Below are 116,306 nucleotides of genomic sequence, written 5' to 3' on the forward strand. Positions count from 1 at the left end.
TAATCCATCACATGTACAGAAATTTAATGTAAAAATATAATTATTAAAGTAAAAAAACATAATAATGCTCATTTTATGGTTGAAGGTTTGATATTTCCTCCAGGCAAATTTTCTCAAGTTACAAAATTCTTATTGAGAAAAAAGTAACTACAGAATAACTATGAGCTGTTTAAGACTTGTGAGTCATCTTGGCAAAATATGACATTGTTACAACTCTGTGAAGACAAATAGCCACAAATAATATCTTAACGTCACTTTCTTATTGTTAACAGTTATTATTATGCTAGTTAATAACATATTCTCTGAGAATTTGAGATAATGTACTAGGTTGATTCCATACAACTTGTTGTTAATCTTGGACACTTTGTAGATTCGATCATTATGCTTTGATTTAACCATGTAGAACAGACTGCATTATCAAAGAATATTACTTAAAAATTCTATCCAATTATATTGGTATAAATAAAAGTACATGTAACTAAATGTTGCTCAAAGTCTATCTCTATATATTACATTATATGTATATATATATATTTATATATATATATTAATATTTTGATTAAATCGGATTTTCCATCCTATTATCTATATATTCAATTCTTTTGGACATATTTGGTTTATAATTCAGGAATGTTTGGTGATGATCTAGAAGTAATCTGTTTTAAGCACCTTTTACACCATATTATTTTATCTGTCGTCCCATAAACACCAGAAGCGATGGATTTATTTTACCAATTTTCTTCTATAATAGATTTCTTTTCCTCATAACAACAGAGAAAAAAGCAGAAACCAATTGTGTTTTAAAGACCCTAACAACTCATATCTCTAGGTGGCATCTCAATTAAATTTACCAATCTTCTATGTGACTCAGACAATGTGCTCCTAGTCTCTGAGATGCTTGGTAGACTTTTAAGAATTTTGCTGCCTGTATATAGGATAATGTAGCATTGATCCATTATTGATCGACAGAACCAACATGGAGGCTGTGATTGGAAGAGATTCCAGTAGTAGTCATGTCCCAGAACAACTTGTGAATACACATTAGTATTTCATGTGAAACATTACTTAAGTGGAAATTACATATTTTTAATGGGAAAATAGACCTGAAACTGACACACTCTAAAAGGCAGTGGAAATTATTTTGTGGCTGTTAAAATTTTTGCGTAGGATTTTTTTTACAGGAACATATTCTAACAAGATTTTGGATTTTTAAGTTATTTGGAAAAATCAAGAAAAGGTAGGTTTTAGAATGAATTTACCAGGATTTGATATAGTACTTAGGGTGACAGCACATAATTGTTTATTTAAAGGAGCTCGTTAGCATGTTTTAATGAGATGTCACCAAATATAATTTGAATTATCAAATAAGTTTTTGACCAAAAGACAGGATATAATAATTAATTGTATTGTCAAGATTTTTTTTATGTTTTATTCAAAACAATATTTAAATTGATGATTAGACTATTTACATATCAAATCAAATGAAAACGAGTAATCAAGTATTATAAATCAAGCAAATACCAGTTATTATAATTTAAACCCAGTTCTATGAATAGTTCTAGGTTTAAGTCAGGCACAATATCAAGTATGATATTTATGCAAATCTTGAACCTGTACAATGACCTTGACTTTTCTTAATATGATTGTTACCTTGATGTTTTGCATAAGTATATAATTAATTATAATTGACAATTTACAGTGAAATGTATAGTACGTAGTAAGAGTTTTTGATGATTTTGACCTTGACAGACTATGAAAATGATCTTGTCCTTGTTCCATGTTCCTTTTGACCTTTTACAAATCTTTCCTTACAAATAATGATTAATAAATGGACCTTTTACAATGACAACCTTGACCTTTTACATTGAAAAATACCTTGAACTTTTACCTAGATTACCTTGACCTTTACAAATGACTGGTGACTGTTACCTTGGCTTTATACATAAATTATCTTGACCTTTTACAATGACTTACTTGACCTTTTACATTGAAAAATTCCTTGAACTTTTACCTAGATTACCTTGACCTTTACAAATGACTCGTGACTGTTACCTTGACTTTATACATAAATTATCTTGACCTTATACAATGACAAACTTGACCTTTTACATTGAAAAATACCTTTAACTTTCACATAGATTACCTTGACCTTTAACAATGACTATTTCGACCTTACATATATTCATGATATATTACCTTGACCTTTTTAAGTGTTTATCTTGACCGGTTACATTTCCTTGAACAGTTTTACAATGATCTTGTTAACCTTTTGCAAACCAAGATAGATTACTTCTTAGACCTCTTACATTTTATGTCTTGCCCTTGAACAATTATTACCTTGACCCTTTACATTGTTTCCCTTGACCTTTAACATTGATTTAACCTTGAGCTTTTACATTGATTACCTTGACCTTTTATAATGATCTCCTTGACTTTTATAATGATCTCCTTGACTTTTTATTTAGATAACCTTGACCTTTTTCATGGATTACCTAGACCTTTTACATCAATATTTTACATTGACCTTTTACATCGATTACTTTGTGCTTTTACAATAATTACCTTGACCATTGATTACAATGATGGCTATGTATAGGTTAGAGTGCATATTGGGTGTTCTTCGTAAATAAGAAAGCTAAAAAGGAGCGGAGCTTGCGAAGCAACTGTAGCTTTCTTATTTACGAAGAACATCCAATATGCACTCTAACCGGCTTAGTGCTCCGCCCATTTTTTTCCGCCCAACACACTGCGTGACGTCACATGATAGCCTTAATGTGTATAACCATATTTGGAAGGGGTAGCGGTACACATTTTCAGGTCACGTGTTTTGCATAGCTTATTCCCGCATTCTGTCTAGGTAAATCAGACAATATCACGGTGCATATCCATATCGGTACCCTCTTTGCGAAATATTCTCAAACGGTACCCTCTTTGAACATACACAGGCCATTCTCTGCTAAAAACAAACCAGCGATGGATAACAATGCAGTAAAAATTTATTGTAATAAGGAAAGGAGGTATGACATGTAGAAAAGATGTATACCACGGAACACTAGAATGTTTTATTTATGTGCCCAATTTTCATGTACTGCAACTTCACAATAAGCTACAAAAAGTCGACATGTCTTGCCTCGCCCGTCACCTTGACATATTTTTCGGGCTGAAATGAACCTGTAGCTTGATTATATATGCATCATACATATTAATTATGTTCATATACATATCATATACGGACAAATGGCAGTATATTGTTAAAAATAAATGTAAAATTAATAAAAGCACCCTACTTTCGGTTTTGCAGCGGCACGGGCTGTAATATTTACATAAAAAGTAAGAAATATTACATACATACTTTGTTGGAATAAGTGAACTTTTTATTTGGAAATTATAAAATGATACTGGTTCCGTAGGTAAAAACCCATTTTTACTGTTATTTTCCCTGTTTTTATTTCAATGAACCTCTTTTTTTAATTCTATGCGGTAGTGACGATATACACGTGCGTGTACGGAAAAACATGATGCATAAATATTGATTAGTAGGAGTAAACTTCAAGATCTCTGCACATGCGTATATTTCACTTTAGCGCTCTTCGAAACTTAGCTCCGCCCACTTGCGTTTTATAATATAAAACGTCCAGTTTATATAAAATCTGTTCTATTAAGATTTGTAACCTGAAAATTTGAAAAATCCTCGTCGGTGATTGGCTTAAAACAATTTGCGAGCACTAAGAACAAATACAACATGATTATGTCATTCAATTTCAAAGAAGCACTAAAAGTCCGACAGTAGAAGAAGTTCATTTGATTTCATTTCTGATAAAAGCAAGGCTTGCAAAACAAGACTGATTGAGGTAATGTAACAGTCTGTATCTCCTTCTGTGAACTTTTATTATGTGATCTGGTCTGTTACTGGTTGGCAAAAGTTTTATTGGCATGTAAAGTTAGTCACAATTAGAAACTTGAAACATCAAAATATAGCCATAATTTCTAAAGTTGTACCTTGTTGTAAACACTGACAAATGCTTATCATATATATCTTTTGTTGTACATCAAACAAGTTAATCTGTCATGTAACTTAATGGTACAATCAAAGACTGTGATGGTGTATTGATTGCAAACAAAGATAGTTCAAACATGTCAATGTAGATGTAGCAAAACTCTGTCTTAAATAATTGAACACCATATGTAGAAAATCTCTATACATTAGAGAGGAATGTTAAAGACATAAATTCCCTTAAGATCATTATGTAAATCTTGCTTTGACTTCCATTTATTGCCGGCACACGCCTCAACAAGTTACGGACACTGTCCTCATTGTCCAGAGACTTAAGCCAGACTCATTAATTCTCCCTATTTCCGTGGTGGTCAGTGCTAGCAGCACGACATGCAAGAGGTCATCTTGGGTCAGCGAAATATTGATTAAATATAGTCAGTCTTGATGGAATTTCTCACTCCAAGACCATTTGATACTGCAGTTATTTAATCAAACTGTTGGAAGGCCAAGAAATTTGTTGAAATTGAGTACAAATTGGAAATCTCCGGAAACCATTGTCTGTATTCTGGGGTTTTAGAAATAAGTTTTTCTTCAATTGAAAAAAACATTCATATGCCTTGAAAAGACTTTTTAATGTGTTATGTGTTTTTACTGAATGCCCCCATTTTTTTAATTGCCTGAGCTCTATCTTACAAAATATATTTGTCTGTGTATCTTGTATTGTTAATTGTATATTAGCTTTTTCCCAGTATTTTTATTGTCCTCTGTAGTTCATTTCATTTTATATCTATTGATTGTTCCAAATATAAATTTTTGCCATGGCAATGAATTGTAATTTCCATTGCTGTTTTTCTCCTCTTTTTCTTTTTGACATTTACCATCTTTTGGTTATGATAGGTCTTACATACATTTTCTATAGAGTGTCATTCTTCTGTAGGATTCACTGCATCTACATGTATATTCTGAATGTTTAAGCCCTTCTTGAAAATTGTTTCATATCATGTTGTCTTTTATAATGACCTTGAATTAATGAACTAATCTCTCAGAATTCTTCCTCAAACTGTTGAAAGAGGTACTGACTTTTAATCAACTTTAATGTATTGACATTTAATCAATTTAATCATTTAATCAACCTCATAAACATACATCTCTTTTAACTCCTCCCCCTTTTTGAAGCCTCAAATGGTAAAAAAATGCCCCCTAACTCTTCTTAAAGTTTGAGAAATGTTGTATTATTTCGGTGCCACCTCCTGTCAAAAAGTTCCATGGGGGGTGGGGGGATCAATGTTATAAATTTTCACTTCGAGTCAGTTATTTTATCTTCGCAGTCCTCAGTTTCTACCTTTTAAAAGGTTATGGAAACTCTTGTGCAAAGAGCTAAAGTCATTTGCAAATAAGCTATGATAAAAAATGGTTTTGCAATGTTATCCTAATCAATAAAAAAGGACTTATCAGCTGGGAGAGATGGAATAAAATCTCATTTCTGGTTCATTTCATAGGATCCGGCATTTCCTTGCGTTTTTATACCCTAGAGCTGTAATGATACAGTTTCCATAAAAAGGGTACATTTCGCCTCATTTCCGTAATTACACGTAATAATGTATTACAATAGTATTTTTTCCCCCATTTTCTCTGTGATATTGTATAATAGTGTACCATTCAGCGGGATGATCAATTATTTAGAAAACAGATATTATATTTCTGTTCTTAATTAGTTAGTTTCTTTAATTATATAACAAAAAGTCCCTGCCATTGTTTAGAAAAAGTCAATACTATAACAGTTGTTTTCCCCATATGGACAGATCAGTATTCCGTTGTCCCATATGGATCATTCTATAGATATAAGAGACTGGACTATAACTTTATCAATAGAAAATGTTGATTATTATATCATTTACTGAACCAGTCCGGAAGTTTTTGCGGTATATTATATTATAGTTAAGGATGATTTGTTAGACTGGTTTATTTGCATTAATTGTATAATATGGAAAACCAGTCAAGATAAATCACTAAGTCTTTAGGGATTCAGTTTTTCTGTATTTTGTTGCAATCTGGTATTCATTACGAAATGTATTTTAGTACATACTATAGTAAATTATTCATTCAAGATGATATTATTTTGTTTTAGAAAGCAGGCTCTAGTGAATGGGTTCATATATTTAAGAAATAATATATCCCAAACTGATTTTATCGCTCAATAACATCACTGTTTGGAGTTTGGATGCGAGGAATTATATCACGAGGGCGTAGCCCGAGTGATATAATGATGCGCATCCGAACGACAAACAGTGATGTTATCCATGCAGCGATAAAATCACCGATTTGGATATATTATTTCGATTCTAACACGACATAAACAAATAAATGCTGCCGTACCTGCTATTAAGCAAAATTGCACCTGATTTGTTTTCGTACTTATTGTTAGCGCGTCGGATTTTAGAGTGGTTACGTCACATGTACAATGTATAATGATTACGTCACATGTCTAAATATAGAACGTCAAACAGTGACTGAGACTGTTGCATAATAACACACACTTTCGGTTCTTCTATGTTCAATAGGGAAAAATGCGAGTCGTGTTAGAATTAATAGACAGTAAGTTTTTATCCAAAATGGCCTGTGACTAATAGATTATAATTATGCAGTCATTTTCTGTATAACATTTTCATTTATGATAGAAATGACCATTCATTATTTCCTCACTTTTCTTATAAAACAATACAGTTTGACTTCAGCCTTAACATACATTTTATTCTTGTGTAAAGTATGTACAAGAAAGCTGTCATTTTGAAATATTCCAGACCATAGTCTAAATTAGAAGACTTGAGAAATTTGAAGAAAAATAATAGAAAATAACAGGTCAATATGACCATATTGTTATTAGAATAAATAACACAAGTTGGCAGTTTTATTAGTTGATAAGATAAAGAACAAACATAAAACACTAGAAATTTCAGTATCCAGAATAAAAAGAGTCCAGGATAATTTCCTCAAACATTAGGCATAGAGATTGGATAAGAAAGATAACCGTTTTACCCAGATAGCAGCATGATCAACTGTTACAGAAATCTTTGAAGCACATATTACTGTCAAATACCCATTTCCTTTCATAGTATAATAATACCCAATCTTGGTGTATCCTATCAGAATCTTAGAAGTTAATTCCTCATCACCTCAGCCCACCAGCATATTAAATACCATTTAATATTCAACATACTCTAAATCTCAAAAGTTACCTCCCCTTTTCTCTAGCCCACTGGCATATTAAATACCATTTAATTTTCAATATATTCTAATCTCAAAAGTTACCTCCCCTTTTCTGTAGCCCACCGGCATATATATATATCGTCACCTTAGTGCACTGTAATGGGTTGGAGCGCATGACTTAATGTAATCTTGACATTGTGGGTTCGATTCTCACGCTGGCCAACTAAAATTGCTAATCAGTCTATTGGATGAGACTTTAAATCGTGGTCCCATGTATAAGTGCTTAAACATTTCGCATGTTAAAGAATCAGGGAAAGCTTCTGGAATTGGGGCTTCTTTCTGTATCTGTAATTGCACTATCCTCCAAAATATGAAATGTCTAATACTCTTCTGGAGGACTCCCCCCTTTGGGAAAATACACACACACACTGTAATGGGTTAAATTAAAAATATTAACCTGTTACAGCATATTGCTCATGACAAATGTTATGGTATTTAACAAGTTACCTCCCTTTCATCCTAGCCCACTGGCATATTTTGCCATTCTTGACAAATCTTATCTTAATCTGAACAAATCATTATCAGTATCTCACTGAAGTTTTATTGGAGCATTATCGCAATTAATGCCAAGATTGATTTCAAAATCTTTTACTTAAAAAACATTAGCCAAATTGAAATCTATAAGATTGACTTAAGGAGAAGTGGCACATTTTACTGCTTACTGTGATAGGAAGATTTGCTGCTTTTAAAAGAAAAGATGAGTAAAGATGTAATAATACATGCAACATTCCTCTGTTCATTTCTATTTTATGAAGTTATATGGTGAAATGATCAAATCTTGAAACATTAACTTAATTGAAATGTAAAATAAAAGTGAAAACTTGATGGAATCATGCACAAAATTTTATATAATAGTCTAAATTAAATAGAGTTAACCTTGAGTCAAATACTTGTTGTTCTTCCAAATATATGATATATATTTAATGATAGCTGCCACTTGTAACTAATAGATATGGGCAAATCACTCTAGAAGACTGTTAGAAATTTTTATATATTTTTTTAATCTTGTCCAAGAGATGTACTCCATTCCAGGAGAATAAACCATTATTACATAGGATCTCGGTCTCTAAAGTCCAAAGATTCGTCAGTAATTTTGGTTGAGGTAGGTGGCCTTTGACTTAAATTAAATCACAACCCCTTAATTTGTAGTCAGACAGAACCGCATGGGCTGGGAGCCAAAAAGCAAAAAAACTTGTCTTTGTCATTGACAGAACTATACCATTGGATAATTGGGTCAGCTCTTGCTCTTTCCAAGGAAAAGCACTTCATAGTTATATTCCTTTATATGCTGGAACCAAAAGTAACTTTCCTTTGCCAGCAGGCAGCAGTGTATGGTCGTGCAGTTTGTCTTACTGTTGGCTGACCAAAATTTTCATCTTGATAAAGAAAAATAAATGAATATTATCAGTTTAAGAATGTATGACGAACAAGAAAACTTTACAAAATACAATCAAAGTTAAGCTGAATTATTTAGTATTTTCATCACCACATTTTTACCACATTTCAAAACAGATAAGGGTTACTTTAAGTTATTTTAACATGTTTCATGTAATTTTTTTTTTGGATTAAATGTAAGTGCCTTGTGCCTGCCAAGGCCTCAGCTATGCTAGCTTAAATTTCCTTAGTTTTTCACTTGAAGATACTTTTAGTCTCTAAATCAGTTTGTCTGCCCATATTTTCATAAAAGTTGGCTTGAGAAACTTTAATATCTTGAAATGAACAATTGGCAGACAGTCTAAGTGCTTTGCCGGGGTGGGCGGCAGCATATGAGGGAAGATTAGATAAGATAATGTGGCATTTGTAAATTGTAGTCTATGGACATTGTAACATATCTTTTGCAGAATTCTGATCGATAATTATAGACCTGGACCAACAAGTGGATAACATTGTGTGAACCAGTGATAAACCTGTAGGCCATGCAATATGATTGATTTTTACATGTGCTTTATAACCTATTTTCTCCAATGCTGTTCTGCAGAATTATGTATTGAATATTCAGAACAGATAACTTAATATGCAGTTCGTGAAGTTGTTTTCACAGAAAAGCTTTCAGACATAATGGTTTCTCCAAATTTTTTTAGTCTACATGTTCTGTATATGATATTGACGTTGAAATTTGATAATGTGGTAATGGAGGAAATTTTGCAGTTGTATTTTATGTAATGAACAATTTTAAATGCTTTTATCATTAAAGGTCATATTGTTGGCTGACCAATTTGCCAAAATTTTCCATCCTGATTTCCCTACACCCGGCTACAGAATGTCCATGGATTTCCATGGATATAAGCATGGACAGTGTCCATGGAGTATTGAAACACTTGTCCATGGACAATTCTTTATATCCCTGGACAGTGTCCATGCTATCCATGTCCATGCTTTCCATGTCCATTGTCCATGATACCCATGGACAATGTCCATGATGTCCATGGACAATGTCCATTCTTACAATGGACAATGTCCATTCTTACCATGGACAATGTCCATTCTTTCCATGGACAATGTCCATTCTTTCTATGGACAATGTCCATTCTATCAATGTTCAAAACCAATTTTGAGGAATCTTTTATGACATCCATGGTCAATGTCCATGATATCACACTTGTGTTGAGATACCTGTTTAAAAGTCTGTAAAAAAAGGTCCCACATAATCTTTTTCACTTGGGAGTTGCACTAGTGTAACAATGATTTTGAATTGACAAGGCTGTAAAATTATGACACATTAAAGATTTATTTACACCATATATGAAGTAAAACAAGTTCTCAAATGTTCTCATTTATATTGTTCTGAATGGCTAAAACGGCCACAGTTTATTTTGTACACATATTTATTGTTTCACTGTTTTGTTGGCACGAGATGGCTTGACAATGTCACGCAGCTTTTCCCTGACCATCACTGGTGTGACATGCGGAAAATTCCTTTTGATGATATCTGTAAAGAACATAACAAATTATATAAATATTGACTTGACAAATCAATGTAATATACTTAACCCTTGAATAATTGTTAAACTGTTAAAAACTTCCAATGAAATTCAAAAACTTTCAATGAAATTTAAATAACCAAAAAACAAAAAGAAAAAAGAAACACTGACCGTAAATTCCTGTCACTTTTTCTTGGTCAACAGGTGGCCTTTTTTCGCCACTTTTGGATGCTTTCCCTGTCAATGATTTTCCGGCATATTCCTCCTCTTTATACAAAAAGCGGAATAGAACAATGGCCATCTTACTGTAGGTGGTTATGCCAATAACCTTGCTCTGCAGTTGGTCCTGAAATGTAATATTGGCATTTTCAGTTCTTTTGGATTCTTTGTTATCAATTTTAGTACTGACATCATTTGTAGCATTTTTGAGCTTAATTCATAACATAACACCATTTGTATTAATGATTAACGAGGTTGCCCTTTACAACATAATTAGTATTGTTAAAACATGATTGATAAAAAACATGAAAGGGTAAAAAAAGTTAAGATGGAAAACTTTCAATTAAATGATTTTTGCAGAATATCAGCACAGAGTTATCAAGTAAACACCATGCTTTGATGAAAATGATTCATTTTTTGGTCAAAATCAACATTATGATAAACTTGTGTCAATTATTTCCCTGCTTTTCCTATATTTATATAATGACAACTTTTATGTTATGGCAGTTTAAATTACTCAATCCTTCACAAGTACTTAATTACCACTGAAAGTTTGAGATTTGTTCAGTGGAGTCAGTATAACAATAATATATGTATAAAACATGAAGAACAACATTTTGTTCAGACTTTGGAAAATAACATGCATTTATATGAAAACATGTTACTTCGACTTTTTTCAACAAAACAAACTAAATTATTACCAGGATGGTTTTGTAAGCATTCTGTATTCAACAGTACATTTATCACTTTTCCCTCATCTGACATCCTTTGAGTTGAAACATCTCATGTGACTCCAAGACTTGAAAGTTTGCAACCTAATATGTTGAAAAAATAAACATATGTACATGAGTAACAAGAAATTACAATTAAGGCATATTATGAATTTTATTAAATGTGAATTTGGAAATTCATTGCTTGATCAATCACCAATATTTTGAATGTAAAATTGTAATCTCTGATTTAAAATTTCCCGCCATTATTTAAAAATGAAAAAGATTTCCTTAACTATTTATATTGAAAAGTTACATGTATGTAGAAATACAATAACTGAAACAGTGTATACTTGCAAAGAAAGTTTGAAAAAACTAAAATAATAAGTGTTAAAAAATAAAAATACATTTGTACTTACTGTTAGAAATGGTTATATACATGTAGTTCCCTCCATTTTAACTGAATCATGAAATACACATGTTTAAAAGTTCATATTTCCAGAAAACTCTTGTAAATTTGTCCAGTTTAAACTCATTTGGTCTAATTTCCAATGCTCCAACATAATATTTCAAGTTATAACTTTTAAGCAGTATATTAAGGCACTAATAAACATTATCTTTCAATGCTCCTGTTCAAATGACCCGCCTGGAAGGAGTGTTCTGACCTGTGATTTGTTCTGCAAGGGTATTAAGTTACTTGGGAGCTACAGTGTAATATAGTATGTTGTAAACCTGCTTTACCTCTTTCTATTCTCTTATATCAGATAGGTGAGTTTAACATTGGTAGTTATGAAAACAGCAGGTTCCACTTGAGGGGTCATAAATATTTACATTGTGGCTGATGCTAATTTGAATGTTCCAGAAATTAATCACTATACATAAGTTACATCTACACAGGATGAATATATAAATTATATATACTTCAATAGAGATACATAATAATTATTAATTTATCATCAATTAATAAATAAATATAAGTGCATAACAATTACATTTGTTCTTAAATTTAAATTGTTTCTATTAAATTGTGCATTTATTTTTCTAACTTTATTAGGGTAATATATGATAATGAACAACAAAAACAGAAACAAACAAACCTAAACAAGTCTACAAGTAGTTAGACTAGATTATCTTTTTATATAATTGAAATGGTATGCATAAGGGTACAGTATATTTTTCTATATTATCATTTAACTGAAGTTTGGAATTTAAAAAAAAAAAAAAAAAAAAAAAAAATCTACTTGATCTTACTATATTTGATTTCTTCTTTTCATGCTGATTAATTTGATACCCAATATTAACATATAATTTTTTGAAGAATGGCAGTTATGATTTTTTTAAACATTTTTCATGTTTTGGCACTTAGATTTTTTTTGCATATCCATCCAATCACTTTTGATAAAAATTTCTAAGTATGAGCAATGAAGTTGACCATGGACAATGTCCACATTAGACATAGTTTTTTTGTACTATGTCCATGAACATTTTTATATTCCCTGGACGCTGTCCATGTAATTCATGGACATCGTCCATGTTATCCATGTTGTTAGTATGGACACTGTCCATTCACTTGACTTATCCATGTATTTCCATGCTCTTTCCATGGATATCCATGGATATCCATGGTCATTTTAAGGCTGTCCATGGACAATCTGTAGCCGGGAAGTTATCTTCCAAAATGGAAATAGGATAATTGGCATATAAAGAAATACAAATATAACCTAAAAACCTAACAATTGATAAAATGGTATCTCTAATATAGCTTTTTTTAGCAGATAGCTTCTTTTAGTTACATTTCTAAGAGAGTGTGATTCCAAAAGTGGCCCCAACTTCGTTTGAAACCCCAGTGACTTACCTTACTATGTTAAAGTCATTTGTCACAAACAATGTGGTTTGAACCTGAAACTTAAAACTCAGATATTTTTTAGAAATCTAATATTAAGTACAAAAACAAAATTCAGCACATTTCAACTCTAGCAATTTTTGTATTGATTAGTTGATACTATATGGTTGAAATCTTTAAGGAAACCTTTTTTGTCATAAGTCAGAAGAATTGACATTAAACTGGAATAAAAAAAAATCACAGCTCTGAAAACACCTGATTCCAATTTCATGTCAATTGACAATGTGATCTGATTTAAGTAAATGGAAAGAAAAAAATTTTACCCCCTAAACCTGCTTAAATTCTTAAATAGATTCTTCCAGCTTCCATTTTTGGAACTGTCCATTATCGACTTTGGGGATATTAAGATGAAAATGCCAGTAGTGTTTATTAGAGCCTGATTACATTATGTTGTTACTTACTTATTACAGAGGCAGACGGGCTTGGCTCTGTAACTGGCTGCAAAGTCTTTATGCATCACTTCCAGTGCAGCAAGGTAAAGGGCTAATTACAGTCTGTCCTAGTGAAAATAAATACATCACCAGGAAATAAAAGTAAAAATGCTTCCCAGAATAGCTCACATGTATAAAATAGGAGAATGATCAATAATTGGTGGAGACTTTCTTAATGATACAGACAGAACTGAAGGCATTGATCTTACAGTTCTTCCTTATACACAAGCAGATATGATTTGTTTTTCAGCCGTAGAGATAAACATTTGTTTGATTTGTGTCGTAGGGGTCAGTCGAGTTGCATGTCATCATTTACCTTGCAAAACTAAATATCATAATTGGAAGAGTCCATCGTTCAATCTGGTTAAATTAATTTATTATTTTTATGGAAAAAATTCAAAAATGTGCACTGACTGAATAACAACCAGTGCAGACCATGATCAGACAGCACAGATGAGCCTGGTCTGCACTGGTCACATGGGTGGATTCAGTTGCTGTCGTTGAAATATATGATCTTGCTTTTGTCTTTGAATGATTGTATCTCATTGAATAGTGTTTAGTTTGAATTTACTTATTTTTTAATGCTTGATTGTAAGGAAATCTCAGAGCTTATAGGTGTAATATCTCTTAGGTCTTGTCAGTCTGTGTTATAAAATGTTCAAATCCTGTTGGCAAGAAGGCGAGAAGTAAGGCTGTAGCAAATTGTTACTTGGTATTGAGGATGACTTGTGGTGGCCGATACCATAAGTATTTAGGATACCCCATTGTAAATGCCTTGATTGTAAATACCCTCAAAAGAGCCTTTCTTTATAATTCCTCGTAGTTCTCACAGTGTTCTAATGTATATAAACTTATTTGAAATACAATTGTATGAAGTTATATAGAAGCTGATTGTGCCATGTATGTTTTATGATATAAAAAAATACTTTCCAAAAAAAGTTTTTATGCCTAAAACATATGTAACAAAAGCAAAATCCTGCTAAGCCTTTAATTTAAAGCATCTTTGATTAAAATTTTCACAGGATACAGTTGAAATACATGTAAGATTTTCATGAGTTTAATATCTAATGATAGTTTCCTATACCTGTGTTGTCTAAGTGTTTGACTTTTCAGTTAGCATAATCTTCATCCATGTTCCTGTTTGTTTTTCTTTCCAAAATTAGTCTTTTGAAGCTAAATGACTAGTTTCCTCAAGAGCTTTAAAACAGATAATAATAAATTAATCCATAAAGTGTATTGAAGCCATTCAGTCTCTTTAATGTTCTAAAATCTGCTAGTTTTTATGATGTATTTGTCTTGTTTAAAATCAAACAGTCAATAAAATAAATCTGCTTTTAGCATTTCAGTCTAAATAGAAGTTCTCTGTTTACCATTTATTTTAAATTTCTGTGGGAAATTCTTAGATAATATACAACGTTTTTGCTAGCCTATGGCCTTTTATGAATATTCCTAAATCTAATTAAGACTCTTTCAGAAAATAAGCATGTTATAAAGAGCATCTGTGATTTGCAGCATATATTTCTTTTTTCCTGAAAGCTTTCTTTATGATATAAGTGCTATGTACAATAGTTCCCCTTGTTATTGCATTAAAGTTTGCATTAGCTAACCAGAAGTTAATTATAAGACTGAACAGAATCTAAGATGGCCATGAATCACATCAAACCTTACAATAATTCAATTATATCTATTTGAGAGCGAGAGTGTGTCATTGGCAATGTAAAATCAATCTGTTTTGGTACCGTTTATAGAATTGAAATGTCAAGAGACTATCCACCATGTATAATCTACCAGTTTGTGTAGGAATTTATGATATTAAGCATTTAATTATTGATGTTACAGAATACTGAGATTGATCAAGGTGCATAGATGCTTGTGTAGTTAAATAATCTGATCATATTCACCATGATTGTGTTCTTTTGGAATATTGATATGGTTGGATGTCAGTGTATAATACTGGCAATAATTCCTGGCCAGTAAAAACAGTGTTCAATGGCTGTTCCTGGCTAGTAAAAATGTTCTTAGCAAATAAAACTGTATCTAGCAAGTAAAACTGTTCCTAGCAAGTAAAACTGTTCCTAGTAGGTACATTATGTAAAGCTGTTCCTAGCAAGTAAAGCTGTTCCTAGCAAGAAAAACTGTTCCAAGCCAGTAAAGCTGTTCCTAAGACTAAGCAAGTAAATATGTTTAGATGGTGTGCTCCTAGCAAGTAAAGATGTTCAGATTGTTTGCAGAATTAATATGAAGAAATTTTACAGCTATATGCATATGCAAGATGAACTATTGGTTTTTTTTTCGTTTTGTTTAGGATATGGTTTAAAATATGCATAGTGCTATTTACCAATATTTATTTTTCATGTCATTATTGAACATGCGAAATTTTACATTACATCTAACCAATCTTTATTCCATTTTCAGGGAATCACCAAGAAGCAATTGTGAAGTAAAGCCATGTAGTGGCTTTCAACTTTTACAGACATTCATTCCTGCATTAGGGTAGTTTATAGCAAAGTCACCGCCATGAGGCCATACAGTATTCTTATTTTCCTAGTCATACTGACAGTACAGTGTGTATTGTCTGTGGACCAACCACCAAGAGGTAAATGTTTCTATCATAACTTGGATATTTTTCTCATATCTCAGTAATTTTCAGCCTTGAAGAAAAAGTTATAATTATGCTAGAGATTGAATAAGACTTGTGGTGAATTACTTTTAAAAGTAAAATGCATTGTATTAGCAATTTTTTGCCAAATGTGTTCATTGAATTAGCATTATTTCAAAAAGTAGTTCATTTAATTAAACATTATCTTATTCACATCGCCAACATAAAACCTTAAGTTAAATGTTAATTTAATTATATACAAAAGTAGTCACCGCCAAAAAATAGGGGGTTCAAACAAATTTTTACAGTTCAGCTCAGAAAATTAGTTCAACAGGTTGACAGGTTATTCTTTTGTGAATTGTAGTGTTCCATGAAGCTGTAACAGTGCTCATAACATGTGTTTAGCTTGGAAAAAACCCTCATTTGTTGAATTTCAGATAAGATCTTTTGGTCTGATGAAAGGGTTATTATAATGTTGCTTTCATTCTGCATTACATGCTGATTTTGCTGAAATCTTTCATAGCCTCAGTCTCTATAAAAAATAAATTTATCATGGCATTATAACAGTAGGTATATGAATACTATTGGTATACATTTTCATATTAAATGAATCAATTATAGTGAAATTGTAACAACAGACAAAAAATAAAATGCTTTTAGAAAATAAAATGATAGCATTTTGAGGCATAATGAGCCTTTAAGGTAATTTTTTTTTCTAAAAATTTGACTTGTATGCTGTTCATAATTATTATATAAATAAAGTTTTGTTCTTCTCTTTAGTTACTCAACCACCAACCATTATTATAGCGGGAGAAAGTGACAAGGATGTAATATTCTTCGATCCTGATGGTTCTAAACCTCATGTATTCCCTTGTATAGCTACAGGAAACGCTACTATCAAGTAAGTGACCATGGATATGTACTGTTGTAAATTTGGGAAAAGGGACCATCTTTATCCTGTTTGTTACTAAATAGTGCTGTATTGACGATACAAAAAGACCATTTTGACATCAATCTCTTTTTGTTAATACATATTAATATTAATTTGATTTCTCAAGTGTTATTTTGAGAAAGAAAAAAAGTAACATCTGGTTTTTTTTCACTATTTGTATTCCCAAATTGGTAATTTTTAAGTGAAATAGATGGTGAGATATCCCATTATGATGAAGTTCTAATAATGACATTCAAAGAAAATTTGCCCCCCAAAAAATTGCCCATTGTAAGGTGGTCCTTTTAACTTGATGTTGCACAAATTTTAGAGGGTATTTATAATTTAATTATGTTAATTTTGTTGTATTTTATAAGTTGAATCATGTTCAGTTCACTTTAATGTCAAACTTTTGTAAAGGGTAAAATATTCCTGTCATTTCGGGTCAGGCAGTAGAATTGATTGACTGTCAATGATAACTGAAGAAATTAAAGAATTTCCAGGTGAAATTGCCTGTATGGATTGTCCTATTTTAGTCTGTCCCCTTTAACTCAATAGGGAGAGAATCAGATTTGTAATCTAGAGGTTGCTGGTTTGATTGTTGGGTGCTGCAAAAGTTTTCCTAGACAATTGATCGTGGATATTAAATCTACTTGTCATTTGTCTGTCATAGCTAATTCAGAAATCATGTGGGATGTGTCATACGTCACATGTAGAAAAATAAGTAATTACTGGTTTAGTTCTCAAGAAAAACAATGGTTCATTGGACCGACGATCGACATATAACCTGAAATGTGTTAAAAATCTGTGTAAAAAAACAAATAATCAAAATTATTAAAACTTTCCATGTGACATTAATTACCTTGTCCTCATTTGATATCAATAGTTATTCCCATTTTTGAATCCACCAAAGCTGGACTTAGAGAACTCCCTAAACAACTCAAATGAAACAAATGAGCCACATCACGACAAAACCAACATAATGGGTTTGCGACCAGCATGGATCCAGACCTGAGCATCCGTTGGATGCAAACCCATTATGTTGGTTTTGTCGTGATGTGGCTCAAATTAAGGATGATTATCAAACTTCATAATGTAACATCCTGAGATCGTCCATGCTTAAATATAGTCATTTTTAAACAGACTAAGGCTTATTTTAGGGACCACAAGCTCTAAAAATGGAAAAGCCCTTAAGACCCTATGAATGGATCCTCCCAAACTTAAGATTTAGCACACTTTAAATGACCTTTATGGAAATTTGGTCTTGCAAAAGTGCTCTTGGCCCTTAAATGCACTACATGCTAATGTTTTATTTTCAAAAACTGATAAATATATCTGCGTGAATTATGGATAATGGCAGGTTTATTCTGGTGAGCAACTTCAGCTCTACATGACTTTCTTGTTTCTGTTTGCGATTGCAACATTAATTTTTTATTTTGCATTTAAAATTTAAATGTAAATTATAATTTTACAGTTTTAGTGTAAATCATTATTTCTTTAGATTTGTAAATACCATTATTTCTAGAATTGAATTAGAAGTGATTTTTTTTAATTATAAATATTGTAACATTGATATAGATGTGACACACTATTTGTGATATGACATATTTGTAGTGATCTTAAATTTGTGGATTTTCAAGGTCATTCCCAAATAATCTTTGAAGAATTTGCTTTCCAGCTTTATTACTGCTATAAACTGTCAGTCTTTTTCTACAAGGTCCCGGGTTTTTTTTTAGCATCTTTAACAATGTTTAAGGTTGTTGTTGCCCTTGGGTCATAAAAGCAGTGGTTAACATTTCCTAAATTTGTAAGGACTTACTTTCACTGACTAATTTTACTATATCGACTGTTGTATCTGTACTTAAAAGTAATTGTGCCAAACAATGTGTAAATCATTGATCAAAGACTTGAACATTTATAAGTCAGTCTGCAATGTTTATATGTGATGTTTTCTATGAATAGTTATATGTTATGATTACCATGATATCGGCTGGGACGTGGTACCCACTGAAGGTACTATAATTCATGGTTGAAAGATGCACTCCTAGAGAAATTTATTTTTGGTAGATTCACTTGAATAAAATAGGGACATCTTGCAAGAGACTTGCAGAAATCAAGTTAAAAAGCTACCATCAATAATGACTTGTCTATTCATTTGATATTGAAATTCTTATTTTTTACATCGTTACAGAGTACCCCATTGGAAAAACTTGTTAATGATTTTATTTGGAATAATGGAGGGAGGGATCAAACTTGTTAACAACAATTTTAGTTGGAATAGTGTGTCTCTGTGTGGTTGGGTTGGGTCAAACTTGCAGCCATTTGATTTGTAGGCATAATAAATATTACTTGACCACTCTTTGCCCTGCTCACATATTAGCTGTACTCTATCCTTGGATAATGATATTATAACAATGCTTATAATCGTATATTCTCCAGTATTTGTCAGTTATTTCACCCTTTCAAAAACCAGCTTATGAAAGTTATAAATGTTTGGGTTTTTTTTATTCGCTTACCCTATATGGTAGCAATATTTATGGGAACAATAATTTTCTGTCTTTTTGCAATAACATCTCTTTGCACATAATTTCTCTATCCTTGGGAGTTTCTGATCCATTTCTGATGAAAGCTGCATCATCACAATGTATTTCTGTACAAATGGCATGTTTTGATATATACATGTAATCTCAATATGTTATTACCAGTTTGTCTTTTTCAGAATTATGGATGTACTGTAAAGAACAGCTTTAATTTAGCTTTGCAACATTCCTATATATATGATTGACTTATATGACTTTTTACATGCATTTGGCAAAAGATGATAAAATATCAACTTAGTAATGTACATATGATAGCATGCTACATGGCCAAATGAAAGATGGTTGGCAATAGTTATTCTCCTTGTTGTTGTCTTTAACAAAAACAAATGAACTTCAAAAAGTCTGAGAAAAAAAATGTCATGAAGATTGCTGTTTTTAACAATGCACCCATAGCCTTTTCATTTGTATATATGTATTTATATTATGTCTTGTATTATGCCAATTTCTTTTACAGATTTGAGTGGACCAAAAACGGCAAAACGCTGAAAATTCCAAATTCCAAGTACTCAAATTTATTATAAATGGAGTGTCAAACTAATGTATCTCTAGCTAGTCTTGGTGCTAGAATATTTGATGACATCTCATAAACCAGGCTAGGGTACCCTGTTGGTCTGATTCACTCAAGTTGCCATATAGACATATGGGCCGCGTCATGACAAAACTAACAAAGTGCATTTGCGACCAGCATGTCTGATCAGGATCCATGCTGTTCGCTATCAGTTTCTCTACTTGTTATAGGGTTTGTAAGCAAACAGCATGGATCCTGATCAGACTGCGCGGATGCGCAGGCTGGTCTGGATCAATGCTGGTCGCAAACCCATTATGTTGGTTTTGTCATGACGCGGCTCATATAGACTCACCAGGATTTATATAAGCTAGGCCAGCCTTCACAGTTGTGGAGGACTTGTAGATAGCTGTAGACTCACCATTGAATTGAATTATATTTTGATATTGCTTTTCAAATGTGAATCAGATCATTATTTTATGACTGTTTGAACAAAGAATATAGCACTGTTGTTAAAATGAAAATTTATATAAAAAAATCATGTCTATAATATAAAATTTAAACTGGTATTAATTGCTATTGCATAAAACTTAAACTGGTATTGTGCCACACAAATTATTTGTGGTAAAGCAGAAAGTCTGTTGATATTTAAGATAGTTTGCAAGAAGTATTTTTAAATTCTTTTGATAACAGAGAACAGTCGTATTACCTAAAAAAAAGATCTACAAGTAAATTTATATTATTTAGTATTGATTAAATGAGACTTGAAACCAGTCTCTTACCATAAGTTTTATTCATTGGTTAATTTCAAATTTGAAACTGCCAATCATTATAAAGTACTTTTTATACATGTACATAAGTTTGAGAACTTAATTGATTGATGTAAATTTTAAACAACCTATCAGGTATGTAGGTTTGTTATATTATATAACACATAGTTCGCAATGAAACATAATATGCAACGCCCACAATTCAGAGCACAGTTTTTTATGAGGAAAGAAGAAAAAAATCTTGCAGAGGAGATGTTTCTAGAGCATTTCAATTTTCAATTAATTAGTAAGTATTATAAGCTTGAATTGATTGAGTTTGTTTTTGAGAAACAATGAAAGTTCAACATAACATCTCTCACACATCCCGGCACCTGCTTATAACCATCACTCAATTTTCAACACTAAAAGTTTTGGAAAAATTATAAATGATCCTGAAAAACCTAAAAAGTTCAGCAAATCGGAAATGGAAGAAAAACAACACATTACAACTGGTTTTGTTTACTGAAATTTATTTTCTACTTGTTTTGGATCTACACTAAATCTTCATATAAAACACAGGGCAACTTTTTAACAACTGCAACACAGCACCTACCATTAAGGCTGGTTTTTCGTTACCATTGGCACACATTAATGTTTTTAAATTCATATTCCCAGTATCGTATCGTATAAAGTAACCTTATTTCAAAATAGCAACTTTTAAATTTTTCAAACAGTCATAAAACAAAAAGGGTACCCTAAGCTGTCGTGATCAACCACTAACATATAATGGTCATACTACTAAATCTTTCCAGTGTTTATCTAACAAAATCTCTCTTTTACAGCATAACCGTCTTTCTTTCAGTGTTTTTTATATCCTAACTTGCTAGAAATAGACTATAGATTTTGTGGGTTTATGTACTAATATATCTTATGGCCAGGAAAGCTACACATTTGGCAGCTTTGATATGAGCCGCGTCACGACAAAACCAACAAAGTGCATTTGCGACCAGCATGGATCCAGTCCAGCCTGAGCATCCTGGCAGTCTGATCAGGATCCATGCTGTTCGCTATCAGTTTCTCTACTTGTAATAGAGTTGGTAAGCGAACAGCATGGATCCTGATCAGACTGTGCTGATGCGCAGGCTGGTCTGGATCCATGCTGGTCGCAAACACACTATGTTGGTTGCGTTGTGACGCGGCCCATATTTCTGTTTCAGTCCTTATTCTCATACTAAAACTGAATTGCGCTTTTATGATTTTTGCTTGCTTTTACACTTATCTTATTTAGCAACAGACATTTAAAATTCAAGAATTGATTAATATATTTTTTTTGTGCTAAAAGCAGTGACATTTATCATCTTGTAAGTAACTATTTAAGTCCAGATTGTAACCAGAGGGAGGAGTGTACATGAACAGTAGTAAAAAAAAGAAGAAGAGGGTACTGTGCATATGAAATTAAGTGATCGAAATAGATGTACATTTAAATTTAATGGCAGATTGGACTGTATTGTACATAAAGATATTCATGACTTTCCTTTTAAGAATAAGATTGCAATAGATTTTCTCTACTGTGCAATGTTTAACAGAAGCTTTGCTATTGGATAGTTAAATGAAATTTTTTTTCAGAATCAACAAATCATGCTTAAGATTACATGTATAGGCAAACTGTAAAATAAATAATTCTTATTTCCCAACTTAAGTTGATTTGGTTTTTTTTATCTTAAGTTTTAGTTACTTTTAAAATATTTATTCTTATTTTGTTTGAAATTTTTCGTTTAAATTAAAAATTCTCCAATTTTGTAAGTAAGATAGTCTCCATTTTTTTTATCCCAGCTTGAATTGTAAACTTGAATATTGCAAGAAGAATATTTTTACAGGAATGTTAATCTACAATCACATTCTGTTATTTATAATTTCAGGTACAATTGGACCAGAAATGGTAATGTGATTAATTTAAAAGATCCTAAGTACATATCTAATACAACAAACACATCTAAGATTGTGTCATCCGATGAAGGAACCATAACGATCATGGAACTCCAAGACCAAGACGAGGGGATATATCAGTGCATTGCAAGAAATCCCTACGGTGTTTCCAAGTCCAAAAAGATCCATTTTTTGAAAGCTACGAAAAGATCGTTCACCGAAGATGCAAAAACCTTTACACAAAAAGTAATTGCTGCTGAACCGTTAAAGCTTGAATGTAACCCACCAGAGAACAACCCGCCGGGTATCATACGATGGGTACAATATTCTGACGAAGGCCAAGGAAAAAATTACATGGATTTTAGTGACAGAATTTCACAAGATGACAAAGGTATGGTTACACCTGTATAAACTTATTGAAGTTTGGTGTGAAATATAATTCACTAAAATTAAATTGGCTTAAAACATGTGGGTCCCCTTAATTCAGTAAAAGATTTTTTTTTTCATATTTATGATATTAGGATGTAATACAGCTAGCTTGTTTGCAATTACATGCATAAGTAAGTGCACATTTATGTTTAATTCTATAAATTTAACACCTGCATTGTTCACTTAGTGGTTTAAAGCATTGTGTTTTAAATGTCTTCTGTCAAAACCACACACATCAGGAGTTTTTCTTTTCCAACTTTGTGTAACAAATTAAAAATGTTTGTAAATGCATTAGGTCAAAATTAAAAATGTATTATTTTCTTTTGTCTGCTAGCAGGTACAAATTCAAATCCAAAACAATTAAGTTTTTTTTTTTAATTTATCTTTGTGTAACAAATTAAAAATGTGTGTAAAAGCATTAGGTCAATAGTGCCCGCACAATTCAAATGGAAATTCCTCTTCCAGATAAAGCTTGAAAGTTACCACAAGACCATAACAGATTCACTGTGACTTACCTGAACATTCATTCCCCCCGCCCCAAAACATTTCACAAAAAATGTTGCTTTTTTCTTCAGGAAATCTTTACTTTGCAAATGTTCAAAAGTCAGATGAAAATTTTGGTGAAGAGTACACATGTGAGATTCAGTTGAAAGAACTTAACATGTACATAGAGGGCGCTTTCACTAAAATAAAAGTGGATGATAGTGGTAAGTTTCTGAAAATAAGATTTTATTTCTTTGTTGTTGAATAGCTTAAGAGTTCAGTCTTTAAAAACAAGTGGCACTGTTTGCAGGTAGAAAGTCAGGTCAGCTGTTGTTGCATAAGCATTGTCTTAACAGACTCTTACCATTCTAAATGCATGTATATGATTTAACTGACACATTTTCAACAAAAAGGTCTCCAAACTATGATACAAAATGTATTGTAAGGTGGAACTTGGATGTTATATTTTACTGAAGACTTAATACAAGCTGTTTATGATTTGTGTTTCCAAAATAACAATTTTTTATATACATTTATCTTATACCTCTTTAACTCAAGATATATTTATATAAATAGTTTACATGAATAATTCAAAAAAAAGGAAGTAAAAGCCTTTCACGTTATTCTTAATAATTTGCGAAAGTTTGCCTGTATAAGTTATAATATTGTTCATGTTTACAGGTAAAAATAACGTATTTGGTGCCGAGTTGGTTTATCATTCAAATGATGATGTCATAGGAATAAAGGGGAAATCAGTTACGTTTATCTGTATCTTCTCCGGCAAGTATGTATCTATTAACTGTCATGTTTTAACCCTTACCACCCTCATTATCTTAAATAGACTTGTCCATGTTTCAATCTGGACAAAACCATTCATCATTATTAGGGACACTTCAAAATTAGTACCAAATGAATGGCAACCAGCGCAAACAATGATCAGAAGGCATGGACAGTTTTATTTACCTGAATTAGAACAGATTTTAAGTTTTGAAAAAAGATTAAACATGAATCTGGAGGCTTGCTTGTTTAAAAACTATCATTTGATAATTTAGTTTTTTTCATTTTTCCTTGATAAAATTGTATGTTTATAATAATTTATTATGTTATTAAAAATTCATGACCATCATTGTCACGTGTTAAAAAAATGTTAAATATGTTGAAATGGTCATTATGCGGTATAGATATAAATGTACCATCATTAAGGCATTATTAAAAAAATTTCTTATTCAACCTATATGTCAAAACATATGAGCCGCGTCATGACAAAACCAACATCAATGTGTTTGCGACCAGCATGGATCAAGACCAGCCTGCGCGTCCACGCAGTCTGATCAGAATCCATGCTGTTCGCTTACAAACCCTATAGCAAGTAGCAAAACTGATATAGAACAGCATGGATCCTGATCAGACTGCGCGGATGCGCAGGCTGGTCTGGATCCATGCTAGTTGCAAACGCATTACATTGGTTTTGTCATGACGGGGCTAATCTCTTAAAAGTTACCTTCCATATTTTCAGCCCTACCCCACATATCAAATGGGTGAGAAAGTCAGGAGGCAAAATAGACAGCAGTCGAATGATCAGAAAAAACCAAAAGTTAACGATAAAAAATGTGTCAGTTGATGACTCGGGAGTATATGAATGCAGGGGAGAAAACAATCTACTGTTAAGTCCAGTAACACATCGCTTCAGTTTAACAGTAGAATGTAAGTGATATCAAAAGTTGGTGTCCTGTTCAAAAAGTCACTCATTGGCCAATTACTTGACACATTGTTTGTTTCTTGGCATGTAAGTGATATCAAAAGTTGGTGTCCTGTTCAAAAAGTCACTCATTGGCCAATTACTTGACACATTGTTTGTTTCTTGGCATGTAAGTGATATCAAAAGTTGGTGTCCTGTTCAAAAAGTCACTCATTGGCCAATTACTTGACCCATTGTTTGTTTCTTGGCAAGTAGTACAGCTGTGGTGATTATGTACTTTGTTTGGAATTTAAAATACCACTTTGTTAAATATTGCTACTTTTATGACAAATAATTTCACATTCAGCGCTACTTTCTTCAGATAATAAGTATTTAACATGCTCTAAAACCATTATTTACATGTTATAAAGTAAAATTTGTCCTTTTTAAAGAAAGAAAAGAAATTGTTTCTGAGACATAATGTGCCTTGAAAGAGAAAACACCTTTGTCCCCTGTATATTGCTTAGATATCCCTACTTCTCACATGTCACACAGTTTAAATATTGTGGTACTGAATATAATGAACTTACAATTACAAAAGTTTGTTCCATTTCCATAGCAGTACAAGTGCATTTTGAAATAAAGAAGGGGTGTAGGGGGCACTGCAGCTAATTGCTTGTGGTTGCTGAATTGGAATCTTATACCCCTCATTGTTGAGAATAATGAATGAATACATACCAGGTGCCTTCCAGGACAACCAGGGCTGCACTTCATAGTAAATCCCTAGTGTAATTCCTAAGTGTATCCTAAGTTCTAGGACATAAACCAACTTTAGGACTAACTTTAAATTATTTTAATTATTCTCCTAAGAAAAGTTTGCAATCATATGTATAATTATGCTCATCAGCATTGCTATACAGAAAATAAAAAAGTCATAACATAGGAGTCATAAGTTAGGACATTTTCTTTGAAACACAAAATTGTCTCAGTTTTGGTCTTAAGACTGATTTCAGACTAAAAAATAGGACATTCTATGAAACACAGCCCAGTATTGCTGGAAAGTCATCATTATGACCTTAACATTGTCAAGTTGTCTTAATAAAATCCAGCAACATGTACAATATAAATTCATTTGGATAGAATTTATTAAATCTGATTAAACAGTAACATCAGTGACTTCTGATGCCCCCACTGCTGGGGAAATGGGGTGGGATATAGATTTTGCCCTAGTCCGTCCCTTTGTATGGCTGTCACCTTGTCTGTCTGTAGAATCATAAAACAGTGGGATGTGTGAGCATTCATGTCTTAAAGGACACATGTCTATTCCAGGTGAGTAGTTACAAGTAAAAATATAATTTGTATATTCCTCATATCAAGAAAATTTGTATATACATTCTCAGTGTTGTCTAAGAAGACAAATTCCTATTTCTTAATTACCGGTAATGCATTTTGTTTTACAGCAAAACCGGAATGGAAAGCTCAGCCACGTAAGGTGGATGTTGGTGTAGAAGAGACGGCCATATTTGAGTGTAAAGCAGACGGTATTCCAAAACCAGACATACAGTGGTTCATAAATGGTGCTCCTGTTGATGGTATAATACTTTATTCTTATTTGTTTGTTTATCATTATGAGATTTTATTCTCATTCAAAAGATTTTATTTTGTTTTGTTCCCAAGTTTTTAGCTCGACTTTTCTATGAAAAGGGGAGCTATCCTACTCGCCCCGGCGTCGGCGTTGGCGTCACACCTTGGTTAAGTTTTTCGTACCACCCCACTTTATTTCAGAAGTATTACAAGTATGGCTTTGAAACTTACCATACTTGTTCACCATCATAACCTCCATCTACAGACAAGAGTACATAACTCTGTCAAGGTTTTTGACAGAATTATGGCCCTTTTTTGACTTAGAAAGTGTATTGAGCTTGGTTAAGTTTTTTGTACCACCTCACTTTATTTCAAAACCATTGGAGGTATTGCTTTGAAACTGACCATACTTGTTTACCATCACGACCTTCATCAACAGACAAGAGGACATAACTCTGTCAAGGTTTTTGACAGAATTATGCCCCTTTTTGACTTAGAAAATACATTGAATATGGGTAAAATCCACTTATTGCCTTAACCCTTTGAGATATTGCTTTGAAACTTTTAATGCTATTTCACATCATTACCCCCATCTGTACGCAAGAGAAGGTAACTCTGTCAAGGATTTGTTTTTAAAAATTAAGGCCTTTTATCGACTTAGAATCTTGGTTAAGTTTTTAGTACCAGTCCACTTTTTGACTGAACTGTTTGAGATATTAATTTGAAAGTTGGAATACTTGTTTACAATCATGATTCCCAAACATGTCCAGGAGAAGGTAATTCTGTCAAAGATTTTATTTGAATTATGGCCCTTAACTGTCAATGTTTTGTATTATAGGCAAGCACTAAAAAACTTAAAAAATCTAAAAAAATTCATTCCTATCCACTTGTTCACTTTACCATAAATTATGTCATATAAACATTGCTGTAATATTCAAGGGTATCAAACAACTAGTTCACTTTAAAAATACAGAGATTCTTGTATTGCCTTTTACTGCAAAAACTTTTTTTATTGGCAAGCAATAAAAAAGTCGAGCGCGCTGTCTTACGGACAGCTCTTGTTTCTTGACTAATCGGGAATATTTTTTATTGATTGTCATCAAAACAGCAGAATAAAAGTGAGTTAAACCTGACCTCAGGTGTTTGATGTTTTGTGTCTCATATTATTTTCTTAAAGGGACACCACTGAGGTTTTTCACATCACAGGACTGGAAATAATTTTCCAAGATTAGAATTCCATTTGATGAAGTCTAGACCAATAATTTGTGTGCAAAATTTCAGATCAATCACTCATTTCGTTTTTCTAATTATTGTAATTGTGAAAAAGGACCAAAAAGGAAAAGCATTGCAATACTTATTCACTAAAATAGAACCAAGAAAAACTTAAAAATATGATTTACCATTTATTTCTGAGTATATATCTTAATTATCTTTTGCATATCTTTCTGTTTTAATTGTCCCGTGTCATCTAGATAAGAAATTCAAATTTTACATTTAAATTCTTTTGGACTTAAGTGGAGTCCCTTTAACGCCAGCGTCACAATTTGGTTTTTGCGTGCATGTTGGTATCTCTTAAAGTATTGAAGGGAATGGGTTGAAACTTCATACACTTGTTCTCTGTGATTTTCTAATTTGATGGGCACAGGCCCTATAACTCTGAGTTACCTTTTACAGATATGCCCTTTTTGTTACTATCAAGCACTGAGAATAGTTGAATTTGCTGTCTTACGGACAGCTGTTACTTATGAAAAAAGGTACTACCATAAAAGTATAGGGCTAAGTGTTAGGATGAGAGTTATAGAATCACAGTGTTCAGCTTAGAATCAATGAAAAATTAGTCAACATTGGCCCCATGTTTTGTCAGTCTGCTCTGTCATTCCCAGGATATCAACAGTGGTCAGAAATCTACTGCAAAACTAGCTAACATGAGTCTAATGGTCGTTTGTCTCTCACTGCTAATTCAGAAATCACGTGGGATAAATAATCACTCTCTTACAGTCACTGGGGAGAATTTGTTAATCACTGGGTAGTTATCCAGTAAAAGCCGGTTAGGTTGACAGACTGCTGAGATATGACCAAAATTGTGTTAAAAAATATGGTTAAAATCAAACAAACATTATTGTAATGTTGATTTCTTTTACAGAGATGAGGAATAAAGGACAACTGAAGTTTGAAAATTTGACGAGAGAAGATGCAAAGGTGATTCAATGTAACGTTTCCAATATCCATGGTCACTTGTGGGCCGATGTACCACTAAGCATAATGGGTAAGTGTATAATTTAGAGACAGACTTCTGAAACATTTGATAAAGATAGTGAAATGAAAGCTCATTAAAGTGCATTGGTCTACTTACAAAAATATGGAAGGTTTGTAATACAATGTATAACTACATTGATAGTATTTAGTAATAGACATAAACAACAAACATTATGTAAATTGTTGGATACATGATCTGATTTTATCTATATTTGAATAGCAGATAAAATGTTCTAGAACAAAATATTATTCATCAGATAAATGTCCTTATACTTTGAACTTTATCGATATTTTGTTTCAAGCAACATGTTATAAGAATATCCAAATGATACATATCTATTGTTTTCATCAATATTTGAAATATTAATGGAAAAAGTGCCAGTTGTAGACCCATCCACTTTAAAGAACTCTTTAACCGAAAAGTAAATGTCTATATATATTTAAATAATTTTGAATGGTTTAATGACATTTGTGCATAATGTTTGTTTGTTTTTTTGCAGCATTTAAACCAGAACTGAAGAAGAAATTTGAAAATGATGTGAAAGTGTCAGAGGGTAAATCTGTTACATTGCCATGTGAGGTAGATGGCAAACCTACCCCTAGAATATACTGGAAGAGGAAAGATCAAAAGATGGAAGGTCCCAACTATACAATAATGCCAAGTGGCAACATGATAATTAAGGTAATTTTCATCTCTATTGTTTAAAATAAAACTGCTACTGAAAAATAGAAAAATGGTTTCCTGACAATAACTTAAGTTAAGAAATAGCAATTTATGTATAATTATTGCTATCAAACTTGGTACATAGCAAGCTTATATGAAGAACATTAGGATTGTTTGTGCACCCTTTAGGGTCAAGGTAACTACATGTACCTCTTATGAAGTGGTTTGAAGTCAACGACCTTAACCACTCGCCATGGACACCCCTAAACTTAGTACATGTATACACCAAGCTTGATGTATTGTAACTTGCTTTGGATTGTATTTGGGCAAGGTCATGGTTACTAAAAATAGAAAATGTTTATGGTTGATAACTAGCGTTAGAAATGAGATGAGGCAAAGGATAATAATAATATTTAGTACAGTGTTGTAACATTGTATGATACAGGTCTTGTTGAAATTTGGCTTTTAAGGATTGATGTTTCAAAGGACTGATGTTTTTACATAGTTATACCCCCTTTTCCACCTTGCTTATAGATTAAAGAACTTTATTAATTTTTTCAAATTGATTTTTCCCTTAATTGTTTTGGTAAATTTATTGATTTCCCTTTATTAAATTGTTTTGTTAGAATGCAGCAATGAGTGAGGCAGGTAGATGGACATGTTTTGCTGAGAACAGATATGGAAAGATTAAAGCATCAGGAGAGTTAATTGTCAGAAGTAAGTATAGTCCCTTTACTCGATGACCTTAATAAATATGAAGACCCAAGTGACAAGTGCAGATTAAGATCACCTGGCATATCTATGATGTTGATCATACTTTGCACTGTTTCGGTCTTCATTAAGTACATTTTTTTAATTTTCCCTTATAATGATGAATGGTTATGTCCAGATTGAAGAATGGACAAGTCCATTTAAGATATTTAGTGTGGTAAAAGGTTTAAAATGAATAAATCTTATCATGATATAATGAAGATTTTGTGTTATATTATGTATTTCAGGGTAGATAAGTTATGAGATTTATTTTATTTTCACTGTTTACTTCAGGGAAAACTGTAATAGAGAGCGGCCCATCATCTCAGAAGATCACGCATGGTACCGATTCTCATTTCAAATGTCAAGCCGACACCGACCCCAACGAGCAAGATAATCTTGTTTATCTTTGGCTTAAAGATGGGGAACCTATCGACTTCCAGAAGAATCCGAGGGTAGAGAGGGAAGGGAATGGTATTATAATTAAAGGTGTTACTAGTGAAGATACAGGAAGATACATGTGTATGGCTAGTAATAGCCTTGACAATGATACAGCCTCTGCGAAACTCGAAGTTATAGGTATATACAATAAACTGTGTTTTTTTGGACGGGGCTTTTTTGGGATGTTTTTGGATTTTTTTATTATTTTTTTTCATGATAAAAAAAACATACTTTTACAATTGTGTTGAAGGAAATAGGTGATATTATTTATTCTAGTAGAATATTATTATGATGGTAATACTATTATTATTTTAGTAGTATTATTTAAAATCCAATACCTGTGATTACTTATTATGAGGCAACATCCAACTTAGTATACATTGTCAGTGTCAGATGAAATTCATTTCAAATATATGTTAATATGCCAAGGAGTAGTAATCTATGCAATGTATAAGTTAGGATAAAAGGCTTTATTATATACTTATGACTGAAATATTGAGAAATATTGATGAAATAAAATTCATAATTTAATTTTCCATATTTTCACTGTAAAATTTATTTTTCACTGTAGTAAATCATATTTTCCATATTTTCACTGGTGTCTTGCTAGACTACTTTTTTCTAAATTAAGCCAGTACACAAAATTAAAGAGAATTCTTTCACAGGGTATGCTCAAAAAAGAAAAAAATGTATAATAAACAGAAAATTCAAGTTTTTTCTATAAATACAGGATTTATTTTTATCTTGTGATATGATAAATATCATATTATGGGTACTGCTACTCGTGAAATATTTCTTTTTATACCACTCTACAAAAATAAATTCGGTATTTACAGAAAAAACTTGAATATACTATGTAAAAAGTTTTTTTTTTTTTTTGTTTTTTTTTTTCCCTTTGTAAAAAGTTGATGGTAATTGTATAAAGGTAGAAATATTTTCGTGAAATTTTGTTGAATTTTTAAAAGACTGCTAGTTTAACATAACTGTAACTGATGTTAATGTTTCACATTTTAGCTCCCCCAGATCCTCCTATAAATGTAGACATAAGCTCTTGTTTGAGTCGCAGTGTGATCGTGTCATGGCAAAAGGGCTTCAACAACTTTTCTCCGATTACCAAATACCATGTTGAATACAACCATTCCTATGCACCAAATAAGTGGACCAGAGCAAAAACAGTGAACGTATCGTCAATAACAGAGGTCAAGGTCAATCTGTCACCACATGCCAACTATACATTTAGGTAACACTTGATGGTCTAAAATGGTTTTAAATCTAAGAGCATTTAAAGCAGTCAGCAGCTTTCATACAGGAATGGTTTAGAAACTGTCATAGATTTAAGAATTTCTTTAGTATTTATGTTTTTTGTATCTTTTTGCCAGTTAAGATTGAATTGAATGCTTTGATACCAACTGTTTTATTACTGTATGTCATTTTGTTTAGAGAAATTTAACAGAATTCTAATTTATGTTTAAGGAATAAATGACATGTTAAGCATAAAGTGTTCTTTTGTTATGATTTATTGAATTTCACAACACATTGTATTTAAACAAATAATGAAAAGGTAAGCACGATGTGATATAGAATACAGTCAAACCTGTTTATAGATACCTGTAAAGGAAAGTAGAAAAAAGGTTTCTGTTAATTGGCAGATTTAAAAAAAAAAATGTTATTTTGTGCGGCAAGTTATCAAACTTTAAGGCAAGATTGAATGCTAGGCCAAAAGTGACAAGTTTTCATAATAATAATGGTGTTTTTTTTCCTTGTTGGTCATCAAGCACAAGTTTTACTGTACAAGAGTTAAGAAAAATATGAAACTCTAATATTTTCTTTATTTAACACAGAGTGATTGCAGAAAATAGGTTAGGTAAGAGTAAGCCAAGTGAACGGTCCTTGACTGCGTGTTATACAAACAGCGACACCCCAGATAAAAACCCTTCCAACGTCCATACTGACAGAAGCCGAACTGGATGGCTTATTATCAAGTGGGATGTAAGAGAATAATAAATCTTGTTTATCTTATCATCATAATCATGATGATGTGTTTTTTATTACAATTATTAAAATACTTGAATGTTAAATTTTCCATGAATAATCTGTGAAATAATCTAGATTTGTTTCTATTTTACTTAATGTGTTGTTCTTTCCTCTACCTTTTGTCTATCAAAGTTAAAGTATATAAATACATGAGAAATACCTGATATAAATTGCAAAAACGTTCAACATGTACTACTGTGTTGTAAATACAACATATTAATATATTTATTACATTACATGATTTATTTCCATAGAAAATGCCCGAGATTGAACACAATGGTCCAGGATTCCGGTACAATCTTTTCATCAAGAAAGATGGAAAGACAAATAAGACAGAGATCTATGACTGGGAGGAAAACAAGAAGGAGATATACATTGGCTCAGTATATGAGCCGTATGAAATATTTGTTGAAGCTGAGAATGAAGAAGGGTCATGTTCTGAACCAGCTGTGCTCCATATTGGCTACACCGGAGAAGCAGGTATGGTTTTATGAGGAAATTCTGAATGTTGAACAACTTTTTGGACTTCTTATACATTGTACTCCTAAAGAGAAATAACTATTATGCTAAGTTGTTTTGTCTGAAGTTGTTGGTCTGCATAGCGGAATAAGGGAGAATTTAGGGCCATCTAACAGTGAATGGAACAAAAAATCAATTGATGTCAAAGAAAATGATTTAAGAAATGGTCCCATGTAGCATTAAGGTATATGTCTGTTTGCAGTATGTCAATATAGTTTACTAAAATTTATACCCAATATTGATACCTAAGATTTATAACATCTTGAAGAAAATGTATTATTTTCTTCATTATTTACTGGTTTTTATAGGTCTACACAGTTCGTGTTTTTTTTTGTGTTTTTTTTTGGGGGGTGGAGGGGGGGGGTGCAGTTTTGGCCATATGGTGACTTTCTGGCTTTACTGGTGGAGGAAGATCTCAGTTGCCCTGCTGTGCATTATTTCAGGCACAAACGGCACCTGAGTAGAATCACCTACATTCTGTAAGCCAGCTGGATAGCTTCCTTACATGAAAAAATCCAAAGTTCTTGTTCGGGATTTGAACCAACAGCAGTAAGGGGCACATGGTTTGAAGTCAAGGACCTTAACCACTCAGCCACAGATGCCCAAGTTTATGAGTTAAAAATGATAATGTTTCTGATTGTTGTTTTAACAAATTAAGATAGCTTTGTTTTATTTGAATTGATTTTCCTTGAAACCCTGTTTATATTCACTCATTGATGTTTCAGCTCCTTTAACGGCCCCAGGGAATTTTGGGCTTGTGGGAAATGCATCAGCAAAGTCAGCAACATTTGAGTGGGACCCGGTTGACACCGCACCAGAAATGATACGTGGTCGGTTTAAAGGGTACCAGGTACATGAATTTAGTTCTGGTTTGATGTATATAACTAAGACATTCAGCAGATAAAAGAACTGAATGGTTTCTCCATACATTCTATATATCACAAACTAGTTAAATTTCTTGAAGATTCCTACTATTTCACCTCATCCAAAAAATTAGTACATAATAATAATAATAATGATATTATGAACAACACCTCTTTATTTTGATTTATAACAGATTCGCTACTGGAAAACAGGTGAAAAGAATACTACATTGATTAAAGTCGAAGTGCCGAGATCTCCACCCGATGAAACAAGAATTAAAAAGCGAGTTGTTAAAGATACTGCTACTATTGATGGTTTACCTCCATATTCTGACCTTGAAGCTGACGTTGTAGCAGCAAATACTTACTTTGTCTCCAATGCTAGTAACACCATCAGCTTTAGTACACCTGAAGGAGGTAAGTTCCTACCTGAGTTTGTATGGTTTCAACATAGTTGGATTAAAACTGTATGGTTTGAGATTAATCCCGCCATTGAATTCTTTGAAAATTTCCTAAAATATTGAATAAATACTTCATTGAATCATACATAGAACTGAAATTTCAAAAATTAGTTAATAACAAAATTGTTAATGTTATAGAACATACAAAAGTCAACATTTTAACATGTAGAACAAGTACAAAAAGAGACATTGTGAAGATTACTGTCATGAACTTTGATACTGAAAATTTTTATATAATTATTTTGATGATAAGATTGACATGTTGATAATGCCTCTAAATTTACATGATCCATGATTTTAATCTTTAGCCTGTTGATGCAACAAATTTTACCTATGCTTCCAATGCAGACCTTTATCAGTCAGCAAATCTGTGCTGTCTGATCATGGACTGCGATGTTCATTATTCAGTCAATACATATTTTGAAATTTTTCCTAAAACTGATGAATGGACTTGTTCATGATATTTAGTATGGTAAGGGTTAATGGCATTAAAATATCTAAATTCTGTATTCTGTTTTTTTACAGTTCCTGGTAGAGTAAAATCTGCAAAAGTTTATAGACGAGGAACAGAGTTTATAACAATTAGCTGGGAGCCTCCTGAGGAGCCTAATGGGATATTAATTGGATACGAGATAGGATATAGAAAAGGTATTTTGATGTCTTAATTGTGGCGTCAAAGGGATGTAAGTTTCCAGGGCTTTATTAAAGTGTTACAGGTCCAATATAAAAGCAAAAAAAAACTTAGAGAAGTAATATAGAATGTCTTGATTTAAAGGTATATGATACCTCATCTCATACGTATGTACAAGGGTAGGTTTGGTATATTTCTGATGTTTACTTAAATGGGCATCAATAGCTAAGTGGTTCAGGTTATTGACTTAAAACCACTTGGAATGTCTGTGGGTCTACTTACTCAGGTGCCTGTTTGTGCCTGAAATAATGCACAGCAGGACATTTGTTTCTTTCTATAACAGAAGGCCAGAAAGTTGCCATATGACCTTTTCAGTGTTTGTACTACATAACACACACCCATGAGGAAGGGCAAATCTAAATGCATTCCTCCGTGGAATTGGAGCATTAGAAAATGACAAATATAATTTTCTACAAGTAATAATAATAAGATTGACCTTTAACCTTCTGAATTTCTAATACATACTTGTCCAACTTCCACTTTTGGATCTGTGAATTGCTAATTTTGGGGATGAAAAATTTAAAATTAGTCAGGCAACAGTACCAAGCCATCGTCAGACTGCACGGATTCATCAGGTTGTACATTTATGCAGTTTGACCAGACTCTATACTGGTGGTGAACACTTATCACTTTAGGTTGGTTTCAGCAGGCTAACTTTAAGATATAAAATGAGCTGCACCATGACAAAACCAACATAATGCATTTGCGACCAGCATGGATCCAGAACAGCCTGCGCATCCGCGCAGTTTGATCAGGATCCATGCTGTTGGCTATCAGTTTCACTACTTGTTATAGGGTTTGTAAGCGAACAGCATGGATCCTGATCAGACTGCGCGGATGCACTATGTTGGTTGTGTCGTGACGCGGCTCAAATGTATCTTTTTTACAGTAAATGGATTTGATATTGGTGAGATAGTGACAACAAAGGAATACGACAATCCATACAGACAGATGGCAATTGTCAACAATCTGGATATGAACCAGGAATACATGATCTATATTTGGGCAAAAACTAAAGCTGGACGAGGAGAGGGCTTCTATCTGGATGCAAAAACAGCAAATAATAATAGTAAGTGTCATGATATACTGGTAGTCTATAACAGGTTGGTGACTTCCATTAATTTTATTTGGCAGCATAGCAACACATGAGACTAGTAATCTATAGACTGCTGCGATCTGGCCAAATGGGTTCAAACCCTGTCAGGTGAAAGCTATTGTTTGTTTCCATGAAAAATAAACTATACACTCATGACTTTGTACTGGTTCCTTCCAGGAACAGATTAGAGAGTGTGTCTAAAAGCTTATAGCTTCCTACACAATCAAACCACAGTTATTTTGTATAAACTAAATCATTTGTCATTAAATGCTGTGAGTTTGAAGACGTTCACATTAAATGGTGTTGGTTTAAATGTAAATGTGGCCAGAATTGTCAAAAGATTCTTTCATGTGATGAAGTTATACAGTTAGCTTAGTGCTTTTATCAGATACCTGTTTTTGCCTGAAATAATGCATTAAAGTGCACTAGAGGTATTTTTTCTCACCAGTATTGTGAAAAAGTTGTCATAGTTATGACCCTTACACATACATTTGAACTTTTTTTGATGATCAAGTGGGAGATTTTCCTTCAAAAAGGGTGAGATTTTAGAATTCACAATAAACAAAGAAGGAAGTTCTGACATCAAAAAGATGAGATTTCTTTAATTTGTGAAAATACCCCTTATTTTAAGAATAATCTTGGAAAATATGGCTGCAGGAAGTGGGAGCCTCCCGCTCAAAGTGGGAGTGTTCACATGTATGCTTACATTCTTGATTTGACTTCAAATGTGCTTGCAAACATTTAAAAAATGAATAACTGAAATTGTTTATGCAAAAAAGGGCAGAATGTGATATTTGATATAATTGTTATATTGGTTAGTTGTGATTTGGACATTCATGAATTGATTGAATCACGACAAAATAAAACAAGGCTCAACCAGATTTTTCATTGTTTACTTACAGAAATGATCAAACCTCAAATGGAGATAGTTCTGATAGGCGAGGATTTTGTAAATGTAACCTGGACTCTCAACAATGATCAGAATTCCCCGGCTGGGTCATACCATTTTGTCAGATATAAGGAAGTAGGTAGGTTGTCGTCTGCTAACCTGGACCTTTCAGTTGGATCATACCATTTTGTAAGGTGTAACAGAAAACTTCAGTCATTGTCTTCATTGGCCAATAGGCAGCATACCATTCTTTATCAGATATAGACAAAAAATAAAATGTCGTCTGCATTGACTTACTGGATTATACAATTTTGTCGGATATAAGAGAAGTTTTTTGTAGATTTTCTTAATAACCTTACAATACTTTTACAGATGGGTAATAGAAATTTTGTCAATGAGTTTCCGTATCATTTGGCCATCTTGTCACTAAATTTGGGTCAAATTTAAAAACAAAAGTTAAAGTGAAGTCTACATTGACCATCTGGGTCATTTTGTCAGATATAAGAAAAGTTGTTGTCTGCATTGACCAACTTGATCATACCATTTTTGACAGATATAAAGAAACAGTTAAAGCTTCATGCCACATGATGAGTCAAAATATTTCAATAAAATCAAACTGAAGAAATGTCGCCAGTGATACCATAAAAGTGTCATTTACTATCTGTTTTGTCATAAAATTTTTATAATCAAAGGGAGAGAAATCTTCTTATAAAGTTTCCAAATTGAGTTACATACCTTGTATTTACAGGAAAGAATACAGTCATTAAAAGCAGTAATGAGACTATGAACAATTGGATGAATGTATCCAACCTAGAGCCGAACAGAAATTACGAGTTCTGGGTTGTCGGGGCCAACAGTAAAGGCGACGAAGAGGCCAGTGACTCCAAGGTCATCAAAACTAAAGGAGAACGTAAGATCTTACTCTATAGGATATCTTTACCTTTTATCAAATGAATTTGTGTAATGCATTTGCTCAGCCTTGAATTTTGAAAAATTCATTCTAAGTTTTAGGAATTTCCGTTCTTACATTGTTTCCATGGAAAGTTCTTGCATACTCTAAATTTAAGTCACACTTAGGATGAACAGTGGTGCATAAGATGCTGTTAAAAAGTACAGAAATTATATTGAAAAGTATGGAAATTACATTGATATTTATTAAAGTTAGATTTTAAAGTATAGAAATTACTTTGAAATGTATGGAAATTACATTGAAAAGTGTAGAAGTTACTCTGGCAAGTGCTGAAATTACATCGAAAAGTGTAAATATTACATGAAATACATTGGTAATTATAGAAATAACATTGAAAACTATAGAAATTACATTAAAATTTGCAGAAAGTACATTGAAACGTTAGTAAATAACATAGAAATAAGATATTTTCATGTACACTAATTTCCCACTTTTGATTTTTATAGCAAGTCCATCTGTAAAGTCAGAGACAAATATAGCACAGGCACCATGGTTTATAATCATGATGATCCTAATAGCAGTTCTCATCCTGATACTGATTATAGTCTGTTTCATAAAGAGAAGTAGGGGAGAAAAATATAACGGTAAGTACTGATTATAGTCTGTTTCATAAAGAGAAGCAGGGGAGAAAAATATAACGGTAAGTACTGATTATAGTCTGTTTCATAAAGAGAAGCAGGGGAGAAAAATATAACGGTAAGTACTGATTATAGTCTGTTTCATAAAGAGAAGCAGGGGAGAAAAATATAAAGGTAAGTACTGATTATAGTCTGTTTCATAAAGAGAAGCAGGGGAGAAAAATATAGCGGTGAGTTCTGATTATAGTATGTTTCATAAAGAGAAGCAGGGGAGAGAAATATAAGGGTAAGTACTGATTATAGTCTGTTTCATAAAGAGAAGCAGGGGAGAAAAATATAGCGGTGAGTACTGATTATAGTATGTTTCATAAAGAGAAGCAGGGGAGAAAAATATAACGGTAAGTACTGATTATAGTCTGTTTCATAAAGAGAAGCAGGGGAGAAAAATATAACGGTAAGTACTAATTATTGTCTGTTTCATAAAGAGAAGCAGGGGAGAAAAATATAACGGTAAGTACTGGTAACAAGTGATGTTATCCAGAACTTGCCAAATGTGGGTTTTTCTCAGTTAATTCATAGGTACAAACAAACTTTTACCATTACAGCTTCAAGGTGCACTACCCTTCACAATAGATAAGTCAACCTGTTGCACTTATAAAAGTTTGTTGTTTTCAGATTAGCTGAGAAAAATCCAAAATATTCTTAATTCCGGAGTAAGTCAGTTCTCATTCTGAAACTGATTATAGTCTGTTTCATAAAGAGAAGTAGGGGAGAAAAATATAACGGTAAGTACTGGTAAATGGTTGTAGGATATTTGTTAAGTTTGTCTATGGTTGAATATATTTTAAAACTTAATTTAAGCTCAATAAAGGATTGTAGCTTATTTGAACATCTATGTAGCACAAGCAAAAGATAAATGAGTCCTAATGTTTCAAAAACACAGAAGGGAAGAACAGCTTACCAATACACAAGCAAATATTAAATGAGTCCTTATGTTTCAAAAACACTGAAGGGAAGAAAAGCATGCTTATAAAGTTTAAGAAAGAAGTTTAAAAAAAGACAATTTTCTAAATTAACTACATGTAGATAAATAAATAAAATGATGTTGAGACTTGTAAAAGAGTTAACTATGTTGTAAAAGACTTAACTATGGAGCATATTTAAAAGATGCAGTTGAAAAGATACTGCAAAATATTTTTAAAAATGTAGAAATTACATTGAAAAATGTAGAAATAATATTGAAGTGTATGGAAATTACATTTAAATGTATGGAATTTACATATGAATATATAGAATTCTAAATAACATTGGAATGTATGGAGATGAAATTTAAATGTATGGGAATAACATTGGAGCCATGCCATGACAAAACCAACTTAATGGGTTTGCGACCAGCATGGATCCAGACCAGCCTGCGCATCTGATCAGGATCCATGCTGTTCACTTACAAACCATATAACAAGTAGAGAATCTGATAGCGAATAGCATGGATCCTGATCAGACTGCGCGGATGTGCAGGCTGGTCTGGATCCATGCTGGTCGCAATCGCACTATGTTGGTTTTGTCGTGACGCGACTCAATTGTTTTTACAGTACAAGAGCGTGAGAAGCTTCGAGGAAATGACATAGAAAACCCAGAGAAAGATTTGTTTAATGAATATCCCAAAAGGTGAGTAACATATATTATATTGATTGAATTCAATATATTACATGATGGTGCTTGTTTTTAGTGTAATTTAAAAGTTAGATATTCCTTTGTTATACGTACATTAAAATCAGTGATGTCATTAACCCTTAACCAACTAAATTTGTTTTCTTGATTTGCCTTTCTTTGAATATTTACAGCTCGTTCAAAATCTAAGGGGTTTCAAAAAAATAATTCAATTAATGAAATAATAAGTAAATTTTTAAAAAAGCAGAAGAATCACTTTTTGATGCACTTTCCCGTTAACCATTATCTGGCTGAATCCGAAAGTTGTCTGCCTTTGCAACCAGGATATTGCCTGTATTTCCTTGCAGTCTTAACTATGATCTATACTGTTGACTGACTAGCTATTTAACTTTCAAGGGGCATCCTGGCCAAGTGGTTAAAGTTGTTGACTTCAAACCACTTGCCATTCATCACTGTGGGTTTGAATCCTGACAGGGACTTTGGTCTGTTATGTGAGGAAGTTATCCCTGACCTATGACCAACATGTATACTGTGTGACGTTAAACCAAACAAAACAAAAACAACTATAACTTTCACCTTGATATAAAAAAAAAAAATGAAAATGGACAGTTCTTAATGTAGAAATGGAAGTTGGTCAAGTCCATTTAATAAAATCAGGAGGTTATGGGTTTAACTTAGATTTTTATTCATTTTAAAGTGGCGAGACTGACCCACTAGCTGCTGGAAGTCCTGATTCCTTCGACAATGATGACCACAAAGTCCTCGGAGGAAGTGAGACAGATAGCATGGCAGAATATGGAGACGTTGACCCGAGTAAATTCAATGAAGATGGATCTTTTATAGGTAAAGATAACTTTTAATAAGCGGATGACTGGCAAATGAGATAAGGGTGGTGACAGTGTCTTCATTAGTGGTTTCATACCTATTAAACTCATTAAATCAATCAAGATAATGTTTTCAAGATAAGTTGTGGAAGTTGTATTTTACTATTAACCTTGTTAAAAAACAGTTGAAATTAAATGTAATTGATATTCCTAATGAAAATGTATGAACTTATTGGTAGTGACATCAAATCAGTGATGCAGTAATGTCAGTTGGAATCCTGTCAGTAATCTGGATTTTGCACTGTCAGGAACCTATCCAGCTTAATCATGAAAAATCTTGGCTCTACATTGGTGCCTGCCTGCACCAGAAATAATGCAATGAGGGGCAGATGTGGGGCACCTGTTTTCTTCCTCTGCTAGTAAAGCTGAAAAGTTGCCAAATTCTGTAAACAGTGATTGTTTGATTTAAAACGTAACAAAATGAAAATAATGATATGAGATTTGATGCTGTTAGCTTACTTTCATGTTATAATTTGTAAGTTAGGCATATATTGAAACAGATTATCTTGATTTTAGGTCAGTATGGTTCCCAAAAACCAGATGAGAAGGGGAACCAGCAGTCAGCCATGTCAACTTTCGTCTGACAATGAAAATCAGGAATGTTGCAGACATAAACATAGATACACAGAAGTAGGTCACGTGTTGCATAGCAACAAAAATGCTTGGATGAAGTTATCAGTTCACATGTGTTTTTTTCTTTTCTCATTTGAAGACTGCTGATGTTCAGTGTAGGGATGTATACGTAGTAAGGCCTTTAATAAGTGTATATGGAATATATTTACTTACAGCTTCCAAAGGATTGAAAGTAAATGTAAGGATTCCATGGTTACGGAGAGTGGAGAGTGGTAATAAGTACTATGTGAATTTCTATTCCATTGTCGTTTGCTACAGTGTACTTTTAGCTGGCTTTGTTGTGTATATAATAAATATATTAAAAGTCTTCAAAGAGGGATTTGCTCTGTGTATATGTGTTTTTAACATTTTAAAGGAAGCTATATTTAGACGGAAGTGAAGTGAATATTTATATGTGCTTTTTGAAAGCAAAATTATGCAGCATTCCTGGATTTAGTCAATGGTGAAGATTGATAAAACACGCAAAAATATAATGTGCAATTAACATGACCAAAATGTCATTATTTCCATAGAGACAACCATTTCCATGACAACCATTTTCTATTTATAGACAAACATTACTGTTGAATTCCACTGTGCTTGTAGAGTTGTTTTATTGATGTTTTTGTTGTTGATTATGTATCTTGTCAAATGAAAGTTGAGGTCATATGGAAGTATGAAAGGTCAGATGGAACTGTAAATTAAGGTGAAATGACATGATAAGTTGAGGTCAGATGTTGATATGAAAGTTGAGGTCAGATGTTGATATGAAAGTTGAGGTCAGATGTTAATATGAAAGTTGAGGTCAGATGTTGATATGAAGGTCAGATGTTGATATGAAAGTTGAGGTCAGATGTTGATATGAAGGTCAGATGTTGATATGAAAGTTGAGGTCAGATGTTGGTATTAAAGTTGAGGTCGGATGGCAGTATAAAAATTGAGATTTACAGCATATTGATCCTAAAGATTAATCATGCTATCAGATTGTTATATAGACTATAAAATCATTAACATAGTGTTGAAAATTATCCAAACAGTTGGAGAAGTATTGAAAAAAATCAAATGGATTATTTGTTTCAAAGCTAATAATAAAAAAAGACCCAATCATTTTCATGTTACTTCGGAATCGTATTTAAAAATGATATAAACAGCCTGTTTTACTTTCATTTGGTCAGTTCCTAATTTATTAAAACATCTTTAAGTTTTCGTTGAACAAATTATGTCAAAATGTAATAAGTTGGTAGTATTCACAATCTGGTTTGTCTTTTAAAGACCAATCATTAATAGTAGAATGTGTCTTTTAAAGACTAACCATTATTTAGTAATATGTCTTTTAAAGCTCAATCATTGTTCAATAGTGTTTGTCTTTTAAAGACAAACCATGTTTAATAGTGTGTCTTTTATAGACCAACCATTGTTCAATAGTGTGTCTTTTAAGGATCAGCCATTGTTGAAAGTTCAATAGGTTATCTTTTAAGATCAGCCATTGTTGAAAGTTCAATAATGTGTCTTTTAAGATCAGCCATTGTTGAATGTTCAATAATGTGTCTTTTAATAATCAAACATTATTCAATAGTGTTTCTTTAAAAGATAAACCATTGTTGAATGTATAATAGTGTGTCTTTTAAAGATTAACCATTATTCAGTAGTGTGTCTTTTAAAGATCAGCCATTATTCAATAGTCTTTTAAAGATCAACAATCAATTTAAAATGTGTCTTTAAAAGAGCAAGCATGGTGCTTGGGATTTTTAAAAATATAAAGATAATGGTCTTTATGATCAACCTACCATAATTGTATTTACTGGCTAATACTTATGTGATGTTTAAGAAGACTAGTGGAGGGTTTAATTTCAAGGAAGTTTTTTAACACAGGGTCAGCTGTATGTTCATTAACTACATTTGGATATTTATGTTTTTGAGTGGTTCTACTTTTGATGATGAGTAGAGGGTATGAATGTTATGCACTATAATTAATGTGAATTAGGGTGTGAAGTTATATTGTATTAATGTTTATATGTATGACATTTGAATCAGGTCTATTGTTGAATGTTAAGTTTTGTTTTGTTTGAAATGATTTTCATTTTCTACATTTTAATCATTTATTTATCATCCAAAGTGTCTGTTGCTTCTGTTTTAATCTTACCATATAAACTTACTAATATACCATATAAACTTACTAATACAATGTATACCATATGAACTAATTAATATGCTTATACACCAATCATTTAAACCAAATGACATCTGAACTAATTTATATACCATATAATTCAAGAAATATACCATATGAATCAACTAATATATCATATGAACCAACTGGCATACCATATAAACCAACTTAATAGATCTACCATATGAATATTTTATACAATATAAACCAAATATTATATACCATAAGAATCAAATTACATACCATATAATACAATAAAGTATACCATATAAACCAACAAATATACCTTAGAAACCAACAGTTACCAATTTGTCTAATAAATTAACTACATTGTATCATTATAATTCAATGTTTATTCATGAAAATAAATTTGCGTCAAGTATTTCTGTTTTGTGTATAATTGAAGATATGTGTAAATTTAAATTGCATGGACTATTTATATATTGCTGTCATAAAAGTATATTGTATTTAATTATAAAAATATCACTGGCTGAAATTTTATAACTATGTTGTTATATGACAGTACATCATTTGTAATACAAAATTGCTTGTTAAGCTCAGTGTAATTTGCTTTAGACTTTTCTCCATTTTTCATTTGAATTTTTCTTAAGAACTAAAATTTTCACAGCATTGAAAGTGTTTAACATATATGTAGCAGATGTCATTCACAATAAAACAATGTGTTTATTTGATGAACATTTTTGATGACAGATTTTTATAAAATGTTTTGGATGGTTTGTTAAAATCTTGTCAAGACTTTTTTCTGAAAGGAGAAGTGTTGTTTTAAACACTTAATCCTCAGTAGATTGAGTCCCTTGATATGTTTTTCTCCTAGCTTGTAATATTGTTATGTGTTATTGTGAAATACAAATGGAAGTTCAAATTTCTATTACAAATAGGGTGGGTGGGGAAACAAATAAATGGAAGGGAAAAAGGAAGATAAAAAATACAGGGAACTTATTTATTATTCTTAATTAGTAGTGAGACTCTGGTGAATTAAAGGAAATACAATTTTGAGAATCATAATAAATATTCAATTTTCTTGCATGAATTATTCATTTTGTACTTCCTCATTTTGTATTCAATTCAGTTCAAAGCATTAAACATTTTACAATGCTTATATATGAAGGAGATGACACATATATTTGAATGAAAGGAAAACAAACAATATAATATGAGCCGTGTCACGACAAAACCAACATAATGGGTTTGCGACCAGCATGGATCCAGACCAGCCTGCGCATCCACGCAGTCTGATCAGGATCCATGCTGTTCACTTACAGACCCTATAACAAGTAAAGAAACTGCTAGCGAACAGCATGAATCCTGATCAGACTGCGTGGATGCGCAGGCTGGTCTGGATCCATGCTGGTCGCAAACCCACTATGTTGGTTTTGTCATGACACGGCTCATTTTACAATGCTTATACATGAAGGAGATGACACATATATTTGAATGAAAGGAAAACTAACAATATATACAGAACAAAAGATGGTCTGAATGATTCAGTTTTGTCAGTAACTGGTATTGTGGTATGCTGAAATTATATTCATCTGAGAAAATGTTTATATATTTTATAAGTGCTGTTACAATATACTGTCCTTTATTTGTATACAACTGTACATGATCATAAGGGACCCTGAAATATGGTGAATAATGATGTTGAAAGCATAATTTAATAATATGATTTATACTTTTGCTAAGTTGAAAATATACCAGAAAAAATGAACATGGAAATAAAAGAAATGTCTAAAACTGAAATGAAGTTTTCAAGGGGTACATAAGTAATAGTTTTGTGGAAAGATGTTTATTTTTGTGTTAATTAATTTTCTAAAAAAAAAATAAGATTTTCTTGTACAAAAAGGAGACAGTCATGTTTTCATGCTCTGACTTTCTATCATTACAATATACCATGTCAATAAGATCAGTTAAAGTTGCATGCCTCCATATGAACTGGAAAAGATTTTTTAAAAAATCAACTTTAAAATGTACTAAGATTTTTAGAAAAGTAAAAATATTTACTAATTCAGTTGACAAGCTACATGTTACATGCAATGAATGATTGATTTTGCTGAATTTATCATCATATTTCTACTGTGTGTTTGACACTGTAAGGACTTTTTTCCCATATTTTGACATTTACTTGGTAATTTACAGGGATTTAAGTGTCATTAGCAATGTGTAAATTACTTTCTTTGTTCACTTAGAAATGTTATACTTTTTAATACATTTTCAAAAGTTTAATAATAAAATTAGCATGAATCTGGAGACGTGCGGCTTTAAAAATCTGTGTACAAGTAATTGTTTTATATAGGTGACTAAATGGACTGGAATTTTATAATAATGTCCTTATTCTGACTAATGTGCAATATGACATATATATATATACATGTATGTGTACTATAAAAATATGCTTTATACCAAATAACGTGTAATGCTCTAATCTTAATTGTCATGCTTGTGTATTTTTCACCGTTTTAACTTTGATATTGTGTAATTCTTTCATATATATATATATATGTGCTTTTATATAAGTTTATTTTATTTTTTATAACATTCCACTTTAAAGCTTTTATTGATTGATATCTCTTGTATTATGTAAAGAATAATGTTCAAATTGTTTGACATTTATTGTTAGAGATATACGTTTTTTTGTTTTCTATGTAATAGGTTCATTTCTCCATCCACAATCAGTTCGGCAAACTTACATAATGTTTATGTATGTTATTTTACAGTTGTAATGGACATACATTTAAGTAAATTTCAAAGAACAGATTATATTTTCAATAAATGTAGAAACAGCTAGAATAGGATACTTCAATTGTGCCATTATTAAATTATGGTCAGAAATAATAATAATTGATAAAATATACATTTCACTATGATCCTATCATTTTATGTTCTGCTCAGCATTGCACCATGTAGAATTACTGTCTCAGATATAAAATTAATGTATATTAAGAAATGTGCAGTTAGTCTGTATATTGGATGTGCTCTTAGATAAATTTATCACAAAATTTTGTGTCAAAATGATGTCTATTTAGTATTAAGTATATTTGAATAGGATTAAAAATGGTTTTGCAGCCAGGTTATCAAGATCGGCAACCCTGAAGTATCTGTGAGAAATAACATATTTCTAGTTCGTGTAGATGTACCTGCATCTTAGCCCGCAGTCTGCTGGAATAAAAGGAGATAATTTATTAACAATAAAGGGAGATAATTTATTAACCTTTGCTACCAGTATAGAGTCAGGCCTGCCAGCCAGGCCATCCTTGCATTATGGAAATCTTTTACTGTTCTAAATCCCAAAACCCGACCAAATTTATTACACAAAATCAGCAGGTTAAGGGTTGAGTTAATACAGAAGTTGAATCTAATCTTATAATTCTGTTTTGTAATTTATAGGCTTAAGCTATGTAAAAGTATATCTATATAAAAATTGTTATGCTTCAGAAAATATGGTTTTTTTTGTTTTTGTACAGTAGATCTAACCAATAGTGTTTCAGTATTTAATATGTGAGATTTGTCTTGCCTTTAGTTTTGAATAATAGTACAGTTTTGAAAAAGCTAAGTTGTATAGAGTTATGCCCCTTTAGATGACAGAGCTGGGAGTCATTGCCTATTAGGCTATGGAAATGAGGATTTTGTCCTGAGCCATGGGGCTTTTTGTCCTGAGCCATGGGGCTTTTTGTCCTGAGCCATGGGGCTTTTTGTCCTGGGCCATGGGACTCTTTGTCCTGAGCCAAGAACATAGATAAACTAATTTATCATCAGCTTTTTTATACAATGAGATACTAAAATACACCAGTTAGATATCAAATTATTTGAAATCAAGTTAAATACTCTGTTTTACATATGATAGCTGTAGCACTGTAGAAAGTACAGTCTAAAACTATGTTCATGATGTCAGAATTAAATTAGATTTGTTTGGTGACATATCTGACAATGTATGTATAGTAGTTTTATACCAAGTTTTAGAATGCTATGATAATTTAGTGAATTTGTCTATTTTGATTTAACATGTGATGTCTTTTATATTTTCTTTTAAAAATTCTCTCATGCATTAAAACGTTCTATATTCTCTTAACCCTTTCCCCCATGAGCATATTGTGAAAAATGGCCATTTTCACTGAAAAGCCTCCTCTTACAAGTTCAAACTGCTATGAAACTATGAAAAATGCTGCAATACTAATCAAACTTGGCACAAATGTTGACTGGACCATTGCCTTTGTTACGACATGCTCAGTCTTAAATTTCCTGTTACCATGGCAACGAGGGGACATCTCAAAATTGCCAAAAATCACTATTTTGCCTCGATTTTTTTCATCAAAAGTTATTTCAAAGTGCTGCAACTTCTCAAGGGATTAAGATAGAGTCAAAGGCTTTTCAGCGTTGGTTACACGTTACCTTATGATCGACCTGGGGTCATTTTAAGCCTCTCACAAGTCCAAAATTTTCTTGGCGATGAGACGCTGCCCCCCTTCAAACCCCCCAAACAGAAGGGGGCACAACCCCCTTCTAGCAACCCCCTGATGTATCTTTTGGATGGGGGGCGGCGCTGAAAAAGTGCTCACTTTTTTTGGCAACATTTCTCAACTGAAAACAAGTGTTTGGGGCCCAAATAGGACATTTTTTCACTATTTCAGGCCTAAAAAAGGGGGGGGGGTCGAAAGTGCGTTGTTTCGCGTATATATGAGGTAAAGGGTTAAATAAACAAATCTCCTCTATGTTCTTGGCTCAATTTAATATAGATCTCATTTGATCTCAATTTGGAGGTTATAAAACTTTTTCCAAGTTTTGTCTCAAACTCTGGATTTTCATTGGTCAGTGCCGATTCTGTGACAGTAACTGACCAATCATATTCTTGAGATTTGAGTTTGAGCTGAGAGAATTTCTTTATAACATTGGACTCAGAAGTGGTTAATCTAAGGGGCTAACTGGCGACCCAGGGATATAATATACATGTAATTCTATTTTTAGTATTATATATTATGTCCCAGGAGAGAGTTACATGAACTAGCATACAACTCTTAATATAATTTAGTTAAAACAAATCAGTGAAAACTATTACTAACCAATATTTTAATGGTGTTTAAACATTGAATTTTGTTTTCAAGATTTTTATAGTTTTGTAATTGCAGAATAAGTATTTTTGTTTTCTTTTTTCCCTCATTGTCACAAAATAGTTTTAAAAGTGCCATCTTTTTTACCATTATAGTTATGCAAATTACCCAAATCCAAAAGAACTACCAGAAGCTCACCAATAATTATACAAAAGTCATAGATAAGTGAGTTAAGAGGTTTTAAAAGATTTGCACAATTTGAGGCAAATATAATTTGATAAGTAGATTTTTCTCTCCTTACTTTTATGATAACCAGTAACCTTTTTTTTTTGTGAAAATTCTACAAGAAATCCAAAACACTGTAGCCACATCACTGTTTGTTGTAATGTTATATTTTAAAACATTTTACTAGTCATGTATGTTTTTTTTATTTTACAGTTGAGTTTACTCTCATTTATGATTAGAACATTTATATTTCATGATTAAATAAATTAAGAATACTTACATTTGTGTTGCATATTTCACTGATACATTTCAGACATGCCCAAATCAATAACTGGAACACAGTGTATCAAAACTACATGAATCTTTGTTTATTTTGTGGTAGACACATGTGATTTGTTTTCTTTGTCAGTCTGCATATCCATATATGTCTTTCCATCCGCAATTTCCAATTAAGGAAAGTATCATAACTTTCAAAAGTCATCATAGAACCATTGCCTATAATCTGAAGTAAAACATTATTGTTTTAAGATTTAGCAGGTCAAAGGTCAAGGTCACAGTAATCTTAAATTTGTTTTGAATTTGATGTGAAGCTTATCATTTATACTTTATTGATTTGTCAGTCAATATGCTGCAAATTTGCTTGGCCTTATTTATTCAAGCTTTGTATAGAATATGAATCGGCATTATTCTGCAATATCATAATTTATTGGACTCTCACATTACCAATGCCAGCACTCTCTGACCTTGTTAATGGCTTGATCTCATTTAAAAAAATTCAGTTTTATTTTTAATCAAGTTCTCTGGACTGTTTTTATGTTGAGCCAAATGGGAGGTTAGGATCATGTTCCATGCACAACAATGTCAGGGCAGACATTGACTGCATGGCAAAGAAATCACTAAAGATACATGTATGTTGCATGTAAAAGTAAACACACAAGTTTATATTGTGTAAAAGTTTTATTAACGTCACTTTCGGATATTTGGTGGAGTTGCATCCCAAATGATGAGGTAATTGTCCTACGTGGCATAGCATTCTCCGATTAGTCCCCTGTGATAAAGTTTGAATATTTCACATTAGTGTACGAAGGAAATTATTCAGAACGTTCTTGGCCTATAAAACACAGAAAGATATGTCTTGGCACGGTGTCTTTTAATGTGCTCTTGAACACCTTACAATTGCTGATATAAAACAAATGTGGTGCTGTTTAAAATAATTCATAAGAAAGTCCATTAATGTCACACAATTCCAAGTAAATATCTTTCGGACGTACTTGAAAAATCACAACTTTTATATATGCCCATATTTCAAGAGATTGGGGAGGTGGTAATAATTTTTTTAAGTATACAACACCTTTATGTTCAATAAATGAGCATGAAAAGTTGAAAACCAAACTACTTGTTCATTTATTGTAGAAATTATTTAACTTTATCCACATGATTTTTTTAAACCCAAGTATTGCTGAACTCATGAATTATTTTACAACGTTGTAAGGGGGTATACTGTAATAAGCCTGGCCGTCCGGGCGTATGTCAGTTTTTCCTTTTCTGCCCATTAACTTAAGATTCCTTTGACCCTCATATTTGGTATTTAGATTGGTCATGGTTAGAAAATGACCTCTATTGATTTTTAGGTCACCAGGTTAAAGGTCAAGGTCACAGGGGCCTTGACTAAAAAAGCTTGTCCGCGCAATAAATTAAGAATCCCTTGACCCACAGTCTTCATATTTGGCATGAAGGTTTGTCATGATTATTAGTTGACCTCTATACATTTTGAGGTTTTCTGGTCAATGTCCCAGGGGCATTGACTAAAAAAAGCTTTTCCGTCCAATAACTTAGATTCCTTTGACCAACATTCTTCATATTTGGTATAGAGATTGGTCATGATTAGTAGATAATCCCTATTGATTTTGAGGTCAACAGGTCAAAGGTCAAGGTCTTAGGGGCATTGACTAAAAAAGCTTGTCCGCCAAATAAATTAAGAATCCTTTGACCCACAGTCTTCATATTTGGCATGGAGATTGATCATGACCATTAGGTGACCTCGATTGATTTTGAAGTCACTGGGTCAAAGGTCAAGATCACAGGCGCCTTAGTTCAGAAAGCTTTTCCGCTCAATTGCTTAAATACGCTTTGGTCAACAGTCTTCATATTTGGTATTGAGGTTGTTTTTTTGTAGTAGATGACCCCTTTTGAGGTTTATGTGACTGTGTCAAAGGCCAAGGTCACAGGGGCTTTTACTAAAATAAGCTTGTTTGCTCAAATGCTTAATAATGCATTAGAATACATTTGCACATGATTTATTGAACAATTCTCGTATATCTGGAGATTTAAGTGCTATTAAAACAAACGGTTTCATATTCTTTTTGTATAATATTGTGTCATAAAATCGCAATATTTCCTTATGACAATTTATAAGTTATATAATAGAATACTTGAAGTCAATTAGGGTAAAAGTTCATTTTCGTTTCGTGTATATGAATTTTAACAAATATAGACGTATTTTTTTCTTAATTTAAATGATATAGATTTGGTCTCATAACTGTTTAACCAACAATAAACACAAGCGTGACTCCAATTTCACCAGCTTACATTTTTGGCCGATTCTTATTCAGAATAAAAAGAGGCGCATAAAGTATGCAAAAATACGCACGCGCTCGATCGCACACTCGCAAAAATTATGTCCTATGTTTTTATAGAGGACAATCGAAAACTTCCTTTTGTTCACAAACACAAAGAGACGAAGATAAGATATTCTTATAAAAATTTCTTTGAGCTATGAGCTACGATTGGTCCTCAGACATGTGAGTAAAACCCGGAGTTTTCTTTACCATAGTAAAAAAATCGTTACATTTTCAATATAAGGGGATATACTGTTTAAATGACGATAATGTTTAAGAGTTACAAACGTTACTTTGAATATTTTTAAAAGCTCGAGTTGTGGACGGAAAGAAGGAATAGTAATATAACGTGGTACGAGCTCTTGGAACTCTGTAACAGTTTTGATGTCGTAAGTTGTATGATTGTTCATTGGTGGAACATTTCAGAAAGATAAGGAGGGACAATATTTTTGGTCATATTGTAAAAAAGAACGAGTTTAAGCTTTTAAGGGATTTCCACCCTTCCTTAGAGATAATTCTAGCAATTGACACAAGCTTGGTTGCACCCAATACAATACTCAATAAGTCACCTCATACTGAACCTTTGTGATTGTTTCCTTCTTGTGGGTTGTACAGTTATCGAAGTTACATCACCGCATTGGATGAATGAAAGACATTTTTTTCATAGCAAATATATATTTCCATAGCAACCACTGACTTCCATAGCAACCACTGTCTTCCCATAGCAACTATTGACTTCCATAGCAACTAATGACTTACATAGCAACTATTGACTTTGCATGGCAACCAAATACATATGTGATTTTCCGTAGCAGCCAGTGCCTTTCCATGGTAACTATTGACTTTTTTGACCAGTGACCAATATTGCAACCGGTGACTTTCAAAAACACCCTTTATTCCAAGAAAAACCCATTTCATAGCAACAATGACTTTCATAGCAACCATTGATTTTCATCATAGAACATTGACTTTACACGAACCATGACAATATTGCAACAATGTGACTTTGCATAAGCAACCATCTTACTTGCATAGCAACCACTACTTTCCATAGCAACAAGTGACTTTCATAGCAACCATTGATTTTCCATAGCAACCATTGACTTTCCATAGCAACCACATAATTTTAAGCACCAAATAGCAACCATTGACGTTCCATAGCAATTATTGACTTTCCATAGCAACCAGTGTCTTTCCAAGGCAACTATTGCCATTCCATAGCAACCATTGAGTTCTATTGCAACCAGTGACTCACATAAAAACAATGTCTTTCCATTGCAACCATAGTCTTCTTTTGCACCCAATGAATTTCCATAGCATCCAGCGACTTGCTTTAGCAACCATTTGCTTTCAATAGCGACGAGTGACTTCATATTAGACATTGAATTATTTTCAGATAGCAGACTGTAAATTTCCAGAGACTTCCATAGCAAACATTTGCATTTTACATAGTAACCAGTGACTTCTACAGCAGCATTAACTTTCCAAAGCAACAATTAATCTACCACTGAATTTCATAACATTCACTGACTCCAAAGAAGACCATTGATTAATGCGGTGGCATAGCATTTTTTTTCACAAATGCAATCTTGTTTTAATTGTGGTTGCTATGGTTATGGAAATGATGAAAACAAATGATAATTAAACAATTCGTGATTCTATCATAACTTAAAAACTATATAAGCTAGTTTGATATTACTTGGTATGTAGATAGAGGGTCACATGGTTAATTTGTCCGTCCATCCGTCTGTGTGTCATTTTATCCATCAAAGGAAATCGGATCCTGTCATCACTAAAAAAGTACAAAAGCTAGTTTTATTTTTTGGTTAAAGTGTCATTTGAAGATTATTTTTTTATCCGTCTGCATGTGTGTCATTCCAGTCGTTGGAAGAAATCTAGATCTTGCTGCAAGACAAAAACTACATGTTAGGTTGATGATAGCAATAACTAAATTTAACCACGATTTTCACGTGAAAATATATGCATACACGTATAACGTTGAATTTTTCTAACCAACAGCTTATTGTCGCACGATTTGCATGTGCAATACAATTTTAGCAGGTCATTTAAATACATTTGGTTTTGCATACTGATTGTAAACATAGTGATTTGAGAAAGGAGCAAAGAGCTTATTGCAAAATTCGTGGGTTATTGGGTAAATTAGTGCCAGAACTAAAAATGGATCTAGACTTAGTTTATGGAGAAAATACCCTTCGATATCGCACAATTGACTGGTGGGTGTCAATGTTTAAGGAATGTAGAACTAATGTTAAGGATAATCCCCGCCTCTGAGAAAGACATCATCACTGTCAAAGTCAAAGTTGGGGGAGATAAGTGACATATCGGACTAAAAGAGGAAGCGGGTTGAAAAAGCCTAGGCTTTATTGACTAGGTCCAAAGATCGATACCATAGACATTGTCGTAGGGGATGAAACGTGGCTTTATTTTTTTGAACCCGAGACTAAACATAGTAACAAAATATGGGTAGTTGAAAACAGCGATCGCCCAGTTGTTGCTCGACAGGAGCGTTAAAAGAGTTATAAGAGTTATGTACGCTCTTTTTTTTTTGACAGTGATGGAATAATGGCCCGTGTCTCTCTGCCTGAGAGGGGTATTGTCAGTGGAACACATTTTACTTACTGCTGTAGTTAATCACTACATTACCAACGCCCTGCCATTGCCACTAAACAAAATATGCACCTCGTACTTGGCATGTAAATACAGGACCATGTAGAGATTATGCACATCATAAATTTTTCATTGGAGGAAAATATGGTTGATGTCGTTCTGGAAATAGTAAAAACGAAATAAGAGGCATAATTAATCAGGCACGAACGAGTACCTGAGTAGAACCATCCAGCTTGCTTACGGAACGTCGGTGGTTCCACTCATCCCTTTCTTGTCTAATATAATGGTCTTCCTCTATCAGTAAAGCCAGAAAATTGCCATATGACCTTTACTATGTCGGTGCGATGCAAAGCCAAACTGCAACAACAACAAAAACTCCTCCAGTAAAATTTGTTTCCTGCTTTTAAATATATTTATAAAGATACTTTTGTAAGAGAGACCTTCCCACTCGGCTTAGCTTGATCGAAAGGTATTGAAAGAAGCTTTAAAAAAATTCCTAGCGTCCGAAGGGTAAGTCAAAGTTTCCAGACCCTACCCTATATGAAACACAATAACGCTCGGTTCCTTACCAGTCAATGTGTCTTTGGGGATGATCAGCCAAGCTCCAAATCTTCTGTCGATGCCCTATATGCCTTCTCTGAGACGTGCACGAACCGAGGGGAATGGAGAAGTCATACATGAATGATCCTTATAGTTGGGCCTTTATAAAAGTTATTAAAATTGCTATCATGGCCCTCTTGTTTATCCGCCTTGTTAACATTGTACATGTTATACACATACAGTATAACATAAAAAATATGATTTGGATCCATGCAGTACATGTATACAGTACAAGATTTAATTTCCGTTTTGTGAGACTAAAACGAAACAATGGGTGACCGGATACGTGAAATAACCAGCTGATTGTAAATGAAAATAAAATAACAACATTTACTTCCTCGTTTTTTTTCATATAAGCAGACGATAAGTGATCTGTCGTGTAAACATAAGGTTCGGAAGATGTACATAATTTAAATTAGGATAAAAGAAAATGAATAACTGCACTGATCCAGGTAACCCTTTTTATTTAAGTAGATTATGCTTTAGTAAATGAGTAAGAATATTCAATTCAGACAAAGTTGAAAAGGGTGAAGAAAACATACAATTTTCAATGACTTGATATCATTAAGACTGTATTAAAGAATGCCCACTAGACATATAGGCAAAATAAAAATCGGTTTTATTTAAACTGTACGGGCTTTTAGATCAGGATTGTCGCCTACCAATAATAAAATGCAAAATTTCGTGAAAAACGGGACTGTTAAAGATTTTTTCAAAACAGAAAAAGTCTATTAAATATACTGTATGGAATTAAGTGAAAGAAAACAAATCAAATTCAATGGCAGATAACTCAAAAATTAGATCGACGATCCAAATTTTTCACTTGAAAGTTTCTTTTATCATATTCTAAGTTCATTCAAAATTAAAAAAAAAAATATAATCTATAAATTAGTTTTCTCATTCTGCCTATATATGACTATATGATTAAAAAAAACTGTACCAAACTTCCTTAACAATAATGATTTATGAACGTAATTTGTAGGACGTGTAAGATAGTTGAGTATGTAAATATGCACAGCATAGATATTATTCGGCTTATCGGTTGTACTACTATTCAAAAGTATGATATTGATGAAAGATTGCATTAATTCTTTATAGCACGCGTGTCTTTAGGGATCATAGCTAGGGTTAAGCTAAAGACAGTACAACAGCTTTAATTCATTTTAATACATATTCGATAATGGTGGCATATTTCTGTCAGGAATGTTAGTAAACATCTAATATGGTAATTAAATATCTGATTCAGCGGTAAACCGTCTAACATGACTTTGCAAGGGATATTTCCAAAGTAACTGAAATTAAACTAGTAACACACCACCAGTAAATGTCCATTTATGTCCTGGTTCTGACTATTGGCTTTTGACTGGTTAAAGAAAAAAAATTTGTTTGGGCCTGACTTATTTCCCCTTCCCAAATTCTAGTTACTGCCCTGACTGGCGGGCTAACTGACTGACTAAATTAAACTGTTTTGGTTTTAACTGACGGGTTTTCCCTGACGGGTTGACTGATTTTTTTTGCTGAGGGTCAACTAACGGTTTTGGCCCTGACTAATTGACTGGTTGACTGACCAGTTGGTTGGCTGTCTTTTTGGCTGACTATGTAGTTGACTGGCTGGCTGACTGATTGACAGACTAGTTGGCTGACTATCTAGTTGACTGTCTGATTGGCTGACTGGTTGGCTGACTGGTTGACTGACTTATTGACTTGACTGACTATCTAGTGGACTGGCTTGGCTGACTGATTAACTTTGGATTTGGCTGCTTAATTGACTGCGCTTGACTGCACTAGTTGGCTGACCTGATTAGTGACTGGACTGATTGTTTGGCATGTCTTTTTTTGGCTGACTATGTAGTTGACTGGCTGGCTGACTGATTGACAGACTAGTTGGCTGACTATCTAGTTGACTGTCTGATTGGCTCACTGGTTGACTGACTGGTTGACTGACTTATTGACTTGACTATCTAGTGGACTGGCTGGCTGGCTGGTTGGCTGACTATCTAGTTGACTGCCTGCATTAACTGGACAGACTGAATTGGCTGACTGGTTTTGACTGACAGTTGGCTGAACTATCTAGTTGAACTTTCTGATTGCTGAACTGACTAGTTGGCCTGACTATCTAGTTTGAACTGTCTGTATTTGGCTGACTGGTTTTTGAACTGCGACTCCTATTTGGCGACTTATCTAGTTGACTGTCTGATTGGCTGACTGACTAGTTGGCTGACTATCTAGTTGACTGTCTGATTGGCTGACTGGTTGACTGACTATTTGGCTGAACTATCTAGTTCTGTCTGATTGGCTGACTGACTTAGTTGCGCCTGGGACTATCTAGTTTGAACTGTCTGATTGGGCTGACTGGATTGATTCTGGAACTATTTTGGCTGACTATCTAGGTTGACTGTCTGGATTGGCTGACTGTTGACTTGACTGATTCGGTTGGCTGTCTTTTTCTGACTATTGGTATTTACTGGCTGGGGCTGACTGATTGACAGACTATTGGCGCTGACTATCTATTGACTGCCGATTGGCTGGCCCTTGACTGATTGACTGACTGATTAATTGGGCTGTATAATTTGGCTGAACTTAATCTAGTTGGGAACTGTCTGACTGGCTTGACTGACAGATTGGGTTGACTGGTTGTCTTACTTAGTTTGGCTGAACTGGTCTTGACTGGACCTGGATTGGTTCTACTGGTTGACTTTCTGATTGGCTGGTTTAATTAACTGACTGGGTGTTTTGGCTGTCTTTTTGGCTGGACTAGCGGGTTTTGACTGTCTGATGGCTGGCTTTTTAAACTGACGGGGTGTTTGGCCGCTTATTGGCTACTATTTAATTAAACTGTCGCTTTGCGGTTAAATTAACTGTTTGGGGTTGAATTGGGCCCCCTAAATTTTGGCGTGTTGGCCTGAATAAATTTGCAAAAACAGTTTTGATTGGTGACTGACTAAACCAAAATGGTTGGCTGAATGATTGGCTGTCTGATAGACTGTGTGACACATTGACTGGCTGGTTGACTGACTGACTGATGAACTAGCTAAAAAAAAAGGGGGGAATTTTTAAAAAAACCCCAAAAAATTGCCCTTTGGTTTTGATTGAAAATTTGGGGGTTTTTTTTTTAAAAAAAAATTTTTTTTTAAAAAAAATTTTTTTTCCCAAAAAATTTAAAATTAAAAAATTTTTTAAAAAATTTTTAATTTTTTTACCTTTTTAAGTTAAAAATTTTTTTTGAAAGATTGGAAATAAATTTTTTTTTTTTTTTTTTTTTTTTTTTTTTTTTTTTTTTTTTTTTTTTTTTTTTTTTTTTTTTTTTTTTTTTTTTTTTTTTTTTTTTTTTTTTTTTTTTTTTTTTTTTTTTTTTTTTTTTTTTTTTTTTTTTTTTTTTTTTTTTTTTTTTTTTTTTTTTTTTTTTTTTTTTTTTTTTTTTTTTTTTTTTTTTTTTTTTTTTTTTTTTTTTTTTTTTTTTTTTTTTTTTTTTTTTTTTTTTTTTTTTTTTTTTTTAAATTTTTTTTTTTTTTTTTTTTTTTTTTTTTTTTTTTTTTTTTTTTTTTTTTTTTTTTTTTTTTTTTTTTTTTTTTTTTTTTTTTTTTTTTTTTTTTTTTTTTTTTTTTTTTTTTTTTTTTTTTTTTTTTTTTTTTTTTTTTTTTTTTTTTTTTTTTAAAACCCCTAAAAAATTTTTTTTTTAAAAAAAAAAAATTTTTTTTTTTTCCCCCCCGGGGGGGGAAAAAAAACCCCCAAAAAAAAAGGGGGGGTTTTTTTTTGGTTTTTTGGGCCCTTTTTTTTTCCCCAAATTTTCCCCTTTTTTTCCAAAATTTTAAAACCGGGGGGAAAAGTTTACAAAAATTTTTTTTTTTTCCCCAAAAGGGTTTTTTTGGGTTCCCCAATCAAATTTTTAAAATTTTTTTTTGGGGGGGGTTTTTTTTTTTTTTTTAAAAATTAAATTTTTTTTAAAAAACCCAAAAAAGGGGGTTAATTTTTTTCCCCCCCCCTTAAATTTTAATTTTAAAAAACCCCCCTTTTTTTTTTTTTTTTTTTTTTAAAAAAAATAAAATTTCGGTTTTTTAAAAATTTTTTTTTGGGTTTTTTTAAAAAAATTTTTTAGTTTTTTTAAAAACCTTTAATTTTTTTTAAAATTTTTAAAAAAAAATTTTAAAATTTAAAATTTTTTAAAAAAAACCCCCTTTTTTTATTTAATTTTAAAATTTAATTTCCCCAAAAAAAGTTTCCCCAAAAATTTTTTTTTTAATTTTTTTAAAAAAGGGAAGGGAAAATTTTTTTTTACCGGTTTTTTTAGGGGGTTTTTTTTTTTTTTAAATTTTTTTGGGGGAAAAAAATTTTAAAAAATTTTAATTTCCAAATTTTTTCCCAAAAAAAAAAAAAAAAGCCAAAAAAAAAAAAAAAAAAACCCTTAAAACCCCCAAAACCCCAAAAACAAAAAAATTTTTAAATTTCCCAAAACTTTTTTATTTTAAAAAATTTTTTTTTTTTTTTTTTGGTTTTTTTTGGGGTTTGGAAAGGTTTTTTTTTTTTTTGTTTTTGAAACAAAAAATTTTTTTTAAAAAAAAAAACCCCCAAAAAAAAAGGGGGGGGTTTTTTTTTGGGGAAAAAATTTTTTAAAATTTTTTTTAAAAAAAAAAAAAAAAAAATTTTTGGGGTTTTTTTTTGGGGGTTTTTAAAATTTTAAAAAAGGCCCTTTTTTTTTAAAAAAAAAAAAAGGGGGTTTTTTAAAAATTATTCCTAAAAAAAAAAAAAAAAAAAAAAAAAAAAAATTTAAAACCCAAAAACCCCCCCTTTTTTTTTTTTAAAAAAAAAAAAATTTTTTTTTTTTTTTTAAAAAAAAAGGAAAAAGTTTTTTTTTTTTTTAAAAAAAAAATTTTTCCCCCGGGGGGGAAAAAAAAAAAAGGGAAAACCCCCAAAAAAAAATAATTTTTTAAAACCCTTTCATTTTTAAAATTTAAAAAAAACCCCCCAAAAAAAAACCCCCCCCAAAAAATTTTATTGGTTTTTTTTTTAAAAATTTTTTTAAAAAAAACTTGGGGGAAAAAAAAAAAATTAAATTTTTTCTTTTAAAAAAAGGGTTTTTTAAAAAACCAAAAAAAATTTTTTTTAAATTTAAACCCCCCAAAAAAACCCCAAAAATTTTTTTTTTTTTTTTAGCCCTAAAATTTTTTAAAAACTTTAAATTAAAAAAAAATTTTTTAAAAAAAAGGGTTTTTAAAAAATTTTTAAAAAAAAAAAAAATTTAAAAAATTTTGGGTTCCCCCAAAAATTTAAAATTAAAATTTTTTTTTTAAAAAGTTTTTTAAAAAAGTTTCCTTTTTTAAAAAAACCAAAAAAAAAAAAGGGAAACTATTTTGGGGGGCCTTAAAAAAAAAAAGGGATAACAATTAGGGATAACAAACTACAATTCACAAGTCAAAATTTCTGTTTCAGAAAGTTACAGTTTCTAAAATGTTGTGGATCATCACAAAAAAGTATCTTACACAAGGAGGAGCGCTGCTCGGACAGCAGGGAAGTTACAAGATCTAACGATTACTCCGAAATAGATGAGGTCAGAATTCGTAATTCAAAACATTCATAGTGTCCATCATTCAATTAGAATTTTCATTAATGATATATTAAAGGCCTGAAGGGTCATAATGGCTTTCGGGTTTGATATGACTATAAAGTGGAAGGAAAAAACATCGTGTTCATGATTCTTGAAGTTTAGAGAAAACAAGGCACCGTTCTCAGTGTGATAGAATCCTTCAAAACAACTAATTGCATCTATTTGTGATACATATTTAAACAAAGTTACATTTTGCACTCAGATAATCTGTTTTATTACTTAAATCTTTATTATTTTCATCAAAAGCATACACTGTAAATGTAAATGTTCAAGAATAGAACACATCTTGAACGCCTATTTGCAACAGATATTGAACGCCAAGACGCGTTCCATTTCTTAATACTAGTGTTCAACTATTGACTCCAACCGTTCATATACTAGCGCCTTATGAACATCTAGGGTTCAAATTTTAACGTTGACGTTAAAATCTTAACACCAAACCATTCCATTATAGAACATGTTATGAACACTCAGGTGTTCTACTTTTAAATGCCAGACGCGTTCAATTTCGATGCAACAGATATTGAACGCATAGAACATGTTCAAAATTAGATATGTTAAAAGTTAGAACACTGATGAACACTTATGTTAACATTTGAACACCTGATAAAACAACAGATCAAAGAATCATATTGAGATTTTTTAATTATTCTTTAGTTATTCACAATAACAAAATGAATAATGTTATCCAAAATTTCTTATTATTTTCTAACTCTAAGCCTGGTAAGCAGTTGTAAAGTAAAAAATGAAAAGATTTTAAGATTAACAATTATGATCAAAATGTAAAAAATTAAATACTGTTTTACAAAGTTCTTTCAGTAACTTGTTTGTACATGATAACATGAATCTTGCGTTTCATTTCAGACCACAAAAATACGAGTAATCACACAGCAACATAACCTGTCTCTCAATATCCTAGCATTGTTTCACGTATTGTTATTACATGTTGTATTTTTATGTGTTATATTCTTGTGTGCGTGAATGCAGTCTTCTTAACATAACACATGAATTAAGGATAATTTCCTAAATTTCTTCGCAAATACAAACTGCTGCGAGAGTACATAAACAATAATCAATATTCTATGTCGAAACACCAAAGGACAGTTGCTCCCCTCTGTAATGTATGTCATCAGTTTGTGCGGGGTGTTTTCATTTGTCTCCAATTTAGCAGGAAAATCATATTCTTCACTATCCTGGAAAACATTAATGGAATTTATTAACATGCTGGTGATTTAAAGGCTTATAGTTGCTTCCTATGAGATAAATCATTCTTTACAGTTCTGATATAGAGAATAACAGCCTAAGTGGTTGACATACATGTATATAATATATATATTATGTTTAAGCATTATCTAACAGTTTATCACCAGATTCAAGTCAGATTATCTTAATATAATTCTGACATCACCAGGGCCATGCACATTCTCACAAAGTCGATTTAAATCCGTAGCTACGACTCTTGTACGACACAATTTATTTGTGACACAATGTCAGGCCATCTTTGTAACAGTTATGGAATGTAAAATGATTTGATTAACAATAAAAGCTCATTTGGAAATGTAAGAATTTAAATATTATCAACCTAATATTGTTTAAAGAAACAAACCTCAAAGATCTGTATGGAAGTCTGGAACAGTTTCTGTAGATCTACAGTCTATAGTTCAAATCTTTCATCACTGCTTGAAACAACACTACTTACTCGCTATCCTATTAAAATATAAAGCAACACAATATATCATACAAAGATACACAATTTCTAAAGAATTCATTAAAATTTGCATTTAAATAGATCTAACCCCGACTACTCATAAAAAATCTACAATATCACATAGAGCTTCTCCTTGTATATAAGGAGACACGTTAATAACTACAACAATATGACGACTTAGTTCTTTTCAGAAAAATAAAATAATTATGGATAAAAAAGAAAGCTAAAGAAGTAAAAGTTAATACCGTTTTTTTTTCTTCAATTTTAGTCATTGTTAAAATTGCGTTTCGCAAACGCTTACTTGTTGTTGTTGTTGTGGTACTTGAATGACGTCAGAAATTGTCACAAATCTATTTTTAGAAACGTTCTCAATTAGAACATTCGATGAACGCTACTGTTCATATCATGTTCCACTTTAAAATGTTTTAATTATTAAAGCACCATTACTTGTTAAATTGCGTAAATGTAACCCCAACTGACAATATATTGACCAAAAAACTCACCCAAGTAGTCAAACACTCAAAATCTTTCATGTTGTCTAGTCAGAAGGACTACCATTGAACACTGACGTTCAAATGATAAGTGTTCAACTCGTAAATAGAACTCCTTTTCTGAACACAGGCATTCAAAATATAAACGCGCAATGTTCCAAAATTGAACAAGTGTGAACGCGTCCGGTGTTCTCCTCATTTACAGTGTACGTTGTGCCTAAGTCTCCGTGGCATATCTTAGTCATACCCACGTTTTTCGACTTAAACATGGTGCTGTTGCCATGTAATATTCATTCGCATTGTGTTTTTTCAAATTGAAATACATGTAATAAAAAAAATATATTGGTAACAATAACGCAAATGATAATGTACATACGAAAAAATATAATCTAACTTAAAGATATTTATTTGTAATATAAGCAGAAACAGTATACTTTACAACATTTGAAGATAATTATTTTGTGTTAAATGTTAAGAAATTGTGAACTATTTACGATAAAGATTATCCAGTAACTAGATGGCTGTTAGTCATAAAAAAGGAAGTTTTATATTCATAGATTGTACATTTTACTGCTAAATCCGGAAGTAAATATATCACACATTTTCTCATAGTCAGATAGATATTTTACTAAACAATAGTGAATACATGGTATTCATATGTTTTCTTTTTCAGAAAGAGACATTTGATTCACCAGAACAAATGGCCGCCAATAGAACAAGTTCTAATAAGGAAACGAGACAACGGTATGAACAATGCTCAGTGGGAAAACAAACGCACAAATACTCTGATCTTGATGACAAAACTTCCGGTAAAAATACCGATAAAAAGACGACGAACCACAGTTATGAGCCATTTGCGCCCGGAAATCTAACCAAGAAACAAGAGGACACAATTGAAAATCATGACTATTTCATTCTTGAGCCAGGGTCAGACAAACGCTTGCCAGTTAAACCATTAGAATGCAAAACGGAAACCCTTGAGCGAGATCCGGGTCACGTGTACTTTATACTAGAGCCTGGAACCAATAGAGTGAAACCAGTATCACAGTATTTTGCCGACAATGAAGCCAGGGATTCGAATTACCAGGACTCCGGGCACATATATTTCGTTCTGGAACCCATGGCTGAGACAAATGAATCCGAATCACTTGCTTACGCAGTGAATGACGTTGCGACTAATCCATCCTACTTCATTCTTGAAAAAACCGAACGTTACGCTTAATATAGAAATGATCCCCCATCCATCTCTTCCCAGGCATTGATCGACCAATCATGGAGGGAGCATATTGTTCTTATCATGTCGGTTTGAATGTCTCTCCATGGATGAACTATAAAATTGAGATTCATACATGGATACAACATACCACTGGGTGTGAGCATCTTTTTTGGCATACTTTAATATGACATTAATCCTTAAATTACTGTGGCTGACATACAAAGAAAACAATGCTACTTTAAAAAAATGTTTTGACTTGTCTTCTGGAAAAGGCCATTCCTCCTATGTCAATACAACTTGTGATCCAGCTCTTTTGCTTTTAAACAATTCAAAGTAATCAAACATTTATTTTATTATTACTATGGCTGACATCTGTTGGATATTTTATTCTGTTTCTTTATATTGTATTTTTGTCCATCCAACATGCCCCATTAAAGCAAAAAATACCAAGTGACTATTTCATGTTTGTGAGAAAATCACGTTTAAAGATTTGAAGTTCCATATCAAATTAGGTTTTAACAACCTAACAGAGCAACTTCACATATATTTAGATAATATTTGAATGTATATGCTCAAAAAGTTAGAAAGCTAATATGTTACTAATAAGTGATAATATATCAATTAAATGAATTGTTTCTTTTTGCACTAATAAGTATTTTGACCGAGGTACCATGTAATGAGTTTTAACATTTGCTGTAAAAATATATCACAAAAAGGTACCATATATCCCGATAATATTAACAAAAAGCATCATTTGGTTACAGTTTTATTATATCTGAAACTAGACGTTTCGTATCATAACATAACTTCATATCTTGTTCACTTTTTGGCCACTGATAAGAAATTATGGCAATATATGACTGTGATTTTCTGGCCAGTGATATAAGAGTACACCACTGAGATTGACCATATCCAGGCGTTATTTCTTTGCCCCTTCAATAGTCGAATAAACAGAATCACACTCCATCTGTGAGTGAACGATACAAGGAATTTGTGCCTGATCAACATTATATTTGGAACTTGTAATAGAAGAGAGTCACGAATTGATGGTGATAAATGTGAATATCAACACAGTCTATAGTTTCGTAAAACTAAAACAACTAGCGATTTATGGAATACATTTTTTTGTAATTTACGGATTGGTTTCTGTTTTGTATCCCGCATGAATCTGAAAAATATAGCACTTCTTTGACGTGACCACTCCAGCTTTTCATTAAGCAGGTAGCTATTTCACATGCTCGTCTTTTGCAGTTGATTTTATCCCATACATGGCATACAACAGTTTTTTCTCCTAAGAAATATACTGCAACAGAGTTTCCTTGAGTAGTAAAGCTCACTCACTACTGAGAAGAGGGCTGTTACGACGGCCTCGAGATCAAAACATGCAACATAAACGCATCTGTCGCTTTTTGCTCTAGCTTTAATATATTTAGCCTTTTCTTCTTATGCATTTTCCTTCTGTTTTTGTTGTCCAATATATGCTTCCTAGAGCTCACCATCTAGTGTAACTGCTGCTTTTTTTCTATTGCACAGTGTATATAATTAACATTGGCATTTCTTGTGTTTGTAAAGTGATAGGTTGTAATTTATAACTAATGGGCAAGTTATCTTCACACTATTATCATTCTTCAGTTAAAAGAGAAACAATACTCTGGGATACATTGCTATATTTTATGTCCTTATCAACATCTATGTGTATTCATAAACAAACTAAAAGGTACCAAGCAAACAATGTCTTATATAAAATAATCTTTTAGATTGTAAATTATTTGTGTGCAGAAAAGGGCCATGTGGCATATGGTTCCTTTTTGCATAAAAATAAGTGCTCCAAAACTTATATTGTCATTTAAAGCAAAAAGGTACCATGTGAAACTTGGTACTTTTTTGCTCAAAATGGTATGCATATGGTACCTTTTTGTACTTTTTTACATAGCCTTATATGTCTGTAAATAAACAGGATAAAACAGAAATATTTCTACAGATTAAAGATTACATTAATACATAATGGAAAATGTTAAGTCATTTTTGGCCAAAATGTTGCTTGGTACCTTTTTGCTTTAATGGGGCGCAACACATGTGACTGGAAATTGGAGAAATTCATACAACAATTTAAAGTTGTCACAGAATGTGTATAATGCACATCGTTTTTGTTCCCACTTTCTTCATCCTCTTCCCGTACATGCTTAAAACTATTTTTGGGTCTATTTTTATGGAACATTATTTGGTCAAAATCATTTTCGCTTTTTTATCCTGGCTTGCAGCGCGTTGAATATATAGAGTCAAATTTGAGGGTAATGTATAAAGACATGAATATTGCTTTACAAATTGTTTTCATTAAATAAAACAATAGATAATGTCCTTGAACTATTGCATGACACCCTACGCAGAGATTGCGTCTAATACAGTCCATCGATTTATCTTATTCGATTTTTTTTCCATAAAAATAAAGAAGTAAAAGGTTGATAACATTTTTGGATAATCCCGATTTGCTGCAGTTGTGAATTCAAAGGGAGATAATTCATTTTGTATACCGATAACCTAGTCGAATGACACGAATTTTGTAACTTTTATTATGAAGCATGCAATTTAAATATCTCTTTGCAATATACCAATAAGCCTTTTAAATGGCGTAGGTACTTGTATTTGCTGTGTCACAAAAATACTATTGTTGTTGCGTGACTCTCTAGAAATCATTATGTTTCATATTTTCATAAAAATTGTATTTGCTGTGTGACAAAAATACTATTGTTGTTGCGTGACTCTCCAGAAATTTTTATGTTTCATATTTTCATAAAAAATATTTGATTCACTTGAAAAACCTGCTTAGCTGATATGTAAAAAAATAATCACTGTATTACAATTCTGTTCACAATAAATTATTACATAATACAGAAATTCATTTTTAATGGTGTTTAATATAATTAGTTATAAAGGTGTCAACCGCATTTGGTTTAAAGGGACTCCACTGAGGTTGGGTCTAGATTTTTTGGCATTAATTTTCAATTTGATGAAGTTCTTGACCAATAAATTGTATGTAAACTTTCAGATCATTTGCTCACTTCATTTTTCACACTGTGTATTTCTCATTGCATATAACATACTATGTATTTCTAATTGTATATAACACACTGTGTATTTCTCATTGTATATAACATATTGTGTATTTCTCATTGTATATAACACACTGTGTATTTCTCATGTTATATAACATACTGTGTATTTCTCATTGTATATAACGCACTGTGTATTTCTCATTGTATATAACACACTGTGTATTTCTCATTGTATATAACATACTGTGTATTTCTCATTGTATATAACACACTGTGTATTTCTCATTGTATATAACATACTGTGTATTTCTCATTGTATATAACACACTGTGTATTTCTCATTGTATGTAACATACTGTGTGTATTTCTCATTGTATGTAACATACTGCGTATTTCAAATTGCATATAACACACTGTGTATTTCTCATTGTATATAACATACAGTGTATTTCTCATTGTATATAACATACAGTGTATTTCTCATTGTATATAACATACTGTGTATTTCTCATTGTATATAACGCACTGTGCATTTCTCATTGTATATAACACACTGTGTATTTCTCATTGTATATAACATACTGTGTGTATTTCTCATTGTATAAAACACACTGTGTATTTCTCATTGTATATAACACACTGTGTATTTCTCATTGTATATAACATATTGTGTATTTCTCATTGTATATAACACACTGTGTATTTCTCATTGTATATAACACACTGTGTATTTCTCATTGTATATTACACACTGTGTACTTCTCATTGTATATAACATACAGTGTATTTCTCATTGTATATAACATACAGTGTATTTCTCATTGTAAATAACATACAGTGTATTTCTCATTGTATATAACACACTGTGTATTTCTCATTGTATGTAACATACTGTGTGTATTTCTCATTGTATGTAACATACTGGGTATTTCTCATTGTATATAACACACTGTGTATTTCTCATTGTATATAACATACAGTGTATTTCTCATTGTATATAACACACTGTGTATTTCTCATTGTATATAACACACTGTGTATTTCTCATTGTATATAACACACTGTGTACTTCTCAGTGTATATAACATACAGTGTATTTCTCATTGTATATAACACACTGTGTATTTCTCATTGTATACAACATACAGTGTATTTCTCATTGTATATAACATACAGTGTATTTCTCATTGTATATAACATAATGTGTATTTCTCATTGTATACAACATACAGTGTATTTCTCATTGTATATAACATACAGTGTATTTCTCGTTGAATATTACATAATGTGTATTTCTCATTGTATAAAACACACTGTGTATTTCTCATTGTATATAACACACTGTATTTCTCATTGTATATAACATATTGTGTATTTCTCATTGTATATAACACACTGTGTATTTCTCATTGTATATAACATACTGTGCATTTCTCATTGTATAAAACACACTGTGTATTTCTCCTTGTATATAACATACTGTGTGTATTTCTCATTGTATAAAACACACTGTGTATTTCTCATTGAATATAACATACAGTGTATTTCTCATTGTATATAACACACTGTGTATTTCTCATTGTATACAACATACAGTGTATTTCTCATTGTATATAACACACTGTGTATTTCTCATTGTATACAACATACAGTGTATTTCTCATTGTATATAACATACAGTGTATTTCTCATTGTATATAACATACAGTGTATTTCTCATTGTATACAACATACAGTGTATTTCTCATTGTATATAACACACTGTGTATTTCTCATTGTATACAACATACAGTGTATTTCTCATTGTATATAACACACTGTGTATTTCTCATTGTATATAAAATACAGTGTATTTCTCATTGTATATAACACACTGTGTATTTCTCATTGTATATAACATACAGTGTATTTCTCATTGTATATAACACACTGTGTATTTCTCATTGTATGTAACATACTGTGTATATTTCTCATTGCATGTAACATACTGTGTATTTCTCATTGTATATAACACACTGTGTATTTCTCATTGTATATAACATACAGTGTATTTCTCATTGTATATAACATACAGTGTATTTCTCATTGTATGTAACATACTGTGTATATTTCTCATTGCATGTAACATACTGTGTATTTCTCATTGTATATAACATACTGTGTATGTCTCATTGTATATAACATACTGTGTATGTCTCATTGTATGTAACATACTGTGTATATTTCTCATTGCATGTAACATACTGTGTATGTCTCATTGTATATAACATACAGTGTATTTCTCATTGTATGTAACATACTGTGTATATTTCTCATTGCATGTAACATACTGTGTATTTCCCATTGTATATAACATACTGTGTATTTCTCATTGTATATAACATACTGTGTATGTCTCATTGTATATAACATACTGTATATTTCTCATTGTATATTATATGTTATTTTGGTTTTGGAGTGATATATGTGGATATATTACCTGCTAAGATTTTATATCACCCGAGCCGTTAGGCGAGGGTGATATTTTATCTTGGCAGGTAATATATCCACATATATCACTCCAAAACCAAAATAATAATTTTATTACCCTTCCCCTGCGGAGTTTAGACGATTTTTTAAAAATTTGTTGTTGTTTCAAATGAAAAGTCTAAATAAGATTCCCTTTAGGGTACCCCTTCATCACAACATGACGTCACATAAATACATGACGTATTTTTCCTGTACCTAACGAATGTAAACAAGAGAAAAGGAGTCGTCTATTAAAATTAATATCAAGCTTTCACAAGGCCATATTTGTTTTCAATACTGATGAGAATATGTATCATTACTTTACTTTGGTAAACATTTATCATTTGACAGTTAAAAAGTGCTTGTAAATCGGAATTTACACCGCGTAAAATCGAACCGTACGCGCATCACCTCAGCGCATGTTGTTTACAACGTGGGGTACCCAACGGGGAAATTTAGTGTGTATATTACCCGTCTGGCTCGGTAATATCAATTTCTTTCGGGGTGATCAATAACCAATCAAAAATGCGGAAAAAATCTGGAAGGGTAATAAAACATACCGTGTATTTCTCATTGTATTTAACATACTGTATATTTCTGATATTATATAACACACTGTGTATTTCTCATTGTATATAACATACTGTGTATTTCTCATTGTATATAACATACTGTATATTTCTGATATTATATAACACACTGTGTATATCTCGTTGTATATATAACACGCTGTGTATTTCTGATTGTATATAACACACTGTGTATTTCTCGTTGTATATATAACACGCTGTGTATTTCTGATTGTATATAACACACTGTGTATTTCTCATTGTATACAACATACTGTGTATTTCTCATTGTATATAACATATTGTGTATTTCTCATTGTATGTAACATACTGTATATTTCTTATTGTATGTAACATAACTGTATATTTCTGATTGTATATAACACACTGTTTATTTCTCATTGTATATAAAATACTGTGTATTTCTCGTTGAATATAACATAATGTGTATTTCTCATTGTATATAACACACTGTGTATTTCTCGTTGTATATATAGCACGCTGTGTATTTCTGATTGTATATAACACACTGTGTATTTCTCGTTGTATATATAACACGCTGTGTATTTCTGATTGTATATAACACACTGTGTATTTCTCATTGTATACAACATACTGTGTATTTCTCGTTGAATATAACATAATGTGTATGTCTCATTGTATATAACATACAGTGTATTTCTCATTGTATATAACACACTGTGTATTTCTCATTGTATATAACACACTGTGTATTTCTGATTGTATATAACACACTGTGTATTTCTCATTGTATACAACATACTGTGTATTTCTCGTTGAATATAACAAACTGTGTATTTCTCATTGTATATAACATACAGTGTATTTCTCATTGTATATAACATACTGTGTATTTCTCATTGTATACAACATACAGTGTATTTCTCATTGTATATAACATACTGTGTATTTCTCATTGTATATAACATACAGTGTATTTCTCGTTGAATATTACATAATGTGTATGTCTCATTGTATATAACATACTGTGTATTTCTCATTGTATACAACATACTGTGTATTTCTCGTTGAATATTACATAATGTGTATTTCTCATTGTATATAACATACTGTGTATTTCTCGTTGAATATTACATAATGTGTATGTCTCATTGTATATAACATACTGTGTATTTCTCATTGTATACAACATACTGTGTATTTCTCGTTGAATATTACATAATGTGTATTTCTCATTGTATATAACATACTGTGTATTTCTCGTTGAATATTACATAATGTGTATGTCTCATTGTATATAACATACTGTGTATTTCTCATTGTATATAACATAATGTGTATTTCTCATTGTATATAACACACTGTGTATTTCTCATTGTATATAACACACTGTGTATTTCTCATTGTATATAACACACGCGTATTTCTCATTGTATATAATTCACTATGTATCACTGACTGTATATACGTCTGTTTGTCACTCACTGTAAATCACCAAAAATTGTTGAAATATCACCGTTTATCACTCACTAAGAAAACTTTTTAACCATGTGGCACGTACATGTTAATTTTTCATTGATATGAAAATATTTCTTACTTTGCAGGGCTTTAGATATATTTTATTCTTGCTGTATACGAACTTGAGGATATTTGATAGCTTTTTGCTTCACAAAGACAATACCTATAATCATTTTTAAAGAAACCCAACAAATCCTTATATTCTAACAAGGGATCGCAAAAACACCCGTTTAAATATAATATTTTAACTCTATTAATCTATTTGCACTCAGGTGCATTTCATTACGTCCGTGTTTTGTTTTACGTCAAGTGAGCATGACAATCCGGAAGTTGTATTTACAACAATAGATGAATGAAAACGTATTAATGCAAAAGACCATTGCAAACAGATCCCCACCACAAGAAATAGGTGAAGTTTTGGCTTTTGTCCCCGGTAAAGAGCCCATCATGCGGAAACATTCTGAAAATGTCCCCATCTAAATACCGACTTTTACATATCCATGGCTATTTTGGCACTTATAAAACGACCTACAGCAATACCTTACAAAGCGTGGATTGGATGAAGTTAATGGCTCCACTTATTACCCCTGCACAGCCCCGGGGGTAAGGGGTCTGTGTGACTGTTGACTTGTGCGTAATTTACGCGCCTTCCATACGTCTTTAAAAATATGTCAGTATTTAAGGATTTTTTTTATTTTATTAATTTTTTTTATTTTATTAAAAAAGTAGTATGTAATTTTAGAGGCGTGTTGCTTTTAACATGAATAGTTTCCAATTGATTTTATTAAATCAGCTGAAATAGTATATGATAGAGAAAACAGAATGTGTCATGCTGTAAAACATTGTCAACCCATGCGTGTTTTATATTTTCAATAGACCGATAAACGATACCTAAAAATATACACATGTGCTTTTTATATTCGAGTTGTTCATGCGAGATGTTTACATGAATAAGAAAATGGGTCGTTATTTTAATTTTCTTTCAAAAAGAAAAGGCTATTTGTATTGTTCTAGGAAATTTGGATCGGTCTAAAATTACGAAATTCGTGTATAGTGTAGTTATTGTTTATAGTATTTAAGATATATAAAGACAGGGGTCAGGATACTTAGTTACAAGTACATTTTTTTGTACCTCAATTACACTCTTCCGGATTAGGAAGTACGTAAAGAAAATATTTACGAAACATTTTTGTACATATCAAATCAGTGATTTATTTTATTGTAAGGATTAAGGATGAAATATTCATTGACACCGGATGAAATGAGGAGCAGTAAGTAATATTATATCAATAAATATTCTGTCCGTGTACGAGTACGTTTTGTTAACAATATGACTAATTTCCGTATCATATAAACAATTATAGTTGTTACCCCATTTGGGCTCGAACTTTCTGTCCCAGGGTTGAGGGGCAGATACCTTAACCACTTGATCAACTTTCTCATTATTGATATATTGTATACTTCCCATTATGTAAAAATAAACCACGAGCGTAACTGTATTAAAATATTATAATCTTAATATTATAAAAACAACGAGTGATATATCTATCTTTCTTTTAAACGTGCATCTCCGTGTATACGTGCATTAATATTCGTGAGAATGTTTAGATCTGTTTACGTAGAGAGATATTATCAAACACAAAACTAATATTCACTATACATTGTATCATAGTTTGGAGACCTTTCTGTTGAAAATATGTCAGGGTTAAATCGTATACATATACATGCACAGTGCGTTAACTGGAGTGCGGGTATTAGTTACCCGCACTCTAGAGCATGCCCATTGATTGGCTCATTTTTGCTGGGGTTTACATATTGTGACGGCAGTGAAAGTGAAAGCGACAGAAATGTCATATTTAGATGCTCGTTCATTGGTTCATTTTTGCCGGGATTTCATATTGTAACAACAGGGAACGTGTTTTTATGTTTGACTATGATACAAAAGAGAAAGAACACCAAAACACTCGGTAATCTGATTAATACTCGGGGGCTACGCCCCCTCGTACAAATCAGATAACCTCGAGTTTCGGTGCTCTTTCTATTACTTGTACAATGTATTTTCAGAAAAGTTAAAGGATAATACATGTATTTATTATTTGTATCATAGTTTGGAGACCTTTCTGTTGAAAATGTGTCAGGGTTAAATCGTATACATATACATGCACAGTGCGTTAACTGGAGTGCGGGTATTAGTTACCCGCACTCCAGAGCATGCCCATTGATTGGCTCATTTTTGCTGGGGTTTACATATTGTGACGGAAGTGAAAGTGAAATCGACAGAAATGTCATATTAAGATGCTCGTTCATTGGTTCATTTTTGCCGGGGTTTCATATTGTAACAACAGGGAACGTGTTTTTATGTTTGACTATGATACAAAAGAGAAAGAACACCAAAACACTCGGTAATCTGATTAATACTCGGGGGGCTACGCCCCCTCGTACAAATCAGATAACCTCGTGTTTCGGTGCTCTTTCTATTACTTATTACCCTGTCTTATCCGCATAAAATAGAGGTATACCAATTATATAAGGTAGACTGCTGTGTTAAACAAAAAAGTTAATCGACCGTATAGGGTATAATATCATTTGAATTTCGCTATCAAAAGATACCCTTGGAATAATTTACGGTCAATGCTTGGTCAGGAATACAATAGTTATTTTACATGTTTTAAGATTAACAAATACAGTGAAACATGTAGACATTGGCATCACATAAAACACTGTGTTTTGCTATCAAAATTACGCTAAATTGGCTGTAACTTTGTAAGTAATTGTATTAAGAAACTGTTTCAATTGTTAATTAATGTAATAACTTATTATAAATAAAACGTTCCAACACTAGACATGTATGTGACCCCAAATGAACAAAAGAGTTAAAGGGTGACAATGAGAGGTCTTGTGTTAAACACTTCCAAATTAAAGGCACAATAACCCTCAGAAATGAATAAATTAGAAAGCGCAAAAATGAATGTACTAGCTACCAGCTGTTTACGAATAACCAACTACCACCTTTTTCATGTTTAAATAGTGGTTTAGAGCATGTTAGATACTAATTACATGGAGAACGTAGCGATAAATGTGAAAACATGTAGTTTGTTTTGATAAGTAGTAAAATGTAAACAAAGTAGTATTTTGACTTCCATACAAAATACTGATTCACAATAACTGTACTTATTGCCAAACAGCATCAGATGAAAAAGATGTTTCAGGTAATTGGCCAATGAGTTACTTCAAGGAAACTATAACAGAGCACCAAACATTAAACGCTTTGAAACCATTTTTAGGCATAATGGACCTTTAAAATCACAATAAAGACACTTTTAAAAGCTATACAGTATCTACCCTAATTGACAGTGTCGTCATTTTTTTCAGTTGCTTATAGTGCCCATTAGGGTAGATATATCTTTTAAAAGTGTCTTTATTGCGATTTCAGTGACGGTTTATAAAAAACTGCATGGGACAGAAAACCTAAATAAAAGACGGGCCCGATAGTATTTTCGTTCATACTTCTAATGAGATAAAGTATAGAAACCTCTCATTCTAGTTAGTTACCCAAACGAAGAATGTTTCAACAGGAAAAGTCAGTTTTTTTTACCGAAATTGAAACTGTGTGTTTTACGGAAAGAAATACACGTAATTTTTTTCACATCCGGGTTCCTCACTATAATGAGAGGGATCTTCACTTCCTCCTAAAAATAATGAAATATTTAAAGATTTTTATTTTACAAGAAATACAACAACTTCAAATTGCTATACGGTCTCCAAATTGCTATACAGTCTCCTTTTGAATGTAAAATAAAACATACTTTAAGGTTTTAACGTATACACAATAGGAAAACACTCTCAGAACATCTAAAAGTCAAATTGCCTAACTGTACTAGGAAGTAAATGTAAAATCTCATGCTTATTTAAAGCGATTATTCGCCGATTTATTGAAAAAAGTACTTTAGGCCATAATTTCATGAATAGTTTTATTACAGATAAACAAACAGATGAATGAAATTTATACGAAAATATAAATTTATGCGAAACAACCTTGAGAATTAATAATTTTTGTATGTTTCAGACATGTCGAGTTGGTCATTGAAAGGATTTGAAGATTTTAGTGCAGAATCAATTTGCAGGTAATTAATATTGATATTTCTTGCGTATATCGTGTGTATGTAGAACTACCGATTTTATTTTCAGTCTGCAAAAAAGAGATTTATTTCTGTATATTTAAAACAAAAACAATTTGAACTTTAAAAAAGTCATGAAAAGAACAACTAAGTTCGTCACTTATTCTTTTGGTGTGAATTTAAATCTGCATGCCTTAAGATATTTCAAGAGAATCAAACTTATGAAAAATGTACTAAGAGTTTAAGAAAAATAAATCGATTCAAGAGTCAATTATTTTATGTGTAAGAGCTATTTTTGCTTATTTTGCTTTATTTTTTTGTAAGTTACGTGGATTGTAAGCGTCGTTTGCAATGTGTAAATTAATAACTTTGTTCACTTCAAAATATTTTACTTTTAAAAACATTTTACAAATTTTCATTAAAATAAGCATAAATCATAAGGCATGATGCTTTAAGTTTACAAAATATTTAAATGTAATTTTGATTATCATGCTATGTTTAACTGATGTGCGAGTATCAAATATAACATTTCAAAGACTAGATTTTACGAGTCCTCACAACGTGGGTTTGAATGTCAGATAGGGACGTCGCAACGTGGATTTGAATGACGGATAAAGGGGACGTTAATTCGTGTCGTATGTGGAAGTTATCTGACTAATTTACGGAGTTGCGCGGAGTGCTTTAACCCCAAAATAAATCAATATTATTATATATAGACCGTTTTACGACGCGGTCCGTTGCTATGAAAAATCGACCGGAATTAGAATTTTCTCGCGCATGCGCAATCTGCGTAGGGCAAAAAATGCTTCGCCCTACATAGAAATATAGTAGAAGTTCATAGACAATTCCGAGTTAGTTCAAGGTAAACGGTAGAAAATTATATAAAATAGCTTTTTAACAAATAAAGAAAAGATGACTTTATAGCTTTGTGGCGGAGAATGCAATAAAAAGGCTTGGAAAAGATATTTGTTTAAGAATTTACGATCACGGACCTGACACTGAGATCATTTTTTTAAAGAAGATGTGGAAATATATCTATTAGCAAATGAAAAGTCAACTTATTTGCTGTTGAAATAGTTCATTTAAAAACAAAAGAAATTATATAACATGAAATCGAGATTAATTATCATTCAGAAAAAATATCAGAACAGGTGATAATGCATTTTTAGTGTTCAATATACCTGATTATATCCTTTATCCGATTTGCCTGTGATGCAAACAGAAAAATTTAAGTCACATAAATAGATTTTAAATAATTTTTTTTTTCAAAATCTTGAGAAGTTAAGATGGGTTGTTTGGAAAAGATATAACACACATTTTATCCGCTTCTTCGTAATACATGTTATTTTTAATAATGCACGTCACACAATTTTTCTCTTCTCAAAATCCATAAACATTGATCGGTATATTTAAAAGTTACATAAATTACCATTTTAATAAGCGTAACTGATTAACTATATCATACTCTTTTCTTTTTGGTACTTATTAATCTTTTTGGTGTTTGGTTTATAATTGGGTAGAATAATGCACGGGGCACGAGATTTTCATGAGTATTTTCGCGGTTTTAAATCATTCGAGGTTTACTACACAGTTCGCAAGGTTCACCAAATTTCTTAAAAAATTTTAAATTGTTTATTCATGAGGAGACGGTTGATACTTGTTATATACATTAATAGAATGTTTTATAAATGAATATTTCAAGTTAGTTGACAAAGATGGGATTTTACAATGCGACTTATCAATAATTGTATCGAGAGGAATTGTCAAATTGATTTATTTTGCTTAAAGTTTTATCTTGTTAAGTAATTCTTAATACAAAAAGAATGTTCGGAAAGCAGGGGGCGGAGAGAGCCTGTTCGCTGGCCAGAGCTTTGGATTCTCCCTACCTCCCCCCTCTTAAACTATAAATTAAAAAAAGAATAATAATAAGAGTTGGGGTTGGGGCAGCCGCCTCGCAGCATATGATTAACCTGTGTTTCCGAATATTTATTTTAGAATGGTTGTTTTTCGTTTTGTAGGTCCCATTTCATAGTATTGATCCATTGATTTCAAATTCGTCAGATGAAGTATGTTTATAGTTTAATTATAGTCAACATTGTTCATGTTGTTGCTATTACAGAAGTATTTAATATATTTATTTGAACGTATGTACTAATTAAGGCGTTCCTTTGATATGTCATTATGTTGTGCAATGTATTGATGTAAAAATATGCATATGAGCTTTAGTAAACCCACTTCTATTGAACATTATCTGGGTTTTCTTATTTCTTGGTTTGTATTATATGGTTTAGGAAAGAAATAATTTATTTTCGGACGAACGAATTGAGGGAGAAAATAATGATATTTAAACATCCCGGTTGAATGAACAAACGTCCGCGTGCCAATCTGTTTGACACTTGCCGCCTGACCAATCCAGTTATTCAAAGGAAGTGTACAATACAAATTGCGTAATATTATGTAATACAGGGGTAATAAAATTTTATCTTTAACACCCTGCTGTTTCAATTTAAATTACTGATGGAAAAGTCGAAACAAAGACATGTGTGTGCCCGTTTTGACCATTGAATTATTACTCCCGCACATTTTCGTAGATCTGTTAAAAAATAAATTCACGTTTTCAGTACTTACCGCCTTAAGTCATCCCAAAATTAATATTTTTTGGGTGACATAACATGAAATCGCATCTATTAAAGCCTTAAAGTATGATAAACTGTAGACATCGTTATTGCTTTTTGCCCTACGCAGAATGCGCATGCGCGAAATGCAACATTCGTTGCTATGGAAAATCGTATTGTAAAAAGGTCTATATCATTCCAGGGTCTATCAAATAGAAAGACCCTGATCATTCTTATGAGAAAAATGTTATTATACCACTCTTTTTGTAGGAAGCTTTAAATGTTGAATAATTCAAAAACCATAGACCCTTCTTGGATAGAGTAAAACTATATAGTTAAAAGGAGTCATGTTTTTAAATTGTCTTGAAAAAAAAAAACATTTAAAAGTGAAATATTGTAAGTAAACAAAGAAAATAATCTACACATTGCAAACGGCACTTAAAATCCATGTATATTACCAAAAAAGAGGTCAAACTATGCAATAATAGCCATTACTAGTAGAAATATGGTGATAAATACTGCAAAATCAGTCATTAATCACACATCACAATTATTACTTGAATCTTGAATCTTTTTTACTTGAATCTTGAATCTTTTTACTTTTCTAAAAATCTTAGTTTATTTTTCTCAAGTTTGATTTCCTTGAAACATATTGGCCTATCTGGAGGCATGCAGTTTTGAGAGCAATTCGAAAGCTAACACAGGGGTAAATTTTCTGGAGCTTTTCTACCAATCAACCAAGCCGCTCTTTACAGCCAGTTTGGAAAGTTTGATTTATATAATATGTTTTCTTCTTTAAGGAGTTCAGACTTTGTGACACGAAATTTGGTAACGCCGGCAGTAGAAGCCACAGTGCGTCTTTTCCTGAAGAACTGTACACCGGAGTCGGAGCCAATACTTGCACCAGACTGGTCCTTGTGCACGCCGGAACATGACTTCGATTGTAAAAGTATACTTTCGTGTAAGTATGTTTACTTGTACTTGTGGGTAAATTTCTCACTTTTAATGTCATATCATTATCTAAAATAGACTGTGTAAGAATAACTAGAAAAATGACCATGGTTATGCTTTTCCCCAACATATTACGGAAGAACTATTCCTTAAAACATCACTGTACGTGATAAATTTATACGCTTATAAGACTAAGATAAAATTGTGCTGTAGAAATGATACTTCAAACAATTTGTGATAAACTAAATTTAATTTGTTCAACACTTATTACATACGTACTCGTATTTTTGATAGGATGAAATACTTGTTTTCTGAATAATTTTACCGTCTTTTTAAATTTAAAGCATCAAGTTATAAAATAGCTGTTTCACCATTTCAGACACAAGCCTGTGTAAATCTTATCGTGAATCTTCAAGTTGTGTCTATTCTACAACCAGTAAGATTTTGTTCTTTTCATAATAGACCTTTCCCCAACCTCTTTAAAAAACAACCTTATTTTTTATAATCAATCACATTATTTTTATGATGGTTCCCCTCATACAGTAGTTTAATTAACTTATCCCGTTTATAGTTTTGAATAACTATACATGCAGAGGCAGTTGATTATGTTAATTGAATAGCTTCAAATATTTGTCATATATGCTCTATATTCTCTATGAAAGGTCAGTTGAAGAGTCATTGATATTCAGAGAAATATCATATTGTGTCATTTTCATAACTAATTATAGCTCTTCAATCTCTTACAGAACAGTACTAATTACGTAATTTGTTAAAAATGCACCAGGATTGTTGAAATCGCAACTTTTCGGCCATTTCTGTGATAAATGTTATTCGGCTATGTAGGAAGGATCCATTTCAGTGCACGAAAATTGGTGATTAACAAAAGCATGTTTTTGAAACCGGTTAGATTATGAAAAATGTTTGTAAGATAAAATTACTGAGCACAGTTTCAAAACTATACTTTCTAGTAAGCCAAGAAATTAATAAATTTTCTTTTACTGTGGAAAAATACAAGTATTAACATACTGTACAATATTTTCAGCAATGAAGTCTACCTCCATGGAACAATTGATGAATGACACTACAGGTGTCCTAATACTCGTGGGGCTCGTGTTTATAGGAATCTTACTGGGCGTGGCTTCAACAATTGCAGTGTGTTTAATTTGGCCGCAGACTCATAGGTTTACAATTCGCGTTCCATCATTTCTTAATGTTGGTTTCGTAACAATAGCTTCATTTGGAAATAGTGAAATTTTAAATGATGTATTTACATTAAAACTTATACTATTGGCATTGCATGTAGGAACGACATATACAAATTTGTTGAAGGGCCAAACTAAATTATAATGATTGCAATGATGATGATGATGATGATGATGATGATGATGATGATGATGAAAAATGATAAAAAAATGGCACTGATAAAAAGACAATTTAATCTCTGATTTTATAATAAGACACATACGAAAACTTAAGATAAGAACCCGATTTTATAACTATTAATCATACATGCATTTTAGACCCTTTCATTGGCTGTTTATATCATCGTCTTCCAATAGTTAACAACACATGTATTTAAAGAATTGTAGTTATCTTTATTTCAGATGGGCGAACTCGAAATTACGGAACACGGAAGATTACGAGAAGAAATTTAGACAATCTGTCACCAGTGATTATTATACAGCCATTGACGTTAGTAAAATATCATATATATCTCATTTAATTTTGAGGTTTTAAATACAGTTTTGACAGAAACTTTGTACCAAAATGAATGCCATTGAAGTGATATACAAAACATCAAAATGTATAAATTTTGATAAAATGTAATATTATTTAGATTATAATCATATAGTACTAAGGAACCACTTGATTTGGTGTGAGTTTAAAGAAAAAAATACTCACGAATATATCTTTTTATTAAGTGTGAATAACTTGTTTATTAAAGTCAGTAAAAAGTTACATTTTGTGTTTGTCTGTTTCAGAACAACATCGCATTGCAGATACGGCCGCCGCCACATACGCCTGTTTTAACTTCATCATCGTCGGGAGACAAAAGCCAACCTCTCACGCGTCTATCAGCAAACCGTGATTTTGAGGACACTAACTACACTGATCCAGCAGCGATAGAGACACGTACACCGTACTCTGGTGTACAACCAGGAACATCGGAAGAGTTTCCCGAGATAAATGAAGCCGACGAGACTTATGAACCCCTAAGTAGAAATAATACCCACAATCAGAGTCACAATTACGCGCATATTGACCAAAAATCACCAACCTCGCCGACTAGTGAACATTCATACTTTGTCTTGGAGAAACCCACTTGAGAAATCACTAATTTAGATCACTGACTATTTGAGAGTATTTATGTACCAAATATTTGACAGGGTATAGGACAATTTAAAGGGCTTTGAAAGTAAATACATGTACTTCGAAACTTGTGCTTTGAACGGATATCTTTGAAACATTGGTATTAGAAGTTTACGAAAAAAAGTGATTGCGTATATTAATATCAGCTATTACTTGAGCTTAAGTATTCATTAGTATAATTAAAATGAGTTTGTGTCCCATTGAGACTTCTTATTGTGCATAACAAAGTATTATATCAGAGAACTAAATTGGCATACACGATGTTCAGTTCAATGTCATAAATAAAATGATACATATAATTAAGAGCTATACAAGCTTGGTTTTTGTATCTTTTATACAAATAGTAAAATAATTCTGAAATATATTTGGTTAATTGTAAGAAACATACCCCGTCACTCGTACCGTGTGTATTTGGTTTTGCCACGACATGGGTTTTCAGTACTACATGTAATTACATTACCGTGGAATTTTTATTATTGCGTCTTAAGATTGCCCGCATAACGAGACATTCTTAACACCGCACTGATTACTCTTAAGCCCCTATCTGAAATATGGCGGAAATAACTGAACAGTTACGAATACAATGTCAGACAGTAATTATATATGTGTTGACAGTTTATGAATGTTAAACTTAAACCGAAGGTGTAAAAATATAATGATTATTGTGTTTTCTTCAACATGCAACATGAAAATTGTATAATATATTATATGTATTTATGAAAAAATGACAGAAATCGGGTAATTGATTGCAAATTGGATATTATTCACTCCTTTTTAGTTATACTTTTTTATGAAAATTGTACATTAATTTTGTTATTTTATCTGATGAATAAACGCATAATAAGTATTTGTAACAACCATGTTATGTTTTAGCTTCCACCATCGTTCTCCTTTTGTATAATGCAATATTGTATTTTCATTTATCAATATAGTCGTCAAAGACGCAGCATAAACAATGTTAAGATGTGATTTTTCTCCTCAAAAAATGACACGTTAAACACAAAATTAAGGATGATTGTTTTTGAATTAATTATCGTTACAAGGTTGACGAATTTTATGTTTCTTAAGATACATCTTACGTTTACAGCACAAATTAGCATTTTGTTATTTGAACGGATAAATAAGGACATGTCATCTGCTATGCCTCAAAACAGTTTAATTGGTTTAAGGTGAAACTATTTGATATTTCCATAGAATTTCCATAGAAACAAAAGTATAATGTTTGGTATATGCATATACTTTTTGACCTTAATGCACAGCATTTTCTTAAAACATAAAAATAGGTTCAGTCCATGCTATTTAATACTTTACATCAAACGATGGATCACAGTTAATAAATATGACAAGAGCCTAGGTAGCACAGCCAGCCTCAAATACATGAGCCTCTAAGGATAACCTGGTTAACATATATAGAGTGCATTATGTAAAACAGGCATCAAATGGTGGTGTTGGTAGTTTTCACTCCGGATCACGACAAAGGGGTACGGCTCATTGAATGTTCACAAAATATGTATTTGATGGTAGAAAACATTTATCCTAAGTCAGAAATATATTCCAAGTCCATTCCCATTACACTATATACTAATATATATAGACAAGGGTACAACTCCCATAAGAAGGTGTCTATGCCCAATCAGGGTTTTTGCCTCGCAGTTTTTTACACGATACAGCATGAATAAAAAGGAATTATGCAATTTGTAGTCGAATGATTTATCTATCGAACCAATGTAAAACTTTTCTTATATCTCTTATACTTAACGAGACCTGGCCGTCAAAGTAACAAAAAAAACTGTTCATTTTCGCGAGGTCGACATCGATCGTGGCTACGCAGGAAACACAAAGTTCCACGACTGTTGCATTCGTTAGAGATAATATCACAAGCATTTATCATGCTGGGCAATTAAAAATACATAAAAGTAATCAAAATATACCAATAACCTATAATGACAATGTGATATAAACTCACCTGCGGCTTCAAAATATTTCCCCATTGAAATTTCTATAAAAACACCGCCATCTTGACGAATATAAACAACCGTCATCTGGTTGGTTGGTTTTTTTTCGGACATTTACGGGTATATTTTCGGGAAATAAATCGACGATATTGATATGTTAAATATTTCTTATGAAATTCGGAATGTTTTATTAATAAACTGGTAGTAGCGTACATAACAATAGGATAAATTTTACAACAGGATTGCTTCTTTCAGAGAGTAGTGCGCGCAAAGAATAACAAAAAAAAACAAAAACATTTCTTTTCAAATAAATAATATTTAAGCATGTTATTGCAGGAATTTTAACATCTTTTACCATCTACAACTCTAGATATTTGTTTCAATATGGTCACCCTCAATTTCGGAAAATGGAGAAAATAAAGTGAAGACCTAAGTAACATAACAAATTCTAATTTTCAGAATTATCATTTGTGACTATCCAAATATGTCATTTATAGTGTACTTCTATCAATTCTATGAAAATAATAATACAAAAACTAAAATATGTTCATATTTTTTTTATTTTTCAGTATCATAAATGTTTCAAAACGGTGCTCGGACAATGCATTTTTGTTTAAAAAGTTAATCCAAATACCAATTCTAACATTTAAAAAAAATTAATTCATATTCAATAAAAATAGAATAGATAATAATTATCTACATCATTTTAGGAAACAAATCACCAATTTTTAAGAGATTTTACCATGGCTATTTCATTTTATAGCTTATTGAACAAAACATGTGTCAATTTTCAAATAGTCCGAAATTGGTCGAAAATATTCATAATCTAACAAAAAATGTACATTTATAATTTCAAACTTCTTTTGAAGTAAGAACTACATAGCAAGTTACCTGATAGTTGTCAGAAACTTATCAGTTAAATTAAAAACACCTTAGAATAGATTTAATATGTATTATTCATATTTATAAAAGGTAGTTCTCAACCTCAGGAAAGGGAAAAATAAAGGTAAGACCTAAGCCACAAAAAGAGGTCTTCTAATTTTCACTATTTTCACTCAAGACAATCAAAATATGTGTTTTATTGTGTTTTATAGAGTAGTATCATCAACAATATGAATACAATAATGTTAAAACTAAAATAAGTTCATATTTATTATTTTTCAGTATCATGCACACTTCAATCAGTGCGCGGACAATGCATTTTCCGTAAAAATTGAAACCATTTTCTAATATTTTCCATTCTTTAAAAATCTGTTAAAAGTTCAATCTCACTAGAAAAAAAACATTGATCATCTTTACTATTTGAATCAATAAATCAATAATTACTAGAGATTTTTACTATTGCTAATTCATTTAATAGCTCACTCAACAAAATAGATTTAGGTTTTAAATTTTTTTAAAAATATTCATACCCTAAAAGAATTCTGTATCATAGATTTTGAAATACTTGTGCAGGAAGGAAATTTAGCAAGTTATATTAGAGTTTTCCTGTACTATAATGAACAATTAAAAAACAATGAAACGGAATCAATCAGGAAATATCAACAAAAAAAATTGAATTTGGTTACTATTTTCCATAATGCAAAAAAAAACCCAAAAAACAACAAATTATCATTTGTTATCATTTATGACCAAAAATGCTGGAAAAAAATGAAAGTTACAATTATCACTGAAAATAAAATGTTACATAGAAAAATAGAATACAGTACCATAAAAATTACTATTTTATGATATATGACTGGTTATATGACCCTTAAATCGTTGGTACATAAATATAACCAAAAGCTGCTTCAAGTTATATAGCAACCTTTCAAAAGTTTCTACAACAAACTGATAATAATGAAGGAATGTTGTTTTTATATTCAAAAATTATATTCATTACAAATCTTTTGATAAATGATTTTACAAACCACAGTACAATAATTAACAAAATACTGTTATTACATTATCACCTCATTATTTCTTAAAATGTTCAACAAGTATTGGTATAACACTTTCTAAGACACTTTTAGTGTTAGTTACACGTGGCTGGCCTTCAGAGTTCTTACATGTAAATGTATTATGCAATCCATCTTCGCCCTGTAGATATATTTTCGTCAGACTATTCAAATTTAGACCTGAACTGGCAATATTTTCAGCTGTGGCCAATTTACAAATGCCACAAGCAACAATACCTTGTAATGTACACAGATTTTTCGCCTTTTCTTTGCTGGATAAAAAGTTAAAGTAAACAGCCCTTGGAGAAAAAGTAAGTTGTACAGATATCAATTTCGCAAATTCTTATGAGAATCAGTGATAATTTCGTGTTTTTATCATCGTACTTCCGACCTTTCGCCATCGTTGTTTCATTTCTTCGAGTAGGTTAAACCGAAATACAGTATCCATTCTGTATATGTTGGGTTCGAGGTTCTTATCCGAAGTTTGGCGGAAAAGGTCGGGGAAACCGTAAGAATCAATGGGACATCAGGTGATTAGATGTAAATGGAATGTTTTTAAGTTAGAAACTATATAACACTATATTTTTTAATAAACTGAAATATTTCATAAAGATATACTATGCTCATCCTTGAGTAAAATATTTTAGTCACAGAAATTTATTGAAATCTATGATATTCTGAAATATTCTTACTGAGTATGTCTAATTTGAAAAAAAGAATAATCTATGTATCTAAGCTGTGTTCTCGATTAAAGGTCAAGTAAAGTTAGTCCTTTCTTAAAAAGAACTGCCAGTTTTTTTTAATGACACTATATATTCATATTGTGACCACCTATATATATAGTGTGTAGAATTTTAAACATAACAAATCTACTTTGTGCGAAGTCAAAACATGTTTATCTTATATTTACAAAGAGACTGTGTAGCAATTTCTAATATTTTATAATATCAAATTTGATCATAGCATATCTCTAGGATAATTTGTCACTCGGACATTTGCATTTAAATATAGATAAAGCAGTGAATTTAAAAAATGGAAAGGGGGGGGGCTTACTCCTCTTTGAAGTCATTTTGCAAAAACAAGTTAGTTGGGTACCCCTATATGTTATTCTCAGGCATTTCATTCTCCCAGAAAAATCACATCTTTAGCACGAAATATTAATTTCAAGGTAGAATTAACGACTTTTTCTCATAACATAATTCTATGGGAAAATAACAAATAAACTGAAACCCATTTTTCTAGTAAAATTTTCAATGAATAAAAAGGGAAAAGGAAACTTAAAAACAGGGATTATTCCATTTTTAAAATATACTTTAAACCCTGGAAATTATGCAAAAAAGGGAAAGTTTATATTTCGGGTATACAAAAATGGCTGCCTTTTTAGAAAAGTTTAAACGTTTAAACGATATTGACAACTTTTTGACTACCCAAATCAAATTTTCAAATACTTTTAATTTATTTTATATTATTCTTTTAATTTTGTAGTGTGTGTTAAATTAAACCATGTTTTGTTTTTAAAAAAAACCCAAAAACACTGAACTTTTTGCTTCTGATTTTAGAAGGATAAATCATTATTTTAAAGGGACTCCACTGAGGTTTGAAAGTCTAAAAACATAACATTTGAATTTCTTACATAAATGAGCTGGGGGCTCTTTAAACAGAAATATATGCAAAGATAGTTAAGAAACATACTTTGAAATAAATTGAAAATCGAATTTTTATGCTTTTCTTGGCCCAATGTGAGTGAAAAGCGTTTAAAGTAAAAAGCGTTTAAACGCTTTTCATTTTGGGTCAGTTTTTTACAATTTGAATAATTATTCTGAAAAAACGAAGTGCGCGAATGATCTGGAATTTTGCACAAAGATTATATAGTGGTCTAAACCTACATCAAATGGTACATTTATCTGGAAAAAATATTTTCAGTCCCATCATGTCAAACAACCTCAGTGGGGTCCCTTTAATAAATAGAGAACAAGCCAGTGACAATAATCTAGTAAAATATAACATATATAGTATACCTGTAGATTTTTTATTACGCGTGCTTGACGTTTCTTTCCGGACTTTTTGTTCAATACTTTTCTTTAGGTCGAATGAGAGATTTAAACTCTTCAGTTGAAGTCATTTCCGGTTTTTTGAGAAATGTCAAAAATTCCAAAAAAATAAAGAAGTATTTAGAAAATGATTTTAACAGAAAAATGGAATGGTATTTTATGTCTTTATTAGCGCATTTAAACGATAAATATCTTAAGCATAGTTTATTATCAAATTTGTTCCTTGAATCTAAAGGTTTCATAAAAATATGTTATTTGTTTTCCACTCTATCGTCAAATTTCGGTAAAAAAAATCCTCAAAGGGTTCAGATTAAGTCTCATCACATACATGTTGGCGTCTGTAAAACAGATTATTTAATCTCAATTTGATTTGCATTCTCGGTGAAATTTTAAATATAGATTTCATTGCCAATCTGGCATTCATCTGTGTACACCTCTACTGGCTCTAGTTAGGTGGGAAACACTGAAAATGTCTCTGAAAAATCCCAGTGTTGAGTGTTACCCAGGATCGAACCCGGGAGCTCAGGAGTGACAGCCAGTGGTCTCACCAACTGAGCTATAGCACCACCTAATTTCATACATGTGATATCCCGGCGGGATTTTAAAAAAGGAAGTGGCTAGCCGTACGGGCCCGTACGGCTAGCCAAAAGGTCTAGCGGTACGTGAGTCACGTACGACTAGCCAGGACGCACTGTATTGGCTAGCCGTACGGCACTTTTCAAAATTATATGGAAGTTGAAAATGCATAATTTATGTTATTTTATGACTTTAAGCGAGGATTTTAACCAAGAAACAGCAATTGTCTTCGAATGTTTACTCTTGAGAAATTAATCGCATTGTTGGCTATCGATCTTTGTCATCTGGTTGCATTTAGACAATTGAAATAGTTTACAAAGTTTTGATAATAATCCTTTTTTGTTCCATTTAGTTTAATTTTCGAAACCTTTAAAATGGAAAAAAACGAAATTAATTGTTGTTGGGCTCTGATAATTGCGTCAATTACCGACAGTATAGAAGTTATTTTGTCCATCATTTAGGAAAGTTTCCATTTTCCGTTCCGTTTATCTTCTGTATTTGAAAATTATAGAAATATTTTTACTTATCACCGTTTTCTTTTTTCAATGTTCTTTTTATTTATTTATTTATTCCACTCCGATCAATATTTATTCGATCCATGTGCTTAATTAACAAAAATGATTTAATAATTCATCTTTCATACAAATAAAACAACAAATGATAAGCATGAAAATCAACGACGGTATAACTTATAACATGCAACTTTAATTGATAGATTATACAACGCTTGTTCGTATCATTTTTTTACAAAATGACGGAGCATCTTTATTAAAGTGAACACACGAGGACAAATGCAGAGACTTGATTAAAATCCTCGTTTAAAGACACAAAATAACATATAATTTTAAAAAGTGCCGTACGGCTAGACAATACAGTGCGTCCTGGCTAGTCGTACTTGACTCACGTACGGCTAGCCACTTCCTTTAAAAAATCCCGATATTTCGACACTGATCCAATTCCCGATATTTAAAAAAAAATCAACATAAAGAAAATCAAACACAGCACCTGTATCTAAAATGTAAACCGTGCCTCCGGGCATTGATTGTTATCTGTCCATATCCTAAATTATAGCGGATTAAATGTTGAGTCGCCAATTGACAGCAAGGTGACATAAATTCGTAATAACCCAAAGTTATACTTAACACGTGTCGTGTGTGTCAGTCGATTGACCTCTTTTATAATTTGGCAGTAGGTATTACACGCTAACGTCATCAAAACGACCCTGTAAATTTACATGTATGAATTCGGCTCAACCTTTGATTTTCTTTGATAAGTGCCGCACTGATAAATATTAAAGGTGAGCAGAATCATTTAAAGTGGTTCATTCAAAAACCTGTTTAAGAAGCGGCAAAACTATGTCTTATTAACCTATTTTTAGTGAGTGGGTAATTTTTTTGTTTTGTTTAGGAATTACACAATCATCGCGGCAGAAATGTGGATTTAATTAACAGAAGGATTCTTGCATTTATTTTGAGTCTTCTACTTACATTACATTATTTAACTATCAGAGTCTTATGTTCATGAACAGTGTTCAATCTAGAGCGCTCCATTGCGCCATTGACCCCCTGAAAAGACCGCTGGCGCAAAACAAATTCAACTGTGGGCCCGACGGGGGCACTCATAGAAAATGCCATTAGAATGCTTTCTTAAACCTGATTAAGTACATAAAAAGTTTCTTGTGAATAATATTAATAAATACTGAATTCAAAACTGAAGTTTGTATAGAAAAACAAGAGCATGTTGGTAAGATAGTTACCGCACTCGGTAACCCTTTTAAAACCTTGATCGCTACGCTCTCTCGGTCCAGGTCTGTAAATACTATGCAGACCTGTTCTTCGTACCGTAACTATTACTTACTTTTGAGTCACAGTTTTTATAAACAAAACAAATCGTCACAGATAATCCAATACGTGCATGTAGTTATAGTTTTTTAACGGTCAAAACAAATTAAATATGCAATAACTTTCCGGAGGAAAAAAAACTATATATTTGTGAAAAAGTGCGAGTTAATTATAGAGGTTTGCATAAATTATTACGAACACGCCTTCAACCAATTAAAAAAGTCTTAAAGATGGAGCTAATCAAACACGATTGGCTAGGGAGTGTCTGACAATTGAGTAAATAAACTTTGATTGGTCTTTGGCTGGTCGGCGCTAAAACATTGTGCATATCAATAATCAATACAGACATCTTAAGCGTGACGTAAGAACTGCTGCCCTGACAAAAGATCAAAGGTACCGGTATGTCAATATACATTGTCTTAGCACCTGCTGACACTTTGTTTTTAGCTTGGATATATTGAGAAGGGTAAATGTTTTTAGCCACTATTGTAAGTTTATAAGCTAATTGCAAAATATGATTTTCCTTTATATATCGAGCGCTGATTAAAAAACTGAACATTGTTATCAAATATCCCTGGTAACATTTAAATAAGATTCATATGTTTCTTTGAACATTATGTCATTGTTTCTTTACCAATCAGTTCTTAAAATGGAGCCTGCATCAACGCTAACAGAACTCTCGAAAAAGGTCCAAATAATGTCATTTTTAGCTCGACTATTCGATAAGAATAAGTAGAGCTATTGCAGTCACCCGAGCGTCGGCGTAACCACTTATGTTAAAGTTTTTGTAATAGTTCAAATATTTTCAAAGTCCATTGACATATGGCTTTGAAACTTTGCACACTTGTTCACCATCATGACCCCAACCTGTAGACAGGAGGAGGTAACTCTATCAAGTATTTTTATAGAATTATGCCCCTTTTTCGACTTAGAATTTACGTTAAAGTTTTTGTAATAGTTCAAATATTTTCAAAGTCCATTGACATATGGCTTTGAAACTTTGCACACTTGTTCACCATCATGACCCCAACCTGTAGACAGGAGGAGGTAACTCTATCAAGTATTTTGACAGAATTATGCCCCTTTTTCGACTTAGAATTTACGTTAAAGTTTTTGTAATAGTTCAAATATTTTCAAAGTCCATTGACATATGGCTTTGAAACTTTGCACACTTGTTCACCATCATGACCCCAACCTGTAGACAGGAGGAGGTAACTCTATCAAGCATTTTGACAGAATTATGCCCCTTTTTCGACTTAGAATTTACGTTAAAGTTTTTGTAATAATTCAAATATTTTCAAAGTCCATAGACATATGGCTTTGAAACTTTGCACACTTGTTCAACATCATGACCCCAACCTGTAGACAGCAGGAGGTAACTCTATTAAGCATTTTGACAGAATTATGCCCCTTTTTCGACTTAGAATTTACGTTAAAGTTTTTGTAATAGTTTAAATATTTTCAAAGTCCATTGACATATGGCTTTGGAACTTTGCACACTTGTTCACCATCATGACCCCAACCTGTAAACAGGAGGAGGTAACTGTATCAGGCATTTTTTTTACTATCAAGCACTAAGAATAGTCGAGCATGCTGTCCTACCGACAGCTCTTGTTTTAGTTGAGTTAATTATTCTTTCACAGTAAAGATGCAATTCATTTTTTTGTGTTTTTTTGTGTTTTTTTTTTGGGAGGGATATATAGACATTTATAACTAGGCATTTTTTCCATGTTAAATATTATCAATTTAGACTTGAGAATCTACACAAAATGACCTCCAATACAGTAATATTTGTAGCATAAAAATGATTCACACTAAAAAAAAATAGTATTTGACTTGTGAAAATTTTGGCGAAAGAGTTCTTGGACTCGTGAAATTCTGACCCTACTGAGAGCCCTGGCTTGATATTTACCAACATCCTTTGATCAAATTATGCAGATGCTTGAAATTGACAACATCTAAATGTCAGATCTATTCATTTCTAATCACTTTCACATGTGCTGTTAAAAATGTGACCGTGGGACTTCTGGACATTGTGCTTATGTGTATCATAATACAATGCTGAGGTATTGATCATATTAAGGGACTTAATGGGTTCAAATACCTGGAGTCGATGCATCTCAGGGATTTTTTCCAGGATTTTGGGAACATGACCTATACCCATGATATTGGGAATTTCAGCGGTGTTTTGTTAAAACTTGGGAAAAATGCATTAAAGATTGAAATTTTGCAGTGATTAAATGGATGCAAAGAATTTCTGTCTAGGATGGCATCTTCAAACATTTAAGCACTATTACAGCGAAGAAGCCCTTATTTTCAAAGATTTTAGAATTTTTATTCAATATTTTTATTTTGTAACTTTCAATTTGGAATTTTTTCCTGTGGATTGGGAAAATAATATACTATTTTCACTTGGGAATATGACCCAATAACAGTTATACAATAAGTCAAAAAAATCCCTGCATCTCCTAGCTCCAGCAGGTGAGGTGGTTTGACCCCTGATGTTGCTTTGAAGTCTGTAACACCAGAGGTTAGCCAAAATCATCTTTTCTGTTTTGGCCCCATATGACCTATACTGTGTGTTGCGCCATAATACTGAAACAAACAAACATCTGTATATTTTTTTATTGAAATGTGAATTTTTTTGTACATATTATATGTTTGTATCATTTTAGACTGAACATTTTGATGTCTGAGGGAAGAACTACAGCGTTATGGCAACTGGAGCTCCTCTGTCACTGCGTTACCACAGTGACCAGCTCAACAACAAAGTATTCCTTATAGACTATCTCTTTTATTTTTTTATCATTAAAGGCCCGTTATGTTTTCATTTCTATATCTCAAAATCATGATGAACTTTTATAGTTTCCAAAAAGCAACTCATTGACCAATTACCTGAACTCTCTTTTCTTCCGTTGCTATTTTGCAGTTAGTACAGATATAGTGATTTAGTATTTTCATTTTTGTGTAAAAGTCAAAATACTTTTTTGTTTATATTTTGCTACTTTTACAACACATTATTTCACATTTAGGTAACAGGCATCTTATATGCTCTAAAACCATTATTTAAACGTTATAAATTCATGTTTGCAATTTCTACAGAAGTAAAAATTTATTTGTTTTTGAGGCAAAATGTGCCTTTAATACTTACATTATAGTTTGTACCTAATTCCCATCTACAGATTTGTTTGATAAAAACTATAATTATCCATTTTAAACTCTAATTCTCTGTTAGCCCTGTTGTCTGCAGTTTCATTTTAGAAATTTTATTGTGTTCCTTTAATACCTTGAACTTTTTGTCTTAAATGATCTTTAAGGTTTAATTCAGTGAGTCAGTTATGGCACATCACTAATTTAGTACCTTATTTGCCATTTTAAAGTGACAGTATATATATATAGATTGCCTATAATGATGGTTATTGACCAAGCGTCAGGGGCAAGTCGTTGTTTCCTTGAGCAAGATACTTTACACTCATTGAATAGTACTGGTTGGTTCCAGGAACGGATTCGAAAGTGTGTCTATAAGCTTATAGCTTCCTACACTATCAAACTGAAAGTAAGTCTGTAAAAACCAATTGATAATGAAAAAAATGTTTATGATAGATATTGAAACTACCTATATGATAAAATCATAAAAGACTGCCCCACTCTTTTTAAGAATTTATCTTTACCGATACTTTCAGAATGATATATATAAAAATTTCCCTTGGTCAAGCGGATTTTTGATCACTTTTTGTGTCACCTTGAAAAAGGCAACATATTGAGGTTACTTTTATTGGTGGGCGTTGTTGTCGGCATCCCCTAAAGCTTGTCCAGAGCATAACTCAGTCATTATAAGTCGGATTGACGCCAAACTTGGTATACATGCTTCTTTTAATGACCCGAATGACAAGAATTGTTACTCTGCGTTTCTTAATTTTTGAGTTATTGCCCTTTGTTGATTTTCATACTTAATTTTTGTCCGGGCCATTTCCCACAGAACTATAAAAGCTATGGACATGAAACTTCATAGGATGATAGATCTCATTGAGAAGCACAAAAACCGGTACTCTGTAATTCATGATTTTAGAGTTATATTATCAATCCTGATGTAACATTGTTACAACCAGTTCAAATGCCACTAAAGTTCAAGGTACATGTACATTGTAAGAGTGGTGTTTATAAATAACTTAAATATAAGAGGAAAATGCCTAAGTCACTGCGGACAGCTATACTGTTCACAAGGCGACACATCCAACTCGCAGAGTTCTAGTTTCATAGATAAGTATATAATTGAATACAAGTATGGCAAAATGTCAAGTTATTTTTATTTTTGCCTATTCACTGAGCATTTACACGTGGGTGGGCAAAGTGTCACTTTAATGGAGGTAACTTGATACAGAGCATATGAATTTATGATCAATTTGTTTTGTGACACATTTCAGGTGGTGTCTGTAATGAGAGAATTTTATCAGACAGGGGAGTTCTGTGATGTCATACTTCACACTGGAAATATTAAAATACATGCACATAGGATTGTGCTGGCTGCATTTAGTCCTTATTTCAGGTAAATCATGATAAACCATTTGTTTTGTTTATAAGCATGGTTTGTTTTAAGCATATCAGATGAAATCATCTATTTTCTATGACATTGACTTTCGTTGTTTTTTTTTCAACAAGTTCGTAAACTATCATGTATGAGTACATATAACATGATACACATGGGTAAAAGTTCAATACATTTGTATTTAAAATTCATGGAAAACCTTTATTTACAAATTTTTTTTTATAGTTTTTATGTAGAATAAGATGAATTTTGAGTCTAAAAATCTTCAATTCGTGAATAATTCTGATATCTTGTGTAACTTATTTACATACATACATATACATACATATATAAATTCAACTTATGACAAATGCTATGATCTTGTTGTTTTGAGTGTTGTGTATATTTGTTTTTAGCTCACCTGTCACAAAGTGACAGGGTGAGCTTTTGTGATTGCTTTTCGTCCGGCTTCTGTCCGTCGTCCGTAAACTTTTACTTTAAATGACATCTCCTCATAAACCACTAAGCCAATTTCGTCCAAACTTCACAGGAATGTTCCTTTGGTGGTCACCTTTGAAAATTGTTCAAAGAATTTAATTCCATGCAGAACTCTGGTTGCCATGGCAACCAAAAGAAAAAACTTTAAATATCTTCTTCTAAAAAACCCAAAGAGCTAGAGCTTAGATATTTGGCATGAAACATCTTCTAGTGAGTGTCTACCAAGTTTGTTCAAATAAAAGCCCTGGGGTCAAAATTGGCCCCGCCCCAGGGGGTCATTGATTTCCCCTATATGCATATAGTAAAAACTTGAAAAAAACTTCTTTTAAAGAACCGAAAGAGCTAGAGCTAAGATATTTAGCATGAAACATGTTCTAATGGATGTCTACCAAGTTTGTTCAAATAAAAGCCCTGGGGTCAAAATTGGCCCCGCCCCAGGGGGTCATTGATTTCCCCTATATGCATATAGTAAAAACTTAAAAAAACTTCTTTTAAAGAACCGAAAGAGCTAGAGCTAAGATATTTAGCATGAAACATGTTCTAATGGATGTCTACCAAGTTTGTTCAAATAGAAGCCCTGGAGTCAAAATTGGCCCCGCCCCAGGGGGTCATTGATTTCCCCTATATGCGTGTAGTAAAAACTTTAAAAAAACTTCTTTTAAAGAACCGAAAGAGCTAGAGCTAAGATATTTAGCATGAAACATGTTCTAATGAATGTCTACCAAGTTTGTTCAAATAAAGGCCATGGGGTCAAAATTGGCCCCGCCCTGGGGGTCATTGATTTTCCTTATATGTGTATAGCAAAAACTTAAAAAACCTCTTTGAAAAAATCCCAAATAGCTAGAGTTAAGATATTAAGCATGAAACATCTTCAAGTGAGTGTCTACAACGTTTGTTCACATTAAAGCCCTGGGGTCACAAATGGCCCTGTCCCGGGGGTCATTGATTTCCTTATATGTGTATAGCAAAAACTTAAAAAATCTTCTTTGAAATAACCCAAATAGCTAGAGTTAGATATTAAGCATGATACATCTTCTAATAAGTGTCTACAAAGTTTGTTCAAATAAAAGCACTGGGGTCAAAACTGGCCCCGCCCCAGAGGTGTCATTGTTTTTAACTATATGTGTAAAGTAAAAACTTAAAAAATCTTCTTTTAAAAAACCCATTGAGCTAGAGCTTAGATGTTTAGCATGAAACATCTTCTTATGGGTTTCTACCAAGTTTGTTCAAATAAAAGCCCTTTGGTTAAAATTAACTCTGCCGGGGGGGGGGGGGAGAAGGTCATTGTTTTTCCTTATATGTGTAAAGCAAAAACTTAACATCATGAAACATCTTCTAATGGGTGTCTTAATTCCAAGTTTGTTCAAATAAAAGCCCTGGGGTTTAAACTGGCCCCGCTTCGGGGGCCTATATACAGGTGAGCGACAATAGAGTGGTAAAATAGAGTGGTATATTCACTAACAGAAATAAATAAATTGTAGCTTGTATCGATATTTGAAAGTGTTTATCGATATTGTATCAGAGGATGAATATCACATTATATCGATATTGCGATATTCAAGGACAGCCCTAGTCTTATTGTCATTTTAGTCTAATGGTTACTGCTGCAAAGATCATGTGTGATTAGTAGTTGGTTACCTGTGGAGAAAGCTTCAACAATTAATCGAACCGTGATTGTTTGGACATTGAGTAAGATCAATGGTTTTACTTGACTGCTAACTTATGTCAGAGAATAATGCACAAAGTGGCTTCTTTCATCTTTTTTCCACCAGTAAAGCTGGAAAGTCACCATATGACCTGTATAGCGTCAGTTTGAAATAAAGGTTTAACAATTAAAAAAAAAAAGGTTCATTATACTGTTAAAACATTTCAGAGATTTATTCCACGAGCCTGACAACAAACATAAAACAGACATCAATTTAGGCAACCACTTGCGTGATGAATGTGTACGACAACTTGTTGACTTCTGTTACTCTAGCAACATCACTGTAGACTCGCAATCAGCAGATAAAATCCTGACAGCGGCTAATTTCCTGCAGATCAAAGAAATTGAAAAACTTTGTATAACTTTCCTGGCGGCTCAACAAGCTCTTAAATCTGAGGTTTGTAAAAAAACACTTTCTTAAATTCTTCAGATATCAAATGTTATTTATTTAAACTCAGTTTTGGAATTGAGCTTGTAGCTTTCTTTAAACTACTTCAAAGTCAGTCTCCTTAAAGTAACCAGTTGTGGTGTTATATGATGAAATACAGTAATTACCCCCAGTAGGGCTCAAACCCTCAGTTAAATCATAAACCTTAACCGCTAGGCCACAACTGGCATTATTGTAAATAGTAGAGTAAACAATATTTATTCTTCCAGTTATCTTAGTTGATTTTCTAAATTACAGTTTTTGTTGAGAAATGTATGCAACATGTGTCTTGATTTTAAATCTGCTTATCTACTGAGATAAAAATGAATCAATACCATTGTGACAATTTTGATTTCAATTTAAGTAGATTTGCGAAAGAATACATATGAGCCACGTCATGACAAAACCAACATAGTGCGTTTGCGACCAGCATGGATCCAGACCAGCCTGCGCATCTGCACAGTCTGATCAGGATCCATGCTGTTGGCTTACAAACCCTATAGCAAGTAGAGAAACTGATAGCGAACAGCATGGATCCTGATCAGACTGTGTGGATGAGCAGGCTGGTCTGGATCCATGCTGGTCACAAACGCACTATGCTGGTTTTGTCATGACGTGGCTCATATATCAAGCTATCATTCTGATTCAAGTCTTTGAGTAAATTTTTAAAAAAACAAGAAGACTATCTAAATGAAAGAAAAAGAAAAAATACCTATGTTTGTTTTTCATAAATGAAAGTTTCTTATATTAACAGGCAGTTCAGCAACAAACTTCTCCAGTATTTGTACCTACAACCACAACAACTCAATCTCCAACCCAGGACAAAAGCAGGCGTGATGGTTTACGTGAACTTGCCTGTGCGGACACATCAGGTATTGGCAGTAGTAACACCAGCCCACGACAGTCGTCAAGGCCGAGTTCGGTACCAAGTGGTAATGGTTCTGTGATCATACAGCCTCTGGAAGACAATGACCTCGAACATGTAGTGGTCAAAAAAGAACAGGACGAGTCACCATCAGGTATTGACAGGAAAAAGAAATTCCTTACATCATAACATTGTGATTGCATAAAATAATTTACCAGTTTTATTTAGCACCTCTTTCTTTGATGTATGATACAGTGCTTGACCAGTAGCTAGCAAATTTATCTGGCTTCCATTATAAAATGAAATCATTTAAGTTTTGTTTATTGTTTGTTATTAAGTAAAATGTTAATAAAATGTTTATTTTATTCATTGGATTTTATGTGTATGTTATATTTCAGATCAACCATTCTTTACACCAAGCAGCTCCTTTTCATGGAGCCGGCCCGACTATGATAATTTTCGATCAGGTATGCCAACTTTTCCTGGATTTCTGTTTCCACCAATTGGAAGTGCCTTTACCTTGCCTGTAACCACCTCAGTTCAACACCAACTTCTTATGAAAGCTTTAACCAAGACTTCTCCCAGCTCAGGCGACCCTGGGGAGGTAAGGGAAGGGTATTTAGGGAAATACGGGGCACCAGTTCAAGCAAAAGAGGAAAATAACCAGTCAGACACTGAGGAAAACAACAATACTGATACACCATCCTCACACCAGTGTCATATATGCCTTAAACTTTTTCAGAATCTTGCTACCTTAAAAGCGCATGTGATGTCAGAGCATCGTGAAGTTTTAACGGCTCCAGCCCTTTCACCTTACAAGATGATGTCCCCAGTACGTAAGTTGTCAACTGAAAATACAAATCAAAGCAGTTCTCAGGCTCCAAAAGACACAGAGGACTACGGGGGTAGCAATATGTGCGGAACTTGCGGGAAGTCGTTTCGTGATCCGCAGTCCCTGAAGTTCCATAGATACAACCACGTTCTGCGTTATCAATGTAATTACTGCGGAAAGAGGTTCTCTCGTAGCTGGAACTTGCATCGGCATCGTAAGACACACTATCGTCAACTTCAAGAGGCTGGCCTCGGTACAGACGAAGTGCATCCAATAGATGTTGATGAGAGCACTAATCAAACGCCGACTCCTACGTATGAAGTGGAAAAAGATCTGATTCTGACGTCCCCGTATGCTGATTACCGCAATCATCGGCATGATATGATGCCATTTGCCTTTGATATGAGGAAGAGCGCACCTTCTTGTACCTATGGTATGGAAGAGTCAAAGGATACTGATGGGGACACGTTGATGGATGGTAAGTCTGGTACAGAACAGGAGGTAGAAGATGCAGATAAAGAACAAACCAAAGCTGACCCTTAACGATGGTTACCCTAGGAAGGTAAATTAAATGTATAAACATAGCTGTTGAAAGGAGCTTAAAGCTACCCTCTGTATTATATACTGAAATTCAAACATTATAGTGTGATGAATATTAGATTATCAGTGTTAATGCTGAACATTGGACAAAACTTGTGTTAGTAATGACACATGTAACCTTTCATACAAGTAGGACTTGTTTTATAACATTTTTGTTGGTTTTGCTAATTATTTCTACATCGGAAGATGTATAGTTTGTTTAAATCATCAAAATTTAGATATATATGTTCCACATTTACCTCATTTTGTTAGTTATCATAAATAGTAACATAGCTTTGTTAATACAGCCAAAATATATAAATGTAGAAAAAATCTTAATATTTTATTATACTGTTAAATAATATTCTCATTATATTGTCAGAAGTTGGTCTGAAAAGTACATAGCTGAGAGTGATTTTGTTATGTAGGATAAAAAAAGACATTATCTTGCTTTGTGTAAGATTGTCAAAAATTGTTAAAATGTTTAATTATTGCTAAAACAAGAGTTTTCCTGATTTCCATCTTGTTCTTGTTAACACAAAGTAATACCACTATTGATATATCATTTCATAATACATGTATGTCACATGCATAAAGCCTAGGTCACAAATAAGAAAATGCCGCCGGGCGGCGTCTGTTTCTCCAAAAAATCGCAATATCGGCCGGCGTCCGTCCGGCGGCAGTGACTATCGGATGGCAGCAGCTGAAAATTTTGCTCATCGAGCGGGCGCCTTCGAGTTTTAAGTAATACTTAAAAGCTAACGGCGGCCGGACGATAATTTTTGGGGTCACTGAGTATAAATATCATCGAGGGGACATCGCTCGGTGGCCGCGCGACGACCGGCGATGATTTTTTGATTATGCGATTTTTTGTTCTACTAAAACACCGTCCGATTTAAAAGGCGTCCGGGCGGACATCGGCCGGGCCCCTACCGGTGCCTGAAGAGAGACAAGTAGTCAAATGATTATCGCCCGGTACCCGGACGATTCATGTACAGGCACCGGGCGGTCATCGTTTTGTCATCCGGCGACCGGGCTGCTTGTGTTTGTTGTAATTTCAGCTTGAAGAAGTTGTAATTGCCTCAAAAATATATTTGTGAATTTCTTTTGAATACTAGTAAACATGAATTTTTTCTTCAATGTCCATGCGAATGTCTGATTGATTTTCGCCTTCTACGGCCTCGATACTGGCCGTTGGTGACTCGGTGTCAACAACACGGACCATCTCCTTGGCCTTCCCCTTGGCTTTGGCAGCTGACTTCTTTGCTGGCATAATTACAACTGGCTGATTTATAAAGGATGTCATTAAATGTAAAGTCATTGTCGCCGGGCGCCCGCGCGGCAACCGTCCGATTCACTTTTAAATCGCACAGGCGCCGTACGGACATCGGGCGGCGACCGCCCGATCCGTTCAATTCTTTCCGGCAAAAAATCGCCCGACGACTGTTTCATTCATGACCACGCAAGGTATCAGATTTAAAATCGCCCGGCGTCCACGACATCAAAAAATCTGCCGATTTTATAAAAATCGTTTAATCGGACGGCGCCGTTTGATTTGTGACCTAGGCATAAGCATGCATGTTGAAAACTCTGTAATTCTATAATAGATTTTCTTTACCTTGATTTTCTTTTAATATGCCTGATTCTGGAAATGAATCTTCTCAAATAAGGTAGATTCTAAAAATAGATTTTCTTTAATAAGGTAGATTTGAAAAAAAAAGATTTTCTTTGATAATTCCAGTGCAGAAAAGTCAGTATAATCAATATTGGCAATTGTTATGAATAGTGTCTGTTGTATATATATAATTATGGATATATTTTAAATGAAGTTAAAGAGACAGTTACAAAGTTACTTATTAATAGTGTGATTTGTTGATTATTGTTAAAACAACTTGTGCAATGCTGTTATATAGTATTTTATTTTTTCTTAGATTTTTTCTTATTAGTATAAAGTTGAATTTTGAAACTTTTATTGATTGTTTTAGGGATGTTTCAAAAATATGTTGCTGTACTATTTTTGAAATTGTTGTTATTTTGATAATTTAGTATGTTACTTGTAGAATTTAATTCTGATAAAGCTACTGATAATGTTTAATTTCAACATAAGGTGAAGGACGCAGATTTCAGTTTTCACACCTTTAAATATTCACATTTTAATCATTTTTTGTCCCTGAAAATATTTACTTTATTGAAAACTTTATAAGATATATTACAATAAAGATTATGCAAAAGGAAAATGAAAAATAGAAACTATGTACATCAATCCTTAAATTGGAGAGTTGGTCAAGATGTTAAGGTGTCTGCCTTGAAACTAGGGTCATGACCTTGAAACTAGGGTCATGACCTTGTTTCCTTATATGGCACCAGTACTGCTTAGTTACAGGGATGTACATGCAAGAGTAGTTTAAATAAGCTACATGCTTGCTTCAAATTAAGTTGAAATATCTGGTGTTTGAATTAAAGCAATACTTTTAGATAATGATGAGTCATGACCATGACTGCTCGACTTATGCGGCATAATGCCTCCAGTATAGAGTCTGGCTATCAATCATATTCATGTAGTTTGACATCTCTCGTTTATGTCGGCTTAACAACAAATATCTTCATCATGCTATTCATAAAATTATTATAAGGACTGTTTTAAAGGAAGTTTGAAGTCTATTTAGGAAATTCACCAGATTCTGTGTTAAATGTCTTAAGGCAAGGTGTGTCTGGCACAGTTTACCAAAACTGATCTTTATGTCTTTCAGATTAGGAATGAGCTGTGCACCTGTTAGTAAAGCTCTTGTTTAAATGTAGCTAATATTGTTTTAAGTTGCTAAGAAAGTGTTGCAATAATCAGTTTTTGAATACTAGTATTCACTTGATTTAATTTTTTTTTTAAATATTGTTAAGTTTGTTAATTGATTTTACACCAGTACATTGACTGTATGGTAAAATTTGTTAAACATTTTGTTTTATTTAATATTTTAAGATTTTTTTTTATTTATCTTTATTGTTGATACTATGTAAGGAACCTGAACAAAGATTACGGGTCAAAGGTGGTCTCTTGAATGTGATACACTCTGAAAGATTACATTAAATTATTGTCTTTTCTTGACATACAAAAAAAAAGAATAATATTTTTGGTTTTTTGATGATGATGAAAACTGTGCAAGTCTTGACATTTGAACATTCATTATATAAAGCTATGTTCTATTCAACATCAGCTTCAGTTTAACCTTGAAGCTTCAGTTTGACCTTGATGCTTCAGTTTGACCTTGAAACTTCAGTTTGACATTAATGCTTTAGTATAGCCTAGAACCTGCTGGGACTGAAAGTAATCAGTATTTGCCACCAGAATAGAGCCAGGCCAATCAGCACATGGGTGCAGTCCAACTAGGCTCTGTGCTGCCAGCTAAGTAAATTAAACATTTCATCTTGATATCCCCAAACATAATAATAGACACATCCCAGACTGGAAAGCTGGACAAGTCCATTTTAGAAATTCAGGAGGTTAAAGGTTAATTCTGAATGTCTACACGCAAATTCCAACTCTGTTGGGATAGTGTCAAAAAGAAGTTTCCTAATATTTATATTATACCTTTGGTATATTAAATACTATATACTGCATGGATATAGAATGGGTATGAAAATTTTAGAACTTTGTTTTATATTTTTCACACTGTGCTGGGAACCTGTGGATGCTTACATCAGTTTTGTCTTGCAACATGTTTGTAAAGTTATTAGATTATTTAAGAGCTTTTCTACCCATTTTAAACTATAAAGTAATGTTTTAATTTTTCATTTGCAGATGTTGTTTTCTTTATTCATTTTAGCATATATACATGTATATTTCTTGTTTGTTATATTTTAACTTAGAATACTCTGAGATTTCATTTATCTTGTTTTGAAGTCCTTCATGCCACCAAACTATTGGTCAATACTGTGTTATTTAAATTTGATTACAAAAGATTGATTATTTATTAAATAACAGCTTAAAAATTTTGAAACTGCAGGGTTTTTTTATATGAAAATGATAGTGTAGTGATATATGAAAACAAAGTTTTGGTTAGGAATATGAAAACCATTGGTTTATGAGATGTAAAAACAATAGCTTGGTCAATTACGTAAACAAAAGTTTAGTGACATAAATAAAAACAATAGTTTTGTGAAATATGAAAACAATAAGTTTATAGGTTATGTAAACAGAAGTTATGTTATAGATATGAAAACAAATTTAAAGTTTGTTCAAAGATATGAAAACAATAGGTTGGCTAGAGATGTGAAAATAGCAGTTTGGTAAACTCTGAAGAAAATATCTTAGTAATTTATCTTAGTAATGTATGGAAACAATAACTTGATATGATAAGAAAAAGTAGTTTAAAGAAACATGAAAAAAAGTTTTGTTAGATCTGAACACAGCAGTATGATGTTATATAAAAAACAATAGTTTGGTGTGATTGGGGGACATCATTGTCATGCGTGTCTTGTTAAATCTGTTATTGTATTCTGTGATATACTTTTGCATTTAATTATTTGATTATTATTGTAAAAAAAGTGCTTAATTCCATTTTGTTCATGTGCAAGGGAATTTTTTCATGTTATTAAGCAAGTTTTTATTGTTAATTTTGTTACTCCGTCTAGTGTGATTTAACTAGGTGTTTCTCTAACCACAAACAAAATAGAAGTTGTTTTTTTTTTCCATCAGTGACAATTATTAATAGGACATGCTATAAATGACTCGACTGTTTTTGACTGAATCATTATTTTTAAGGAAGAATGTTGCTAAAATGGGCTATTAAAGATTTTGTTACATATTATGTCTACATTATCTGTGTCGGCTGATTTTTTTTCTCTAAAACAGTAGTTGTTTAAACAAAAATTCTTTCCAATATTTAAAGAAAGAATAAAGTGTTACACTGTATAGATATATTTATGATATAAGTTCTTGCCTTACTTCCTGTAAATAATTATATAATATTTGTGTATATTAGATTATGTCAACTGTAAATAGTTATAGATTATAAAAGATTATAAATACACATTGTTTAGCACACAGGATTTATGTTCGGAGAAAGATAAGTCACAAGTAAACTTTTCAAAATAAGGGAATATTTTGTTTTATATTACTGTATATTAAGATTTAAAATTTTGAGCCGTGTCACAACAAAACCAACATAATGGGTTTGCGACCAGCATGGATCTAGACCAGCCTGCACATCCGGGCAGTCTGATCAGGATCCATGCTGTTCGCTATCACTTTCTCTATTTGTAATAGGGTTTGTAAGTGAACAGCATGGATCCTGATCAGACTGCGCAGATGCACAGACTGGTCTGGATCCATGCTGGTCGCAAACGCATTACGTTGGTTTTGATGCGGCTCAAATGGATTAATGAAAGATTTGTTCTTTATTTCTAAAGGTTTTAGAATATGTTTATATCTTGGAAAATTACTTACCACAAAAGTTTTAGTCAGATGCATAATCTTTTGATATTTCGAAGAGCACGATATTCATTGAAAGTTTTCTTTATTATAAAAAAAAGTTTAAAATGCTTCATTGAAATGTATATTTTATATTATACATGTATATTGTTTATTTTAACAAATATGTATTCTCAGAAAGAGATAGTATAGGTATATGTTTTCTTGTTATATGTTTTTTTGTTTTTCTTCATTTGGTTGATCTGAGGAAGGAATAAGAATGATTGGTTAATATCTAGTCACTTCTTGTTATAAATATTGGTTGAGTTTTACCAGTATTTATAAATTGTGAGTTACGGGAGACAGATTTGTTCTGAGAATATTATCAATATGGAGAACCAGTCTGTATTGTTATATGATTGGTTGATTTCAAATTTGTTAGACTGGTTATTTTTTTTTCACTAAAAATTCTTTCATTAGTGAAAGAACAGTAACTAATAATTTAAAATTCTTTCATTAGTGAAAGAACAGTAACTAATAATTTATTTGTTCATTTTTCAAGATTTGTAAAAGAAAAAGTTTCCCTACATGTTATTTTAGCTATTTGCTGAACTTGTATTTGTTTCAGATGTTGGTCTGATAATGTGTCTGTTATTTGTTGTTAATATTATATTTTATCACTGTTATAAAAAACTGTTTTAATCGTGGAATGATCACTTACAGTATGTTATTTGTTGTGTGGGTATGTATACATCAGCGCAAAAGTAATTAATCTGGAAAAATTCAAAAGAGATCATGTAGCATGTAACACATTTTACACAAAATCTGTTCACTTGTATTGACACACAAATACATTGTATAATGAAAAAATGTAGTTTTCACAAGAACATGAGTTAGTATTTCATGCATGCTATAGAAATAGTTTGCATACCAAGAAGGTAGTAATCTAGCATGCTATGAAAATAGTGATAAAGTATGCCATACAGATAGATGTTCCAGTACAATGTAATATTATTACAGATTCATGTAGTTATTATATATTTTTCCCAGTTTATTTTTTTCATCATTCATATTTAGTGTTTCAGATTTATATAGGGAGCTTAAAAAACTACCCAGACTAATACATTTTGTAGTGTTTATAGTTGACAATGTGAACAGAATAGTATGTAAGCATGTAAGTGCTATTTGATGTTAAAATATATAGTTATTTATTTTAATAGTAAAAATGAAAATTATAATGGTTACAAGTAATTTAGGCAATGTAACATGCTGATTTAATTGGTTATTAGTATTTCAAAACCAATCAATTGTTTTCTGTTTAATATAAACCAGTGTTATATGATTTGATAAGTTAATGGTAAACCAGTTAATGCAAATGATAACCAGTCTACATTGTTTTCTGATATTTAACATAAACCGGTCTACTTTGTTTCCTAATGTTTAACATAAACCAGTCTACTTTGTTTCCTATTGTTTAACATAAACCAGTCTACTTTGTTTTCTAATGTTTTAACATAAACCAGTCTGATTTATCTTAAACCAGTTTTCTTTGTTTTCTAATGTTTAACATAAACCAGTCTATTTTGTTTCCTAATGAGTCTACTTTGTTTTCTGATATAAAATGAAAACCAGTCTGGTTCATTTTTAGCTCGACTTTTCTATGAAAAGGGGAGCTATCCTACTCGCCCCGGCGTCGGCGTCGGCGTCGGCGTTGGCGTTGGCGTCACACCTTGGTTAAGTTTTTCGTACCACCCCACTTTATTTCAGAAGTATTACAAGTATGGCTTTGAAACTTACCATACTTGTTCACCATCATAACCTCCATCTACAGACAAGAGTACATAACTCTGTCAAGGTTTTTGACAGAATTATGGCCCTTTTTTGACTTAGAAAGTGTATTGAGCTTGGTTAAGTTTTTTGTACCACCTCACTTTATTTCAAAACCATTGGAGGTATTGCTTTGAAACTGACCATACTTGTTTACCATCACGACCTTCATCAACAGACAAGAGGACATAACTCTGTCAAGGTTTTTGACAGAATTATGCCCCTTTTTGACTTAGAAAATACATTGAATATGGGTAAAATCCACTTATTGCCTTAACCCTTTGAGATATTGCTTTGAAACTTTTAATGCTATTTCACATCATTACCCCCATCTGTACGCAAGAGAAGGTAACTCTGTCAAGGATTTGTTTTAAAAAATTAAGGCCTTTTATCGACTTAGAATCTTGGTTAAGTTTTTAGTACCAGTCCACTTTTTGACTGAACTGTTTGAGATATTAATTTGAAAGTTGGAATACTTGTTTACAATCATGATTCCCAAACATGTCCAGGAGAAGGTAATTCTGTCAAAGATTTTATTTGAATTATGGCCCTTAACTGTCAATGTTTTGTATTATAGGCAAGCACTAAAAAACTTAAAAAATCTAAAAAAATTCATTCCTATCCACTTGTTCACTTTACCATAAATTATGTCATATAAACATTGCTGTAATATTCAAGGGTATCAAACAACTAGTTTTTTTTTCTTTCTTACCAGCCCTCTTTTGACTTAAACATTTCAAACTTTGCTGCAGTGTTCAAGGGTATCACACAATTCAGTAAAATAATTCTTCACTAAATATCTTAATGCTCATGGCCATTGTTCACTTTAAAAATACAGAGATTCTTGTATTGCCTTCTACTGCAAAAACTTTTTTTATTGGCAAGCAATAAAAAAGTCGAGCGCGCTGTCTTACGGACAGCTCTTGTTAGATTGTTAAAACCAGTCTTCTACCAACTAAAATCCTTATGTAAGAATTTTCAACCATGTCAAAAAATATATTATTTACCCATACATATAAAGAAATCACAAAGAATTACATGTACATACACATAACATGTTTTAATGTTATTAGTACGATATGTTAAGTGATGTGTTTTTTTAGATAAAAAAAATTCATATGAATGTATTGATATACACCCTTGACGAAATTTATAAGTACTCTGACTAACCGTCTAACAGAAACAGATTATTTTCTCAAAATCATGACTCAATAAACATTAATTAAATTGTCGGCTATGTTGAATAATGATCTTGCAACATTGAAAAAAATTAGAGATTCAGTCTGTTCACAAGTAACATTTTCAAAATGATATTTTAAGAGATAAATTTTTATGCCCCCATTTCGAAGAAAAGGGGGTATATTGCTTTGCACTTGTCGGTCCGTCGGTCCGTCGGTCCGTAGACCAAATGGTTTCCGACTGATAACTAAAGAACCCTTAGGCCTAGGAACTTCAAACTTGGTATGGTGATTGGTCATGACCAGTAGATGACCCCTATTGATTTTGGGGTCAAGGGGTCAAAGGTCAAGGTCACATTGACCTTGTAAGCAAAAACGGTTTCCGATCAATAACTAAAGAACCTTAAGGCCTAGGAATTTCAAACTTGGTATGGTGATTGGTCATGATCAGTAGATGACCCCTATTGATTTTGGGGTCAAGGGGTCAAAGGTCAAGGTCACATTGACCTTGTAAGCAAAAACGGTTTCCGATCAATAACTAAAGAACCTTAAGGCCTAGGAACTTCAAACTTGGTATGGTGATTGGTCATGATCAGGAGATGACCCCTATTGATTTTGGGGTCAATGGGTCAAAGGTCAAGGTCACATTGACCTTGTAAGCAAAAACGGTTTCCGATCAATAACTAAAGAACTTTAAGGCCTAGGAACTTCAAACTTGGTATGGTGATTGGTCATGATCAGTAGATGACCCCTATTGATTTTGGGGTCAAGGGGTCAAAGGTCAAGGTCACATTGACCTCTTGGGTAAAAACGGTTTCCGATCAATAACAAAAGAACCCTTAGGCCTAGGAACTTCAAACTTGGTATGGTGATTGGTTATGACCAGGAGATGACCCCTATTGATTTTGGGGTTAAGGGGTCAAAGGTCAAGGTCACATTGACCTTGTAGGTAAAAACGGTTTCCGATCAATAACTAAAGAACCCTTAGGCCTAGGAACTTCAAACTTGGTATGGTGATTGGTCATGACCAGCAGATGACCTATTGATTTTGGGGTCAAGGGGTCAAAGGTCAAGGTCACATTGACCTCTTGGGTAAAAACGGTTTCTGATCTATAACAAAAGAACCCTTAGGCCTAGGAACTTCAAACTTGGTATGGTGATTGGTTATATCCAGCAGATGACCCCTATTGATTTTGTGGTTAAGGGGTCAAAGGTCAAGGTCACATTGACCTTGTAAGTAAAAACGGTTTCTGATCAATAACTAAAGAACGCCTAGGCCTAGGAACTTCAAACTTGGTATGGTGATTTGTCATGACTAGCAGATGACCCCTATTGATTTTGGGATCAAGGGGTCAAAGGTCAAGGTCACATTGACATTGTAAGTAAAAACGGTTTCTGATCAATAACTAAAGAACGCTTCGGCCTAGGAACTTCAAACTTGGCATGGTGATTGGTCATGACCAGCAGATGACCCCTATTGATTTTGGGGTCAAGGGGTCAAAGGTCAAGGTCACATTGACCTTGTAGGTAAAAATGGTTTCAGATCAATAAACTAAAAACGCTTAGGCCTAGGAACTTCAAACTTTGTATGATGATTGGTCGTGACCAGCAGATGACCCCTATTGAGTTTTGGGTCAAGGGGTCAAAGGTCAAGGTCACATTGACCTTGTAAGTAAAAACGGTTTCTGATCAATAACTAAAGAACGCTTAGGCCTAGGAACTTCAAACTTGGTCTGGTGATTTGTCATGACCAGCAGATTACCCCTATTGATTTTGGGATCAAGGGGTCAAAGGTCAAGGTCACATTGACATTGTAAGTAAAAACGGTTTCTGATCAATAACTAAAGAACGCTTCGGCCAAGGAACTTCAAACTTGGCATGGTGATTGGTCATGACCAGCAGATGACCCCCTATTAATTTTGGGGTCAAAGGTCAAGGTCACATTGACCTTGTATGTTAAAACGGTTTCCGATCAATAACTAAAGAACCCTTAGTCCTAGGAACTTCAAACTTTGTATGATGATTGGTCGTGACCAGCAGATGACCCCTATTGAGTTTTGGGTCAAGGGATCAAAGGTGAAGGTCACATTGACCTTGTAAGTAAAAACGGTTTCTGATCAATAACTAAAGAACACTTAGGCCTAGGAACTTCAAACTTGGTATGGTGATTTGTCATGACCAGCAGATTACCCCTATTTATTTTGGGATCAAGGGGTCAAAGGTCAAGGTCACATTGACATTGTAAGTAAAAACGGTTTCTGATCAATAACTAAAGAACGTTTAGGCCTAGGAACTTCAAACTTGGCATGGTGATTGGTCATGACCAGCAGATGACCCCTATTGATTTTGGGGTCAAAGGTCAAGGTCACATTGACCTTGTATGTTAAAACGGTTTCCGATCAATAAATAAAGAACCTTTAGGCCTAGGAACTTCAAACTTGGTATGGTGATTGGTCATGACCAGCAGATTACCTATTGATTTTTGGGTCAAAGGTCAAGGTCACATTGACCTTGTAGGTAAAAACGGTTTCCGATCAATTAACTAAAAACGCTTAGGCCTAGGAACTTCAAACTTTGTATGATGATTGGTCGTGACCAGCAGATGACCCCTATTGAGTTTTGGGTCAAGGGGTCAAAGGTTAAGGTCATGACCAGTAGATACTTGATAACCCTTATTAATTGTTTGATCACTGGGTCAGAAGTCATGCATAATAACCTTATCACATGACTAAATGGCTGCTGATAGGGGGCATACATGTTTTACAAACATATCTTGTTTATGTAAAGGGAGTACTTACAAGTTTCATTAGGTATATTAGAGTTTGTGGCAAGATAGGGGGTAGATGTGATATACATGTATTAAACAATGTTAGTGTATCAATTTATTATATACTTATAAATGAAATATTGAGTAATATTGATGAAATAAAATGTGTATTTTCAGTTTCCGTATTTTCACTGAAAAAAATTTATTTTTCACTGCAGTGAAACATATTTTCCGTATTTTCACTGGTGTCTTGCCGGACTACTTTCTTTTAAATTCTGCCAGTACACAAAATTTAAGGGAAAGTCTTTCAAATTTTAATGTCAAAAATGAGAAAAATGTATATAATAAACAGAAAATTCAAGTTTTTTCCATAAATACATGATGTATTTTCATCTTGTGGCATGAAAATTACCATATTTCACTCGTGGCTACCGCCACTCATGAAATATTTATTTTCATACCACTCGATGAAAATAAATCATGTATTTATAGAAAAAACTTGAATATCCTCTATATATTTTTTTGGCCCCCTAAAACTTACTGTAATCTGGGATACAGAGATCTGTTTCCTAGCTGTAATTGAAATAACTTGATCACAATTATTTTGATCAGTTTTCTTTTCTGTATGAAAAAGTTTGTTATTTTATGTTTTATGTTTATTCAAAATCAAAATTAGAATTCAATTAATTGATGAGCTAGTTTAAGGAAAATGATAACAATGAAAAATTTTCATTACCGGTAACCTTAATTTTTACCTTATATATATAAACGTAACAAAAGTCTCACTTGTTTACCTATATAGAATAGTTTGTAAGATAACAAATATTTTTAACAGGATTTTTGGTTTATGGACAAGTCGATATTAAAATTCTTTTTCAAGCCTTTTGAGACATGTTTTATAACTTAACTGCACTTTTTAAACAGAGATGGTCTACTCAGATTTGACTATATTTCATACTTTTTGTTAGTTAATAAGACAACAAAATTATAATTTTCTACGGATGAACATCAAGTAAAATGTATGATATATCATCAAAATCAAACAAGAGAAATTATCATATGTAATGTAACCTAAGCTGTGAACAAGTTATTTCAGTAACCTGCATGTATTATACTTTGATGATAAATGATTAATTATGATAAAAATTTGAAAGTATTGTTTCAACAGTTCTGTTGAAAAAGAAAGTCTTTCAGGGGAAATGTGTTGTTACTGGAATCTGAACAAAATCTCTCTCAGCAAAATGTTTACCCTTATCTTAACTATCAATAGTTAATGATAGTTAATGTTTGACATACAATATTGTCTATTTCTTTAATTCATGATCACAAAAGCCAAAGATTAAAAAACAACAAACAAAAAAAACAACAGAAAGATCACATCTTGAAAGTCAAATGACAAAAAGAAAGGTCATATCCTGAAAGTCGAATGTCAAAAGATTTGGGAAGATCACATCTTGAAGGTCAAATATCACAGTAAAGGAAAGTCACACCTTGAATGTCAAATATTAAAGATATGTTACCCGTTTCAAATGGGGTCAAATGTTATATATCAGAAATGATAGTTGATAAATTTATATAGAGTATAAAAATGCAATTATTTCCATGGAATTTTAATCAAGTGACTGATTTTGTTTGAGAGAGATTTTGTCCAGCATTTGTTGTTACTACAATACGTAAAATGAGTATTGTAGACAAGCCGAAATGTGATGCCTGAACATTGATATTATCTTGTTGGTGTTGGAGTTGTTAAAATATTATCATGTTACTGCATGTATTTATTATTTATAAAAAAAATCTGTACAATAATTGTTGGATTATAAAAAAGTTTATCATGGTGTTAAGTAATAAAGTTTACATGGTGTTATGGGAGAGATGTTTGTATTCTATATTGTTAAAATGTTTGTCAACTGCAAACCATTGGTTCAAAATCATAACTGAATTCAGACCAAACCATTGATCTAGTGAATTGAGACCAAACCATTGGCCTCAAATAAGGAAATTGTTAACTGAGACCAAACCATTTGCCTGAAGTAATGAATTTATGAATTGAAACCAAACCATTGGCTTGAAGTAATGAAATTATGAATAGAGACCAAACCATTGGCTTAAAGTAATGAAATTATGAATTGAGACCAAACCATTGGCCTGAAGTAATGAAATTATGAATTGAGACCAAACCATTGGCTTGAAGTAATGAAATTATTAATTGAGACCAAACCATTGGCCAGAAGTAATTTAATTATGAACTGAGACCAAACTATTGGCCTGAAGTAATGAAATTATGAATTGAGACCAAACCATTGGCTTAAAGTAATGAAATATGAATTGAGACCAAACCATTGGTCTGAAGTAATGAAATTATGAATTGAGACCAAACCATTGGCTTAAAGTAATGAAATTATGAATTGAGACCAAACCATTGGCCTGAAGTAATGAAATCATGAATTGAGACCAAACCATTGGCCTGAAGAAATGAAATCATGAATTGAGACCAAACCATTGGCCTGAAGTAATGAAATTATGAATTGAGACCAAACCATTGGCTTAAAGTAATGAAATTATGAATTGAGACCAAACCATTGGCCTGAAGTAATGAAATAATGAATTGAGACCAAACCATTGGCCTGAAGAAATGAAATCATGAATTGAGACCAAACCATTGGCCTGAAGTAATGGTATCATGAATGGAAACCAAACCATTGGCTTTAAGTAATAATATTATGAACTGAGACCAAACCATTGGTCTGAAGTATTGAAATTATGAATTGAAACCAAACCATTTGCCTGAAAGAAAGGAATTGTGAAATGAGCCTTAAGTAGTGAAATTGTTGAGACTAGACCATTAGCCCAAGTTATAAAATTGTGAATCTTAACCGAACCATTGGTCTAAAATAATGGAATTGTGAAATGAGACCAAACCATGGGCCTAAAGTAAAAGATCAAACCATAGGCCAGAAGAAGTTTTTAAATTACAACTTTACCGTTGGGGGTAAGGTTATTTTGTGCAACAAATCGAATGCACTAACTCAGACATGTACATTCCTTGACTATATTATGAAAAATGGAAATAAGACAATTAAAATGTTCGCCTAAGACTGAACAAGTTTACCTCAGTTATATGTTGTATAGCTGCAGCTGTGGTACATATTTAGAGCTGGCTCGGATAGACACCGCCTTGTTAACACAGTAGGAACAATGCTGTGAATCTGGGGACCTGAGTTTGATCTTCCTGATGTGATCCAAAGAGTAAACTACCGACACCCGCACAATAAAGACTACATGCCTCCATGGTAAAATAAAACAAGAGCACCGCAAAAGCGGGGCAATATATATGCCTGAACATAATTTTTTTTTTGAGTAAAAATAATTGTTCAATTAGGGTAGAGACCCAATCAAGAAACTTGAAAATTATTTTATCTTCATTATCCTCATAATACTATATGAGCATTTTTGACCTTAAGTGCATGATATAGAGGTCTTCTAGGCAATGCTGCATAATTATGCCAAATATAGAGGCATAGTATTTATCCATATAAAGATGTGTTTTTCTCTACCTTAGTCTAATTAAAGCAAGAGACTCTTGGGGCAGAGCCAATTTTGACATGAGGGTCATGATTAATACAACTTATAGAAATCTACAAATTGAAGCTACATGCCAAATATTTAAGCTCTGGACTTTGTAGTTTCACACAATAAGACAAATGTGTTATCCTATATAAAAGTGACTCCGGGGCGGGGCAATTTTAGACCACAGGAGCATGATTAATATCAATTTTACAAACATTCACAAGGTAATGCTACATGCTGAATATCTTAGCTGATGTAGTTTCACAAAATAAGACTGAAAAGTGTATTCTCATACAAGATTATATCAACTAAGTGACCCCAGGGGTGGGGCTAACATTTTTTTTTTCTACATCATACTGCTTTAAAATCGTTTTCGATCACTCTAAGCAGGTATACATTGTATACATTTAAGAAACAGCTTTAAGATACAAGGGAATCCGGGAACCAGTCCCTAGCTCTTATTGAATAGACCCCTTGGTTCTTTTACATGCCCAGTGTATAGCACTGATACATGCGAGGATTACCTGGATTTCTTACCAGTACACCTCTAGGTAGGTGGGAAACACTGAAAGTGTCTCTGAAAAATCCCAAGGGTGTAACCCAGGATCGAACCCGGTACCTCAGGAGTGATAGTCAGTGGTTTAACCAACTGAGCTATCGCGCCACCATATTGACCCAAGGGTAAAAACTAGCTCCTGTAGCCTCAGTTTAATTGGGGGTGGGGGGGATTTAAACAACAAGACATATCTTTAAAATGATTCAACCACTTACAGGTAATTTCAGTGTTCTATTAATGCAGCAATATTGCCAATAATTGATAATGACACAGCACTAGGATTACATGTTACATATAGGTGGTAAATCTAAATAAAGTCAAGGTGTAATGAGCTGCCAAAAAGTCAAACAAGAGGACCATGGTGGCCCTGGATTGCTCACCTGAGATACATCAAAATTCAGTAATTGGGTCACAATAGATCATGTCTGTCTGCAAAATAGCAAAGCTCTTCATAGTTTTATTACACAAAAGAAGACTTTTGTTAGTTTTACTATATGCAAGTCTGTTACAATGAAGTGACCCTCCAAGAATGATTTATTTTTTTTATACCTCAGGGGCATGAATTATGCTACTTTAGTTAAAAACCTCAAAGCAGAGGACCACAAGATAAATCAACATGCCAAATATCTAAGTTCTGAGGTTTTCAAGACGTTTTAATAAAAAAACTCTTATGTAAACCAAGTGTCCCCTATTGCAGAGACATTTTTGACCACTGTGGCATGACCTATTTAACTTTTGTACAGGTCCAATAGGCAATGGTGCATGCCCAAAATCTCGGTCAGGGCTTTGTTGTTTCAGGGAAGAAAACTATCTAAACTCAGTGATGCCTGGGACAGGACCAAATTTGACTTCTGGGGCATGATTTATATAACTTTTGTAGAGGACCACAAACTCTGGACATAGTAG

The 116,306-nt window shown here is 32.4% G+C and overlaps 4 protein-coding genes and 2 long non-coding RNA genes across 12 annotated transcripts; 4 read left to right on the forward strand and 2 right to left on the reverse strand.

Annotated features, from left to right (window-relative positions):
* The first annotated feature begins 999 nt into the window (after window positions 1-999).
* Window positions 1,000-47,704, forward strand: LOC132727562 (neuroglian-like). Of its 6 annotated transcripts, none has more exons than XR_009625373.1 (27): window positions 1,000-1,237; window positions 15,861-16,041; window positions 16,825-16,945; window positions 20,027-20,074; window positions 22,746-23,143; window positions 23,757-23,888; window positions 24,346-24,448; window positions 25,181-25,368; window positions 26,803-26,934; window positions 29,070-29,192; window positions 29,683-29,864; window positions 30,473-30,563; window positions 30,891-31,175; window positions 32,052-32,277; window positions 32,879-33,026; window positions 33,326-33,551; window positions 34,316-34,440; window positions 34,648-34,870; window positions 35,440-35,562; window positions 36,495-36,674; window positions 37,604-37,729; window positions 38,339-38,500; window positions 39,007-39,144; window positions 40,731-40,806; window positions 41,507-41,652; window positions 42,210-43,109; window positions 43,173-47,704. XR_009625373.1 is itself a non-coding variant. In XM_060713111.1 (26 exons), the coding sequence occupies exons 2-26, from the start codon at window positions 15,963-15,965 to the stop codon at window positions 42,275-42,277; spliced, it is 3,849 nt and encodes a 1,282-aa protein (XP_060569094.1). In that variant the 5' UTR covers window positions 1,000-1,237; window positions 15,861-15,962; the 3' UTR covers window positions 42,278-47,704. The 6 variants fall into 6 exon arrangements, 2 of the variants coding, with proteins under 2 accessions (XP_060569094.1, XP_060569116.1); XR_009625375.1 differs by having other exon boundaries at window positions 42,210-43,084; window positions 43,129-47,704; XR_009625377.1 differs by having other exon boundaries at window positions 42,210-43,084.
* On the reverse strand, window positions 9,512-12,134 carry LOC132727554 (uncharacterized). Its single transcript, XR_009625368.1, has 3 exons — window positions 11,103-12,134; window positions 10,354-10,528; window positions 9,512-10,190 (listed from the first exon to the last, which is right to left on the reverse strand). It is a non-coding gene; the product is annotated as an uncharacterized LOC132727554 (long non-coding RNA).
* Window positions 47,705-61,001: 13,297 nt separating the features above from the next.
* LOC132727588 (uncharacterized) lies at window positions 61,002-65,076 on the forward strand. Its single transcript, XM_060713146.1, has 2 exons — window positions 61,002-61,154; window positions 64,084-65,076. The coding sequence occupies exon 2, from the start codon at window positions 64,111-64,113 to the stop codon at window positions 64,630-64,632; it is 522 nt and encodes a 173-aa protein (XP_060569129.1). The 5' UTR covers window positions 61,002-61,154; window positions 64,084-64,110; the 3' UTR covers window positions 64,633-65,076.
* On the reverse strand, window positions 61,475-63,614 carry LOC132727596 (uncharacterized). Its single transcript, XR_009625378.1, has 3 exons — window positions 63,423-63,614; window positions 62,818-62,918; window positions 61,475-62,404 (listed from the first exon to the last, which is right to left on the reverse strand). It is a non-coding gene; the product is annotated as an uncharacterized LOC132727596 (long non-coding RNA).
* An 8,108-nt stretch (window positions 65,077-73,184) lies between the features above and the next one.
* Window positions 73,185-83,157, forward strand: LOC132727603 (uncharacterized). The gene is made up of 7 exons (XM_060713165.1): window positions 73,185-73,527; window positions 76,323-76,380; window positions 79,790-79,950; window positions 80,320-80,376; window positions 80,983-81,121; window positions 81,545-81,632; window positions 81,923-83,157. Exons 1-7 carry the CDS (start codon window positions 73,491-73,493, stop codon window positions 82,265-82,267), a joined length of 885 nt encoding a protein of 294 aa, XP_060569148.1. The 5' UTR covers window positions 73,185-73,490; the 3' UTR covers window positions 82,268-83,157.
* Window positions 83,158-88,294: 5,137 nt separating this feature from the next.
* LOC132727613 (zinc finger and BTB domain-containing protein 17-like) lies at window positions 88,295-100,710 on the forward strand. Of its 2 annotated transcripts, none has more exons than XM_060713178.1 (6): window positions 88,295-88,405; window positions 93,346-93,441; window positions 95,095-95,216; window positions 97,567-97,795; window positions 98,580-98,844; window positions 99,089-100,710. In XM_060713178.1, exons 2-6 carry the CDS (start codon window positions 93,385-93,387, stop codon window positions 100,063-100,065), a joined length of 1,650 nt encoding a protein of 549 aa, XP_060569161.1. In that variant the 5' UTR covers window positions 88,295-88,405; window positions 93,346-93,384; the 3' UTR covers window positions 100,066-100,710. The 2 variants fall into 2 exon arrangements, with proteins under 2 accessions (XP_060569161.1, XP_060569171.1); XM_060713188.1 differs by lacking the exon at window positions 88,295-88,405 and adding an exon at window positions 90,476-91,069.
* Window positions 100,711-116,306: the final 15,596 nt, after the last annotated feature.

Source organism: Ruditapes philippinarum, unplaced genomic scaffold (genome assembly GCF_026571515.1).
Source record: "Ruditapes philippinarum isolate M1 unplaced genomic scaffold, ASM2657151v2 ctg2694_1_1_1_1, whole genome shotgun sequence".
NCBI lineage: Eukaryota > Metazoa > Mollusca > Bivalvia > Venerida > Veneridae > Ruditapes > Ruditapes philippinarum.

Bases quoted from the DNA above. Each gene is read 5' to 3' on its own strand.
- LOC132727613 (XM_060713178.1), top strand. From the start codon at position 93,385: ATGGCAACTGGAGCTCCTCTGTCACTGCGTTACCACAGTGACCAGCTC. The intron at 93,442-95,094 runs GTATTCCTTATA...GACACATTTCAG, and splicing joins GTGACCAGCTCAACAACAAA to GTGGTGTCTGTAATGAGAGA. The intron at 95,217-97,566 runs GTAAATCATGAT...AAAACATTTCAG, and splicing joins GCATTTAGTCCTTATTTCAG to AGATTTATTCCACGAGCCTG.
- LOC132727562 (XM_060713111.1), top strand. From the start codon at position 15,963: ATGAGGCCATACAGTATTCTTATTTTCCTAGTCATACTGACAGTACAG. The intron at 16,042-16,824 runs GTAAATGTTTCT...TCTTCTCTTTAG, and splicing joins TGTGGACCAACCACCAAGAG to TTACTCAACCACCAACCATT. The intron at 41,653-42,209 runs GTAAAGATAACT...TCTTGATTTTAG, and splicing joins TGAAGATGGATCTTTTATAG to GTCAGTATGGTTCCCAAAAA.
- LOC132727603 (XM_060713165.1), top strand. From the start codon at position 73,491: ATGAAATATTCATTGACACCGGATGAAATGAGGAGCA. The intron at 76,381-79,789 runs GTAATTAATATT...TTCTTCTTTAAG, and splicing joins AGTGCAGAATCAATTTGCAG to GAGTTCAGACTTTGTGACAC. The intron at 79,951-80,319 runs GTAAGTATGTTT...TCACCATTTCAG, and splicing joins TTGTAAAAGTATACTTTCGT to ACACAAGCCTGTGTAAATCT.
- LOC132727588 (XM_060713146.1), top strand. From the start codon at position 64,111: ATGGCCGCCAATAGAACAAGTTCTAATAAGGAAACGAGACAACGGTAT.